This window comes from Momordica charantia (genome assembly GCF_013281855.1).
Source record: "Momordica charantia cultivar OHB3-1 chromosome 11 unlocalized genomic scaffold, Mcharantia_2.0 BLBB01000011.1, whole genome shotgun sequence".
In the NCBI taxonomy this organism is placed as follows: domain Eukaryota; kingdom Viridiplantae; phylum Streptophyta; class Magnoliopsida; order Cucurbitales; family Cucurbitaceae; genus Momordica; species Momordica charantia.
Window position 1 is genome coordinate 4,954,557 of NW_028275159.1, and position 117,589 is coordinate 5,072,145.

The 117,589-nt window shown below is 32.7% G+C and overlaps 10 protein-coding genes across 16 annotated transcripts; 7 read left to right on the top strand and 3 right to left on the bottom strand.

Moving 5' to 3' along the window:
• Positions 1-1,778: 1,778 nt before the first annotated feature.
• Positions 1,779-9,821, bottom strand: LOC111011947 (phosphoglycerate mutase-like protein 1). 4 transcript variants are annotated; one of them, XR_015788927.1, is made up of 12 exons: positions 9,258-9,821; positions 8,734-8,795; positions 8,459-8,566; positions 7,872-7,951; positions 6,887-7,049; positions 6,132-6,206; positions 5,922-6,010; positions 4,939-5,058; positions 4,071-4,115; positions 3,839-3,994; positions 3,678-3,714; positions 1,779-2,614 (listed from the first exon to the last, which is right to left on the bottom strand). XR_015788927.1 is itself a non-coding variant. In XM_022285964.2 (11 exons), the coding sequence occupies exons 1-10, from the start codon at positions 9,424-9,426 to the stop codon at positions 3,868-3,870; spliced, it is 1,038 nt and encodes a 345-aa protein (XP_022141656.1). In that variant the 5' UTR covers positions 9,427-9,820; the 3' UTR covers positions 3,409-3,714; positions 3,839-3,867. The 4 variants fall into 4 exon arrangements, 1 of the variants encoding a protein (XP_022141656.1); XR_015788926.1 differs by having other exon boundaries at positions 3,809-3,994; positions 9,258-9,820; XR_002601470.2 differs by lacking the exon at positions 1,779-2,614 and having other exon boundaries at positions 3,409-3,714; positions 3,809-3,994; positions 9,258-9,820.
• Positions 9,822-23,634: 13,813 nt separating this feature from the next.
• Positions 23,635-25,855, top strand: LOC111015647 (transcription factor bHLH93). The gene is made up of 4 exons (XM_022290775.2): positions 23,635-24,417; positions 24,514-24,699; positions 24,786-24,953; positions 25,544-25,855. The coding sequence occupies exons 1-4, from the start codon at positions 23,863-23,865 to the stop codon at positions 25,628-25,630; spliced, it is 996 nt and encodes a 331-aa protein (XP_022146467.1). The 5' UTR covers positions 23,635-23,862; the 3' UTR covers positions 25,631-25,855.
• Positions 25,856-32,640: 6,785 nt separating this feature from the next.
• On the top strand, positions 32,641-33,602 carry LOC111011330 (uncharacterized protein At5g65660-like). Its single transcript, XM_022285052.2, has 2 exons — positions 32,641-32,868; positions 33,435-33,602. Exons 1-2 carry the CDS (start codon positions 32,641-32,643, stop codon positions 33,600-33,602), a joined length of 396 nt encoding a protein of 131 aa, XP_022140744.1.
• A 4,500-nt stretch (positions 33,603-38,102) lies between these two features.
• Positions 38,103-43,525, top strand: LOC111012464 (phosphoenolpyruvate carboxykinase (ATP)). The gene is made up of 12 exons (XM_022286633.2): positions 38,103-38,620; positions 38,706-38,887; positions 38,972-39,125; positions 39,299-39,383; positions 40,651-40,751; positions 41,119-41,417; positions 41,512-41,685; positions 42,006-42,071; positions 42,168-42,346; positions 42,445-42,614; positions 42,747-42,915; positions 43,029-43,525. The coding sequence occupies exons 1-12, from the start codon at positions 38,310-38,312 to the stop codon at positions 43,170-43,172; spliced, it is 2,034 nt and encodes a 677-aa protein (XP_022142325.1). The 5' UTR covers positions 38,103-38,309; the 3' UTR covers positions 43,173-43,525.
• Positions 43,526-44,001: 476 nt separating this feature from the next.
• Positions 44,002-45,659, bottom strand: LOC111012975 (ubiquitin-fold modifier-conjugating enzyme). Its single transcript, XM_022287288.2, has 3 exons — positions 45,220-45,659; positions 45,068-45,129; positions 44,002-44,349 (listed from the first exon to the last, which is right to left on the bottom strand). The coding sequence occupies exons 1-3, from the start codon at positions 45,550-45,552 to the stop codon at positions 44,220-44,222; spliced, it is 525 nt and encodes a 174-aa protein (XP_022142980.1). The 5' UTR covers positions 45,553-45,659; the 3' UTR covers positions 44,002-44,219.
• Positions 45,660-47,708: 2,049 nt separating this feature from the next.
• Positions 47,709-71,968, top strand: LOC111010308 (symplekin). Of its 2 annotated transcripts, none has more exons than XM_022284059.2 (27): positions 47,709-48,141; positions 49,358-49,517; positions 49,770-49,862; positions 50,866-50,968; positions 51,118-51,277; positions 57,568-57,742; positions 58,327-58,455; positions 58,561-59,148; positions 59,253-59,867; positions 61,461-61,529; positions 62,344-62,451; positions 62,553-62,798; positions 64,103-64,153; positions 64,292-64,438; positions 64,831-64,995; positions 65,088-65,150; positions 66,066-66,179; positions 66,283-66,366; positions 66,444-66,491; positions 67,464-67,538; positions 67,789-67,884; positions 69,238-69,318; positions 69,394-69,465; positions 69,896-69,940; positions 70,536-70,619; positions 70,710-70,813; positions 71,328-71,968. In XM_022284059.2, the coding sequence occupies exons 1-27, from the start codon at positions 47,939-47,941 to the stop codon at positions 71,371-71,373; spliced, it is 3,924 nt and encodes a 1,307-aa protein (XP_022139751.1). In that variant the 5' UTR covers positions 47,709-47,938; the 3' UTR covers positions 71,374-71,968. The 2 variants fall into 2 exon arrangements, with proteins under 2 accessions (XP_022139751.1, XP_022142024.1); XM_022286332.2 differs by having other exon boundaries at positions 64,106-64,153; positions 66,069-66,179.
• Positions 71,969-74,735: 2,767 nt separating this feature from the next.
• LOC148208039 (limonoid 21-O-acetyltransferse-like) lies at positions 74,736-76,495 on the top strand. Its single transcript, XM_088119668.1, has 2 exons — positions 74,736-74,805; positions 76,020-76,495. Exons 1-2 carry the CDS (start codon positions 74,736-74,738, stop codon positions 76,493-76,495), a joined length of 546 nt encoding a protein of 181 aa, XP_087975794.1.
• Positions 76,496-76,703: 208 nt separating this feature from the next.
• IRX9-L (Nucleotide-diphospho-sugar transferases superfamily protein) lies at positions 76,704-80,075 on the bottom strand. Of its 2 annotated transcripts, XR_002601605.2 has the most exons (5): positions 78,970-80,075; positions 77,706-77,955; positions 77,387-77,600; positions 76,930-77,065; positions 76,704-76,824 (listed from the first exon to the last, which is right to left on the bottom strand). XR_002601605.2 is itself a non-coding variant. In XM_022286847.2 (4 exons), exons 1-3 carry the CDS (start codon positions 79,767-79,769, stop codon positions 77,430-77,432), a joined length of 1,221 nt encoding a protein of 406 aa, XP_022142539.1. In that variant the 5' UTR covers positions 79,770-80,075; the 3' UTR covers positions 76,704-77,065; positions 77,387-77,429. The 2 variants fall into 2 exon arrangements, 1 of the variants encoding a protein (XP_022142539.1); XM_022286847.2 differs by having other exon boundaries at positions 76,704-77,065.
• Positions 80,076-92,964: 12,889 nt separating this feature from the next.
• LOC111007874 (Leucine-rich receptor-like protein kinase family protein) lies at positions 92,965-96,709 on the top strand. The gene is given in 3 exon segments (XM_022280409.2): positions 92,965-94,051; positions 94,054-95,985; positions 96,123-96,709. Coding segments are annotated over 3 exon segments (2,934 nt in total). The 5' UTR covers positions 92,965-93,447; the 3' UTR covers positions 96,521-96,709.
• Positions 96,710-107,023: 10,314 nt separating this feature from the next.
• On the top strand, positions 107,024-112,367 carry LOC111007074 (receptor protein-tyrosine kinase CEPR1). 2 transcript variants are annotated; one of them, XM_022279375.2, is made up of 3 exons: positions 107,024-109,837; positions 110,458-110,850; positions 112,148-112,367. In XM_022279375.2, exons 1-2 carry the CDS (start codon positions 107,365-107,367, stop codon positions 110,817-110,819), a joined length of 2,835 nt encoding a protein of 944 aa, XP_022135067.2. In that variant the 5' UTR covers positions 107,024-107,364; the 3' UTR covers positions 110,820-110,850; positions 112,148-112,367. The 2 variants fall into 2 exon arrangements, with proteins under 2 accessions (XP_022135067.2, XP_022134984.2); XM_022279292.2 differs by lacking the exon at positions 112,148-112,367 and having other exon boundaries at positions 107,025-109,837; positions 110,458-111,002.
• Positions 112,368-117,589: the final 5,222 nt, after the last annotated feature.

Genomic DNA, 117,589 nt, shown 5'->3' on the forward strand with positions numbered 1-117,589 from the left:
ATAATAAAATCACATCAACTCATACAACTTGCCTAAATTTTTTATTAGAAGAAAAAATATTAACAACATAAATAGGAATAATAAAAGTGTAAATAATTAGTTAAAAAGTTATATTAATGCCCAAAACCAACTCTGAAATAACTATGCCGAAACTTACAATTAACGTAAAAAATCAAATATAATGGAGCTTTTTATAAGATTTCTATTAATTTCATATCAAATATATATTTTATAATTCATTTCACGTACAATTTGCAACGTTTTAAAAGGTTTAAGGTGAAAATAGCCATAGTTACCTAAATTTAATATGTAATTTGATGAAATTGAAAGTTTATGGTAAAAATTTATAGATATTGCCAACGTCAAGGATAATTTTTTCCTGTCACACATTTATTTGATATCGTGCCTCCCAAATTAATTTTAATATGTTTTATTAGTTGGCTTCTTAGAATTTTCTTTTAATGGTAGAAGTTAATTAACGAACAATTTCATCATCTAAATGTACACAAAATATACGTTAATGCATAGTCACATGATTGAGAAGAATGCTTATTCACATTATTCGCATTAATTTAATATTTCTTTTTTTTTTTAGTACTTACTCTTTTCAACTTCTATCTTCCTCCCTCTCTTTCCTCTTCTCTCCACTTTTCCTTTTCCTTTCATTTCACTCCTCTTCATTATCCATTTTTCTCTCATTTTTCTATTTCATCTCTCCCCTTTTCTTCTTCTCTCCGTATATCATATGGGGTTTTAAGTTTTTGGGAAAAAAAAAAGTGAAAAAGGAAGGAGAACAAGTGTGGAAATCAAAATAATATTATTATTTATAACAAATTTGCCATAAGGACAAAAAGGATAAGATAAAAGAAGAATAAACTGAGAGACATCTCTGTGGTGTGGTAAAGAATTCATTCGCGTGGAGAATAAAAATGAAGGGAAAAGATTGATTGTTGGTTCGTTAAATTATCAATTTAGTCCCTAAACTTAGTTTGTAACCATTTAGTCCAGGTACTTCTAAATTGATAACAATTTAGTTAACTTTAATATCTAACAATTTAGTCATCGAATTTAAAGTTGGTAACGATTTAGTTCTTATCGTGAAATTTTTTTTTGTTCAGTTTCTTGTAGGTATTGATTGATAAACTAAACAGGGACCAAATATGTTTATAAATTAAAAAGATTAAATTGTTATATGATAAAATTTGATACTTAATTTTAATTAAAAATTTTACAATAGGGACTAAATTGTTACAAATTTTAAACTACAGGGACTAAATAGTTACAAGTTAAAATTCAGAGACTAAATTGTTACTTTAGGAAAAGTACAGGGACTAAATCGTTACAAAGTGAAGTTTAGTGACTAAATTTTTACTTTAGTGAAAATACAGTGACCAAATGTGTTTTTTAATCTTTGTTAAAGAAAAAATCTCAACAAATGCATTGAAGTTATCGAGGGAGAGAATTAATGCATTTATATAATAGATTTAAACTTTGACTTCAATTGAAATTTAGGGTCAACCAAGAAAGGAAGATTCGGTGGTGATAAATAAATATTATTGTACTTAATTTATGGTCAAAGAATTAATTATATTATTATTAGTAATTTAATATTTTAGGTCAAGCAAAGATTCGAAATAGGGATAGTTTATGATCTAAATTTTTCACAAAATATTCTTGCTATTGTAGTATTCGATGAATTTTTAGATTTTGAAATAGAAAATTATTCATACTTATACACAAAATATTCTTGCTATTGTAGTATTCGATGAATTTTTAGATTTTGAAATAGAAAATTATTCATACTTATACAATGAAAATCATGAAAAATTCAAGGAATTTATACATTGTTATTAGTTATTACCATAGATTAGAACTTGCTATACATCTTGTGATTACACGATTGGTAGTATAACTCACTTTTGTTCTACAAAATATCTTTAAGTTACTCGATATGTAGTATATGACTAGGTTTGTTATGATTTATGTCTTGAGATTATTGGACATGACCACAATCGGTTATTTTTTCCCAACTTTAGGTAGCTTAGTAAATTGTCGATGAAACCTTACGGGAGCAATTGGTTGTAGTCTGGTGGCCGATGAAGTTGAGTATACTCTCCTCATAAGGATGAAAAAAATTCTAGTACTATGATAGTACCATACTCTCCTTGTTCATCCTATGAGTTTACCTTTATAAATAATTTTTAATGTTGGTATACTCCACATCATTTTTAATACAATGCCAACATGACAAACAATAAATAGGAGTATTCATACTTCCGTAGTACTAAAAATGTCCTCCATAAGCACAGATCAATGGATCGACGATCCGAAGTATTTTGAATCGAGCTTTCTCCGACCAACCCAATAATTTTTCTACGCTTGGTAGATGGACAAGTTGCATGTTTTGCATTTTACTGTTTTGGATATATCGTACTGTTTTGCATTTATCATAATTTCTCTATGGTGTGAGGTAGAGGTGATCAAACATAACCAAAAGATCGATAAGATCAAATCGACATCGATCGATCAGCTCATATAATACTAACAAAAATCAACTGACCAACTGATTTATTAAAATTAAAAATTAGAAAAAATGCCTTCAAGAATCACCCCACTGCATCCAGATACAAAATTAGGAGTGGAATGAGAGAAAAAATAAAGATGGAGATAGTAGAGAGAAGAAAAACGAGAAGATGATACGGTAGAGAAAGAGATTTCCTTTTTTTTCTTTTTTAGTATGACAATATAGGGATATGGAGATCCAACCTCAGGAAAAAAAAAAAGGATTGAGAGAAAAAGAAAAATAAAATAAAGACCGAAAAATAAAATAAAGACCGACTAATAAGAGAGACCGCTGGTGACTTTTTAAAAGGAAAGTATAAAATAAAATAAAGAAAAATATAATATATGAGATACTAACTTACGTGGCTCTTTATTAGCCACTTCATTTTTTTTTTTTAATACCCTTTCTTTTCAACTTCTCTTCCCCTTTCTTTCCCTTTTATTCTCTCTACTCTCTCCTTTTATCTCTTTCTTCAAAAATATATATACACACATAATTAATTATCATTTTTCTTCCATTTCACTCCCTCTTCAATATCATTCCCCCCCCCTTTTTTTCTCAAGCTCTCATTTCTTTTATCTCTCCCCTTTAATTACTAATTACTAAAAAGAACAAAAATTTGAAAACTAAAATAACATTAGTGCTCCACAAGCTATAAATTTATCAAAACAAAGGATGTATTTCCCTCAACAAAATATGTAATGCGCTAGCATCAATTAATTTAAATTTAATCAAAATGACATAATTATAATTAATAACCTCACACTCCTCTTCTTTTTTTTTTTTTTTCCTTTTGTATATAATGCATTCATGGAGAGTAGATTTAAGTTGGTAGAAGGCTCATCTAGACAAGAAGAATATGTTCCTCTTCAAATGGGGCATATGGCTAAAACCATTCATGTCATTTTGAAACCTTTCGGTACACTATTACTTCGCACGAGTTTATAATTATGCCTCATTTTTCCTAATAAAGCAATCACAGTTCCTTCTATTGGAAGACAAGAATTATACTGAATATAAAATGATCTTCATTTTATTATGAGGTATCATCAATTTGGTATAAAAGCAGGCCTGCAAAGCAACTGATGTATGAGTTACAGACAAAAACGTGTACCTCTAAATGCAGTTGCAGCAAGAAGCCTCAACAATCCCTGTATAAAATTCATGAAAATTGAATTCTGAGAAACTTTGTTAGAAGTACCAAAGCTCCCAAATAAGAGGGAAAAACGTAATTATAAATCTTACTTAACTACTGCCTATGATAATGTTCCATACGTTTCTCAAAATGATGTCATGTATCTTCTTCAAGCCACGTCTTCATTTGTAACTCCCATCTCTGGATGGCTCTCAGCTGCAACATCACTGGGAAGATCGAGCCCTTGCGGTAATCCTCCCGGGAAATTGGTGGTCGAGGATTCTGACCCGGTCATACTGCAAATGATGAACCAAATTATGGAGTCTAGGATGCAGAATATCTAAAGGTAAGAACGATGAGGAACGTGCTTACCTCCTATCAACAAGAACAAAGGACCGAAGCTCACAGTTGGCAAAACTGCATAATAAAGTGAATCTCTTTAGTCAAGATAAAAAAGGAAAAGATATATTAAATTTCAAGCATTAAAATCAAACGTGAGAGGATTTGACAATGATAATTCATTCCTATGGTATTGCAATACTTCTCTAAACTCTCCATTTGACATCAATAATAGAGATTCCATTTGACATCAATAATAGAGATTAAATTCATTTGATGTAGTATATTGAAATGCCTCCACTTTATTGTGCCGCATAAATACTTTAGTTTGGGTAATGCGTCCGTCAAATACATGTTGGACACTTCGACACTTACTGGACATATATCGAATACTTGTTATCTCAATAGAAGTGTAACACATACTAGTTGTACAAAGTATATACAGATCTGACACTTGTACACTTGTTAGCCACATATCAAACACTTGTTAAACCTAATAAACATATAACATAAATAGTAATATAGGACAAAATAATAAATTGTGAGAGAAAATTTTATCAAACTCACTTTTCCAAGCATAAAAATTATAATTATAAACTTATTGACTTTGAATCTCCTTTGGTATAAAAATGATATATATTTTTTAAAAATTTAATAAATGTGTTTTTGTTGTGCCGGTGCCCTAATTATTTTGGAAAATGATGTGTCACCATGTCTTTGTCATGTTAGTATTTCGTATCCGTATATGTGCTTCTTAGATCCTTCCTTGCTAAAATATTAGTCATTCATAAGGTAGGAAGAATACTCTAATTTGCTGCTTAAGTTGTGTTCGTGAGGTGCAAACTATTGAAGTTCAGTATTCAGTGACAACTATCTTGGACCGGATCAGAGTAATGCTTACTGTTTGCAGATTTCATCCTTTATAGATGGATGACAGTCATTTCCAAATGCACCCAATGAATGAAATAAGAATCCACTATGGCTGACAACTGCAATCTCCTTCTCCTTCCGAGTCCACAGCCTGGCCGGAGTAGAAAATCAAAAGATACAGAAATCAAGGAGCTATCAAATTATCCAAAAGACGTGAAATACTGAAGCAGAATAAATCTCTTTTCTCACAGATAATTCATGTAACAGGGCATACAATAACAATAGGTTCAAGCAACAAGAACCTAAAGCAAGCTGTAATAACTAATAAGCCCCACATTATGTAGTTGGGCCAAAGAAGTTACCAACGTAGGAAGGCCATTAACATATAAATAAAGTCATTACTGGAAAGCATTATTGCATCTATTTCATAATTTATTCAAGTCAAAGGAATCTAAAAAATTGAAGATTATTCATCGAACACCACTTTCGTCCCAAACAAAAGCTGCAGATATCAATGTCAAGCACGGGATAAGATATCTCCCGAGCCCAAACAAAGGAACCAACAAAAGTTTCCAGTCTAATCCATAGGGAGAATAGTTTAGAAACCCTAAGGTGTAAATAAATAAGTTAAAAAAGGTGAATAACTGCATGTTAGTAACTGTATCCTCGCACTATTACATTGCTGATTGCAGATTCTGCCAAGAGGAAATAGAACAGATTCTATTATCCCTTCCTCTGATTTCAATCTGTAAGTTTGATTATTTTTCCAGAAAATTTTGAAGGGGAAGAATTTACATTCTGTTTCTTCGTCTTCTAAAAAAATCTGCCAAGAGGAAATATCACTAACATCTGAAAACTGTCTCATTGTCAACATTAGAATCAGCTTTCCAGTATTGGACATACTTGGTATCTTTAGTCTCCAAGAGAAGAACTTGCAAACAAATATAACCACACAGACATCTAATGGCAGAGAAAACTAAAAACAAAAAGAACGTAAATAAAGTAAACATTCACCATTTCAGAAACTTCAGTCCCCTATCAGCAACTTCGTCATTGGTCTCTCTGATGTCTGGCTTCCACAGAATATCGTCGTCATGTTCAATCTAGAAAAATTAAAGCAATATTTTTTTACTCAAAATAAGTTAAAACTTTATAATGGAGATGAAAAGAAGTCACAAGAGAAGCAACATATTCCAGCGACAATGATAAAACAATGCAACTTGCCATTGAAAAATCAATCGCAGGGAAAAGAGACCGATACTCGCTGATGCTTCGCCTCTTGTCACATGGATGAACACCCTGTACAATGAATATAATGATTTGTCATAAAAAAAGCTTGAAGAATATTTTAAGTGCCAAATTCTTTTCAAGTATCATCAAAGATAAAAAAAATAAACATGTAAAGAAAAATGCCAGAAATTCCAATTGAATGTTAGCCGGGAGAAGAAAGAATCTCAAATAGGATACTTATGCTGATAGAATAAATAGTCTTTCACCATTTAAAGATTTCTTTTGTTGTAATGTAAAGCAGTAACTTGGTTATCTTTCAAGTTAATTATCAACTAATTCCTTTTTTTCTAACTAATATAGCTATCTGTGAGAATTTACAGGGCCTAAATAAATGCATCAACTGCAAAAAATGGAGTCATTTGCACGTAAATGAAAATAATTCAAGAGACCTCTTTAAGTTCATTCATCAGCTTAAGTATTTTTTCTTTAATTAATGTCAATACGCAAGAATTTGTAGAGTTAAAGATATGCATAAAATCAAAGATTTTCACTCAATATCATTGTAAAGGGTTACTCCCCTACAAACATTTTAAATTTGCATAAGAGGGGCAAAAGTCTAGAATTCGTGAACACGCAAAAGACAGATGCCAATTAAAATACAAATTTAATGTTGCAATGCAGCAGAGAAGTCACAAACTATCATAATGAAGATCAAAAACCTCTTACAAGTTGTACTTGAATTTATATACCAAATGTTCCCGGCAAAGCTCTACTGCCAAAAATGGTGGGCAATTCAAGCTTGATATTGCTGGACGATTGCTATCCCCTGCATTTGCCACCATTAAGGGAGGAACATTTATACCATCCGAGTATCCTTCACCACCAAAGGTTCCAACCGCTGTTTGGATAGTCCTACAGTGCAACCATGACAGTTGAAATTGTATGTATTTGATTAGTAAAAACATGAAATTCTCCCCTTGGGTAAAAAGGCCAAATAAACTGTATTAGATGAAAATGCCCTCCACAAAGTAAAGACACAAGCTCAATAATCCAAGGGAGAAATAAGCATAAAGCTACTACATTATAAGATATGAACCAACGTGCTAGTTGGCAACTTGGAATTTAAGGGGTTGAGAATATGTAATATAATCTCAAAATGCACCAAACACATCAAAACATCAGTCCCAAATATTTAAACAAATACATAAGAATATTAAAAAGATATTGAGGTTAACTTATAACTTGACTACTCTTGAGAACTCAAGGACACAGTTGTACAACCTGTTGAACAGGACAGATCCTGTTTAAGTAAGGTTGTTTATGGTATGACTACTCATGAAATACCTTTTTGGTTGCATGGACGAGACCTGAGCAAACTATCCTACATACAAAACAATAACTCATGGGAAAAGAATCATTTGATATATTGACATCTGACGAACTCATAAAGTGGGCAGGAAAATAATAATACTGATAACTGCAAGTTATTGTATTAGTCTCAATTCGCATTGTTTAAGGTTGGCAAAGGCTCTTTATGCTTTGGCTCAGACATTTCAGGTATAATTCAACTCTAAGTAAAAAGCTTTCATAAATTGTTCCTGTGCAGAAACTCAAACTCCATGAGTCCCAACCATTAGTCCAAAAAATTTTCATATAGCAAAGGTTCGCCCACCCCACAACTTGTATCTAAATCTGCTTCTTAAAAACTATCTTAGTAATACTAAGATGCAATACCTTGACAAGGGGGATGTGATGACTAACTCAATTCTCTTAAAAAGTTCACATGATTGTACATGTTTGTGCAGATTGTCAACCTGTTTCAATACCCAGGAAAAGATATCCAGTATTTGTCAGTTCATTGGATTTCATAACAAATTGTGGTTTCATATTTCTTCTAGATGATAAACAATTAAATAAGCCTCATGGAATTCTTTAGAGTGCTCAACCAATCATGCACTCTTATTCCTACGTAAAGGTTCAATTTTAGAATGCAGGTTTAAATTTTAAGTTTGAATGGTATTATAGTTTCTTTTTTTCTTTTTTTCAATTAGAAACTGAGGGAAAAATATATTCAAAAGAATGAACAAAAAGAAACAGCCTAGGAGCCACGGACCCTGCCCAAAACTACCAATAGAACATGATGGTAACCTAAAAAATACAGTCTTCCTATAAAAAATAATCACTGAAAAACTATAATTACAAAATAATTATCTTGTGCTGTACTTTTACCTAAAAGAAAGATATATATAAGAATATATATTAATTATCTTTGAAAATATTAGAGATTATGGGAAAACTAGTATATATAAACAAGCGATTACCTGTTGCCATCCTAGAGGGGTAAGTTGAGCATCCAAATAATCATAAGATAGATATTCGTTAATGTCCTTGTCACCTGCCACATTATGAAATCCCTGGGCATGCCTCACCTGTAAATTTAATTTCAATAGAATTCAAGTGCTCGGAAAATACAAACACAAAGTCATGAACGCACGACGTACAGCATTAGATTTAAACTCAAAAAAAAACAAAAAACCGTTGACCTCACATGCACATAAAAAGAAGAGTGCCGGAGAGAACATATTTTGTTACATACCAGATGAATAGTTTTAGTGCGGTGCGATGGATACAAGTTTAGACCCGCTGTAGCGTCCATGTCTGTAGATGAGCATAATAGAAAGTAAACAAGTCAAAACAAGACAGCTTAGGATAAAAGAAAACAAAAAAAGTTCTCCACGGTCGAAAATGAAATCCAAACAGCACAATCTTACAAGACGATCCAATTAAGCAGAGCAAAATACTATTTCTTCGAGGTCTCATAAGTTGAAAAAGAAAAATCATAATCCACCATTACGAGAACAACAAGGAAAAAGAAACAAACAAACTCTTAAACAAATCTCCAAACAATCGCAACGATCCATTTCTAGAACTAACAAACACATTTCACACTATCAATAAATCAGAATCCAATAGATCAAAACAGAACATTGGATCAACAAAACCGAAACGATCGATGAATAAACGGAAAAAGATCAGAGCGCGCAAGAGAGAGAGAGAGAGAGAGAGAGAGAGAGAGAGAGAGAGAGAGAGAGAGAGAGAGGAGCAGGAAGATCGATCCACCTGAAGAGCGGGAAAAAGAGCGAACAACGGAGGAAGAAGGTGGTGGCAATGCGAATCCCAGAGGAGGAGGCGAAGGGAGTCGTGGTCCGGTAGAGAAGAACTTTGACACGCTTCTAAAAAATGTGAAGCGTGATGACGCGGGAGTATATATTATAATATTGGTCGTCATGTCATTACAGTGGAGACCGGTACAGAGTGTTGAAAGGCCGCGCGTGGATTGGGCGCTCCAAATGATGCGGAAACGAGTGAGGCTCTAAAATTGGCATTGGAATTTGCATAAATTTCTGAGAGCTTCTTCTGAGTTTGATGTACGTACGCCATGGCATTGGCTCTGGATCTGGCTCTGGCTCTGGCTGGCTGCTGCTGCTCCGAACCCATGTGAATTGTGAAGGGACAGGACTGATTGGTTGGCGTCACACGGCGCGGCCGCTACGAGCCAATCCCCTTAACCAAACTTGCCGGAGCGGTGCTTGATTGTGGACCAGTAGCTCACGTTCGTCCGTGGATTCCTTTGGAATCGGAATCCATTCCACTTTCGTCGTCTTCTCTCTCAAGCTCGCTACAAATCAGAAAAGAGAATATGCGAAACTGCAAGCGAAAGGCTGCGAATCGCTGTTGCCTGACACCTGTTACTGTTACGGGTTTTTGGGCTTTCTTCTCAATAGGGCCCAATAGGCCCAATCAGTTGTTTTACTTTTTGCTAGACGGTGTGTGCTTTGGAGCCCCGCTACAATGATTTATGAACAAAATTTTCCAATTGAGTTTCCTAAAATTATTTTACACAAATATGTTGGTGAATGTTTGTTTTCGGTACAAAAACCTGGGGTGAGTTCAAATTTTATATGTTTTAACCAGTTAAGTTAATTTTGGTAAATGCGAGTCAATGTTACGAGATTGACTTATTGTGATATTTTGAGTTGGTTGATTTATAGTCAATTTGAGGTTAACTCAATTGGTTAAGGTATAACCTCCCATCCACGTATTGTAGTACTAAAAAAGAGAAGAAAAATAGACCAAAAGTTGGTTGACTTACTTGTTAGTGAAGAAAATGCCACACAAATGTACCGTGAGGCTCGTTGGTGTGATTGTAATAATTGGAAATTCTGGAATTAGTTTGGATAACCATATTTAGAGATTGGGCTTTCTTATAAAAAGGGCCACAGGCCCAACCTTTTTTGTTCTGGCAAGAAAAAAGGCCCAGTTATTTCTTGATAGCTTTATGTTCGGCTCGGCCCAATGAACGTAAGGGCCGATTAGCATTGTGTCCATTAACGGTTGAGAAGTTTGGGTGGATGGCATTTTTGTAAAAACACCTTTTCTTAAAAGGACATATTCATCACATTAATCAAAATCTTACACAACAAAATCAATTTGGTAAAGCTAGTATTGTAATATAGTGAGCAAATTTTTTTAATTTAATGCTGCGAGGTATGAAAAAAAGTAGTAAATAAGTGGAAAATGGAATTGAAATAGAAAAAAGCCTCCCACTATGATTTTTAAAAATTAAAAAAAGAAACAAATAAGTAACTTTTTAAAAATATGACAACTGCGTGAAAATTGAATATCATAGTCAAAAGTACTTCAAGTCAAGTTGAGTTACATAATATAAATCAAATTATTCTGTCCATATGAATTTAGCTCGATTAAGAAATTAAGAAATTTACTCATTCCCTAGAGATCAAATGTTCAATCCCTCTCTCAATATTTATTGTATTAAAAAAATCAAAGTTATTGTTCTTTTTTAAAATTAAACCAAGTCGAGACCCTCTCAAATATTTGATCAAACACCTATTTGCAAAAGAATTAATAAATCTTTAGGTCTTAAGTTTTAAAGATATTATGTCATTTTCTTAAACATACTTTTCAAGGGATTTGAAAAATAGAAGAAAAAATTTTATTTTCTAACAGTGTTTTCTCATTATTTTCATGAGTATGAAAAATAAGAAAAGCAATTCTCTTCGAAAAATGCATAGCAAATACTTTTAGTAACAATTTTGATCACAGCATAATTTCTGAATTGAAAAAGAAAACAAAAATTTAATTATCTAAAACCATCATAAAATTTTTTGAAAATAGTTGTTTCTCATATGAATAATGGGCCTTGACTTATTATCATCTTACATTAATTATTTAGTTCACTCTTCCTTAAAATTTAAAGTCTGTACTCGTTTCCTTATTTATTTTTTATTTTTAATATTAACACCTAACAAAGTACAAATCTACTTAATTTGATTATCTAAATTTAATTAACAAGAACAATATCTTCTCGTAACTTCAAGTGATTGAAGCGTTAATAAACATTTATTCACTCAAATCATCAATCAAAGCCAATAATTACACATCTCCATCTTTTATTATTTTATTCGACCTGTTTTTTGAATTTGAAGAACAAAATATTTATGGAGAAAGACAAAAAGTTAGATTAGTTGCAATTGCAATAGGACTCCAAGCAGGCAACTTAACCATTGAATTTGACCTCCTTTTTTTGGGTCACACGAGAGCTTTTCAAAAGATTATGGACAGGTTGTCACTAAATTAAATTGCCATTAATTAATTAATCCATATTTGCTAGCTTTAGAAGACCAGGTGTCTTTTTTTCATAAGTCAATTATTATTCATGGTTCAACGATAATAGAGATCGACAAGTTAAATCTCTAAGTGACCAACATTTTCCTCCAAGGATTATCTGAACCAACCTTCCATCATTTTCGTGACAAACTGTTGTCTCCTACCTGTCCTTCTCTAGAGGAAAAAACATATATTTAAGTTATCTTACCGCTTACTTTCGATATATTTTCTTTAACAAATGATTATATATATACATGATCTTTTATCGAAATAATACCTAATAAGACATTAATCAGTGTTTTTATTTAGAATATGAATGCCATAATACCGCACATCATCCTTTAATGGTTGATTTCATGCAACGAATAGGATTTAAATATGGATTAGACTTAATTGAGCTGTTATTAGTGACTAGCTGGCATATGCATGAATGTGAAGATCTACCTTGGAGGTTTATAACTTGCGATAATAGATTTATAAGGATTGGAATATAAGACAAAATTGACATTAGTTTTGTTTAATAGCATATGCAAACAAATTGGAATAATAAGACAAATTTGACTTTGCTTTAAATTTGAATGTACCATACGCCAACCAATCATAATAGTATCTGATATCCTTGTTGTGACTTGTGAGAGGCACATACAATAAATTAAAGCTTAATTAGGTCCCTTTTTCTTAGGGGAATGGAGAAAATTATTCATTGGATGAACTCCTAAATCTATAATGGAGATCTCTGTCTTAATTATATCTTCAACTACATTTATATATACTACACTAGTCATATTTTAATTTTTAATTTAACTTCTTATCTTAATAATTCACATACTAAAATGGATCTAAATATGGACTTTTGCAGAGATATAAATGCAAGAAAATGGATTAGTATAACTTGTACTTGTTTGACGAGATCGTTGTAAGGAAATATGTAGTATATAACATGAGTCATAGGTTTTAAACGAAGTCAATATTAATGGGGGGATCGAACTCACAAACTCTTAGTTGGAAATATATACTAATTACCACTGAACTATGCTCGCTTCGGCTATATACGTATATCGATTAATTAAAAGATAAGAAAACTTAAATTTCAAATATACATTAACTCACATATCATCAAATTTTTAAGACATATAACTCCTACACAAACACTACAACACCCTTAGAAGTTAGATAATTAATATTGTCTCCGAACAACGAAATTGCCAATAAACATTATTCAACACATAATTTTACATATAAAATCTGTTGTTTGGTGAAAAACTATTGAACGTGTCTGCTAGCTACAATGTGTCTGTCTTGCATTATAATTGTTGGGTGGAGCTTGAAAATCTATGTATCTCCAAGTACCAATCGATAGAAATACACTTTATAATTTTTCTCACTTGTACATCCAACCATGTAAAACTCTAAGCCATATTGTTCCATATTGTTCCATCTTTTTATAATCTTCTTTGTTTTTTTTCTTTTAATTAGAGTTCATCTATCAGTTAGGGTGGTTCCATAATCAAAGTATAATTAAGCCTATTTCATTTGCAAACTGCAATTATACATTCATTAATAATTTAAGCATAATTATCAATATTTATTGGGATTTTATTTCAATAAATCAATTGACAATGAGAGAAGCGAATATCTTATAAATCTTGTTAAATCTCTTGATATTTTTTATATTGAATTCTTAACATTATTTATATTTTCAAGGGGAAAGATATCATACTATTAGACATTTCACACCCATTTAACTCATGTGGCATCGTATTTATGATCAGCCAAATTTAACAACTATGATCTCAAAAGTTCTATTAACTAATACAAAATATTTATCTTTGAAACATTTATTACGTTGACTACACATTAAAAAGTATTATTTTTCCTTAAAACTAGCATTGTTTTTAAGTGCTGGTACCCCCAACCCAATCTTGGCTTCAAAATACCCGAGATTAGATTAAAGATAATCCATGTTGATTTTCTTAAATTAAAGGGAAAGCTTGGAATATCCAAGAACATGACAAATAATGCATAGCTAATATTATTAGGATATAAATACCTTATATTAATCCTTCCAATTATGTTTTTTTTTTTTTTACTTCACTAATTTAACACTTGTATGAAGTTCCAGATATTTAAATTTTTGACCTATAAACATTTTGTAGAAATTTTATTAACAAAAACCTCCAAATTAAGGGTTAAAACATAAATTCACATAAAATTTCTCCAACCTAATGTGAGTTGAATTGAGTCGGATTATTCTAAAAGATTTTAAAAACTAAGGGTATGTTTGGAAGGGAGGCCATTGTCAAAATCACTTTAATTTATGTCGATCATATTTGACAAATTTAAAAATTTATTTTAACAAAATTTAGGGTGTGTTCGGGAGTGACCGAATTTTTTCATTGTCAAAATCACTTCTATTTCGAATTATGTTTAAAAAATTAAAAAAGTTGATTTTAAAAATACATAAAATAACTTAAAATTCTTGGTGATTTTGAAAGATCAATTATTCTTAAATTTTTTTTTTTTTCACAATTCACTGCTTTTACGGTTGCTTCTAAACACCGTTAAAATATCTTAAATTGATTTTTAAGATACCACTGATTATATTCAAATCAATTTTTTTAAAGATCACTCAATTCTACGGTCAAAAAAAATGAAAGAGGAAGATTAATTGCAAGTCACGTGACATGAACGTGGGCGAAGACGAAACACCATACAATTAAATTTCTTCACGGGTCGCATCCCACGCTCTTCTGTTCTTTGATCTTCGGCTGAAAATTACCCAAAAAATAAAGAAAAAGAAAAAAGGGAAATTAAATGGAGTCAGCTCAGCAGGTTGGCTCAGGCACTGTAGCGAGCGTTAGAGTGTGGTGGTGGGAAGAAAACAAAGCACAAACGGACAGAACAAAAAAATAGGTTTAATTTTGTAGAGAGGGAGAGAGAAAGCGGCGGTTTTGGAGGTTGGGGGAGAGGTGGAATTACCAGAAACAACCTGTGCCCGCAATATTGTGTGCTGGGCGAGGGGCTGTTTTGTGGGGCAGACAAGGGAAGGGGACGAAACCGCTTTATGTCGGGTGGTAGGAAATAAAACCGCCGCGGTTTTGTCACCAGCGCCGTTCCCCGTGGGTGCCCCATCCAATTCCATCCCCTCACCTGCAACTCTTCCATATCGCCACGCCCTCTGTCCTTTCCATTTACTTTTCTTATATGTTAGGTAATTCCTTTTTTTAATTCTTTTATATAATATTATTTATTTTTTCATATTTATTTAATGAAACTAACATTTGGTCTACATTATCTTTTATACATATATAAAACCTTTTTTTTAGTTCACAAATAGATTAATAGAGTTCAAACCATCCATATATATATATATATATATATATATATATATATATATCCGTTGGAGCTATACCAATAGTTAGAGGATTCAAACTTTAGATATTTTAGGTGGTAAGTAATGTAGTGAGTAATTGAGCTTACTCACGGGCCATGTGTTTTGTTTATTTATATCATGTGTCTAAGTGTCTACATCATCAAGATTTTTTTCTCTTTTGAATATTGGAATTCAAGTGATAGGATCGGGAAGACTCTAGTAAGAAAGTTAACTAATTCCTCGACCAATCAAATGAATTATACTCAAATCGATTACACAAGTATTAAAGTATTTAATTGGAAAACATTTCATTATTGTCATGTTACTACAATCACATATATGAAGATGTCAATTGTTCACAATTTTTAGCCGTTAATAAATACTGAATTTGTAGTAGTGATGTCATGGTATGAGTACTACTTAAATTTATTGTAAGTCATGTCAGTATTGTTTAAGAATAATGTTGGATGTAACATTAAAGAATTACATTTCATAATGTACTATACGAGTAGAGTAGCTACTCTAAGAGTATTAAAAATTCATATGATAGGCCATATAATTAAGTTGAAAAAAAGACTGAGATAAATTGAACGAGAATGAGTTCAAACCTTATGATTGGTCACCTACGTCAGACAGCTACCCTATGAGATTAGTCCAAATAGGCGAAAGGTAGATGAACACTCAAATATATCAAAAAGAAAAAAAAAACAATTATCCAATCTTCCAAATATTTGTAATTTACTTCAATATAATATTTTTCTTTTTCTTTTTCCTTTTTATATATCATAATCAATTTTATATCTAGTGAACTAGGCTCAAGTTAACCTTCAATTTATTTATCTTATATGAACCAATCTACTTACCTTATATGAACCAATATATGTATATTAGTCTTTATAATATTTTAGAGATTAAGATTTAGCAACAATCACGCCACCCTTGACATTCTTCAATATTGCGCATTTATTAAATAATCCAACTTGATGGCAGATTATCTCAACTTGTTTGTGCATGACTACAATATTATTTATTTAAAAAAAAACCATTATTGATTATTTTATTGAACTTTTGTCTTCTATATATTTCGATTTTTTTTGTTTTTTGTTTTTGTTTTTGTTTTGTTTTGTCTTTTTTTTTTTTTTTGGTTAGTTTCACGCCACTTGTATTTTGAATGTAATTTCTAATTGTAACAAAGTTCCAAAATCGTTGGTTGTAAATCTAAATAATTCACACGAAATGCCAACTAATATATAACGGTTATTCTAAATGAAAATATTAACTATCTTAACTATAAATATTTAGAAAAAATGGGTTGTTTTTATTAACTTATATTCGCCATGATTGGGGAAGAAATAATAGAGGCTTTACTGCTATTTTTCGATGTGGATTTGAAGATTAATTTAGATTTTTTTTATAAGTAATTTAGATTCTTTTAATATCATAATAATTTAGATTTAGAAGCTTCCCTTTTGGCTTTTTATTTTTTTATCTTTAATAAATAACATATTTTAGTATTAGACTTACAACAACAATTTTTTTATATATGATTGGAAAATATTACAACAATTATTTGAATCTTATTTAATCAAAAATTTAAAATTATTAAAAGTTTAAAATTTATGACATTGAATATGATGTTTTGCCAAAAGAAAAAATATCAATTTACTAAATAATTGCAATGCTAATAATTGCGTAAATAACAAATTATGCGAACTGTTGACATACGTGATCTAAAAATATTTTTTTTACAATTATTGAAAACGTATTGAATATAATTCAATAAATTATTACAAATTTACATAAATAAATTATTACAAACTATTTAATGATTTTTGTAAGTTTAATTTCTAACATAGTGGATTTGAGAAAATTAAGTTTTCAAGGGTCTAAAAAGAACCACCAATTTTGTATATTTACGAACACCGTCTTTTTTGTTTTTGTTGAAAATTATGTAATGAGAAAACGCAGATGAATATTTCATCAATCCAATCATTCATTTTTAAAAAATCAATATAATTTTTAATATTTTTAACTCCATTTAGTAACAATATTGTTTTCTGAACAAGGATTTTTTTTAATTGTTTTTACTCATTTATTATTACTTCTTTTTTTAGGAAAGAAAACCCTTCGAAATCTAAGTTAAATTTCAAATCTTAAAGATAAACTTTCTGATCGATGCTGAAAAATGATCCAAACTAATTTGTTTAGTTTTAAAAGGGCGGCCGAGATTTTAAAATGTTTTTGTAAATACATTTAGAATATTTATCGTTAAATTATAATGAAAATTTTAAAACACTGTAAAAAGAAATAGAAAAAAAAAATTGAAGGCAAACTATAAGACTAGAGTGTAACATATTATTTTTTTGAATTAACTCTTCAAAGTTTGGTTCAATGGGTACCATAATTTTTCCTTCTTATGTCTAATTTTTCTTGAAAAATAAAACTCTTGAATTTAAAAAATGTCCCATAAATCTCTAAATTTCTAAATTTTCTATATAATATGTACTTAATCAAGTGACATTTTGTTTAAATTATAGACTTTCACAAAATTAAATTCCTGGTCTAGTAAAATATTTACTTTAAATTGTCTATCTAATAAATTCATAATTGTTTACACATCTTTTAGAAATTTTTAAATTTAGAGATATATTATTAGACATCCAATCAAAAGTTTAAGGACTTCATTTAAATACTTTTTAAAGTATAATAGTCTATTAGACACAATTTTAGGAGTTGTAACTAAATCTATAATCTAATGTTTTAAAAAATAATAATAAAACTATACATGAGAAATAGTAGATAAAGTTGAATATGATGACGTCAATATAAACATAGTTCAGCCGATAGCAATTAACATCTTCATCTTCTCTTTTTTAGAGGTAGAAGGTTTAATCTTTGGTCCTACTAGAAGAATTTGAATGGTATCGTGAAATTAATATAAATACAAGGAAGTTTTTTTTTCTTTTTTTTGGAGTTACAGCGTGTAGGGATGAAGATCGAATTCACAACTTCTTAATTGAAGATATATGTCAATTATCGTTTAACTATATTCGTTTTGACATGTCTGAGATGGTACTAGGTGATGTGTGAATTGTCATTGGTATGTTTTTTTTTTTTTTGTTTAGTTATTAACTTATTATAATATAATGTGCTAATAGGTTTCGTGAATCCGCCACTTGTTTTGGTTTTTTTGTCTGTAAACCAAACCAATCAGAATGTTGAATCACTTCTCTAATTCCATGCACGCGCTTCCGTAACACACAATTTCATGCTCCCAGTTTTAACTTATTTCAAAAATAAAAAAATCAATAAAAATATTTCAGTCATTTCCTCGGTCTTTTTCGACACGTATAAATAGTAAAGACGTACGACACAAATACAAAGCACATCAATAAGTTATTGTAATTTATTTTAATCAAGTAAATAAATGAGTTATGGCTATCATAGAAATTCAATTTCTATCATGATATTAAATATCTATCGACACGTTGACATTTTCATGTATCTATATAGTTCGACATTAGATATAAGAAATAAATTTACAATTTCATCGTATTACAAAAAATTCAACAAAATATAAAAATATCAACAAAATGTCACTAATATATACATAATATTTATATTAATTATTTTTAATTAATATAGAAATAGAAAAATGTTTATCGGTTAATTTAAATATTTTTTACGGTTTTTTTATTTCTCTAACTTTTATAGAAATATATATTGACATTGGTATTTTATTGATATTTTTATCGATATTTCCATGAAATTGAGACTTCGATATTTTCATCGAAATCGATATTTAAAATCTTTATCCCGATCACCATATTTATTATGCTAAAAAAATAAATAAAATCAATATACTTCAATAAGCTAATAATAATAATAATAATAATAATAATAATAATAATAACAATAACAATAAATTTATTATATCTCAAATCATTTAGGGAATAATGATGCTTAAAGAAAAATACTTTATTTATAATTTAATTTGTTTAATAATTCAATATTTATCATATCATTATAAAAAATGTTTCAAATTATTCTCTAACTATTCTTATTGTAATTCACAGACTTTGTTTAAAAGCCTCATTTTAGTTTGTGCTCTAAATTATTTCTAAATTAGTTCATCGAAATTTGAGATACACCACTCTATTTTACAAAATATTTGAAGTAAAATATCCTTGATTTTTTTTTCTTTTTTTGAGTTCAATGGTAGGTTGTATTAGGTTTTGGCAAAATATTATAATTAAAGTTTGCCACATGTCGGAAAGATATAAGGAGGAGAGAGTGTGCGCCAAGTACTAGAAGTAGTCTCACATCGGAAACGTACAAGGAGATGGTGTATTCCAATTTCTATGAAAGGAGCATACATTAAGTTCGATATACCAACTCTAGTTAACTGAGCGATATTTGCTTTGAAAGAGTGCTTTGTGTAATTAGGATCGGGGAAAGAAATCTGTGTGATTGTAATAATTTTTCATATAGTGGATTTTTCTTTGTGGTTTTTTCTCCAGTTTGGAGTTTTTCCATGTTAATTCTTATATTTCTCTATTTAAATTTCTCAGTTATTTTTTTTTATCAGAAGTATGATATTTTTTCCCAGGTTGGATATTAAACTCAAAATTAAGATGGATAAAAAGTTTAGTGGATAATCAATAAAAAAAAATAATAATAAATAATTATATTTTTGTTAGTACATATACTAACGAGGATTTGAACTTATAATCTTTTGATCTAAGTGCGCTGAGTTATTCTTTTTTTATTATATAAAATATATAAAATTATATCCTAATATTTAAAAGTGATATTAAGTCTTTCTCCAAATTATTATGAGATTTGGAAGAAGCTATTTAATCTGCTCAATTAGTTGGTTTTGAAATCATTAGTTGTATGTGTGAACTTTTGCCAATTAGAATCCGAACTTATAGCCCAAAAAAAAAAAAATTATAAAATTAATTTTGACTCTTGGAATTAAATTGACAGCCCCTTATAGGGTTTGATGTAACATAAAATTGTAATTATCTTTTTGATCCAGCTAATTATTAAAGCACCTTTACTAATTGTGAGCTTTTTTTTTTTTTTTTTTTTTGCGAAGGAATTAACTATAATGATATTTTTATTCTTAGAATTTTCCTGATGGCTGCTGTAAGCCTCAAGCCACCATTAGTCAATCATGTTCTCCCACTCCAATATTCACTTATCTCTCAATTCAAATTTTCAATTCAACTTAGAAAATTTTAGAGTCCTTTTTGACAACTTTTTACTTTTGAAAACCATGTTTATTTACTTACTAACATTCTTCTTTTAGTATACTATTAAAAGGTGTTTTTGAAATAATCTTAATTAACATATGCCAATGCTAAAAAGTATATTTGAAAATCTTCTTTCTTTTTAAACTTGGACCAAGTTATCACTTTAGAAACTTGGGTTGGAGAATATTATATCAATTTTCCGAAAGAAAAATAAATAATAAGAACAAATTTACACGCTAACACATAACAATTCAAGTTGCAGTTATTTAAGATCTTGTTTGGTAATATTTATATTTTTTGTTTTTTTGTTACTCATTTTAAATTTTTTATAAACATAAGTATTTAGTAGTTTTTCTATTTCTCGTTTCTCATTTTTAAGAAACTTTTCTAAAATTTTCAAACAACAAAATCAAGTTTATTGTTTCTTTATTTGATTGAAAACATAAAATAAAAATATCATTTCATTATTATTGACTTATAAATACATAATATACATTAAATATTAAATATAACATAAAAATTTTGAATGTTTAATTTAAAAAAATAATTTTTCATACCATCTTTCTAATTTAAAATTTTAGACCATTAGGAGTGAGAAATTAACATTCAACAAACATAATTCTGTTTTTATTTATATAAAAAAAACAAGAAATAAAAATGATGAACATATCAAGTATACCAAAGAGACCCATCCAATTTGAAACCATTAAAAATAAACCATTTCCATTCCTCCGTTTTGGAATTCACTTTTAATTTTTTTTTAAAAAAATAACAAGGTTAAAACCTTATATAAAATAGCAAATATTAGGATAAAAAAAGAATTTAAAAAACGTGGATTGCCTCCATTTTCTTCACGAGTAGGGCAAACCAGCTTGCAGCCCATGACCAGAAGTACAATTAAATTTTGAAACCGCGTTATTAATTATTATTAATTTGGCTTCTTGCTACAAGTTCAAGAACATTGGTAGATATCAATATATCATGGCCCCCACTTTAATTTTACTGTAAAAAGTTTACCACTTCAATATTTCCATTGAATTAAAAAAGCTTCGTAACAAAATAACTAATATTATCTTAACTAATTTATATTAGATAGAGTAAAACTTCTTATTATATATATTAAATATATATAATGTGACAACACTTAAATGGTCGAATAAATTACAAAGCTTCTACGTGGATGTCGTGGAGTTTGAGAAAGAGTCGTCAGCTATATATCATGTAATAAACAATTATCACGTTGATGGTCGTTTGTTGTTTAATTATTTGATATTGTTACTTTCCATAATTGAAACTTGCATTTAAAGTTGAAAATGAACACTCTTTTCAAATTAATATATTAAATTAAATGGGCCAAAAATGTCGTGCTCCTTTCTTATACATGTTAAATAAACTTGATTATTGGTGTAGATGTATGTCTTATATATAACTTGTTTGTGTGTTCATGAATATATTCTTATTTAATAAATCACATCCTTAATTATTTATGGAACATCTAAATTATATCTATTTGGTTTGTTTTTTTTTTAAATAGTTGTTATCACTCTTATAGTTTACAATGGGATTTATACATAATACTATTTGCACCCAAAATTTTACCATTAATTTTGTCTAACTAACACGCATAGTTTATTCTACTCGTGAGTGTATTTCATTAAAATTAACATCAAATATTAATATTCCAATGCCATTTTTTTAAAATAAACGAGTAGTGGACAAATCACTAGGGTGCAATTTAATAGTACTATTCAATTTTTTAGAGGTGACGTGTTAAAACCTTATTGGCTAAATTAATATGTTTATGATATTTAAAATCTATATATGTCATTTCCTTTTAAAAATAAAGACCCATAATATATTATACGAAACTGATGACTCTATTTTACACTTGTACATAAGTAAATTAACGAGATAATGACATCTAATGGATAATAAAGGGCTCCGACAAATAAAGATCGCTGCTACGTTAAAAAAATATATATTAAATTAAATTACAAATTTGGCCCTCGTCTAGCTTATATACTTTAAAACCATATAGTAAAAGTGCTTCAACTCAATTCATATAGATATAATATTAAAAATTTTAAGATTCACTTTACAATTTAACAAAAAAAATATATAGTAGTTAGAAATATGTTAAATTACAAATTCAATCTTCCTAGTTTCAACTCAATTTTAATTTGGTCAAATTTAATCCCTATCATTTGGAATTAGTTAAATCTCATAAATAATCTCTAACTCATCTTTACCCACCTGAAAATTTATCCACTCTTATAAACTTCAAACACATCTAATACAATCAATTAAAATAAATTAGCCCAACAAACTTAAAAAAAAAAAATCATAGGTTCATTATAGTAACAACGAATAACAATTCATGAGGTGCTCTCCATTCTTGGAAGAGCCCGTTGAGGATCTCTCTAAAGTGGGTGGTCTGATTTTTTTTACGTTCGTGATCATTGCTCCACCTCAATCTCAATCTTTTTTAACTTCACTTACAGACAAGACAATGGTAGGGTGCACAGGTTAGCCCGCGTAGCTCTCTCTCAACATTTGAATCATGTTTGGCTTGAAAAAGTTCCTGCTTTTCTTGCTATGATAGTCTCTCGAATCGTGATGTTCTGCAGTTGTATTGTTTTCTTCTCCTGTAAAAAAAGTTGTATTGTTTTCTTCTCGGTAAAAAAAGTAACAATTCATGAGATTTAACTAAATCTTAAAAAAAATTGGAACTTGTAAGATAACCAGACGAATTAAAACTATAACGTAACGCCCCAGACCCAAGATTAATTAAGCAAACTTAACTTCGGAATTCGTACGATTGAGTACTTATCGAAAAGAAATTTGCACATGTTAGTATAGGTAGTGATTATCAATTCTTTTAATTTTTTTTTACCATTCTTCCATGATCTCAGGATCTCTCTAATTCAAATGTAGCATCGATTCATTCATGCAGATAATTGAACCGCGAATAGAAGGGACAAAAGTAGGAAGAAAAGTGGAGGAAGGAACAAAACGGCCCACCAACTCATTTGAAATTGGGAGAGGCAGCAAAAAGATTTGGAGGCATCCGGTGGGGGTGGGGCCACCCTCCGCCCTAGCGGAAAGGGGAAGAGGAAAGTCGTCTTTTGTACTCACCAAAATTTCAATTTTTTTACAGAGCCTCCCCTGACAAGGTCTTCTGGTGGCACCAAGTAATTTGGTCAATGTTTTCTCCAGTTTATATAAAAATACCCACTTCCCTTCTCTTCCCCTCCATTTCCCTCTCTTTGATTGCACACATTTCGCTGAAAAAGACACCAAATTCAAGATTCCCCTCCCCCTCCTATATATTCTCTACAAACTTCAACTTCCATTCCATCAAAAAAGAGAACAAAAAAAAAGAGAGAGAGAGAAGAAGAAAAGGGAAATGGAGCTGATGATGAACGAACAATATTTGTTAGACGAAGTTGCAGCTCTTAGAAGAGAGATGAATTGGGAATTGGCGCTGCCCACAGAAATTAGTGGGTGGAATACTAACAATTTGGTTCCAGATTCTGCCTCTGCCACCAGCTTCTGTTTGCCGCCGCTGGACGACGTGCACAATAACAATGTTAACAGCTACCTCCTCAGTAGTGACGATTTGATTCCTTTTCACGGCGGCGCGTCGATTTTGTCGTCGCTGGAGGGTTGTGATAACGGGGAGTATTATCCGATCGCTAACATGGAGGAGGAGGAGCTTGGGATTTTGGAGGACGAGATTCATAACCTTGAAGTTCAGGCAAGTTGTTGTAAGGCTGAGCCCGTTGCCGTGGTTCAGTCTCCTGAAGCCGTCCCAACTTTCAGCGCCGGCGCGTGCGCCCACAAGAGTAGTAAGAAATTGCAAGGCCAGCCGTCGAAGAATCTGATGGCGGAGAGGCGCCGGAGGAAGCGCCTCAACGATCGCCTCTCCATGCTCCGATCCATCGTCCCCAAAATAAGCAAGGTAATTTAATTCATTTGCCTACCTAAAATTCAATTCCAAATTGTTAATGGAAATTGATGAAACCCAGTTGGATTTTTGGATTTTGGGGATGATTAGATGGACAGAACTGCGATTCTGGCGGATGCTATAGATTACGTGAAGGAATTACTTGAGAAAATCAGCAATTTGCAGAGGGAAATTGAGGTGGGGAATCCAAATCCGAGCAAGTTGGGGAGTAGTAGTAGTGTGGGCATTTTGAGAGATGTGAAACCGAATGATTATTTGGTCAGAAATTCGCCCAAGGTATAGAAAGATTAATTAAGAGTTCATTTTGATTAATGATTTAGGGTTATATATAATTTAATTAAATTAGATTAATTTTTGGGCAGTTTAATGTGGAAAGGAGAGACATGGACACTCGGATTGAGGTTTGCTGTGCGCCAAAGCCTGGGTTGTTGTTGTCTACAGTACATACTCTTGAAGCATTGGGGCTTGACATTCAACACTGTGTCATCAGCTCTTTCAATGATTTTGCTATTCAAGCTTCTTGCTCTGAGGCAAGCCATCTAAATATAATATAATAATATATATCTATATTCTCTCTTTTTTTTTTTTTACTTTAAAATTCTACCCTTTTTCTTCAAAGTTATTGTCTTTTCTTGGGTGTTCATTGGGTAATTATTTTCAAGTTGATCATGTGGTGGTTTCTTTCCATGCCCCCGATGCAATTAGGGTTAGGGTGAGTTTGTAATGACTTTTGAAAATAGTGTTTTTTTTTGTGATAGTTCTTTTTCTATATTTAAAAAGACGCTTTTTTTATAAAGGCATTCTATATATATACACACCCTAATAAAGTGTTTAGTATTTATGATAGTTTTCGCGATTTTGTTTTTTGTTTCACTCAAAAGACCTGTATATCATAGATCATGATGATCTCTATTAGCCAATTGAAACTTTGTTTGTATTACTCTTACAGACCTGACATTGGACTTCTAAAATTATTTTTGATTATTTAAAAAAAGTATGAAAATTTGGTTTGAATGGGTTAAAAGCAACTCATTCTTAAGCTAGCTTTAATGGAGGATCAAATTTGGGTATTGGTTTTGAAAGTAAGTTCTAAAGCTACTGCGTTTTTGTGATTGAATAGGAAATGGACCACAGGACAATGGTGAGCACAGACGAAGTAAAGCAAGCATTATTTGAAACTGCTGGATATGGAGGAAGATGCCTGTAGAACAACACCATCATTTTAAACTAGGAAGAGAAACAAGGAACAAAAAAAAAGAGGAGTTTCTTGAGATGGGTTTTCAAGTCTCAATGTTTTCGATGAGATTTGGTTAATTAGTTTGAAATGTTCTCCTTTTTTTTCAATAATTAATGTGTATTTAATTTAATCGAGTCCTTAAATGAGCAAATGATTGCGATATTAGAAAAATAAAAAAGAAAAGGGTTAGATCCAGGTGCCCCAAAAAGAAGTGACAATTTTTATATGGAAATGGTAGGAAGGAAGAATCAAATTTCTGCAACAGAAGAGAAGGAGATAAAAAGTGGGTTTTCTTTTTTCTTTCCTAAATTTATAATTTTTAAGTGTTTGCTTTATTTTCTGTCGTCTTTTGAGCGATTTGTGGAGGAGATGGTATATAAAAAGAAAATAAAAATAAAAAAGGGAGATGTTCTTTTTTCATAGGCAAGACTGATGTACGGTTGTGATTCGTACGCAATCTCATGATCTTTCATTTATCGCGGGGTCTGATTGGTGAGAAGTTTAGGCAATCCTCGGAATCAACAAGATTCATTTTTCAGCTTTGAGGCATGTTTTTGAAACGCCAGCTGTTTCTGTTCTTGTTCCTGTTCCTGTTCGTGTTCTTGTGCCTGTGCTGCTCAGGTTTCAGATCGTGTTCTCTTTTTTTTCTTTTTTAAGAACTTAAATCATTTGAATATATTTTAGTTAATGTTTGCAAAACCAATCGATAAATAATTACATTGAATTTACTTAGAAGATTAAAGATGAATAGTTTTGCTGTTTTTGACCTAGTTTGGACTTTAATAAATTTATATATTTTGTGTGAATGTAACATGATTTAACAAGTTAATCATATAACGGATAAATCAAATGTTCCTTTTTTTAGATTAATAATTTAAGAGTTAGCATTGAGTATCATTTCAAGGAATATCCTTTAAGATCTTTGGTTCAAGTCACATGAAATGCAATTCCACCAAACAATGATTCATTGTTTATATACGAAAACACAATTCCACCAAATAATGACTCATTGTCTATGTACGGGTATAGGGATTGTGCGCATACCCCATGAAATTGGATCGAAGGAAGATAATATGTGAATTCTCCATTGGGCTATGCTTAAATTAGTAAAAATAATCTTTCCGAAAAAAAAATAGTAAAAATAATAGAAAATTGGGAAATTTGCAAAATCTACCATTCATCTATAAGGGTTGTTACAATAATACCCATCCTTTTTAATTTGATCAATCACTCCCTGAACTTACAAAATTAACCCTTAAAAATTGCAAAATGCACAAACTACTCACATAAACTTGAAGTATTGCTTCAATCAAACCCTCGTACTATGAAATTTATCACAATCGTACTCAAATCCTTTACATTAGTATTTTTGTTTTCTTAAGTCGACATGGAAATTCAATATTGATTTGGAATACTGAAACTTTTTAATAGTTAACATTATAGTTTTGAAATGTTATAAATGTTTATTAAAAAAAAAATTGGTTTAAATTATAACAATTATTGAATCTGGTTGGAATAATTATTATAGCTTAGATATGATTTGTGCATTGTTTTGCAATATTTAAGGACTTAATTGTAAAATTCCATACATTTGGGTGATCGATCAAATTTAAAAAAAAATGAGAATCACTATTTTTCATATTTGATTTTTATAATTTTTCTTAAAAATTTTATTATCAACCTACTATTACTAGAAAGAAAGAAAAAACAAAAACAAAAGAAAAAAGAAGAAGAAAAAAACACATTTCCCCTGTAATAAATTTCAATATCTGAGGGCTACTGCGCGAGTGTGAACACAAATCAGAAAACGGTGCGTTTTGTTTAATATATATTGCACAAAAACGTCAGCGTTTTACAGAATAACCAAACTAAAAGGCATGTCGTATCTGATAATTTGCCTTAAAGCTGACGCCTAGGGCTACACGGGGAAGAACATGAAACAGAAAAAGGGAAAACGACAGTGGAGATCAAAGGGTAGTGTGTGTCGACAAAAAAAAAAAATCGTTTGCATTAGTTAAATCAGTTCTCTCTTGTCGTTCTGTTCTTGTGGTTGTCGTCCTCTAAAGCCAAAGCCCCAGTGTACCATTTGACAAGACCTAAATTCTAATCCATAATGCCATCTCCACATTTCCATCAATATAATATATATAGTAGATATATTATTATGTATATTGCTTCTTATATAAATAGATTATGTTTGAAAGTGTACGATTTCTTTGAAGTGGGAAGTTTTCAAATCATTATACTTCCAATTTATTGTATAAAAAAAATTAATATTAAATAGTTGATTTTTACTTAAATTAAGGTAGCTTAAGGGCGTATGTGAGAATCTAAGATGTGAGGATATAGACTAGCGTAGATTTTTCACAAAATGTGTAACTCGTGTTTGTCCTGTAGAGTTTGTCAGACAAACTCATGAATTTCACTAATGCTCTCTAAACTCACTTTTCCTACCATGACTCTCTTAAACTTGAAAGTTTATTTAAACTTCGTCCTAAATACAGGTTTATCTTAAACCCTTTTAGGTATTTTCAAACATAACCTCTCACATTTAAGATGTCAAATCCGCTCCAAACGCACCAAAAAAATGAGAGTACCAAAAGCATCCTAAAAAATACCTATATATTTTTTTTACTAATTCGTTTATATTGTATTTAACAAATAATATGTCACTAACACGAGTACTCGATTAAGATATCTACTTCTTCACTTGAGTGTATATCAGTACTTAAAATTATGTAAAAAAGAAAGTAATATTTTATTTTTGTGCAGAAGTTTTGAACTTTAATGATCAAAGAGGCCTTCGACATCTAGGATGCAAGCCCAAAATTTTTGTTTTTCTGCCGATTCTCGATTCTACTGCACCCGGGGCAGGCGGGCAGCCCGCTAGACATATTCAAGCCCAAAATAATCATTTTTAGCCCGTTCCACGCGGCGTCGTTTTCCGAACATTTTTGTATTTAATAAGGTTTTAATTTTCTCAAGTCACTTTCCGAGTAATATCCTATTTTAATTTTTAATTTTAATTATAAATTTAATCTTTCTAGTTTGGTCCTCGTTTCAAGTTTTACTGATATGCATTACATGTTTTAAATATGATAAAAACCGAATATACTTTGAACATTTTGTTTTAATTACGTCTTTTTTTTTGGTTATTATTTGTAGTCCCCATCGCTCGAACCAACCCACATCCATTTCACTTGTTAATTTAATATTTCATTTGATTGGCTGTCTTTTTCATTTCAAATATTCTTTGAAATAGTTGAGAGTAAAGTTGAAAATTTCCTATTATTTGACATTTCAACCTACCACACAGAAAATGAGTTTGTACTACATTTTAAATATTTTTTATGCTTGATTTAATTATACCGTGTAAACTTTTTGTATGGGTAAAACTTCTCTCTATTTCTGAATTTGGAACTCTCTTTAAATTACAATTAATAAAAGTATTTGGAACCATAAATTTAAAAAGCTCAACCTTAATTAAAATATTTATTATGAAACGAAAACTAAAGTGTTGATTTCGATTCCTTATAAAAAAAATTTATTCATTTAGGTCTTCCCACTTCTGAAGTATCCATTATGCCCCTTTTTTTATCTTATTTTTTCAATTATAATTGTAACATAACAGTACACTCATAAATTTCTTGAAATATATAGACACAAAATTGTATTAAATTATTTTCATTGTATATAGAATTTGCATTAAAATTTTATAAAATAAATATTAAAATAATTCATTTTTAAATTATAGAAACCAAAACCATATATTAAAATTTTAAAAAAAAAATGGAAAGTACAAGATCCAGCATCTAAATTTTAAAAAAGCCACAATCAAAAGTAGGACTCAAGTAATACTTAAACCTCCATAATTTTAGTACCCTTAATATATTTATATGTCATATAAACGACAAAAAAGAATGTGTTTGATATTATTTTCGAACTTTATTTATGTGTTTTTTTTAAGTTAAAAAATGTACGAAAATAAACCTTTAATTACTGTTATAAGTACTAAACCCATCTTCCAAAATTTGCGGTAATGTGATTATGGTGGCGTGTCTCGTCCGACATGACGAGGAGAGCGAGACACGTCATTCGACATTCCTACAAAGAAAGCATGATGTGAAAGAAACCCATCTTTCACAGTCCACTATCTTCTCCCAATACACCCATCAAATTTAAAACTATATAGTATAACGCCTATTCACATATTATTTTATAAGGTTATTATATAAGGTTTATTTCAACTTTTTTAGTACTACAAATTGCAATAAAAAATTTGAATTCATGATGTCTACAAATTACAATGAAAAATTCGAATTTATGATCTCTTGACTAGAAATAGTTGTCAATTTGATCATGTTCATGTTGACAACTCAAAATAATACCTAAAAGAGAGGGGAGAAACAAGGAAAAAAAACAAAAACAAGAAGAGCAATGCATTGACCTCTTTCTTTATCTTGTAGTCGCAAGTGGAATAAATTCATGTGATAGATACCCCAACCTAATTTCTCCAATGAAATCACACAATCTAATTTCCCATAATGAATAAACATACAGCTAGTAAGTTTATAAGTCTTTTCCCCATTTAAATTATACTATTTTAGCTGGCAAATTACATGTTACATGTTAAAGGTAATTTTCTAGAGCAATATTTAAAAGAATATATATGTTGAGGGAGAAATCTGAACAAGATACATGTCGAGTATTGGGGGCGACAGCATCATAGACGATTAGTTCCATGCGCTGTGCGTGCGTACGAACACATCACCACCATAGTTGTGCGAGTAAGATGTCAAGGATCGCAATCTACGACCTGCGGCTGTAAGGGGGACAAACCATTAGGCGGAGGCACCACCCACTGATTGTCGGAAACGTCCACCTCCCTCCGTCAAGGCCTCTACAGCCCAGCGTGCCCCTTACCTCTAACCATTGTCCTTCCTAGTCTGTCATTCGCGTCTATAAAAGCGAATGACTCATCCTTACCAAATAAATGAAAAATTTGTCACAAAACCCTTGGTGTCTACTCCTATTCCTTTAGTTTGGTCACTTATTTGATCGTCAGCGTAGCGCACATACCTAATTCTCAGTTCAATTTCAATTGATATTAGAGAGGGTCGCTGCCGGTAGAGAGGGTTGTCGCCGGTGGGTTGTTCATGGAGAGAGATAATAGAGAGGGTCGCTGCCGGTAAAGAGGGTTGTCGTCGGTGGGTTGTTCACGGAGAGAGAGGAGAGGGACACCTGGATTGAGTCGACAAGGGGAGGGTGGACGGCGTAGGTGTTGTGAGTCGTGAAAGGAGGGAGAGGTTGCGCTTATAAATTGGGTATGAAACTTAGTATCGACTGAAACTGAACCGAACTTAATAATATTGGTTCGATTCGGTTTCTTTCACTCTTGATTAAATAAGTACTTTAATCAATTGTTTCAAGACCATCTATTTAGTTCAAACATATAAACAAGTTTCTCTCATCTATTAAATATTATTAATTTTTGTCCAAAAAAACAATGGAAACAGATCATTAAAGATAAACTACATCAAAAAGTATAGGAACAAAGTTTAATATTTTATAATCTTTTATCGAAATAGATGTTATGCAGAGTTTAACTGTATTTTCACATGGTATTAAATAATATGCTGAAAATTTTGATTATTTAATAAGAAAGGGTAGAAATTTTAAGAATTTTAACCTAATTAGGAAACAAATTAAAGGAATCGTCATTAGAGGACAAGAATTGTGTCTCAACAGATTGATTACTAATTGTAATAGAGGAGACAAAGTATTTAAAACATTAAGAAAATTAAACTAATTAGCAAGCAAGTAGTAGCTGTGATGAGAAATTAAAGATGTTTATCCTATCTCTCCCTCTCTTTGGTAAAGAAAGACTTATGCTTATCCTTTGATTGATAGATGTGAACGAAGATGAAATAATAATTATGAAATACTTGTCGTAAGAAATATTACTATTTTTTAGGATTGAAGGCTTAACCTTTCATCTCTATATTTGTTGTACTAAAAAAACCAATGAACAGACTCTCATCTCAATTTCAACCGTCATATTAGTATAAAAAAATATTTTCTACATTTAAAAAAAGTATATGCATAAAAACATTCTTATTAAATTTTTTGGTTCAACCATTAACAAGAAAAAAATATATATATTCTTAAATGCAGCAACTTGCTCGCAAGAAACAATATTAGATTGATTGCAACGATGCCTACTTTTAGTCTTGTATTTTTACGAAATTCTTTAAAATCTGAGTGAGAGCAACTTTCTAGTTGAATTCTTATAAGATCTCTCAAGTTCTATTTTCAATTCTAATCTATTAATTGATGATATAGTTTAGGTTGGTCTAACGTGCCACATAAATATTTGACTCTATGAATCAAAATTCCATCGGAAAAGGAATATACAATCCTAATTCATCAAAACAGCACCAAAACCATAAAAATCAAAAAGCAAGAAAGAACATTCAAAGTAAATTTCTGGCCAAAATGAATTCGATTACTCAACGTAAGAAATCGATTCAACCAAGCTAAGTTCATCGAGAAATTTGATTTAACCAAATTAAACAAAACACTTTAAAAATTTGTTGAATTAATAATAATCTAAAAAGTGGAAAGTTGGTGCGTGCAATATTATTATTTTAATTTACTTTACGGAGTGGAAGATATTTTAAAAAAATTAATCTCGATAGAAAGGAAATGATTAAAAAAAAAAAAAACTGGCAGACGAGTCCATTTAAATCCGTACTGTACTACGTAAATTAGAACTTTATATATAAAGAGAAACCAGTCATTTTCGATTAATAATACCCAAGGGCCAAGCCGATTAAAAAATTAAAAACTTTATATTATCTTCTCCATAAATTCAATTTAGTTGTCGCCACCCGCCACCTACAAATTCTGCGGAGCCTCACTTTACTTGGAGCCCAAACCAAACCAGTAACCACCGCCGGCCGCCGCTGAGAGCTAAAAAAATGGATTACGATGATCGCGAAGCACAGGATCCGGCCTCCCTAAGCTTTCCCGTCGGTTTGGTTCTTCTGCTCACATTTTTTTTCTGCATGTGTTGCTTTTTTTCTTGTTGCCTTCACTGGGATAAGCTCCGATCATTCCTCGGCTGTCCCGACCACCGCCATCCACCTCCTATTCCGCCGGAAAACGCCGCCTCATCGCCGCCAGACAAGATTCTGCCTCTCCATACGGTGCGTTTTGATTCTTCTTTTTTTTTATCTTGATTGTAGAAGCTACTCTACAAGTTTCCATTTCAATTTGATTTAATATTTTTTTATTAGATCTCCAATACTAGCAAATAAATAGACACTAAACATATAAAAATGCCTAATTTTCTCCCCAAATTTGACAAAACTTTTGTTTTTTTTTTTTAATGTCTCCGGCCTAATTATTTATTATCTACCAACTAAATGTGAAAATTGGTATCACATGTTAATGAGTTTATTTTAACATCACTATGAAAATAGTATAATTAATTATATTAAAATTTAAATGACTAGATTGAAACCTTTTAGTCATACGAATTGAATTGAAAAGAAAAATACCTAAAAACATTATTAAAATTTAAAACTATATTTAATTTATTGATATCAGTGCGGTTTGCTAACTTTTTATCTTTTTTTTTTGTTGATATAAGTTTTTTATTATTATTATTGTTATGAGTTTTTTTTATTGATATATTTAACTTTTTTTTGTTGTACTGAAAGAAAAACTTTTGATCCTCTTTTTTTCCTCAACGATTAAATTGTGGATGCAGAACCAGTCGCAGAGCCTGCCGGTGGTGATGCCCGGCGACGAGTTTCCCAGGTTCATAGCAATGGCTTGCCCTCCGTGTGCGGCGGCGGTTGCGGCGGCTCCGTTTGTGGATGTTTTAGTGCAGAAACCTCCACAAAGTACTCCGGATTCTTCTGGAGCTCTCTCTTAATTTTTGTACAAATTGATTTTGGATTGGATTATTCGCTGGGGATTTGTAGCAAGTAGCGATGTTCATATTGCTGGTCTCTGTTTTTGATTAATTACTTTAATTTTATTCTTTTTAACGACAAACAAACCCAACAAACATCAAAATTTAATTAGTTCCTAAAATGTACATGGGGAATTTTATTTTTTGTTTCTTTTGTTGATTTATTCTGTACTATTAAACATATTCTTTAATTCTGTTTGGATGAAACTAAATTAGTGGCGTAATCGTCTGCACCTATCAATTTAGACTGATCAAAAGTTAAACCTTTTTTCCTTTCTCGAGTAATATATGTTTAACTGTATCTCATTTTATGTTTTTTCAAATTCAATGACGCATGGTTATAATAGTAAGTTTAAAGTTTTCATATAAGATAAAAATTTAATCACCGACTAGTTATAGTATTATATCCAAGCATGCTTCCAAAAGAACAGTCAGCTTAAAGGAAGGGAAAAAATATTTTTTCTTTCACAATAAAATTACAAGTTTGGTCCATTCTGGAAATTGTATCTAAACTATTTAACTGCTGGCTCATCTTTCTCTAATCACCGTTAGAAATCCATCTTTTATATATTCAAAAGAAAATACAAAATTTTGTTTTAAATTTATCAGCACGTAATTATTTTTTATTTTAGAAATGGATTAATATGTATCTAAAGTTGTAATATTGTGTTAAATATATCATAGAAATATACTTAACATGTGTCTAATAAACTTATATTTCAATTTTATATCTTAAAGAATTGTTAAATAAAAAAAAATGCCTGCTAGATTAATAAGGCAGAGAAATGAGAATTGGTAAATGGGCCGGCTTGGGGTAGACTGGAAAGGAGGCCCATTAGTAAATGCGGCCCAAAGTGGGGAGCAGAAGCAGGAGAAAACGACGGTGGCAGTGGCACGCGTGGTCTGATTTTGGTGAGATTGTAGTGTAGTGACACACGTGTCATTTTATGCACATGGGCATGGGATTGGGAACCGGTTCTTCAGCAGGTTGTCTTCAAAATCATCCTGTCCCCTCCCTGATTCAAACAGATAACATATTCTTCAACCATATACAATATAATCATTTCCATTTTGCTTCCAAAACCCAATCTAAGTTATATCAAAATAATTTCCTTTAAAATCTTATTCCGCCAAATTTCCAATCCCATAACTTTAAAAAATAGCGTATGCAAAACAAACATTTTTTTATAGCAACTTTACAGTTATATATCACTCACACATCATCGTGTCATCTAAATAAAAAGTAATGGAAAAAGCAAAAATTTGATTCTTAAGTGGTGGGAGATTTTTCACTATTTGATGACGTTTTACTGCTACTAACAACATATGATGTTAGACTGAGTGGATAACGATATTGGTAAATAACGGTCCGATAATTAGTGTATCCTATTTAGGTAGAAAATGACCTCGTTGTAAGATAAATATATATATATATATATAAGAATCAATCTTGATTCTTAAACCTTTTAAATATTTTATATCAAAATTTCTACCAAACAAAAATATTTTAGTTGTCACTTTATTTGAAATCCAACATTTAATATAAACTAACTTTTAACTTCTTGTTAGTTTAGATGGGTGGTTATAGTGAGAAAATAAAGTAAACTACATGCCCTATTAAATAATTTATAAAATAATTGACTATTTGAAAATTTAGAGATAAAAAGAGGAAGGGAAAATTTGAGGAAAATTTTGTAAATTTGATGTAAAATGCAAGCCATAATGAATATCTTTTAATAATATATTTTTACCATTAAGCGCAATATTTCATTAAATTTAAGAGTAAAACTATTATTTTTAATCACGGTCCGTATAGTTATGTTTTGACTATGATTATCCCTAAAAATAAATAAATTAGGTAATGGAAAAAATAGGAAAAAGTGGATCCATGTGCTCTCATGGGCCATTGATTTCCATTATGGGCTGAATGTTTCGTGATTGGTTGATATGGGCTTTTATCTGTTCATTGTGGGCCATCGATTCCCTATGAGCTGAATATTTCACGAGTAGTTGATGTGGGCTTTTCTCCAAGAGCCCATGTTCTCCACTAGTGGATAAAATTACCAGAAATTCGGTTATTTTGCCCACCAAAGGGTTGGGTTCTTTTAGAAATTTAACCCCACGTTATTTATAAAAATATTATTGAGTTTTTAAGTAAATTTTAATTCTATAAACGTATCCTTGTCACAAAAAAAAAAAAAACCGTTAATGCATCTTTTAAAGAGTTAATATTTATCACTTGATGATTGTTTTCAACCGATTTTAGTGATCAATAAACAAAAAATAAGGATTTGAATTAAATAAAAATAAACACAAATCAAAACGAGCATAGCTCAATGGTAATTGACATATATCTCCGATCAAGTGGTTATGAATTTGAATCTCCACCCCGTACTCAAGAAACAAATAATAATAAACACAATGGGAACAAAAGGGATTGAAAGGAACATTTAAAAAGAAATGTATTAGTTGGTGAGTTAGTGCTTTAATTTAATAACGGCACGGAAAGCTTACGAAATCTTTGGTGAAGCAGCAGCCAATTATGGCTTTCCACTCTCGGCCAACCAGCTCTGAATTGACAATTTGGCCCTTCAGATTATTATTTTATTTTATTTATTTTTGAAAAGTTCCCTTCAGAATTTTGATGGTATTTGATAATATATATCCACAGCCACAACAGACGTGACGGGGATGCTACAAAGCCGCCACGTTGGATTTTATTATATGAATTCCCTTATATTTTTATGCCCAGCTCCCAGACATTGACTATATACAATACAGATAATTATTTCTTGTTTTCTCACCTATTTCTTACTATATCTTTGATTAATATATATATATATAAAAGTGACATTTTTTTAAGTTAATCGACTCCCATTTTAACTAGTTGAGTTGTTTCAAATTGACACTATTATTCAAAACTTAAAAAATATAAGGAAAAAAAGAATAAGCTTAATAATTTGATTGCTATAAGAAAAAAAATACCAAGTATTTATTTTAAGATTATTGTTTCATGTCGGTGCATTAAAAAATGTCTTTTATGGTTCCTACAACCTAAAATAAGCTTATAATTTTTTTAATAACTTAAATAAGCATATGAATTGTGTCGGTTAAAACTATCCAATTTAAAATGGTCCTTTTTATTAAAAATTGTAAGAATAGAATAGTTCCAAAACACTCCTTAAATGTGGGCAATTTGAAAGTAATTTTATGTGTGTTTTCAATTATTTTTAAACATTAGTTTGATGGTGCATCCGGAGCCATTGTACATGAATATATAATTTCGAAATAAATTAATTTGTATTTTTACTTAAAGAAAAATCCCACCAAAATGAGAAAGAATAATATATTCCAAAACACATTTGAAAACAGCAATTATTTTTTATCTTTTTATTTTTATTTTTCATTATTATACTTTTTTTTAGTACAACCTATAGGGCAGATTCAAATTCTCAACTTTATTATTTACACTATTTTTTACTATATATATATATATATATAATTATTTGCATTTTACATTATACTACAAAGAAAAACCCCTCTAATAACGTTTTATTTGACTTTTTTTTTTATATATATCCCTTTTAAATATTCTGTACTGTTAAAAAGTCTTAGGAATGGAGGCCGGGATCGTTTCGTCAATTTACAGCGTACATACAAGAAGTAAGCTGAAGCTGCATCTTTACGCCGTGAGCTGGCATCCTCACCTTACTTCCACATAAAAATGCTGATTTTAAAATTAGCATTTTGCTATTGCTTTGAATGTTTTATTTTTATAATCATATAAATAACAAAAGTCACTTGTATAGAACTCAAATAACAAATATATTATTATATAAAACAGATAGAGAGAGTCCCACTTCGTATATTCAATGATTCGTCCAATTTTATCTGATACCCCCATATTTACTAGCTGATACTTCGTAATTATTGTAACATCAAATCAACATATTTTTATTTATTTAAACCATGTTCACTTTTGTTTTTATAATGATTAAAGGATGTTAATTTGGATCTCTAATTTTGTTTCCTCTAATAAAATTTGAATCTCCAACATAAATTATATATTTTTACCGTTAAATTAGGTTTATAGTAGTATAATAAGATATAAATAATTTGAATTACTAACCTCACAAAAACTAATAATAAAAAATAAATATAAATATAATTAAATAGTTATTGACGTATATCTAATAATAATAATTAAAAAAAGTCTGGGAGTGTATGCTATTTATTGTATCTTTTTTTACCTATTAAGAGGCAAAATACATTGAACTGTTTTTTTTAAGGAAAAAAAAAACAGTAATATCTCTTCTGTAAATGTAATATCTCTCTGTAAACTGTTTTTTTTTTTTTAAGAAAAATAAATTTATGTAACCATAGTGGATTAAACCATGGGTTAAGCATCGTGGTTTAGTCATGGAGACTTTTTTAAAAGGGTAGATCCCGACTGCTGACTGTGACGCCCGTCACAGAGTTTCTTCCTGCGCCTCAAAGCCATTTGTTCCATCGATTAGAACCTATAAATACGGATTAGCCATTTGACACTTCATTCATCTCTTCATTGGAGCCTCTTCTTCCGCTTCGAACTCTGTTTCTCTCTCGGTTTCGATTTTTTCCACGGCTTTAATTTGCGAATTTTAGGTCTAATCGACGATTCCGTGTAATATGTGTGATATAGCGGATACGAGAATGGAAAACGAGGGGAAAGAGAACGGCGAATTCAGCTTCGCGAGCGGCGGAGGAGATACTGGAAGGAGAGGACTCCCGAAGATCCACACGGAGAGAATCACGGTGGCGACGGAGAGAGATATATGCCACGACGATAGCACGACGCCGGTGAGAGCTCGGACCATCGATCAGCTTCACTCTCTTCAGAAAAAGCAATCGACGCCAACAACTCCGATGACCGACGCTCACGGCGCCTTTTCCCCTGTTTCCGACGCCGAACGCCAGAAGCAGCAGCTCAAATCCATCAGGTACGAATACGACGCCGTTTGAGTGGCAATAATTAATTATTTGGATTAAATTTAAATAAAAATGTTTTAATTTGATTTGTTGCAGTGCGTCGCTGGCGTCGCTGACGAGGGAAACTGGGCCGAAGGTGGTGAGAGGCGATCCAGAGAAAAAGGCCGAGGCCCACAAAGCGACGGTACTGGACCATCACTATTTCGACGAGCCCATTCTGAATTTGAGCGACAGTGCTCTCAAGTTCACCCACATCCTCTACAATCTCTCCCCCGCCGGTAAGATCTCTCACAATTTCTGGACCGTCCATCTCTTTCAAGTTTCAACGGTGCTGATTTGAATTACAAAAAGCAAAAAAACAGAGCTTTACGAGCAAGCGATCAAGTACGAGAAAGGGTCATTCATAACGGCGACGGGGGCTCTTGCCACGCTTTCTGGAGCCAAAACGGGAAGGTCCCCAAGAGACAAACGAGTGGTCAAAGATGAGACCACTCAAAACGAGCTTTGGTGGGGAAAGTAAGTGCCTCTGCCTCCAGTTATTGAAACAAATTTCAGTTAATACTATTTTAATTTGAGGGACCAAAATAATATTGATACCTTAATTTTATTAATTTGTCAAAAATAAAAAAAAAACATTCAAACGGCGTCGTTAAGTGGAAATTTGACATTTAATTGATCTTGTATTGTAGGGGGTCGCCCAATATTGAGATGGATGAACACACCTTCTTAATCAATAGAGAGAGAGCCGTGGATTATTTGAACTCGCTGGATAAGGTAAAAATAAGAGAACTTACAAGCTTTTAAATTTTTAACTGACACTTTAATTGCTCGTCACTTGTTTAATAAACACCCATATCATTTAAAAAAGTTCCAATACCATCGATAGACTTTTTATAAACACTTAATAGTTTTAAACGAAGATTAAAGTAGAATTAGATAGATAATTGAGAACCAAACTCTCGTGGAAGAAGACTTTTAGGATAAAAGTGAAACATAAATTGCCACGTCATTTCATATTCTTCTGCATTAATATTTTGTTCGATATCTTTGTTCCAAAGGATAAGAATAGTGTTAAAATTTTTGAAATTTTTTTTTGAAGATTCGAAACAAATGGAATTTTTTTTTTTGAGGTAATTTAACCTTAAAAGAAAAAACAAGTCCGGAATAAAATTTTTGACAATCTAAAAGTCTTAATTTATTTAGGAGAAATTAGTTTAGTTGACCTTTTTGCCAGCGAGTGGCTGCTTCGGTCGAAAGTCTGTGGATAAGTGCGATGTCCCAATTTAGAAGGCGAATTTGGTATTTATTGGGCTGGCGGTGACAATCAAAATCCAGTGCATATATTTTATTGTAATTAATATAAAATAACACGCAAACACGTATGCGTTGGGTCCACGTCACTCCATTTTCTTACATTTCATAATGGATTCCATTTCCAGGATTTCAGATCTTGTTTTAAGATACTTTATACTTATCCATTCCTTAATTTTCGGGCATTTAAATATGTTTTCCACTTGTTCCCAATTCAAGAAACAAACAAAACTCAGCAGCTCTTATATTCCACAATATTCCCCCCCTTGTCTGACGATACATCATCATGCACTCGAGAAATATATGTGAAAATCTTAAGGAATTTGTCATTTTTTACCTCTCCTTTTCAAGATTCCGTAGGAACCAATAGGAGTGCAAGTTGAATTTTTCTTTAGGAAAAGGAAAAAGATGATCAATCCGGCCTAATTGAACAGATTCAAGCAGTTTGAACAACACATTGATATTGTCAATTCAAATTTGTAATTTTAAAGTAGAAAATGGATGGATCGATTGGAGTTTTCGAAAAATCTGAGTTCAATATACTTTCCAGTTGGAGCTCTAGTTTGAAGATTTGAACTTTCAACCTATAAGAAAAGTTATTTTTCTATTAAACTATGTTGAACTTGGCTTGGTTTTAAGGAATATGAAGATCATGTTCATACATAGATTCACCATTTAATAATAACTAATGCGATGAATTGCTAGTGCTGATATCTTACTCTGTATCCAGGTATTTGTGAATGATCAGTTTTTGAACTGGGACCCTGAACACAGAATCAAAGTCCGTATCGTCTCTGCCCGAGCTTATCATTCCCTGTTCATGCACAATATGTAAGTACCATTAAGAAAACACTATTAGATTTCATTGCTAACCATGTTTTGCATCATTTCATGTGACAGTAATTGGAAATATATCCAACTTTGTAGTTGCCAAGAATTTGTATAAAATGTTAAGTATACTTAACTTATCGAGTTTTTGGGTCAAGTAGTGATTTAATATAGAAGGAGAACGAAAGGTGTTGCTTCAAATATATGCTTGTCATTTGTTTTCCATTTCACTTGTAGAGTTTTGTCTTAATTTTCAAGCTCACAAGTGAAAGAGAGAGTGTTAAAATTTTGTATAAAATATTAAATATACCTCGGGTTTAATGGTGATTTAATAGTAGCAATTCCTAAATACATACTTGTTGAATGGCAGGTGCATTAGACCAACTGCTGAAGAGCTTGAGGACTTTGGCACTCCAGATTTCACAATATACAATGCTGGGCAGTTTCCATGTAATCGCTACACCCATTATATGACTTCTTCCACCAGCATAGATATGAATCTTGCTAGGAAGGAAATGGTTATTCTTGGTACTCAATATGCTGGGGAGATGAAAAAGGGCCTCTTCAGTTTAATGCATTATCTCATGCCAAAGCGCCAGATCCTCTCTCTTCACTCTGGCTGCAACATGGGCAAAGATGGAGATGTGGCCCTTTTCTTTGGATTGTCAGGTATGTGTTTCTGCGACTTGATTGAACTTGACATTCTCAATGCCTTGGGGGCAAGCGTTGAGGATCACTCTTTGTTTTGGTTGTGTTTATACAGGTACTGGAAAAACCACGTTGTCTACCGATCATAATAGGTACTTAATTGGAGATGATGAACATTGCTGGAGTGATAATGGCGTCTCGAACATTGAAGGCGGTTGTTATGCCAAATGTATCGACTTGTCGAGGGAAAAGGAGCCTGATATTTGGAATGCTATCAAGTTTGGGACTGGTAACAACCTCCCAACTTACTCTCTTGTGTGTGATTGTAGCTACGTCATTTCATATCTAGAGAATCAATATTGGTTAATGAAATGAAGATAGGAGTTTTCCGCTTGGTATTTGACCACATAAAATCGTCCAATTCCTAAGTAGGGTGAAAATGGATTCTACGAGATGTCTAACTTCTGGTTTAATAATCAACCTTAACCTGTATTTTGGTTGTTTTCTGCTGGCAGTAATAGACATTATTATGTTTGTTAAATGTTAGCTACCTGTTAATGTAGATTGCTTGTGGGGCTTATTCTTTGTTGTGCTTGTTTTTGGCTGCAGTACTTGAGAATGTGGTGTTTGATGAGCACACCAGAGAAGTCGATTACTCGGAGAAATCTGTTACAGGTAAGAAGCTACTTCAAATTTACTACTTAAACAAATTTAAGTTTTAAATTCCCTTATTCAAATTGATTTATTATCTTTCGGTTCTTGTCGACGCAGAGAACACTCGTGCTGCATATCCCATAGAATACATACCTAATGCTAAAATTCCATGCGTCGGCCCTCATCCAAAGAATGTAATTCTTCTGGCTTGTGATGCATTTGGGGTTCTCCCACCAGTGAGCAAGCTGAGCTTGCCCCAGACCATGTACCATTTTATCAGTGGCTACACTGCTTTGGTATTTATCTACTACTATTCTGTCATGCTATTCTATCCAGTATCCATAATGCTAAAAGATGGCAATCTCATTGAGCTTAAATCTTGTTGCAAAATCAGGTGGCTGGAACTGAGGATGGTGTGAAAGAGCCACAGGCAACATTCTCAGCTTGTTTTGGAGCAGCATTTATAATGCTGCACCCGTCCAAGTATGCAGCCATGCTAGCTGAGAAGATGAAAAAACACGGCGCCACGGGATGGCTCGTGAACACTGGTTGGTCGGGAGGGAGGTACAAAACGACATCTATATGTTCCTTTCTATAAAGAATCATACTTTCATAGAATAAATGGTAGCCCAGGTCAAATATTGTGCTCTTGGTCATGAACTAAGACTGATATTCTTTTTGTCCGTTTTTATGCAGATATGGGAGTGGTAACCGGATCAAGTTAGCCTACACGAGGAAGATAATCGACGCGATCCACTCGGGATCCCTTTTGGAGGCAAACTACACCAAGACTCAAGTGTTTGGGCTTGAGATTCCTGATGCCATTGAGGGAGTTCCTTCAGAAATCCTGGATCCAATAAACACTGTTAGTTGAATATGAATGATTCTCATTTTCATTTTCATTTTTATTCAGTTTTGTTAAAACTTCTTCCTTTTGGGAGATTTAATTCTCTGTATTTCTGATCCTTTGGACAACAGTGGTCGGACAAAGACGCGTACAAGGAGACGCTACTGAAGCTGGGGGCTCTGTTCACAAAGAACTACGAAGGGATGCATACTTACCAGTTGGAGAGGGACAGTAAACTAGCTGAGGAAATTCTCGCAGCTGGTCCCATTTTGTAATAAAAGAACGGTGACAAGAATTTGGGTGGAGGATGTTGTCTTCGGAGTTGTTAATGTGTGAAAGCTTCAAAGTTGGAGTTTTTGCGGATAAATAGATGTACTGGTAGTTACTTTCCTGTGATTTCTCAAGCAATGTTATAAAATAAGAAATTATGTAACAGTTTATAATATAAACTTTATATTACCTGTATTGTAATGTGTTTATTAAAAAAGAAGAGCGAGAGAGAGAGGTGTGATGCTATAGAGGGTGTTTCTTTTCAAGGTCTGTACTGTTGCATGGGGTGGTTTTATATTATGTTTGTATAGCACAATTTGCAGATGTAATGTAATTGGTTTACAATCTCTGATTTAAATATGATGTTCTTATCATTAGAATATTAATGTTTCTGATGACAGATCAAATTACTTCATGATTTAATAATCAACCTCTTATAAATTTTCAATGTACTAATGTAGCACTTGAATTTATTGTTGCGTATGCATTTAATTAGAATTTAGTTTATATAAGTGAAGTGCTCTGGTTTGCGATTGTGAAATTTCTTAGAAAGAAAGAAGCTTGATTTCCATCACCCATATTTGAAATACTTATTGTATAGACATTCAAATTTGTTCCAAATTCCATTGGAAGATCTTCTAAAGCTTAATATGGAAGAAAACCATCTAAAACGTGAGGCCAATTACTGTATTTGTTACTTGCTTCTTGTTCTTTCTTTGAAAGATCCGACTTTAAATGCATCGAACAGTTGGCTTTATTCACAAAATCAGTTCACATTCCACATTTTCCCACTACTATGCATAATTTGAATGGTAAACAAAATTCAAGAGAGAATAAAGGCAAATAAAACAACATTTATGAACTGAATTCCAGTAAATAACTATGTATGTGTAACTGAAAGGCTGTAACCTCTGCAGTTAAATTATGAGCCCCCGAGTCGAAAGACAACCTCTAAATTACAAGTTTTGCGGCTGATAATTTTATTTCCAACTGTCCAGAAATGTATGAGGTCAAAAGTTCACTTTTATGGCCATGACAGGTTCATACACTTTTTAAGATTCACTGGTCGATGTTGAATCATCTTTGTGCTTGATCATACCAGAATCGACGAGAATTGGAACCTCGGCAGCAAGCCATGGTGCAAGTCCCAAACAAAGAGCGTGAGCAATTCCAAACCTAGGACTGCAAAACAACTACTCTATCAGGTGGCTATTTACACAGTACTTAGTAGGCTCTAAATCATGCCAATGGAAAGCTGAAACGCAAAGTGTCATACCCTACAACAGCTCCAAAACAGTCATAATTTGATGATTTTTCATCATTAAAAAAAACAAATGGATTTAAAAAAGTAGATGACACAAATGAAATGCACTTCTCGGTGCAGGTCTCATTCTAGGATGTGCAAGAAATTTGCATGGTCTAAACTTTTAGATGTGATGTCTCACTTCTTACTCTTATCATATAGATAAGAACAAAACTGAGAATTCGGTGGTTGACCATGGCCTGGATAAGAAAACTTAATATGAAGTTGTCTTAATTAACCTCGTCATACTGATTTGACTAAAGGCAATCACATGATTCATGTAAAATAAAGTTCCTCTCACATAAATCATGATGAACAAATCTGATTTCTGTGTATAATAACTGAGGATTATAACCTTGGGAAAACTTGGAATTAAGGCATTCACTGTCAAAAACTTGGAAAAGCCGAGCCTGTTGAGACGCATATCAAAGCAAGCATGCATTCTGAATATGAATTAAAAACCCTAAACCCTAAAGCCGACTCTGATTTAATGTCCACTTACAAACCAATGCAGATTAAAACTAGCCAGTTGTGCAAACACGTGAACTCTAATCTTCTTATTTCTACCGGCATTTAAATGAATAGAGATGAAATTACCAGTTTTTAGCCCATAGAGGCTTGAAATGAATGGTTAAGCAGATCTTTCCACCTCTGTACATCTGAAACAATCCAATTAAACAATGTTTTCAAATTCAACCATGAGAAACGCAAAACCTTCAATATAAGCAAATAAAAAAAAAAAAAAAAACCTTCTGGGTTTTCCCATCGAGCTCCGGCAGCTCGAGCTCTGGCGCTGTAGAGGGATACGTGACGGGAATATCGAATTGAAGATCGAATTCGTACTTGAGAAGATTGTGGATATACCAGCACTTGCCGGTCCATCGTGTTCCTTCTGGATTAGCAGCTGAGATCCGGAACCAGTCGTTGTCATTGGACTTGTTCATCTGGGTGTAGGCGATTAGTGCCTTGTACTCCTCCTTCAGCCGCTGCGTCCACGCCGCGCCATCTCTGGGGCCAGCTTTGGTCGTGAGCAGAGGGATTTGAGTCAGCGTCGACTTGGTATTCGGATCCCAACCCTCCATGCTTCTTCTCTGCTAACCCTAGCCGATATTCCGATCTTCCGTCGATCTCTGCAACTCCCCAAATGGACCTTTAGCAGATCTTAAATAAATAGGGGTATAGTCGGAATTCTGGCGGTACCCGGCAACAAAAACAATTTTCTTTTTTTAAATATAGTATTTATAATGAAAATTATTTAGCTTCTCGACTTATCTTTTTTCAACTACAATGATAATTAAGAAGGAAAATTTGACAAAAATATGTTAAAATATATATTTGTATAATAACGAGCTGGATTTTTTCAATAGTAGCGAGAACTTAAGTATTTTTCATTTATAAAAAAAAATATATATATATAGGGTGTTTATTCAAATTTCAAAAAAAAAAAAAATTCCCTTTTATACTTCACTTGAGTGAATAATGAACCATGAAGTGTGGTAATAGACATATTGACGTGAATTTGAACATTTACTCTTTCAAGATAAAACACTTGTTACTTTTATTTTTTAAGTTAATTTTAAAGTTCAATTTCTCCTATATACCTTATTTAACTAATTAAAATGTATTTTAGTATGTGTTTGTTTATAACAAATGGTAGACATATGGTGAACCACGACCCTTCTTTTTTATTTTCCTACGATATAATCATTATTTTATGTCATAATAACTATATATTGTTTCATTATTATGGTAATTTACCATGTCAATGGTATGATCGTGTGGTTACTCTTATTTGAAAATCAAATATATTTTTGTCTTCGAATTTGTCGATAAGTTGGGATCTGAACATTACTATATTGGATGATTGGATAATATTTTTGTGACAAATATTAGTAATGTATTAATAACTATAGCATATCTTAACTGATTGAGACACTTATCCACGATCAATAATTCGTAAGTTCGAATCCCTACCTTACATATTATACTTAAAAAAACATATATATTAGCAATGTATTATAATTGCAATTATTTTACAATGACGAATAAGTTTATTATGTTGGGTCATAAGAATGTCAATTACCAATGATGATCACTTTTACTCGTCATTTTGTATAATTTTTGTTTCGAGTATATGATCTACGTTTAGATTGGTGGTCAATATAAAACTTACCTCTTGAGAAAAAATTTAAACTCTCCCTTCTAGAGGTCCAACTTCCAAAATGAAAAGGAAAAAAAAAATATCCCACCTACTTGCTTTCACAAAATTACAATTTGAACAAAAAAACCCAAGAGAACAACATAAAATTGTAATATAAAAATTAAACCAACACAATCTCTTAATCGAGATATATACTTTTAACTAGTCGAATTATCTTCAGATTGACAAGACTTCTATAATTAAAACATTTTTATAGTTACTATACATGTTACTGACTTTGTCAAACTTTATCAAATTGAAACTTTTGAGTATGTCTCTGGAATTGTTTGCTCCATCCTTATGAAATTATTATCCGTGGTTATTAGGTGATGATTACATAAGTTTTTTAGGCAACCTGATTTTTAAGATATGTTAGATAATTTAACAATTGATTTATTATAATGGTAGATGTACAAATGCCTTCCATAAAAAAAATATATATATATACAAATGCCCGTGACAAGTTTAAGAGTTTTAATTTAAATGCAATTTTAGTTTCTTCATGTCTATTTTAGTATCTGTGTTTTTAACTATCGTTTTCTTTATATGTATTTTCAAAATGTATGTTTCGGTCCACATATTTTAAAAAGTGTCAAATTTAGTCAATTAATTTTAATTTTTTTATCTAATTTATTTCAATTACAATTTCAATATGATAATTCACTCGCTACATTCATTGAGACATAATCATAAATTTGAATAAAATAATTCATATTGTGTATAAAAATGTGTCCAATTTTACAAATATTGACAAAATGATCGTATTTTAAGTACACAGAACAAAACAAATGTTTTCGAAGTACAGAGACAATGAAAGAAAGTTAAAACTAGATAGATCGACATAATATTTAAACTAATTTTTCATTTTTTTTTTAATTTAACAATCGGCTGAAGTGATAATTTAAACCATACCAAAGATTAAAAAAACAACGTTGACATGGATCAAATTTAAAGCATAACAAAAGAGAGAGAAGAAGAAAAAAAAGAAACCCTAAAAATGCTTAAAGAGTTGAACTAGTATAAAAATGTGGAATGGGCTACGTCGATTCCGCATTCGCATTGCCTGAGGCACGTGATAATCATATGCCAGCCATCCAGGCCTCCGCGCCAAGGCCGTCGTCTCATCCGCTTCCTTAAATTCCCTCCGCGACCACCCCGCTGCGGTTGTTTCTCCAGTCAGTGTTCACGTTCTTCTCCGGAATAAAATTGTCCGCTCCTTCAAAGCCCTAACACCTCTCCAAGAACTAACTTCTGGTTCTAGGTCAACTATGGCGGGAGCTCTCAGAGAAAGAGCACTCTCTCTCATGGCCGCCGCTAACAACCATGGTGATTTAACGGTCAAGATTTCATCTTTGAGGCAGGTGAAGGATATTATACTGTCCATCGAGCCATCGTTCGCCGCAGAGCTCTACTCCTACTTGGTGGAGCTTCAGTCTTCCCCCGAGAGCCTACTACGTAAATTGTTAATTGAGTGAGTCCACAACCCTAATTTTCCATCTCTGTTGTATGTATTTTGGATTATTTATACTTTTTGTTACACTTCCCATATTTATACTACCTACAAAGTGACTTACACCGAAGTATGATCCTTGTATGAGTCCAACGTTGCTAAATAGTGGAGCGAGATGTAAAGTTTGGGGAAACCATATCCCATTGCGAGGGAAAGTACGTTTTGGTCTTGTGTATACTGAATTATATGCAAAAATATTGGTTACCTACTTATGGGAATCTTGTTTCTTACATATCATGCTCGTCCGTCTTACTTGGTCCGCAATGTATTTATATGCGGCATCAAATTTTGATCAAAGACATCAATCTATAGTCATTAGGTACATGTTCAATTATTATGCTAAAAAACTTAAAGTTGATAGGTTTAAGATAAATTTTATTCTAAAATGTTTGGAGTTTGGTGCTGGAAGAATTTGAGCTTAAATGCGATTCTGCTAAGGAGGCTTTGTCCTTGTTCCGCCTCCTCCTTTACAGAGCTCCTTTCAAGAGACCAATGAGGGACATATTTGTGAACTTTGGGAGTATGCCAAATTTAACGTCATTGTGTGGTGCTTTGGTCAAAGTTTCTTAGTACTTATTCTTCTTTTTCGATTACTACATTTTTCATCAACTCCCTTGGTTTTTGTTGGTTGGGAGATTGCTTATCCTTCCCTCCTGTAATTATCTATTTGACAATGAAAAATTGTTTCTTGCAAAAAATAGATGGGCTAGGCCTAGGGTAAATTTAATAATTTCAATATATTTTTAATGGGATAGTTGGTCAGTTTCACGTGGATTCAGTTTTCTTGCATATATATGTCTTTTAAAAACTATTGTTTTACTTTGGCTAATTGTTTGCTATGAAGGAGATATGCTTAGTCCAGGTGCAGTCAATGATAGCTCATCTATGTTGCACTCTTTTAGCCGCTGTGTATTTGTTATCAGAGCCGTATCTTATATTTTACTCTGTTACTGTCCGAGAATGTTCTTATACTCGAATCAAATTTTATGGCCAGTTAATATACTCATGGTATAACTTGTATTTTCTTCTGTAAGCATAACTATATTTGCGTTTCAGAGTGAGTGCATGGCTTGTCCACTAGGCTTCTTTTTTTAATACCTTCAATTTCTCCAGCTGCTGGAATATTTTTCTATCGTTTATTTATACCCTAAATGGTTTCAATTTACACGATGTACAGGGTGATTGAAGACATTGGACTAAGAGCCATGGAACATTCGCCTCTATTAATGTCAGTTTTATTGGCATCTTTAAAGGATGAAGACCCTATTGTAGCAAGACAATCAATTATTAGTGGCCAAAAATTATTTTGTGGTGTTTTAAGAGAGATGACAATGCAGGTTTCTCCTTCTGCTTCTCCTTGCTTAAAGTGGAAGAAATGTTAAAACTGTCGGACTTACTAAACATATGCTTAATTTTATTGCTTGCCCGACATGGTTAGAGAAGGCCAGTCAATCATTATGTTATATTTATGTATAATCACTTCTAGTCTTTGATCAATGTCATTAGCATGCAGATGCTTTATATATATTCTCCAGTTGAAATTTATTTTATAGTTTTTAAAATTAGATGCTAACTTTAGAATTCCACAGTTGCATCGGCGAGGTAAAGTTGAGAGATGGCTTGAAGAACTGTGGATGAGAATGTTGAAGTTTAAAGACGATATTTTGGCAATTGCTATAGAGGTATATAAATGCCCAACTTCCAGTCCTCTAAACATTGTGCTACTGTTTTTATTTGAAATTGGAATTGCATTCGTATTTGCGTGGATATGTTGATCTTGTTAATGGTACATCAATAATACAAGTAAACCTGAGGCTGCCATTGCCAGGTACTTCTCTGTGTTTTTTGGAGGAATGCATGGAAATAGTATGGAGTAATCCCATACTATGGCATTTATATGGTCCCGAAAGTTTTTAAGCTAGCCTATCTTGTCATTTTAGTCTTATTTTCCTGTTGTTTTATAAAGCAATTGAAGCTCTTTTGAGTATTGTTACCTTGCATCTTATAGTAGTAAGTTTTCCTCACATTTGATGCTTTTTTATGCAGTTGAATTTCAGTGCTTTTTTCTCAGTATCAGTATATACAGTGTATCGTTTAAGGATTTGTATGTGATAAAAAAAGATTATTTTTGTACTCCATTTCTCAAATTCTCCATTTTTGTAGTGAAAAATTTAAAACTTTTCAGGAGTTGTCAATTTATTTGAATTCGAGCATTAATCCATAAAAGTTTATCTTATGGTTGAAGTACACTTAGAATAATATTGAAGATATACATGATTGTCTTGATAGTTTATGGGTCAGTCATGAGTGTGAAAAATATGGTATAAATTTGGATACGAATCTGAAGGTTTAGATGGTTCAATAACTTTTTCTATTCCCCCTTTCTTTAATAGATTACACCTCTTTGTATTCTATGTTTCTAGAGGAATTTTAATTTTCCTAACATAACTTTACCATACTTTTAGTAATGAATACATTTTTTTAGTTCTGAATACTTTCAGTGGATGTTGTGTTTTAATGTGTGTTTAATATTAAAATGCTCCTTCCGGGCCACTTCCTTGTATATTTCATTTTTCTTATCGGAAGGTACACATGATTAGTTGAATTTCCAGTATTTTATTTTTATTTTTGAGGAACTACCAAGTGTTATGATCTTAAAGCTGCTGCTTAAATGTCATATTGTAGCCTGGTTCTGTTGGGAAGAGGTTGCTGGCTTTGAAATTTTTGGAAACATATGTTCTACTTTTTACCTCTGATACAAATGATCCACAGAAACCTGTCTCAGAAGGTATTACATTTAGGCATCACAAACTTGTTCCCACGTTTGTAGCATTTCTCATTTTTTCCAGTTGTTTAGCTTAGAAGTAAATATATATTTGTAATCTGTTTCTAGAAGTTTGTTTGCTCGGAATTTAACTTAATTCTGTCTACTAACAGGAAATGGGGATATTTTTAATATTTCATGGCTAGCTGGTGGTTTTCCTATTTTGGATCCAGTTGGGCTCATGTCGGAAGCTAATAGGATGCTTGGCATTCTGTTAAATTTGTTGCAGTCCAGTTCTGTTCCTGGTACATACACAGTTACAGTTGTCAGTTGGTGAGATTTCTCTCTCTAATTTTTGGTTGTTTTATTAGTTGATGGCTGTTTGACATTTAAAATTGAAGTTTATTCTCTTCATTCTGTATAATTTATCCATCGCTAGTTGCTATCTGTCCTTTTGGTGTAAATGTACTGTCGTTTAGGATAATGTGAAAGAAGTTAAAGAAAAAAAGGCAGGATTACATACGTTACTGCTGTGTATCAAGTGAAAAGCATCAGACTTCATTTTCATCAGCTTAAGGATCTTGAGTTAATAATATTCATTTTTTTTCTTTATTGTTAATCATAGACCACCACCTCTCAACATATGGGAGAGGAAATCAGATTTAGAATTGGTGCTAGATGGTGTGTCTTGATATATATGTTTAAGTACAAACTTGTTCATGCACACATCTAACCTAAAGAGGCCAAGCCCAAAGAAAAATTTATGTCTACATCACTAGAACTTACTTCTAGGTTCTCATTTCTCGACTGGTTGTATTTGTTTTTAATTATTTTCTAAAGTCCAGCAACTTCTAATATTATATTTTCAACAATATATCTCCTTTGTGGTTGTTGATCTAGATCTTTCTGAATGATGATGGAACTAACTGCTTTCTGGATATTTTCTTATAAAAATAAACTGCTTTCTGCATATTTAGAGTGGAGAATTTATTGGTTTAAAATTTTATTTTGAATTTATGTATGTATGTATGTATGTTAATTTGAGCGAATTTCTGTATTCCTAAATGCGACATTGAAATCTGTGTTTGAGTCTTCATCATTTTCTCCAAGAGTAAAGCTGTGATTTTCTTTGAGAGTTGGTAACTTTTAAAATATAAATGATTAGTTTTTATTTCTTGAAAAAAAAGGGAAAAAAAGGAAAGATTTGAACTGTGACATTCTTCAGGTGTAGTTGATTCTTTTTGAATGTTCTCTAATCAGCACTTTTTTTGTGCTTGTCAAATTAACAAATTTGTTTGCGTAATTTTTGCTTACATGCCATTTTATGATATTTTTAAATTAGTTTATTGTTTGATTCAATTTCTTGTGCTGTCTAAAATGTAATGCTCTTCCTGTTATGTACTATTACGTTCTTATTTTGAAGTATTTGATTATGATATTATAGAATTTTTACTTCTTGTTTATTGTATTTATGTTAGATCTTTATATTCTCCTTTTCCAGCATTCATCACGGTGATTATATGATAATGACAATACTTCTAAAAAGACATAACATAGAGGATGCAGAAAGTTGCAGATAGTGCCGTTACTGTTTTACTTGCATTCTGTATGCATCTAGTTATACAACAACTAAATTAGATTGGAAATTATCGTCTTGATCTATGTTGAAAGATGTGTTCCATTCAAAATTTAGTGCTTATAATCTTTTTAGAACATCTATTCATCTTTATTATTGCTTATATGACATGGCCAACATTCTTAGGTCATGATCATTGAATCTTATCAAACAAGCTAGGAAATTAGATTAGTTTGAAGAAAGAAATCATGTGGGGCAATCATTCTAGACGTTCAAGTTTGAGAAAGTTGAGAGATTTCATGTCATTAAGGATGAATTTTTTCCAATGTTTATATGGGTATTGGAGATATGAACGAGTGTTTGATAGCCGATATGTTAGTTGAATGTTCTCTTTCAGAGATGGCATCTTTTAAGTTAAGGGGGGTGGTGAGTAAATTAAAAAGGGAAATTCGAATATGGAAATAAATTGCTCCTTAAGAAATTTCTTGCATTGTTGCATGCATAGTCCTGGTGATGTATAGAGAAAGTCTGCATGCGTACGGGGAGCACTATTGTGATCCAAACTTATCATCACTACTATTAAAGATGTGATGTTCTTGAAATTTTTGTGATTGTCATTTTGGCTTGGTAACTAAATCTTTTGCTTAGATGAATATAACATGTCTACTTAATAGTAAATCAAGTTCCATGCTCGTGCAAATTCCATTGAGTAGGGTTTTTGTGTAGTTTTGATTTAACGTTTGCCTATACTGTCTGTAATGCTTTATTATTCACTCTTTTTGTCTGTATGTTGTGGGGATCTCTATATATAAGTATATAACTATGTTGTTTCATCGTCTGTTTATTTGTCAAAATATAACTTGAAAACATGGTCGAATGATTTTCACTTTCTTATGGGACATTCTTATTTAAAGCTTTGTCTTACCACTAATTGTTGAGATAATTCACATGCCACATGCCACATATTACATCAGATCGGTAGGGACCTCAAAACTTTAGCACATAGCAGTGACCTTTTTTTTGTCCTTGTCACTACTGTCTTGAAAATTGTGAAGGGATGATTGAAGCCTGGATCAGGTCATTGAACAAGTTCAGCTGCTTGTCTGTGACGTTCAGTGCCGCATGCTGACAAGCTCACTTAAGAGGATTTAGTGGCATTGGATCATACTTCATTGATGATTCAGAAAATGGGAGTAGCGAAGCTAGACGGTGTTAGACTGCAAATTTTTTTGGGTACTTCGGAGCACCAGTGGCCAAGGATAGGAATGGATAACTGGTGCGATGATTACCTTATGTGATTGGGATGGAAGGTCAATCAGTGCAGTTTATACATTGTAAACTGTTAAAGAAACCGTTCCCCACAGTTTCCTATTCTCCATGTGCATACAGCACCATAGCGAGTTAATTGAAAATGTGTACTTTTATTTTGACATTGATACACATTTTATTTGAGATAATAAAATATTTCATTTTAACCAGCTATTTCTGACGTTTTTGCAAGGAGTTGCTTTTCTACTTTTGTTCTTCATCTTATGCCTGTTTTCTTGGCACAATATGGTTTGAAGTTCTGCTTATGTTTTCTAGTCAGCATCTGTTATGCATATCTGCTTACTCATAGCTTATAAGGTTCACTTGTAATAATAAAAATTTGTGCTTATATCATCATCACGCCCTTAATTTGCAGAAGTTACAATAGCAACAATTCGGATTGTGAAGGCATGGCTTTTAATTCTAACACATTACTATGACTTCTATGGTTCATCTTTTTAAAGTAATTTACAACAGCTGTTGCGATCATAATTTAGAGAATGGTTGTGCACTTGCGGACAGTGAGCTTGTATGGTCTTGATTATCCATCGAATGAGTGAAATCGAGTCTTGTCTGGTTGATTGTAAAGCATCCAAGATTTTGGTTCTATGTGATGACTGATGGAAAACTAATTTAATAAATCTTTCTTTCATCACCAAGAATTATGCTGAATTTTGTTACTTTCTATAAAGAAAATTTTTATCATTACAGAGATCATATCACCATTATTTCACGAGTTCTCCTTAAGCATCAGCAGTTACTTTCTGCTATCATTTTCTAAGGCTCTTATTAGGATTTTCCTCTGGGAATTGCATATTTCAGACCATGGTTTTTTCATGAATCACCAAATGAAGTCGAGGCTCCAAAAATATAATATCAGTACATGCAAAAGTTGTATAAAAAGTAGATGTGAAGAGAGGATTATAGGAAAATTGGCTTCGTGGATATCACTTGAAGTTAATGTTTGTTTGGAACTTCTGCTTGTCATTTTACTTAAGATCCATACACGAAAACTAGTTCTTTCTCATTTCTGGTTGGGTATGGAAATAGAATAAACTTGTTTGTAGCAAGGTTGGTGTTTTGATCTTACAGATATAAGAAAAATCTTAGAAAACCCATGTCATGTTTATATTGCTTTTCTAATGGTTAAAGTCTTTTCTGGTGTTGGCTTGTCATACTTTTCCAACTGTCGTTCAGGTGTAGGACATGAATTAACAAATTTTTTGCTAATGTAATTTATGCTTTTATATTTTCCTACCTTGGGGTATTTATTTCTTCTTCTAGTAACATTGAGACCTCTTGGTTAAAAAATTGTTAGTTTCTTTGAATCATCTGTTAGCTGCACGGCAGGAATGCAGTTAATTTTATATTTTGTTTTGTGATGCTTGCCTGAATTCATAAGTTGTATTTCAAATGATTCTTGCAAAAATAAATAAGCATTGATTGATGCCACTTTTATTGTTGAGCAACATAGTAGTTGTCAACTTGGAAATCAAACATTTGTATGCGGGACCTACCTTATCTGTGAAATAGGAAATGAGGGTCCATTTGAGAGAAGAAACTTAGAAATTCTGTCTGATCATTCTAATCCTTGATGAATTGTAAAGTTCTCCATCTATTATGTCAGGTGGTGAATGGTTAACTTGCAGTTATGTTGGTTAGGATGGAAGCTTGTTGTGGTAGAATGGCTTTTATTGCAACCGTCGTGGCTTAAACAATTCAATTTATAGAGTTAAATGAATGTTCTGCTGCTGTATTTTCATGGATTCAGAAACTATGGCAGTAGTTGTGGAGTAAACTGATGAGTTGTTTATTCCTAATGTTCTGGTTCTGATGCTGTATTTTTGTGGGTTCATTAAGTTCTTTTGTAAACTTCCTTTTTATTTACCTTGGTTGCCTCTGGATGCTGCCTGATTCCCTAAATGAACTTTTTACGTTATTTGGCCAGAGGTCCCAAAGCCACTGCAGATTTAACTTTTTTTGGTCAAACTAAGTTTTAGCTTTCCCTCCCAGGTTTAGTGTGGACACGTTTTTCCCCAGGCCTCTATTTATCAAAACAATGTCTAGAAGAAATAGGCACCACTTGTATAGATATTCTGTGCTTGTACTTGAAAGCTGATAATTACTTTTTTGGGGTTATTTTGTGTGTTGAGATGTGAACTTTTAGTAATCTGCCTTTCCTTTCTGTTTCCATTACTGGAATCTTGTAAGATAGGCCACGTCACAAGAAATAATGTAGTCCTCCACATATCTGGTTACCATTCTGCTTCTGTCTTCCCTTGGTAACTTATTATGTAATCCTTATAATCTTCTGTCTTGCACTTAGAAGTGTTTTCAACAGCAAGATTCAATCAAGTTACTGACTTAACCTCACTGTGTTGTTATCTCATCTGAACTTATGTTGAAGTATGCAAAAATTGAATATGAAATTTCTGTAACATGCCAATCCATTTCAGAACTATGATACTCTTTTCCTTTGAAATGCTTTATTCCTCTGGAGTGGAAACTAATTGTTATATGTGTAACATCACAAGCAAGAAAGAAAGGACTATAGAGAGTACCCTTATGCATTTTTATTTTCAGAACAGCACTGCAAGAAAGGGTTTAGCCTATTCAAATTTTATAAGGACGTGCGTTTGCTCATAGGTCATCTTGGTTATTTTTCTAACCAAAATTAGATAGGAGGCAATACCCAAAAGGAATGATTATTTTTTGCCTCATGAGAAGTGTCATTAGCAAATAAAACGAGAGCTTAATAATAATTGAATGTTTTTTTAATATATTCTGTGATTTCATGAATATTAATGCAATATATGGTTTTTCTCTAAGTTCTAATTAATGAGTACTGTTGCTTCCGTCCATCATTTTTTGAATAAGAAACCTTCATCCTTCTTAAGGAAAATTTTCATACCTACTTAAAGGAAACATAGTTTATGTTAGTATTTATAAAATTCTGCTCTTGATGAAGGACCTTTTTGGATGGATATGTTACTTGGCATGTGACACATGGTTTGCTGTTAAGCATTGTGTAGCACAAAAGTAGACTTCGGAAACCATTGCTTTGTGTTGTCGGTTGCTGGGATTGTGGTTTTTGATTCTATGAGCATGATATCATAAAAAGTCATAATTGTTGGAAACTTCACTCTTTGAGTTGAACTGATCAGTTCCTTCTTATCTTAACTTGTTCTAGAATCCTTTCTGATGGAATTGTTGATTTTGAGCCTTGAGTGATCAACATAAATATGTTTTGCTGTCTGCAATGATTCATGCGTTACAAAATTAGAAACTATGTTTTTTTGATCTAAACACTTAATTATCTATAGCATTCTTCAATAGGAAATAATTATATTTTCCCTTACATCTAAGACTTTAATTATATGTTTAACTTTAATTTCTCCCCTCCTTGTCCTTTGTTATGGGACCTTCTGCAATTCTTCTTCTTTTCCCTTCCTGTGTGAGTTTTTCCTTCCTGGAAATCATTTTTGTGCACTGCAGTTAACTTTTCTTGTTGACATTACTTAGTAATAAGTTGAAATTAAAATTATTTTACTCTTCTGAATTTTTTTTATTACTTATTATTATTTTTTTTTGTCATCTACAGACATATATCAATTCTTGCCATTCACTTTCTTTATAGTTTTTCTTTTTCTTTCTCGAATTGTGCTAAAACTTTCCTGCAACTTTTGATTTTTACAGTCTGTATTCCCTCTTTCAAATCAATTGCTCTTCTGTTTGACAGTTTAGCAGCTATAGCAAGGAAGAGACCGGTTCATTATGGTAACATTCTATCTGCACTGCTGGAATTTATTCCGAGTTTTGAGATGTTAAAAGGGCGTCATGCTGCCAGCGTTCAGTATTCCATAAGATCTGCGCTTATGGGATTCCTTAGGTGTATGCATCCAGCTTTTGTAGAGGTGAAATGACTTGTGTGTATATATTTTTATATTTATCATGCCTGTGCAAACGATTATGTCCAGTCCTCTAGGTTTCTTCATGTTGACTTTTACTTGGTTGTACACTTGGGAATTGCAACATGACATTTTATCATTACATAAGGATCTGCTGTACTTGCTTCGCTTTTAGCTAATAGCTTTCGTTATGGCATGGAGCTTCAGAATAGAATGCTGCTCCATAATAGTATGTCTTGAAGTGCAAAATCTTGAGTTCCTTTTACCTTTTGTCAAGTTAGTGAGTGGCCCTTGATGTGGCATGAAATTTCTGTACATCTCTTGACTGTGGAACCTCTACAATTAGTGAAACTGACTCGAAATGTTTCATTTTTTTTCTCCATTTATTTCTATCCCTAGTTTTCTTTTTCCATCTGTCAAATAATTTTTACTACAAAGGGAAGTTGCTGGACGGATTTAGGGAAATTACGAATTTTCAATTTCATAATTTCTCATTATAAACTGAATGGATGTAAATATTGAAATTCTTGGGAAATGGCTATCTGCTCGTATTCACTTTTCTCTGACAGCTTGATTTTCTGTTGGTTCAGTCAAGAGACAGATTGCTAAAGGCTTTAAGAGCTATAAATGCTGGAGATGCTGCAGATCAAGTGATCAGGCAAGTGGACAAAATGGTGAAGGCCGCAGATCGAGCTTCACGTGATGTTTGGTTGGGCAAGGTAATTATAAACTAAGTGTTGATGTGATCACTATTCTTTTATTGCTATATATGTTTCTAACTGCTTCATTTTTCTTGTCTCAACATAAATATATCTGATAACAAGGATGATCAATCATCAAATCAGCTTAATGTATCAGTGGATCTAACAAGAAAAAGACCTAGGCCTCTAGATGATGAAGAACTTTCCAATGGTCGTGATGTGGTTTCCAAGCAAATTCGCTTTGGTCCTGATGTTCACCTAGTTTTTGCTGCTCAAAAAGATGGTTCTCTGCAGAATGCCATCTCTAATGGGACGCCCCCTGATATTCATGCTTTAGATGTTGAATTGACTCCGGCAGAGCAAATGATTGCAATGATTGGTGCCTTACTCGCTGAAGGGGAGCGAGGTGCAGAGTCGCTTGAAATTCTGATTTCAAATATTCATCCCGATTTATTGGCTGATATTGTCATAACCAACATGAAGAACTTGCCTAAAGCCTCCCCTCCTTTAACAAGGCATGGAGACTTACCTGTAACTCGTCAAGGAAGTAGTCATGTGCAGGTTCTGGCGTCGTCAGCCCCATCAAGTTCTGTTCAAACTCCAGTTGCCACTGCACAAGTTCCTTTCTCTTTGGCCATCTCAGCTGGTTCAACCTTTGCTGATTCTACTGTGAATAGTCTCCCTGTTGATTCTAAACGGGATCCAAGAAGGGTAAATTTAGCCAGTAGTGGATGTGCATTATTTAGGTGTCTCTATGACGTTATGTCTACCACTCTGCCTCTAAACTAATTAGTTTGTTTTACTCACTCATCCAGGATCCCCGTCGCCTTGATCCTCGCCGTGTTGGAGTATCTTCTGCTTCTAGTGTGGAGGAGACAACTTCAAATATTCCTGATGTTGATGGCTCCATATCTTTGGTAAAACCTGCTTCAGCTCCTGTTTCTGTGACAATTGAGAATCCCTCAGTACCTTTAATATCAAAAATGAAAGTTGAAGAAAAAACCGTAGAGATTCCAGTTGGGTTTGGAACAGACCAATCGACCCCCAAATCAAAATCTCCTGATGGAGCTGAGAAAGTTGACACTATATTAGAGGTTAACGACTCTCTGGATCCCACGCCTTCTGCTGTTGGAAAAGCGGATGAAGATTTAGTTGCAGTTAATTTGTTCGATGAGTCAGCAACAAAGAGGGATGATACATCATCCTCCACAGAGTACAGTCAGTATTCTCCATCAGTTACGAATGCAGCAGTATCTGAAGACACCTGTCAGGAATTGCCTCTGCTTCCACCATACGTTGACTTGACTCCAGAACAGCAAATAACTGTAAGAAATTTGGCTGCTGAAAAGATATTTGATTCATGCAAGAATTTAAATGGGGCAGAATGCCATCAGATACGCTTGGCAGTAATTGCTCGATTGGTTGCTCAGGTGGGGGCAATATCTGATTGTTTATTTATTATTTTTATGTTTTTCTTTCTATAACAAGACAGAAACTTTCATTAATTATACTGTACAATGAGGTAGGAGGAGTCGAAGTTCAGCCACATTGTAAATAAAGCAAATAACAGCTTTCCAACTAGCTAATAGTGTGAATATAAGTTTTTCGTCAAGGAAGCCAAGGAGGCTGAAAGTGTAATATACTCTGTTGTATATTTATTTTCATTTAATTTTCATTAGATTTGTCCTTCCTCCGTTTATTCTTCTCAAAGTATTCTTTATAGTGCTCAAGCATCTTGTTTTTCCCTTTCATTATCTGCCTCTGGATGTTTGCACTTTACAAAGTAAAGGCTAACAATTTAAGGGAAGGATCCATATACCTTATATTTGACCAACAGCCTTCATTTTAAGGTCTATGAAAAGGAAAATGCAAGGACAAGGGATCAATTTGTGCTGTGCCACATTTGCACATTGTGTTCTATAATTCACGGGGGGCCACAAAATCGAGTATCTAGTCAATGACAACTTTTGTATCTGTAACATATCTCTATCACTTTAGGCCACATAAATTTTCATCAAAGTTACTCTTAATCAACTTGGAGCAGAGTAATGATATAGATTTAACTTTGGTGATTTGAACTCAACAAATCTTACTCAAGAAGTGAATGAAATGAAGACTTAGATGTGTTACATGTGATCATGGAAGCAAATGTACATTTTTGCATATTTTCATGAATTATGTATCCCTTCACGATGGTAAAATTATCTCTTCATTTTCCATGCACCTCGCTCTCAGTGGAAAGGACATGTTGGTCATCTGCTTCATGTATAATAATCATCTCTGTCAAAATATTACTTTTGTACCTTGTATCGCTCCATTCAGTTACAGAAAGGAGTATACTACGGTTTTGAATTTTTTGCTTTTAATATGTGTTTGAAAGGCAGTTGAAATTGATCGCAGAGTCTTATCTACGTTGTCTTTCTTTTGGACTAGGGATTCACAGGTTTTCTTTATTGTCTGGAACTTCTGACATAATTTGTTGAAAATAGTATGGTTCACAGCAATAAAATATGTTGAATCTATGAGCTTTTGTTATCCCGAATTGGTAGATAACATGAATTTTGGTGATATTTCAGGAGTATGACCTGCAATATATGATAAATAACTATCTACATGTCTTTTTGAATTTATATCGGTTGAATCTAGCAATTATTGGAAATTACTAGAGAAATAATTTGTTTGGTACTCTTCTGGATTTCGATTGGAATTTCTTGATCATGTTAGTTGAGATGCTTCACATGTGTGTTTTCAAGTCATACGTATATTATTCCATGGTGATTTATGTTCTCTTATCTCTCTCTCGGTCCACTGGAGGTCCAAATGTTCTATGTGCTGCAACTGTACAATGGGATGATTGTTATTTCCATTGGGGGAAGTCTGGATACAAATTGGCCTGTCTATGTAATCTAACAGACTTGTTTAGTTGTACCTTCAATTCTACTGTATTTTGATATCTCGTGCATTTTTTTTTATGGAATATGCCATGCAATTAAATTTTTTCTTCTTTTCTTTTCTCATCATAGGTTGATGCTGATGATTATATTGTTGGAATGTTGGAAAAACAAGTTGCTCTTGATTACCAACAGCAAAAGGTATAATTTTCCTAAGTGCTATTCAGCTTGAAATGAGATTTCATGAAATTTATTGAAGGCATAATCTCGTTTTATCAGTCAATCTCAGCCTGTGGATACACTTGATGATAGGCATAGATGACAATCAATCCTTGAGACCCCTTAACCTATAGTCTGTTTATTTGAAAGTGCATGTGCTCCTTTTGAGAAAAGGCATGACCACATCAGAAAGGTTATTGATTTAGATGTGATAAAACTATGCAAGGGATTTGTAAAAGATTTCCATTCATTGACTTTCTCAATTGGTTGTTAACAGTATGTTTCAAGGTGCTCTACAATTTTATCAGGTGTCTGTATTTCCTTCCCTTTTCGACTGTTGATGGGTTTTTACATTGAAAAATTGGGCCAGATAGGGTGTTTAAGTTGTTTTCCTCTCTGTCAATATATATATATATATATATACATGCATATATATATATATATATATATATATCTCCCTTTCTTCATCTTTTTTTTATACATATACATCTTCATCCCTCTCTTCATCACAATTCACATTTTTTGGGCTGTTAGGGTTTCCCTTTTTTCTCTATGGCCTATATGTGAAAATTTTCGAGCATTATATTTGTAAGTTATTATTTGGAATCATAAAGATCATGTAGTTCATATATTGGTCGCATCACAATCTTCATTTTAATGTATATCTGAAAAGATATTTCAGGTTTATCATCGTTATAATTTTTCTTCTATGGTTGGTATCCTTAATAAATCTGATTGGTATGTGTACTCATGGTTTATCTTGAGCCTTTATTTAATTTCGACACATTGTTTCCAGGGGCATGAGCTTGCTTTGCATGTCTTATATCACCTGCATTCACTTGATATTCTGGATTCAGTTGAAAGTTCTTCTTCTGCTGTGTACGAAAAGTTTCTTCTAGTTGTGGTATGCCACTTTTCTCTCATTTCAGGTCTTTTGATCCCATTCCCTGAAACATCAATTTTGTTATGATTTGTGAGTGATATAGTTTCAATATTTAATTGTAGGCAAAATCGTTGCTGGATTCTTTTCCAGCTTCAGACAAGTCTTTTAGTAGACTTCTTGGTGAAGTTCCAGTATTGCCTGACTCTACGTTGGAACTATTACATAACCTTTGCTACTCTGATGTTACTGACAACCATGGGAAGGATACTCCTGATATTGAACGTGTCACTCAGGGCCTTGGCACTGTTTGGAATTTGATTGTGAAGCGTCCATATAGTCGGCAAGCTTGCTTAGATATTGCTCTCAAGGTAAAAACTCTTGCAGTTTGATTATTTTCATGTTTTCATTATTTGTGTCTCCTTTAAAAATGATGAACGACATTTACTGATAAGAAATGTAGATAGAGGTGCGTATTGATGCATTCTTTTGCAAATATTGTCTTTAATAGGAGGGGTGGTGATCACCAAACCGTTGAATTTACTGCCCTCTGGGTTTGGGAAATATGCAAGCTAGTTGAATCTATTAATTGAGACGTGGCAGAAAAACTCCATGCCAATTAATACTTTGAAAATTTAGAATTTGAAGAAACTTAGAAACTTCATCAATTTCTCAGGACGAAAGTGATCCTTAGTTTTGACATATAATTCAAAAGATAAACTTTTATGAATATGATGCTCGGGTAGTTAGCTATTATGCAATCTTTCAAGGGTTACTGTACTGTTCTAGGCAAACCTCTAGGTTGTGTTTATACCTCTACTTCTCTATAGTCAAGTGGTTATTAAAGCCTTAGCGGGTGATCTAGGTTGTTTTCCTCTTGGCAATAAAGGTTATCATCCATTGTCTCAGTGGTGGACCTTGACCCAAAATTTTGATACCATATATATTATTCAAAGAATTCTTAAATTTTGTACTGCTCGAGGCATAACACTATTTTAATGCTCTAGGAAGTTAAAATAAGCAAAGATCCAACGATTCCTTAATATGTTAACCTTTGAAAACACTATTGAATCTATGGGTGCGAAAGAGACAACTTAGCAAACTGAATCATGTTATTAGAAGGAAAAAGCAATTCTTGTAGTAGTAGTGAGCAAAAATGGGAGTACTCTGAATTATGAAAAAAGGATCATTGGAACAATACAATGGTCGTGTTGCTAGTTAAAATGGTGGAGTGCTGCAACTTACAACCCTCTTTTGTGTACTTCTTAGTTACTTCAGAAATACATTATTTTTTGTGAACTTCTTAGTTACTTGTTGCATTGAAGTCCGCCTCATCTGTAAAGTGAGATTTATTTATTTATTATTATTATTTTTTAATTTTACATGAATCATAAAGAAACTTGACATCTTTATGTAATTTTTTAAAACTATTTTTCTCTTAAAATTAATTTTCGCCCTCATGATTAGTGGTAACACTTGATAACCAGGAGTTGGAACCACCTTTTATTTATATATGTGTGAGTGTTTAGGTCAACTTACTTGCACGGTGTGCCTTGGGGATGGGGAACATTTGGTATAAAGCCTAGATGTGTATGCTTGTGTTCATTGTAAACATATCTAAGTCTTTTCTAGTCTTAAATTTATCCAAGTCTTACTCTATATTCTAATTTGATAGCAGTGTGCTATGCATTCGGAAGTTAAGATTCGAGCAACGGCTATTAGACTGGTAAGACAATGCAGCCTCTAGTCCTGCCAATGGATTCGTTTAATCTGTTGGCTGGGTTTCAATTGAAATAAATGATTATATTTATGATGTACTATAGTGATGATGTTTCATGAATATGTTGTTTTCATTGTCCATTAGGTGGCAAACAAACTCTACCGGTTAAGTTACATTTCAGATAGAATTGAGCAATATGCAACAAACTTGTTCCTGAATGCGGTAGACAACTTACAGACTGATGCAGAGCCTTCATCATGTGGATCCATTGAACAAAGAACAAGAGGAGAGGTCTGTTAGATTTGTTTCTTTCATTTCACCCTACGTCCAAATATTAAAAACAATCCCTTTGCCAAAATACAAAGGAGATTAGAATTGAACAGGGAATTCATTATTCATTATTTGAACCTTGGTCTTCATACTCTCATGAGGCATTACTGATCCAGTTTAAATTGACTGCGATTTTTGGAAACCTCTTCTAAATTTCTCCCCTATGCTAAGTCCCTTATGGGCAGGGGTCCAAATGAAGAAATTATTGTGTGTTGGTGTCTTCTTTTCCAGATTTCCTTTGTTACAATGAAGCCCTTTTTAATTTTTCAGGGCATAAGGGGATATACCGTTTGAGTTTGTGTATTAATTTACTAATGTTATCTTTTACCTTTGCTGCAAAAATTGTCTTCTAGGGTGAGAGCCAGGAAACAACCATTTGTGCTTCTCAAGTTTCAGATCCTGGAACCTCAGAAATCGATTCCATGAGAAGTTCACAACCTACAGTTCATGGCAGTTCAACCTTGTCATCTTCAGAAGCTGAAAGACACATTTCTCTTCTTTTTGCTCTATGCGTGAAGGTTCCTAATTTTCTCTATTTGTTTTAATGTTGATAATTGTGACATTGCCTCCCCAGATTAATTTGATACCATATAGTATTTTTTTCCTGCAGAAACCTCAACTGCTTCAGCTTGTATTTGATGCTTACGGACGGGCTCCTAGAGCAGTGAAAGAGGTCCTTTAATATGTCAATGCTTTAGTATTACAACTAATGCTTTTGATTCCCCATCTATGGAATATAGTTAATGCCTGTTTACTAAGTTTGTTACATTATCAATATGACAAATATACTTGCGACCAAGTTGACCTTTCACATTTTTTTTATAGGAAACTGAGAAAAATAGATTCATATCAAAAGAGCCCTACAGAGCTAAAATGGCCTGAAGGTGGAGGGTAGAGAGAACCCTCCCCTAAGGAGCTATAGAATTGAGCTTTCCAATCTTGTACCATAAAAAAAAAGGCTATAGTTACAAAAAACCTTCTTGTGGATTGATTCACATCAAGACTGTGGTTCAATCTATTTTAGCCTTATGTTGGCTTGCCAAACCTAGATCTTAGGCGGGGTTAAGTCAAGCTAGTCTTATAACAGACTATTAGAAAGTGAAGGATTTTGAGCCGATTAGCATGGTTTCTCGCTTGCATTTGGATAATGTTGTTTGGAGATGTCATTTCGCAACTAAGATATGTGCTGATTTTTTAAATATTTTGGAAAGAGTTTGGCTTGAGTAAAGACTATCATGGAGGAAGTCCTTCACTTGTCGTGTTGGGTGCTTTTTTTTTCTTCCTATTATTTAGAATATTTAGTTATAGGTAAATAGAAGAATCCTTGAGGGTACAGAGATTGGTTTGTGGAAGATATGGGTTTGATACATTTTTAACACCATAGTATCTCAAGTGTTAAGTCTTAATGGTTGAAACCTTTTCTGATAATTTTTTAGTTCTATTCCTGTTATTTTATCCTTGTACTTCTCTTCTTTGAAAATTGGGGTTTCCATTAAAAAGGATAAATGATTTAATACTTTTTGCTCCAAAATTGAACCGTTACAGCAACTGGTACTGAATTATGTCTGCATTCTGTTATTATTTGAAGCAGGCCGTTCATGAACATATCCCCAATCTTATTACGGCCCTAGGGTCATCTGATTCTGAATTGCTTAGAATAATATCAGATCCACCTCAAGGAAGTGAACATCTTTTAGCGTTGGTATGTCCTGTATTTCTGAAAACTGCTTTCGGTGAATGATAAGTAATTGGACTTTGAACAATTTTTTGATAGACTTTCTACTAATAGTTAGTTTATTGGCCAGGTCCTACAGGTACTAACTCAAGGGACAACACCTTCTTCTGATCTGATCGCAACTGTTCAACATTTATATGAAACTAAACTGAAGGTTGGAAAACTATTTATTTTGCTATTTTATCCACTATGAACTTTCTTTTTGATCCAGATTTCCTTTGTTCACTCCAGGACGTGACAATTCTCATTCCAATGTTGTCCTCGCTTTCCAAAAATGAGGTCTCTCTGTCTCTGCTGCATGTTTTGTATTCTTTTCCTTTATTTTAGAGAAGAATGTCTAAATAACATATGCTTGATGCTGGTCTCATTTATAGTGCTCAACAAGTAATCATAATGATGTAGGCGTTATAAGCCTTTATAACTCTTTGCCTTTCTTTCCAAACTGTTATGTTAGTTAGTTAACTAAAGTTGTTAGGTTACGGTTAATAAAAGAGCCGTTGGAGAGGCTATTTATAAAGCCTCTCGCCTCTGTCTTTAAGAGCAAGATATACTAGAATTACCTTTCTTATCGGCTTACATCACATAAGCATAATCTATATCTAGATGTGTAGAATATTAGGTCAACTGGTGGACCTATTGACATAACTCATGAAAACGTGCATTTGAATGACCACGTGAGTTGTGTTGTTTGTCGATTTGGCACAAGTTATTTGGTCGGATTTGACATTGGAACATCTATCAAATAAACTCAACATGCAACTTGACATACAATGGGAACTTGTTTTAAATGACTGCGTACAACTTAACACAACTTTATAGTTTTGATTCTTTGTATTTCAATAAAATGTTATTATATATCTGAAATCCATCGAAAATTTGTTAAGGGTGGTAAAGCTTATGCAAGAAATGCTTGTAATACCTCTTTTAGAAGTATTGGTAATTTCCAATGAAGAAGGTTTTTTACGACAATGTTACAGAAAGTTCACGGATTGAAGTGGAAGGTGTTCAAAAATTCATTAATTCATTGTGTTTGAAGTAGTCGTATAAGAATCTTAAAACAATGATTTAATTTGCCATTGTACAACCCTCTAATAATTGTATTCTTGTTATTGTCTCTAAGCTCAGCAACAAAATTTCATTAGACACCTCTCACTCTGACGGAAGTGTCAATAATAAATAGAGATATGATTTGCACATCTTCTAAACAGATCTTTGTTGAATTTTTCTTTCTTATTCATTCCGAGGTTTCAGGTTTTACCTGTTTTTCCACGGCTGGTTGATCTTCCATTGGAGAAGTTCCAGAGGGCGTTGGCTCACATATTACAGGTATCAAGAAAACTTCAAATGGTTGGTCATGTTATTGTCTTGCTACCACAAGTAAGAATTGAGTTAAACAGAGAAATCTTGTGTGCATATTTCTCTTAAGAATGGTGGCACATGGTGGGGCGATCTTACCATTATTCTTTTGAACATTCTTTTTTTAATAGACTTTTGAACATTTACTTTAATTGGAGTCCTGTTGATTTTTATTTATATTAATAGAATATGACCGACAGGTTTTTTTCATTCTTGTCAGGGTTCAGCATATACACGTCCAGCTTTAACACCTGTTGAAGTATTGATTGCCATCCACAATATAACTCCTGAAAAGGATGGCCTTGCATTAAAGAAGGTATGTTTGCTATCTTTTGGAGTTATATATTCATTAATCATAGAGTTTATTCAAATTATCATTTTAATCATAGAGTTTAAACGTTTTATTCTTTGAATAAAAAGAATGACATAGGGTATAGAATTGGTATAGATAGATGGGCCGGATGTGTCAACAGGTGTAATGTCCTTAGCATTCAGCCATGTATGCATAAAGAAAAGAATCAAATTGCACAACCGATGTGCTTAATACTCTTATCTTTGTGGCTTATTCAAGCAGTTCTTCTACCATGGATGCCTCCTTTCCTCCCATCATGGGTACCCTGGTCTCTGCTGGAGGCGACATCTCTTCTCAATGTTTTGGTCATCTTCCTTCTTCATCACTCTTTGTTAGAGAGTATCTCGGGATGGTTAGGGATTCTTTTGGTTTGAGGATATATATATATTTTTTTACGAGAAACAATTTCATTGATGATCTGAAATTACAAAAAGGGGGAAAGATCCCCATCCAAAGGAGTTACAACTAAATTCTCCAATCGGATACGAGAGAACAAGCTATAGTAGGGAAATAAATGGGTGCATTTACACCAAGTATAAACCAAAAAGACTAGCTTAAAAAAAAAACTGGCAGAGGAACGTTCCACATCGTTTAAGGTTCTTTGGTTTCATTCTTTCCACGTGAGCTAGGAAAGTCCGAACAAAATTCATCCAAAGATGTTCCTTTTCCTAGAGTCCTCTGGGGTATATTTGTAATTACTCTCATTTGATCAACTTTTTTGTGGTACTCTTTTGGCTTTTGTTTTTGTGTGGGGGGCTTAGCTTCCTCTCTCCCTTTGTGTTAAGACAACAGTTTTGTCTTTCATGGCAGTAGATAAGGCCTCGGCTTTTCCAAATTAATCTAGCCTCCTTTAATATTTTTCCTGCTCGATTAGTCTTCCAACAAAACTGCATAAACAAATTACACACTGTTAACAGACAAAAGAATGTACTGTTTCCTTGTAGGATTGAAACTGTACAACGATATTGAGGAGAATTACAATGGTTACTAAGCATTTTAGAGGCTTAGTTCTCTACTTCTCTTGCCTTTAAACCACTCTAACAAACTCTTTAGCTAATGACTAATATGCTCCTACTGTCCTTATCATTCCTGAAATCATGTTAAAACAATTGAAACGGCTACCAAATCGCATATCCTATATTGTTGATATTTTCATTTGTTGGGTAATGCATATCTGACTATCTAAACTCTAGCCCTTCGTAGGCTGCGGATATGGATTCCTCTTATGCCCTACATGCATTGTTTATTGCATCTGTTATTATACTTTTACACTTTTCTGTTTATTTATTATTATTATTATTATTTTTTTTTTTCTAGATAACGGATGCTTGTTCAGCTTGTTTTGAGCAACGTACAGTTTTCACTCAGCAGGTTTTAGCAAAAGCCTTGAGCCAGATGGTATGTTAATGAAGTCTAGGAAACTAATCACTTCTATTTTGTAATTCCGTAATGTAATAACGCTTCTGTTTTCAGGTTGAACAAACTCCACTCCCTCTTCTCTTCATGAGAACTGTAATTCAGGCGATCGATGCTTTTCCGACTTTGGTTAGTTCCGTTATCAACTAATTGGTGTTCTATGATATTAGGAAGTACTGTCATGGAGTTATATATAAGTTCTTTATGGACTGAGTTTTTGGTTGCCTATTGAGATTATGGTTTGTGGTACTAACTGAGGTGGAAAAGAGCAAATTTTTAGTTCATGTAGTCTGACAAAATGATTATGCTCAACATTGACTCTCGTACGTGCTCAATTACATTTTATTTATTTGGAAGGAAGTTATGGACCACTACTTAAATGCTTTCAGGATTTTGAATTTTGAGACTTTGACATTATTTAGCTATTGGAGATCATGTTCTTTACTCATGCTCCTTTATCTTTTGTTCCTAAATTATCTCTTATGCAGCTCTGTTTGAAATAAAATTAATTATTGAAATCCCAGGTTACTTATATGCAAGACCATTATTTCTTTTTCAGGTTGATTTTGTTATGGAGATACTTTCCAAACTTGTAAACAAACAGGTACATATGGTAACATCTTTTGTTTCTCAAATATAGTGAGTGAAAACTAAATAAAATATAAATGAAGTTATGCCATCTGAAAAATAAACAACTTCGGTTGTCGAATCTAATTTACCATACTGTCATGGTCCCAGCAAGATCACTGCCTTCTTACTGAACTTCAAATTTCAACATTTACCTTGTTTAACTCTCCATTTTGCTCAATTTGTCATTTATGGTTTTCTGCAAACATGAAACTCCACCATTTGATGTATAAATTCTCTTATCCTGAGTAAGAAAAATCCTTTCTTTCAGTCAGGAATAAACATATGAATCCTTCTGGAGTTTACTTCTGAGTCGAAATTGGTATTTTTTTTCTAATAAAGGGCTAGATCATGTGCATGTGACCGGCATGTGGAATTTTTTTTAATGAAGAATATACTGTTTGAAATGCAAGGTCTATATAGTACTTTAAATTTTTTTGGCATAAACTTTGCAATGAAATTAAGCTTGGGATTCATAGAATGAGACAGTTGTACTAATGTAAGATGGTAATCAAGCTTAGATATTATTGCTTTCGGAAATAACGATGCTGTTATTTCATCTTCGAATCCAGGTCTGGAGGATGCCAAAATTGTGGTTTGGTTTTCTGAAATGTGCATTTCAAACACAGCCTCATTCCTTCCGAGTTCTATTACAGGTATCATGATGTCCCCAGCTGAGCTGACATGGATATTTTTCCCTTGTTCTTGGTATTCTATATGGACCTAAGTATAATTTCTTTTTGTAGTTACCACCGCCACAACTTGAGAATGCTTTGAACAAATATGTTAACCTTAAAGGTCCTCTTGCTGCTTATGCCAGCCAGCCCACCACAAAATCTACTCTCTCTAGGTACTCTTTCTCGATCATACCTTCTTTTTGCTTGTTCAGTTCACCATGTTTTTTTTTTCTTTGATAAAAAACTGAGTTTTCATTTAGAGAAAATAAACGAATATTCAAAGGGCATACAAAAAAAGGAGCCTGACACAAGGGTACCGGCCTGTAAGAGGGGGCCAAATCCAAAAGAATAACACCTTACTGATACCTACGAAAATATTTCAAAAGGATTTAAATCTTTATTCTGTTCTGTTCACTATGTTGGCAAATATTCCCAGAACTCTCTCTGTCTCAACATTTTAATTAATATTGCAAAGGCTTCAGCAGCCGTGGGATGATACAGAGAAAATATAGGGAAAACTACAATTTCACTCTTGAGATATGAGATTTGTTTCTATATAAGCTTTTAATCTGATGATTTTATCCTTAAACTCTAGCAACTCAATAGATACCCCAAGACATGCTGTTATTTGGAGATTAGTTCAGAAGTCTTGTTTTAGTTAATTTGAAACACTTTGCGTTTTGGCAGACCAACGCTCGCAGTTCTGGGTCTTGAAAACGAAAGACATTTGTAGCAACCGCATTCTGTTCACCTTGTAAAGTTTGAACAAATATCATTGGTTCACATATCAACTCCGGAGTGGTAAAATAGCGAGCCTCGGGAACTTGGGAATCAACTAACCAGCTCTATGAAGTACAAAGGCGATTTATCCTCCGTCCATGGTCCCAGCCAGCTATATCAATCATCCTGTGGCTGTTTGATTGCTTTGACTATAATTTATGCTGACAATCACTTCAAAATCCTCGATTATCAGTCTGTGCTGTGGCATGTGAACCCGGAGATTGTGACCACAGATTACCATTCAAAAGAATCCAGTTTTCTACCTCACCTATAGCCATCCCCACAAAATGAGTGGGGAAGGAAATTCTGATTCTTGTAGGTAGGTGTACATATTTGCATTAAGGAGTTCCAAGGAATGATACGTTTTATCATTTGGCCTGTCCAATTCTTTGAAGATTTTGACGTTTTACTAATATTTGTCCAGTCTAGTCGTATTCAAATTTGTGGTACCGGGTGCTGCTCGGTAGAGTCCCTTCACTGTACTATATGGCCTTTTAGACTACTAAATTTATTTATTCCCACCCTCTCACTCAGTATGATTTCTAGCTTATTCTTTGGATGACGTTTTTCATTTCTTTTGCAGATTTGATTCCTTTGAATTGATATAATAAGATGCCTGAATCATTCACTCCATGCGCAGCACATTTTTTTTACCTAGAAAATCATTAGGTTGAATGCAGTCAACCAATTGTTCTCTGTATTTGTAACGTTATATTGTTAAAAAAAAAAGATTCCGAATGCAATAAATGAAACTAAAATGTTTGTTCCACGTAAAGTTTGAAATGTCGATGTCGATAGAAATGTCGAGATTTTGATTTTAGGGAAATGTCGATGTCGACGGATATTTGAGAAAAAGTCACGATAATTGTAAAAATTAATCAAAATTATTTTAATTAGTAAATAAAATTTTAATTGTATTTTAATTGATCATTCCTAACCAATGAGTACGAAAAAATCAGTCTCGATAAATGTCGGAACAAGATAACAAAGATCTATGTAAATAATTTTAATTAGTAAATTGAAGTTCAATATTGTTTAATTATGTTTTATTAATAATTGATAATTGATAATTTATAACCAAATATAGTGTTTAGTTGCATAATTGAATAAAATATGAAATATTGATATACGGACAATTACAAATACATGTAGTTTAAAAATTTTATAACTAAATTTGAAAATTTTATAACTAAATTTGAAAAAGAATGGAGAAAAATTAAACCACAGTAAAAATAGGTCAATAGTAAAAATTAAAATAAATAGATAAAATAATAATAATAATAATAATAATAATATATTACTATTATTATTATTAAATTAATAAAGAAACAAAAAACAAAAACAGGCGCATGTGGGTGGACGCACTCCCCTCCCGCCCTCACTTTGCTCAACCATCTAGTAGGGCCAGGCCTGTTCCGGCCATTGAGTATCGATATTTTGTAGATTTTATCGAAACCTCGGTATTTTCATGATATTTCAATGACATTTTAAACTCCATGAAAATTAGAAGAGTTGGAGAGTGTGTAACCTTAGATTTAAGGTTAAAAAAATTTGTCTATAATATTTCAAAAGGTCTATTTTAGTTCTTATATTTAAAAGAAAAATATATCTATTTTAATCTCTTTATTTCTTCAAATATTTATTTTGATCCCTATATTTTTAAAAGGAATTATTTTTGTCATTAAATTTTTTTTTATTTCATTTTTTTCCAATCAAATTTCGACATGACATTGCATCAAAGACCCGTTGTTTTGGACATTTAATGTTGCTATCGAGTCTGTAAGTCAGTGTCGATCGAATATCGTTCGTGCGAGCGGATTTGGGTGACTTTTTTTTTTTACAGAAAATTGAAGAAGATGTTGCAGACCCGAGGCGGAGCATCTCAACGTTGAGGAGGTTCATATGTTTTGGAAAAAGACACTGGACGTCAGACAATGTCTTCCGAACCCTCTCTCGTCTTCTTCGAATAAACAGTAGAAAGTAAACGCCTTTTTAATGGGAATATATATAGTATAGTCAGTGATGGAGATCGTTGGACTCATGCTTGACACAGTTGCGGCGAAGTTGTAATTTCGTATAGACATTTAACATTGTAAACAACTTCCGCCAAATTTGGGAATTGAAAGACATTGCTCCATTTTCAGGTAAGAATGATTAAAGGAAAAAAAAATGAATCTATTTTAATTTCATAGAATGTACATGTAGGTGAAATAGATTTTGAATGTTTGCCTTTAGCCTAAAAAGTTATTTTAGTAATGCTATTAATTTTTTATTTTTCATTTTTCATTTATCTTTAAATTTGTTTCGAAATATAAACATGGTAAGATAGCATTCAAATATATTTATAAAAATAAATAGGTTATACTACCGGTCAATATCCATCTTTCTAACATTTATCAACATCCATTTTTCTAATAATAACCCATGCAAATTTTTTGAAGCATATAATATATATTTATTTATTTTGTAATTATCATACATAAATAAAAACAGAAGATAAACACTAAGAAAAATAACCTCATTAGTTAAGGCACAAGATGAGCTCTCTGAAGAGGTAGAAACCAAATTGGATGTAAGAAGCGGGTGAGGAGGACATCAAAGAATGTAATTGAAAACTTCGATCAGATACATTGTAGATTTCGATGTCAAACCATCTGTTACATTGGTGTATGAATATCCATGGTGATAGAAATTATTTGTAAAATATATGCAATTAAGATTGCAAATATAATTTGGAAAATTAGAAGCCAAAATAGACGTTGAATAGTTGTCGCCCAAGAACAAGTTGAATAGTTGTCTGCCCAAGAACAATGCATCTTCTCCCGAGCTATATAAACTTCAGACCATTTCATCTTCCCCTCATCCTCCACGAGCTTAAAAACCTCAATGTCAAATCCTCAATGTCAAATGAGTCTCGTCCATAATAAACATATCGAGTGTCTTGCTAATTAACATTCGAACTTGTAATAATTCATCTTGAGACGACTCCAAGTAAGTCGTCTGAGTATACTTCATGTGATTTGGTACAATCACGTGCAACTTACCTTTAATGTCAATGTGGTCAAAATCTCATCAATACATCCAAGTCCACCGTGATAGGTCACTCCATAAACCAAGCCCTTATAAACAATAACATTTGAAAAAGCGGTGCAATCCTTTATCTTTTATTTCAACCCAATATTTAGCGCCGGGTTTAACTGAAGAGAATATTTTATAATCAAAGTGAATAGCAATGGCTGTATAGTCATTGGGGAATAAATCGGGATCTTTGGACATTATGGCTTTGAAAACTATGCGTTCGTCAGGCATAACATTATGGCTTTGAAAACTATGTGTTCGTCAGGCTTGAAGTATGAGGCCTCGAGGACTTCAGGAGTTAGCCAAGGTAGTTTAAGATCCTCTTCATCAGGATAGAGTTTGTCGCCATCAAGTGATGGGAATTTCAAAATTCGACCGGTAAAAGGATGGGTGAAATACACTTCAATGTACATCCAAATGAAGATCCACAACGTCTAAAAGTGCACCAATTTTGAGATCGTATAAACCTGGTTCCACTTCCGATTCATCTGTTTTTGGTGATTGATTGAGATGGACATGTGTTGGGAATAAATAGGAGATCGTCCCCAGTTCCACTTCCGGTTCATCGATGATTATTGGTACTTCAGATTGAGATGGAGATGGTGTTGGGAATAAACAGGAGGGGGAGTGGTTTGCTGTTTGGATCCAAAGGGAGATGCATCTGCATTTCAGCTACAGAAAGTCAGCATTTGCAAACAGATCCAAAATGTCGATAATCGGACGGCTGTGATTCTATATCCGATGACATGCTTCAACTGCGTTGAACCGAACCGGGGGACAGGCGAGTTTAATTTTCTTCTTCGATCGTTTGGTAGTGGAGAGTGGAGTGTTGGTGGAAGAATTTATATCACTGCATTCTACTTTTTTATTTTTCCTTTTTCCTTTTTCCTTTTCCCTTTTCCTCTGGAAAATCTACTCAACTCGGAACCGGATTCAGCTACGGCGTCGTTTCCGGTTTTTGTGGCCCAGCAGCGACTGCGCCATCATTTTTTTTTTGTTTAATTTATTCATTCAAATATAAGATTTATCCAAATTTACTGAATTTTCGTTGGATTTTTTTCTAGAATTATTAAAATAGGTGTTTATCAGCATATTGGTCCGGAATTTTTATTTTTTATTTTTAACGTGGAGATATCTTTCAATCTGTATCAGAGTTATTAATTACTTAATTTTTAAATAAAATAAAACAACCCATTCAAAAACAGAATATAAATAAAATAAAATAATAGCTCTACATAATCATCGAGGTTTAAGAAATTATATTTTTGTAACAATATAAAAACACCAGTATATTTAAGAATAAATTGTTAGTTAAATCAATCTGATCCAAAAATATTAAATCAGGGTTCTGTCTAGCAAGCCTTGTATTTTAAAAAAATTCTATTAAATTTTTGAAGTTTCAAAATTGTGTTTATTTAAGTCTCTATATCTTAACAACATTCTAATAAGTTCCTAAAAATTTATTTTTATGTCTAGTAAATCTATTACCATTAACTTTTTGTTTTAATGTGTCATCCACAGAAACCATCGCACCATCTTCTTCACCACCATCTCATCATCTAAAATCCGTCAAACTCTCACTTCTTGATCAGCTCTCCCCCTCCACATACACTTCTCTCGTCTTCTTCACCCTCGACGCAACCCACAACGACCTTCGGCTTTCTGATGACCTCAAAACCTCCTTCTCCAGAGCCCTAACAGAGTTCTACCTTCTCGCCGGAGCAGGCGAAAACAACACCGAAATCCTCGGCAATGGCGTCGGAGTCCTCTTTCAGACTGCAAGAGTTCACGGCGCCATGCCAGAGTTTCCGAAACAATCCAGCTTTGAATCGCTTAGTCGACTCATTCCTTGCCGGTCTGTGCGGTCATTGTCCTCGTACCAAGAGATAATTGTCCTCTCTTATATACCCATATCATTCCTTTCCGTAGCAAACTTTGTTTGCAATCACCTTACAAACCCAACAATTTGTGACATTTCGTCAAAAGCAAAGAGATGAATACATAGGGCTGACTTTTAGGGTAATTCAGGTGATTATGAATATATAAGCACCTTCTAAAGCAAAGAGATGAATACATAGGGGCTGACTTTTTAGGGTAATTCAGGTGATTATGAATATATAAGCACCTTCTAAAGTATTAAAAAATGGTGTGTGTTGAAACAGTGAGGGTAATAGGGAATAATAATGGTGCAAACGATCTTACAGCTTAGAAGAAAGTGGCCTTACTTGATTAGGCCCCATTGATTCGATCACCAACCGGTTTTACAACAAATACAGAGTTTAGATATACAATAGACCCTGCCCCACACTCTATTTGGAAGGTTTTGCTGTAACAATTGAAGATTGAGAAATTAAAAACTCTCTAAGCACTAAAAATCTACAACTATAAACGAAACTCATCTCTGTTAAAGAATATGCAAGAAAATTCTTACAAGTAAAAATGATAAACTTGTATTCCTTTGTGTTGAAAGCCAAGCTAGGCATGGAACTCTTCATCACCAACAGCGGCAATTAAAGCAATGATCCAATCGGGAGTCAAAAGCCACCAAAATTGAGATTTAGATCAAACTGCAATGAAAGAAAGCAAGGACTATGTCATTGTTACAGCAACTCTGTTTACTACTAACAAATGGTATAACTGAAATGAACTTCAAGTGCCCAAAAATTGAAGAAGCTGTAAGTATTAGAATCAGATAAAATATAGATTGTGTCTTTTCCTCCCTCGTTTTACATCTTTTATGGGGGAAAGCCTCAGCCTCTAGATTATAAGGAGGCTTCCCATTATCAGATTTCCTTAAATCAACACGTTTACCCAGGTTCACACCCTGAATTCTTTGAGTTTACAGATAAAGAACTTGCAAGAGCCTGGTTGCCTCAAGAATATAGTACCTGTCTCAAATTCTAAGCTTCAAACTGCAATGGCAAGGTTTGATCACTTAATTGGCAGGACGTAATCGAGATTCTTCTGAAACACCCAACCACTGGGATAAACAGAATTAGGAACTTCCAAATGAAGATGCCAATTCATTACTTTTGAACAGCCGGTAGGCACACCTTCCATTTGACTTTCATCTTCTACTACTTGCTCGATGAATGTAGTCTCCTGGCAAAAAAGAAAGGGAAAAAAGAGCGAAAAGCAAAGAAATTATAGCACTGCATGCATGTGAATGACAACTTCAAAAACTATGGAAACGGCACATAATAATACCTGGAAACCCTCTTTCACAGAGTCTAACTGTCGAATTGGTTTTGAAGTAGGGCGTCTCCATCTCTTCGGGTCCCAAAGGATGGTGCTGTTGAAAGCAAATCCAGACATATCAACATGAAATCTCCGGAGCCTCTTACTTTTCTCATTAGTGTGCCATCCAATTACTTGACTTCCATTGCACACAGGACCTTCCAAAATAGCTTTATTTTTGTTTTGTGCAAGCATCGCAACGGGCCAAGTGCCAAAGCGGCTGAAAGATGAGCATACTAAGATAAAGGAATCTTCAAAGTAAACAAAAATTAGAAATTCGGACCAAAAATCTTAGTCATGTAGAGAGAACACAAAATATGATTTTGGTTTGGAAGCAATAGCTTTGTTAAGAGAAACGGCTCTCTCCAGCTCAAACTATCAAATAAAAGAAATAAAAGTTGCATAGTCTAGCAGAAAGGAATTTAAAAGATGACAAAGCATTCCAAATCATTAACACCCCATCCCGGAAAATCAGCAATAGTAGAAGCCTGAACTGCGTTCCAAGAATGTAGCTTTTCCTCAAATTTTGAAAGCTTATGATTAAGTAATAGGACAGCAATATCTTAAACATTTCAAATGACAGCAACTGAAAGTGTGTACTGATGCAACGGGAAGGACCGGAAGGGCCATATAATAGAAACTTATATTATGAAATTAAGGTTCGAGGGACCCTAACATGGACTTCCAAGGAAAAGACATCACAGTAATAAGTGAGTGTATTGGTACAAAGTTCGATTCGTGAAAAGAAAGACCGAGTTAGGCTCTTGAAAAATTTGTAATTGGTACAACAACTCTCGTGGAAAAACCGCCAACAAAGTGATTGTTAATCGGTGTCACTTTCGCTCAACATTCCAGTCAATTTAAACGGAGCCAGAAATTATTGGGATGCCCACATAAATAAACAAAAATTAGTTGCGCAATCAAAGGTGTGTTACGTGCACTATTTTCTCAGCTATAAAACTGCCACGATAACAGGAAATGAAAGCGCACCAGATACCGAGAATACAAAGCAAAAAAATAAAATATACAAGCAAATGCAATAATAATAATGATGGAAATGGACAGATCAAGTAGTCCACAACTTTAAAAGCAACAGATAAAATTGACAACAAATGAGCAAACGATAGAAAGAAAAATGTTGGTAGGGCGAACATGATAGCCAAAGATGATCGAATTTTATGTCTATATTCAAGAAAAGAGTAACCCGTAAAATTATCAGAACGGGCTCAATTACCTAATTTTTCTCAGGCCATCAAACAACTCCAACGAATATATATTGTCATCATCCGCAAAGTAAACGATCCCATCAAGCTTATGATGTTCAATGTGTTGCAATGCTGCATTCCTCTGATGAACTCCCCTATCCTTCACGTCTGTCATGTTTTTATTGCAAATCAGATGCCTATACATAACCCCCGTTTTCCGCAATATCTCGGCAGTCTCCATTGACGCAGAATTCATCTCCACCACAATCCATAGCAGAGGAGGATCCACGAGCTTCAGCGTCTGGCCTAACCTATTCAAGAAATAGGCCTGAAGTGCACGATTATACGTGGGAGTCACTACAATTAACTGCCTCTTCGGCACCGAAGTGATGGTCGAATTCACTTCGGGAGGCGGCTTGACCAACAAATTGACTGAATCGACTACTGAAAACTCTCGCCGAACCTGACCACGACTATCTTTCTCAAACTGCGCGTTCACATGCGGCGGCTTGATCTCGAAGGAGAAATCATGGCTACGTATGTCGTCGGCATCATGGCCAAACGGCATCATGCCTAGCAAGAAGCCAAGCAAGAAGAACACGCAGCATCTAAAGAACGCTCTCCGCCAACTATTACCACCTTTCCGCGAAGGATGCCTTAGAAAGAAAGCTCCGGAGACAAATCTCCGGGCACCGACGGCAAATGATGAAAAAGGAGACGAGTACTTCGCATTGAGCTTCGAAGATGGCGAAGAGGTTGAAAACGGGATTCCGTTCGGATACACCCGATCGGGATACGCCGGCGACAGTGTCCTCCGAATCGACGCCATTAAGCAACCAAATCTCACTATCACTACATGAATCTATAACATTTTACTGAAAACTAAAGCTCCAAATTTCCAGTACAACGAAGCAATCGGAAGGAAACAGAAATTAATTCGAATCAATGAGAAATTAACGGAGGAAATTTGATGTAAGAAGAGACAGAGAAACTGAAATTGGCGCAATGAGAATCCAAAATGATAGCTAGTTGTCGGAGAGAGATTGGGTTTAGGTTTTAGCAGAAATTTTAGGAGACGAGTGTTTTGACGAAGCAATAGGGGGGCGGGAGCGGGCAGGGCTCGGGCAGGGGCAGGCGGCCAAGACCTAGCGGGAGTTTTTTCGGGCAGAGCTTCCGCCCGTCCGAGTACAGCTCCAGATAGGCAATGGTTTTGTTCATTAAAAGCTACGCGTTGTGGGCCATTGGATCATTAACACGTGGCCATCTTTGCCCTGATCTTAACTCTGTTTCCCAGAATTTCCAGCAACGCAATACCATGTGTAGCCAAATATTATAGAAAATAGACATGTGATTAAATAAATCCCATTAATATCAAATATATTTGTATTATTGTACCACTTCAATTTTTCTCTATTTTTAGTATTTCTTTCAAAATAATAAAATAGTTTTATTTCTGTGTCAAATAAATTCTCAAAATTTTCTTTAAGAGCTTGCCGTTTGAATAACTAAATTTTAGCTGGAAAAAATGAAACTAAAATTAAGGTTAACGATCTATCAGTTGATAATTATTTTAGATGTGAAATTATTTCTAGGAACATTATTTATTAGAGTTTTTTTTAACCAATTGGGAAAAAAAATCTTAAGAACAGATTAATAACTTGTTATTTTTTGAAATTATTGGGTGAAATTTTTTTTTTCTTTTTTTGAAATTATTGGACCAATTTGAAAGATGAAAATATTTATGTGAAGATTTTTATACGAAGGAAGTATTATAATTTGTTTTAGGAAATAAACAATAACTTACTAATACTCATTCCTCCGAAAAAAAAACTTACTAATTTTCAGTAGCTACCAAATTATAATTGGCAACAATTTTTAATGGTTGTTTATTATAAATCTATAATTTTTTTTTTTGAGTACCTAAATCTATAATTTATTGAAATATACTATTGATAACATATTGCAGTTGACTATTCACATAACTCTTAACGTAAATAGTGGTTATTTAATTAGTAAATTGAGCACAAATATTTAATGTTATATTTCATTAAAAAATTCGAAAACCACGAAACATAATTCAATAACTTATTGATTAAAATTCAATGAACTAATCGGTATCGTAAATACTGTAATATATTATGTAATCATGTCATTAAATAATGAGATTTTAAACAATATTCTTTTTATTATATCGATTCCTTTTCCAATTCTTTTATGTTCTTATGTATTAAAATTGTCAAATAAGTTACAGAAAAAATATATTTATAATAATTGTCAAATTTTATTATTCAAAATTGTCCTCCCGATCTAAACGTTGAAAATCATTAAATATAAAAATAAGCTGGTTTAAATTATTAAAAAAACAATAAAAACTTTGTTGGTTTAGACCCAACCTAGTCCTATGACGTTTGTATTTTTCACTGATGCACAATTTATCAATTGATTATCGAACAAGTTGTCATATTATGATTTTAAAATTTTATTAATTATTTACAAGTAACTCAAATTAGTATTCAATTACGATTGACCCTTGATTAATTAATTTATAGCCACACATTTGATTAATTACCTCATAACAACTAAAAATCTTAGCACACGATTTGAATTAATTGCTCTTATAGCAACCTAGTTATTTGACTTTTTACTTTATAAACTCGAATTATTTGACCTACTCCACTAGCAATAAAATTTGTGAAAATTTGCTCTTCTAATCTACATATGAACAATGTGTCAAAATAATACAGGTGGTTTCAATAAATTAATGTATGCACAATAATCGAGCATTTGAAAAAGGAATGTAAGTTTGGTAAGTTACTATTACTTGCCATAAATTAATTAAATGGGTAGTTGTCAATTAATTAGTAACAAGTTATTTATTGTAAATTTAAAAAGTGCTCAGTGAAAATGACAGCCAATTCAATTTTGTTAAAAAATATTTGAAGGAATTGTTTTTGCAATATTACAATTCAAATAATAATTAGAATATATGAATGGGTTATTGATGTTTGTTAGAGTTAAATTGGGTAGATTGAAAGTCTTTTGTTTTCTTTTTAAATAAATGTGTATATATTTTTATTTATTTTTCTATTTATGTAATTGTTTGAATGAGAGATCAATATATTTTGATAAAACAAAACTGAAATTGTCCGAAATGTCCTTTGGTTGTAGTTTCCATATGAATGGGCTATAGATCCAAAACTGTTGTCGGCCCAAGTCTGAGATCCACCTGATTGACCCATGTGCTAGAGCCCAAAAGTTTTAGGCCCATTTTAACAGACAGAGGACTATTTTATTTTTCTGTTGTTGCAAATTTGGTTACAATAAAAACTATTTCAATGAAGTATGATATGTAAAAGTCGATGCATTTTCTCAGAAGAATTGACAAAGGATATAATTTATATCATTATTAGTATTCGCATCTCGTTTAGTCTTCATTTTTGTAATTTATTATAGGGACATCATCCATGTTCTGATTTTTTTTTTTTTTTTTTGAGATAAATCCATGTTATGATTTTTCAAAATTAAGTTAACGGGAAAATATCAACACTACTGTTGCATAATTGACTCACATTTTTTATGGGATTGAATAGTCGGGAAAAACAAGTATAATACTAATTTAACTCATCACTTATTTAATTTTACTGTGTTATTTTTATTATCAATTAATATCAATTGTTTTTTTAGTAAAGCAGAATTCACAATTATTAAATATTATAATAATAAATTTTATTTATTTTAATTCAATGACGTTGAATAAAAATTATATTGATCTTTTTAATTGATGTACTTTTATTTTAATTATTTATTAAATATATACTCTCCATAAAAATATATTAGTATACTTTCTAGTTAGTGTATTTATAATTAGGTATAAATAACAAAGAGTTATTCTAAATTTTATTATATATCTAATTCTACTGTGATTCCTGACAATTTTAGTAAATAATATCAATAGGTTTATGATTCTAGTTTCAAAAAAATTATAGTAAATAATATTAAAAAAGTAATATTTTCATTCGGATTGATTTTTATTCTATTTCGGTTAACTAAACGAAGTCTAAGAATATTTTGATGATATTCGTGGAGTTCTGTTTAATATTTAATTTATTTGTCTGAATAAGCATCCAAAATAATTAGTCAAAGATTGAATTTTTTATGTGAAAAAATTGAACGTACCATGAAAGCAATCAAAGCTTGATTGTTATAAAGGCTTCTTTTCTAAAAGGTAACGCTAATGGATAGACTTGCAAGAAATTAGATAAGAAAAAGATAGGATGTGAGTTCTAAAATTAAATATCTATGTCATTATTTTAACTCTAAATCATTATTTTTTGCAGTAATTTAAATTGTGAATTCAAACCTAGTTTAAAGAGGGAGGTATTAGTTAGTAATATATTGATTAATTAAATTAGATAGTTCTCTATATCATATTAGGGTTATTTGTTACTTTTTAAATTATATATTTAATTGAAATATATCTATAACTAAGTAGGTCATCGAAATAAAAGAAAATGAAATTTAGATATAAAAAGAAAAAGAGATTCTCATATAAAGATATTGTCCTTTCTTGCCTTTTTTATGTGAATTATCCATGTATATATATATATATAGTACTCACCAAATACAACCTAAATCTAAACTAACATGGTTGATTAATTTCTGTTTTCGGATTAAAGACGAAAGGAATTGTATATATCTATCAAAAAGCTAAAGATAATAAAAAATTAAAGCGATGAATGGAATTTGTGAAAATGATTTACATTAGTGTTTGTTTAATTTTGGTATTTTTTTTTACTTGATTGTTATCTCTTAGCTAGTCATTAGAATTAATTAAAAAAATTATGAAAAGTAGTAACTAGGAAAAAAAAATTAGCTTCAATTGTAGTGTGGAAGATAAACTATCTACTTTTGAAATGGTAATAGGTGTATTATCTACTGATTTATGTTTTGATGGATGACTTGAAAATTTCTTTTAAAGAATGAGAATATTAAAAATTATATGTTTCATTTTCATGAAAATGAATACATAATTTATAAGTAAAAAAAGAAAATATTAGAATATAATAAAAAAACAATATGAAAAATATCAATTTGAACTCAATAACTTAAGGAAGTTGTCTCAAACTAAAATGTTATGAGTTTGATCTTTTACCCTACATGTATGCTAAAAATATCAGGGGAATTATATCATAAACAAGACCGAACAATTTCCATTTCTAAACTTTTTTTTTTTTTTTTTGGACCAAAGAGAAAAAGAGGAAAAAGAAAAAAACTTTACGAATTACAACCTTTTTCCCAAACACAAAAAAGAAAAAAAAAAAAAAAAAAGAGAGAATAAAGGATGATGTCAGAAATAATAACTAAGCCAAATTTGTTAACATTTATATTTTAATTTTAGCTGCCTTCTAGGTGGTCCTTTATTTGCTATCATTATCTAAAAAAGGAATTTTAAAATTATAGCTTTAAAAATATATTTCTTTTTAAAAAATAAAGGTAAGAATGAAGTTTTAAACTTTAAACCCATAAAGTATATTATTAATATCTTAACTAATTATACTATGTTATAAGTCAACAAATTTGGCAAAATTTCATTAGCACTTGGAAAATTACAAATTACATGTAGAAATTTGGTATTAATCAAACAAAATTATTTATTATAAAAAGAGAACAAAAAAATGAAGGCCTCATTTGGTGATGCTATAACTTAAAAAAAAATATCAACTTAATCAACCAACCATTCACTTGTTTTGTTTTATTTTATTTTTTTATCATTTTTATTGTTGTAAAATTTTAGAAACAATAAAACGAAATTATAAAAAATAAAAAACAGAAAATGAAATATCAAATAATGGATACAAAATATTATCACAAAGAATCCTAGGATTATCAATTACTTTGACGAGGCTTAACTCTAACTAAAGTCCATGAACAATAAACGCACCCATTATATTAAATAGGTTTAGAAACAACGTTTAAAAATAATCATTTTTAGGCATTTAATCATGCTTGAACGAGGGTAATACTAAATTGGATGACCAATTGGAAAGTCCCTTGCACTCATTTTTATGTAATTTTAATACGCAGTGGAAACCATTTATTACAATTTTATGACTAGTTAAATTAATATATGAGTGAAGGGTAATCCTAAAATTGAAAACGAAAAAAAAAAATGATCACTTATTAAGAGTACAGAGATCAAAAGAATGTTTGAAAAATGTTTGAAAAATATAGAGATTAAAATAAACAAAAATTTCAAAAATAAATAGAGCAAAATAAAAATCAAAATGACATGGACCAAAATAATATTTGAAACCTATTAGATAAAATATATTAATAACCAATCTCCATAGGCATACGTTGCATTCAAACTCATCTTTTCTTTTCCATAAAGCATTCATCTTTTTAAATAAGAAAGTTTATATTTCAAAGAAAAAAAAAGGTTCCTTTTACCAATGGAAGTGGAAGAACCACATCAAATGGTCTGGAGCCTTTAAAACCCATTTGGGTTCCAGTGGAGAAGTCCTAACAAAATAAAGCTGTTTGTTAATTCAATATATATATATTTTTTTTTTGAAGCAAAATGGTATCTTTGAAGTAATATTTTGGTACTTACCGATTAGGAAACAAGAATGTAAAATTAAAAAAAGAAAAAAAAGCTATCAAATTTATAATACCATTTATCATAAAGATGGATGCTAACTCGAGTAAGCAACTTTTTTTTTTTTTTTTTGGTGTTTATAGATATATATAAAGTGGTGGATAAAAAGCTAGAAAAGGCCATATGTCATTGGTGCAATTAATTTTGTGACGCAATATGCACTAAGTATATTTATATTATTAATTCTTTTTAAAAAAATTTGCTTGAAATTGTGGGATTCATTGTGACTTAAAGATGGACCTGTCCCCTACGATATAAATTCGCTTTAATAAAAAAAAAGGAATTGTTTTGGTGAAGGGATAAAACCCACCATCTAAGCCCCAAAAAGAAGCCTTGTTTTATCATTTGGGCATGTGGGCAAAAGTTGTGTGCTTGGTTTTAAAGAGACTCAAGTTTTGCGAAATCGGTGTGCCACGTAATTAAGAGAATTATTCTTTTTCGTTTTAAGAGAATAATTTTTATCCCTATTTGGATTGTTGGAATAATTAAGTCACAACATTACATCTCTAAATCCACTAGTTTAGTCACATAAATAAACTCACCTTATTTTGCTTTTGAAATTCTACCCAAAATAACTCATATCAATTAAATATATATATATATATATTTTTACTTAAAAACCACTATTAGGGTTTCTTTATTAAATATTTTCCACTCACTAGACCAATCTATGGTGATTATTAAAGCGGAATAAATTAAATCATCACTCAACCCAAAAACTTAAACTAATAGGTCTAGTAAATTTAATTCATATGTATGGATTATCTCAACTGTGGTTACCTATTCTTTTTTTAATGTTTTTGATGTTAATATAATCAAAGTTTAGCGTTGAGACGAATATTTAAATCTACATATCCTATATTGGTTAGTTGTACTCAAAAGAGAAAAAAAAAAGTTACATTCTTAATGTGTGTTTTTTTAGTATAACACTGTGGGGTGAGAATTCGTACTCTCAGTTTTATGGTTGAATACATACAGCTATCCATAATTTTCATAATTATATGATATCATTTATACCGAACTTATATGTTATGGATTTTTCTGGTTTCTTAATCGAATGGGATATTGTTGGCACTCGGAGCAGCTAAATAATTTTGTTGTCAATTTATCAAAAAGGTTTCGAAACATCACATTCACAAAGGAAGCGTTGGGAAAAAGAAGTTGCATTTTGTTGAAGTTTGGAGGAGTTTTTACGGTGAGATTACATTGATTTGATGGGGCTATGATTTTGGCGCTCCTTTTGAACAACAGCGACGGAGCACGCAAATGCATGGAGAAGGAGACCTACGGCAGCCTCGCCCCCTCCTCTCGCCTCTGCAAATGGCCAACCTAGAATAACGGTAACTAACTCCAAATCAAATCCATCACCAACGGTGGAGCTTTCTTCTTGATCTTCTTCTTCTTCAATTGGCCACAAAATAATTGCTATGGTCCAATTAAATACCTGTGGTCAAAAAGAGAGATATGGAAAAATGTTTCACCATCGGCGTCCCACGAACCATATCTTCAAATTAATAACTTCTTCTGTGGAGCCACCACATTTAATGCTCCCCAAATCATTGCTTTCCTTAGTGGTCAACGGAATTTAAATTAGAAAAATGCATTTGACGGGATCAACTAAGACATTGTGATATTGATCAAAAGATCAAATTTCAATTATATTGCCATTTTTGTGGTTTGGTTAAATCACAACAAATGTCTACAAACACAATTTTTTTATCTTACACATTTTATTTAGATGTGATAGAGGAAGTGATAATGAGTTGATGTGTGATAATTCAATTGAAAATATAAAAGGATTTGTATTTTCTTTTCTTTTTTGTGTTCAATGTAGGTGAGAATTTGAATGGTTGATCTTTTTTTTTTTTATTGAAGATACATATATTAACTAGTTGAGTTATTAATTTTTTGAGTAAAAAGAGAAACAAGACGTTGTGCATTGACTCTTGTTACAAAAATCCTAAAACTTCCATGCCCCTTTGCTTCACACAATATAATATCTATTTCCTTGAAAATCCACTTGATTTTATTTATCTTTATCCAACTTAAACTCTAATGTACAATCCGTCTAGAAAGTATAAACTTTTTTTTTTTTTTTTGCAAAGATAAATAAACAAATTATAAAATTGTTAACATTTAGTGGTGTAGAGATATTTTCTTTTGATAGAATTAAACAAATCCAATTTGGCTATAATAATAATAATTAGGTTAAAGTATTATTTTATTGTCCCGGTAGTTCCACCCTTGGTTTATTTTAGTCATTTGAAAAAGTTCATTTTGGTCTCTGTACTTTAAGCTTTGATTCATTTTAGTCTCTCTATTTTGAAAAGGTTCATTTTGATCTATACTTTTAAAAAGTGATCATTTTAGTCCCTATTTATAAAAATTTAAACAAATTTTACACATAACAGAATTTTGAGTGTAAAGTAATATTTACATTTTAAAAGATATACTGATTTTAGTGTCGTATTGAAATTGTGATGGAAAAAATGAGATTAAGAATAAAATTAAAAGATCGGACCAAAGTGGTCACATTTTTTAATGAAAAAAATTGAAAGTATATAAAGCAAAATAAATCAAAGCCGGAAGTAGAAGATATGAAAACTAGTATTTTAACCTAATAATTATTCTAAAATTATGGGACTAAATTAAAATTAAGCTGGCCAAATCCAATCTCTAGTCTAATAGATAATAAGGATTAGGAATATACCAAAATCATCTTTTTAGATTTGTCAGATCTTTTATGGCCGCAAGTTTTCTTACTACCATCATCATAAATTCATACTAGCATAATTAATATATTCTTTAGTACACCTTTTAAAAATACTTTAAAATAATAATGATAATATAGGTACAAATGACTAAATGAGATGTGAGAAATTTACAATTAATATATACATAAATTAAAAGAATGTCACATGGGAATAAAAAAGAAAAGCATTAGATTAATTGGATACAGCCAAAATATAAGAAGAAGAAGAATAAGTTGAGATTGTGATGTAGCAAAAGGGACCAGTTGATTAAGCAATTATATTTTGTGACAATTTTTGTCATGAAAATAATTTCAATAATTATTGAATTGGGAGTGCATGGTGAGTAGGACCTAATTTTGATTCTTTGATTTCTGTTTAACTTTACTGTCTTTCCTTTTATATGTGGATTTGATTCCTTCAGCTCTTGTCTTATTCTTGGACTTTTCTTTTCTTTATTGCTGCTTTTTCTCTCTTTGAAAAATCTTAATTCCACTTTTGATTACACTTGTTCAACCTAAAAAAGTTAATCATTTACTTAAGCTAGGGCTTAAACAAAGGTAAATGAATTAAATTATAACTGTGTGTCTTCTAATAATTGTAATAAAACTATACAAGCGATGATTAATCCATTGAATTTTTGCTCAATCAAAAACTTTTACCATCATGCCATGTGACTTTTAACTAACACTTTTTGTTTCTACCATTTTTAATTGGATTCTTCTTTTACCTTGGTAACTTTTTTATATATAGTCTTCATATTTTCTTACTCAATCCCGACCATCACAATGAGAAATAAGCTTCTTCTCTCTGATTTACAAAAATATTTGGTCACCCATTATTTAATCTCATTAAATTTAACACGAAATCGTTACAACTTTTAAATTAAAAAAACTAAATTGTTACACATTTATAATTACGTGGGATCAAATTGTAAAAGTTAGATTGTTATTTCAATCAAATTACATCCTTTTATATTCAAAGTAATCTCCAAATAAATTAAACTTTTTTTTGCCCTTTTCTTATAATTCCTACCCGTTAAGCACTTGTTTCTCCATTTGGCAGCATTTGTACTGGTGGAGATGCCAACCAGACATAAAGCAGTCAAAGCGAAGAACTCAAATCATGTTACTTTAGAAAAATAACACCAATTTAATTAAAAGATGGTGTGAGTGGGGAGAGCTATTATAATTTATAAGTATATTAATTAGAGTGATCAAGTCTAATTAATTGGACTTTTCTACGATCTCTTATTAAAGTTAATATTATGATTCACAATGAAAGAGTTCAAATCTTAGAGAAATTGAAAGGGAAAGCTTGACCGCTATAAACCATATACTTCAATGAAAATTGAAAGGACTACTATTTATGAAAGAAAAAAAAAAACAGACATGCATATCTTTTTGTTCGAATCATCATCACCATCAATATTAACTTCAATCACCTAGCACACGTTTTGATCTTTTCATTATCATGGCTCTTCAACTTAGTTCCGCCAACCTAATAAACATTTGTTGGTCCTTAATTTTTACCCCTTTAATAACTTTAAACCCTAACTTGTAATATATTATAATTGAAATTCAAGATCAAATGATTTGGCTTTTCATTTGATCTTTTAAATCTTCACGATGTCAATTTTAAGTATAGACACTCTATCAATAAATAAGGGAAAAAAGAAAGAAATATTTATTGGTTATAACTCGTTATTGAATTTTGAAAGTATTTGGATTTTCTTTTCTTTGGTCTTTGAGATTTAAAAAGAAAAAAACACCACTTTAATTATATATATTTTTTTGTTAGCCAATTAAAAATAAGTCGAAGAAAGTGTATTAGAATGCATGGAAGAGGGAGGGAGAGAGAGTGGGTTAGTTTCAGGCTTTTACGGCATTTCACACGTTCGATCTTGGGATTTGAAATGCCATCAGAATATGGAAACGGCACTCCATCTTCCTCCAAAATAGAGACAATTTTATTTTACCTTGCTTACCCCTCGCGACGTAACTATTATAAAAAGAATCTAAAATTTGAATGTTTTTTTGTTTTTTTATTTTATTTTTGGGGGGATTGAAATTTATGCACGTTGTGACAGGAAGTGAGCCACATCATAAAGATATTGTCAACGATGGCGGCTTTTATGTTTCCGTGCGTTACCGACTTCTTCCGATGTGGACCCCACATTATTCTCCGCCTTCACACTACACACGCTCTCATTCTCAATTTAGATCCTCAATTTCTCATTTCTCATCTATTATATTTTTACTCTTCTTCTACTTTCATTTGTCTCATTTTTTGTTAATTTTACTCGCTCTTGTTGTTCTCTTCCCATTAATTTCTATATTAAAAAGAGACATTTTGTTTAAATATTCACTAATTATGTGTACTTTATTTTAATGTCTTTCCCAAATGAAAAGATAAGAAAAAAGAATCTAGCTATATATGAAGACCCATTAAGGTTTTTTTTTTTTTTTTTTTCCTTTTGTATGTTTAGATTTTTATTTGATTATTAATATCGGGAAGTTGAAGTATAATTGAAATATCTTTATGAGATATATTATGTCTATTAAAAAAATTAAAAATTCTTGTGAGCAATTGATTAAAGTATATATCAAAAGATTTGAATTTTCATTTACTAGTTGAACAAAACACGAAAAAAAAGTCAAAAATTAAAGATTGAAAGTGGAACACTCTTTATTGGTTAGCAATTAGGATAAATTTATTTTCTTTAGTAATATTTTAATGGGCTAAGTGACACCTGTTTTATGGAACATTAGTTCTAAAGTCACTCAAAGGCAGAAGTTGGTCTAATAAATGAGTCAAACCACCAAGGAAATATATAATGCACTATGGTCGTGGAGCTGTGGATTTTTGAAAAAGAATTTGTATTATTTTTATTAATTAATCACTTTATATATATATACACACATAAGCGATTAATCATAATTCATTTGACAAAATATGCTACATGTCAAAAATTTAAAAAAGGTTTGATTAGTTAATTACTATTGATAAAGACAAATAATAAGCTAGTTCAATTAATTAATTCATAAGGATGAAGGTTTGAATTCCCTAACTCCATCTTGAAGTGTTAAACAACCTAAAAACAATGAAATATCTGTAGAATTTTTCTGTTAAAAAAAAAAAAAGGAAAAACCCTATGCTTTTGCAAAATTATTCACAAAGTTTGGTACAACTTAGTGTCATTAATTAATTGATAAGAAAAATATTATTTCACAAAAAAAATGATGATAAAAGACTTTTCAAACGAATGGATAAGATTCAATTTTAAAATCAGTGTTGTTTGCCCCAGAGTCATACTTAATAGCTGCCCTGCGCAAATTACATCAATTTTTTTCAAATAATAGAAAAAAAGAATATTGCACTTGACACAAGCTCAACAAAATAAAACGAAAAATTAGGGAAGCAAATAAACGATGTGGTGCGATAAGGATGTAGAAAAGTAGAGGAAAAAAGATATCTAACACTATAACCAAATATAGTGACGTGTCATGTTAGAAAAATAGTTAAAATATAATTTTGGTAGCTAACTTTAACTATATTCTTCTTGATTCTTAAACTTTTAGAATTTTGATTTGAAATATTCGTCATTTTCTATTAAATTTTATGCTTTTTTAGAGTAATATTATATATCATTTATAACTTTTTTTATAGCATAGTTTAATGGTGAAGATGTATGGTTAGATATCTAATATATGAATTAAATTTATCTAATCCATGAACTTAAACGTTTGGATTGAGTGGTGGTTTATTCATCCTTAAAATTCTAACACATATTGTTCTCCTCTTGAAGTTATTAGTTAACTTTCTATTTGTTGTACCAAAGTGATCAAAGATGATGAGATACATAAGAACTCTCAACAAAAGAAAAAAACATAATAGTCTCTTAACCATGTAACTTAACTATTTAATTAATAATTAAAGTTAGCCAAGTAAAACTTACCTAGTTTACTCAAGAGTAATTGACATATATCTCAAACCAAAAAGGTTATAAATTCGATTCCCACCCTTATATATTGTATTACAAAAAAACCTAGCTCATACTTATAATATATACCTTTAATGAGATAAGATATCTCCTATATCTAATTTAAAACTAACAATAAGATTAACAACAAAAAAAAAAAAAGAGAAGAAGATTAAGACAAAAAAACAAGTTGAGTAGTATTTAAGAACTTGGCCAAAATAGAAGAAAAAGTTAGAAAATTTAAACACTAAAATAAAAAATCATCTAAGTTAGGACCATAAATTTCAAGGTAGAAACGTTTTTAATAAAATTTTGAACGGGTTTGTTTATTTAACCCAATATTGAAAGAAATTCTAAAATGTCCTAAATAAATTTTATGCCTAATTAAGTCTCTACAACTAACTTAGTAATACCATCAAATAAATAAGTAAAACTATCTATAGAGATATTAAACATAAAATTTAATATTTGGAAAATAAATATAATATTCAAAGTTTAAAGACTTATTAATAACTTCGATGGAGTATTAAAATAAATTTTATAATTTAATCAACTGCCACTAAAGTCCCACATTGACCCAATAAAAAATGATTATGAATTTATAAGTGAGAGACAATATCTCCGGCGTGAGGTTTTTCAAATGAAATCAAAAGTAAGTATGTGAAAATTACGTCAAAGGTAACAATATCATCTGATAGAGATGCTGAGTAGCTCAGATGACGTGGAACCTGAGAAAAGTGCCACGTAAGGACGCTTAAACTTTACCCAAGTGGTAAGTTGAGGAAGCCTCGCTCCTCATTCCCTGTTGGGTGCTGTTAAATACAGAGTTTGTATCCAATTTCGTGGAAGCCACGGAGAGTGCAGAAGCATACAAAAGTTGTTCTAGAAAACATAACATTCACCCCAATCCACTTCTACCTTTTTGGTCGTTTTCCCTTCTTAATTCTTCTCCCTTCTAATCCCAATTACTATACCAAATTAATAACCTTTTTCACTCACTGGGCCACCGTTTTGGGCATTTCTCATGCTCTCACACACTTCAAAAATGCCTTAAAAAACTCTTGTTTTCTTCTTCCCACTCCAAGCAAAACTCCGGCGGAGAGACCCTCCCAACGACATGTCGTCTCTGCATTTTCTCTGCCTCCTCTCTCTCCTCACCTTACTCTCTGGAGTCAACTCCGACGAGCGTCAACTTCTGACCAAACTCAAATCCGCTCTCCAAAATCCATCCACCAACGTTTTCAACACCTGGGAATCGGAAATTTCCCTCTGCAATTTCACCGGAATCGCCTGTAATTCCGATGGCTTCGTCGCCGAAATCGACCTCTCCAGACAGAGATTGTCAGGGGTCGTTCCTTTTGATTCGATTTGTCAGCTGCAGTCATTGGAGAAGCTGGCTCTTGGGTTCAATTCCTTGCACGGTGAAGCCACGGAGGATCTGAACAATTGTGTGAAATTGAAGTACCTGGATCTGGGAAACAATTTCTTCTCCGGCTCCTTCCCCGACGTGCATTCTCTGAGCCAATTACAGTATCTGTATTTGAATACAAGTGGGTTTTCCGGGAAGTTCCCGTGGAAATCCGTCGGGAATTTGACCGGATTGGTTCAGCTCAGCCTTGGAGATAACGCTTTCGACAACACTTCGTTTCCGGTTGAGGTCACAAATCTGAAGAACCTCAATTGGCTTTACTTGTCCAACTGCAGCTTAACAGGGGAAATTCCAAGTCTATAGGTAATCTCACTCAACTTCGTAATTTGGAGTTTTCCGAGAATTATATAACGGGGACTATTCCGGCGGAGATTGGGAACCTTCGAAATCTATGGCAGTTGGAATTCTACGGCAATCAATTGACGGGAAAACTTCCGGTGGGATTAAGAAATCTAACCAGTCTTACGAATTTTGACGCTTCGATGAATCATCTTCAAGGGGATCTCTCGGAGCTGAGGTTTTTAAACGGCCTGGTTTCTCTGCAACTTTTTGACAACCAAATTTCCGGCCAGGTCCCGGCGGAGTTCGGTGAATTCAAGTCGCTGACGAATCTCTCCCTCTACAACAACAGGCTTACGGGTCCTCTTCCGCAATCGCTTGGTTCTTGGACGGCGTTCAATTATATCGATGTCTCTGAAAATCAATTGACGGGCACAATTCCTCCCGATATGTGCAAGCAGCGGACGATGCAGAAGCTACTCATTCTGCAGAACAATTTCTCCGGTGAGATTCCGGCGACCTACGCTAATTGCTCCACTTTGACCAGATTCAGAGTAAGCCAGAACTCGCTCACCGGCGTCGTTCCGTCCGGGATTTGGGGATTACCGAAAGTGAATATAATCGATCTCGCGTCGAATCAATTGGAAGGTTCGATTACTTCCGATATAGCGAAGGCGGTGGCTCTCTCGGAATTGTACGTCGGAAACAATCTTTTATCTGGACGGTTGCCATTGGAGATATCGCAAGCTAAATCTCTCGCTTCGGTCGACCTGAGAAATAATAATTTCTCCGACGAAATTCCGACGACGATTGGCGACCTGAAGGATCTAGATAGCCTCGAATTTCAGGGGAATAAATTCTCCGGTTCGATTCCAGAGACGATTGGCTCGTGTAGTTCCCTGAGTATCGTCAATCTCGCGGAGAATTTCTTCTCCGGCGAAATCCCTTCGTCTCTAGGGTTTCTTCCCGTTCTGAACTCTCTGAATCTCTCCAATAACGGCCTCTCCGGTGAAATCCCCTCAACTCTTTCACATCTGAAGCTAAGTCTCCTCGATCTTTCCAACAATCAATTAACCGGCGTGGTACCTTCATCGCTCTCGATCGGAGCTTACCAGGAAAGCTTCGCCGGAAACCCCGGCCTCTGCAGCGACGTCGATGGCTTCTTACGACGATGCTCACAGAGTTCCGGCGTGTCCAAGGACGTCCGTACACTCGTCATCTGTTTCGCCGTGGGTTTACTTCTTCTATGCGTGACGCTATGGTGCTTCGTAACATTGAAAAAGAGGCAAAAAGATCGAAACCGGTCGCTAAAAGAGGAATCGTGGGACCTGAAATCCTTCCACGTAATGAGCTTCACAGAGGACGAGATCCTGGATTCCATTAAAGACGAGAATCTAATCGGAAAAGGAGGTTCTGGCAGCGTTTACAAAGTTACAGTCGGAAACGGGAAAGATCTAGCGGTGAAGCATATTTGGAACACGGATCCGTACGAGAAACAGAGGAATCGGAGCACGTCGCCGATTCTGAAGAAACACCGGGCGAAATCGTCGGAATTCGAATCGGAGGTGAAGACTCTGAGTTCGATCCGGCACGTGAACGTGGTGAAGCTGTACTGCAGCATAACGAGCGAGGTTTCGAGCCTGCTGGTGTACGAATACATGCCCAACGGAAGCTTGTGGGACAGGCTTCACACCTCCAGAAAAATGGAGTTGGATTGGGAAACCAGATACGAAATCGCCGTCGGCGCCGCCATGGGATTGGAGTATCTGCACCACTGCTGCGACCGGCCGGTGATCCACCGGGACGTGAAATCCAGTAATATTCTCTTGGACGAGTTCCTCAAGCCCAGAATCGCCGACTTCGGCCTTGCCAAAATTCTCCACTCAACTGGCCTCAACGACACCTCCACTCATGTCATTGCAGGCACCCCGGGTTACATCGCTCCAGGTAACCTGCTCTTCGATTAAACATACCGTAACCCATCAAATCATTTACTTGGTTACATTGTGCTTAAGGATGTCAAACTTATGTTGATATGTTTTGATTTGAGTGCGTTAATTGATTTTTGAGGTTCACCCGTGCAGAGTACGGATACACTTACAAAGTTGACGAGAAGAGTGACGTGTACAGCTTTGGAGTGGTGTTAATGGAGTTGGTGAGTGGGAAAAAAGCGATAGACGCAGAGTTCGGGGAGAACAAGGATATCGTGGAATGGGTATCGAACAATTTGAAGAGCAGAGAAAGTGTATTAAGCTTGGTGGATTCAAGAATCCCAGATGCCTTCAAAGAAGATGTTATAAAAGTACTGAGAATTGCTATTTTGTGCACAGGCAGGTCCCCAACGGTGAGACCCACAATGAGGAGTGTAGTTCAAATGCTTGAAGAAGCCCGACCGTGTAAGCTGGTTGGGATTGTGATTAGCAAAGATGGTGGGGGTGTTAAAAAACAGTTATCTGTGGACATCAACAAGATTAGTCTCTAAATCATGCCCCACTAATTGTGTTTAGTTGCTTGGTGAAGCAGAGTTCAGTTTAAGTTAGGTAGAATGCAAGGAAGGAAGCTAAGATTTAAGTTTTCTCTTGTGTAGATTAAAATTGAAGGGTCCAATGGACTCTTTGTGTAAAGAGTTTTAAACAATTGAGCTATGAAAATTGACACTTATCATTGGATATTTCAAGTAAGATTTAAAACTTTTAAAATATCTATTTTGGCAAGTATCTGCAACGCTATAAATGTGTTCAAAAAATATTTCAAACAAGCTGACCAAAAGTTTGAGTTAAGAATAAGCCAATATGAGTTAATTTTTAATTATTTTTGACAAGTTGGGTCTTTGTTTTAGATTCAGACCATTTCAAAATAGATGCTTAATCCAAGTTTTTATGTTAGTTTTTAAGGATTTTTTGAAACGTGATTTGAGACTAATTTTTACAATTGATTGTAGGAGACACGAGGATTAATGACATCTGATTTTTACCATTTGATAGGTAGAGCATTTGAGATAAAAGTATAAGGGATGGATCGTAAAAGGATGGAATATATGGAATTTACACTTTTGTTATGAAACAAACTATGGTATCGATCACCTAAATTACAAAACTATCATTTTGTATATACACATTAATATTAATTGATTTTTAAATTCCAGAATTCATTTGGAAGGTTATATTTTGAATCCCAATCATTCTTTCCAAAAGATTTGCTAAAATACCAAAAAATCAAAAAATATCCCCAAATCTGTCAAATTTGAAAACCTGAAAAAATATCTCCAAATTCCCCAAATTCGAAAATAGTGATGGTTCGTGTCTTCTTCTCCGTTTGTCGGGATTATTCTTCCAACTGCTTGCGCCTTCTCCGATGATCACCTCGATTTCGTCTGCTCCTCCATTCGTCTGCTTCGTCTGTCTCAGAGGCTTCGCATCCGTCGCAGAGTTGTCCGTTTATATCCGCTCCTTCGTCTCCAGTCCCCACTTCCGTTTTTCTCCGTCGCTGAAGCAGGTCGTCTCCATTTATCCCGATCGAAAAGTTTGCATTGCAATATATCCTAATATTTCCTAAGGTTGAAAACCTTGTTTTTTTGTACTGTTAAACCATTTTCTTGTACTTTTTTTTTTTGTATATATTCCAATATATCCTGATGTTCATTCCATACCCAAGTAGTATCCAATAGTTGTATATATAGGGTTATATGGGAATATAGTGAGTTTGATCTTAGCATACAAAGCACCATAATAAATTTGTGCATTTCCCTTTTTATGTGTATGTGTAGGGATATATAGGGATATATCTTATAATGGTTGTCTTGCTCTCTTTATCTTTTTGTGTATAGAGATATATTGGGATATATGGGGAAAAAGTACTCGAGCGGAGAGGAACCTGTTGAATCAAATCTGAAATGCGTCCGGGGTGGCTTCCAAAAACAGATGGGAATTTACACATGAAAAGAGATGAAATTGGATACCATTAATAATAATGGTAAATCATGAGAATAAATCTTTTTTTAATGGGTGAATCAAGTTAGTGTTGAAATTTTGTATGGAGCTCACAATAATTAAAGGGATATGATTCAAATCTTTTAAATTTCCAAAAAAAAAAAATAACTATAATAAAAGTAAATATAATAAATAAGTGTAAAATCGATATTATAAAAAAATCCTACATGAAAAGTGTAAAATTTGAAAATTTTAGACATTTGTAGCCACTGGCGAGGAAAGCTCGAAGCTTTTTTTCCCCGTTGTACTAAAATTCGATTCATGAGAGCTCGACGTTTGAAATGTGAAAATTGAAAACTCTTTGAGATCACTCCACCCTCTAGACAATGGCTTTCAAACCAAGATCAAATGATTTTCTTTTTCTTTCAAGGCAGCTATTGGTTCCTTACCTGTTATTCTAACATCTTGTATGATTGTAGGGATGACTTTGCCTCCCCGGAAGAAAAAGCGTTTCAATTAGTTCCAAGAAAGCATGCATTCACATCAACGAATCTCGATTTTTTAGTGGTTTGGTCAGGTGAGAGGGTGTCGACTAGGTGGACTCATAGTATCTCTCTAGATTTGATAAAATCGAGCTTCTCGTTGTCAAATAAAAAATGGGGGTTTAAGAAGAATAGTTCAGTTGTCAAAATCATTAAATATTGATGTAGACGATCCCAATCAAACTATCTCTATTTTCTAATTTCCAAAATTAAATAATTGAATGAAAATCAGGTAACTTCGAATTAAAGGAAGGTCCCATCAAAACTTATTTTATGCAACTTCAGCTAATGTTGTTCTAAGCCTCAAGAACAAAAAAAAAAAAAAAAAAACAGTCCAAACAAGCATAGTTTCATGATAATCAAGAGGTTAATCCACCCCAAACATGTTTTACTAAAAAAAAAAAGAAATTGAAAAGTAAAGATGACGTGGAAACAGAAGATGGAAAAAAGGAAAAACGAAGTGAGTTGCAGATCATCGTTCACTGTTGCCGACACAAGCTGGTCCAAAATTCAAATGCAATAGGCAGTAACAATTTTCAAAAATAGGACAGAAAAATGAAGGAAACTAAATATTTTTCCAAATTTTAAAATATTAAAAAATTATCAAAATTTTATTAATAATTACTATATAATACTTATTCATAAACACCAAAAATTAAAAATAAACATTCCACGAGGGAATAAACTTATTGGTGTCAGAATTTTATGTCATTGAATAGGCAATTATATGTGTGTCCTAATTTGGAAATGTTATTTGTTATTGGTTTAGAAAGGGTTTGTTTCATTTTCATTAAATGAGGAAAAATACCTTTACCCAAATGGAACCCACGAATTCATGTCCAACAAGGTCAATGTATCCCTATCCTATGCTCCATCAATATTCAGAAGCTGAATCGCTATTAACTTAATTGGTTACGACAATATCTCTAATTAAAGGTTTGTAAGTTCGAATTTCTACCTTATATGTTGTATTAAAAAGAAATATGTGTATATCTGAAGTTGAATTGCCAACATGAGCTTAGCTGGTTAAAGCATCTTTCTTCTTTTTTAGATCTCAAATTAATTAGACATTTTTTTAAAAATTCCTGGATCTATTAGACACAAATTTAAAAGGTTAAGGTTCTAAATTTTGTGTCTAATAGATGTGTGAGTTTTTTAAAAATAATGAGTGAGTGAGACCTATAAATTCACTTTTCAAAGTTTAAAAAACTATTAGGCACAATACTAAAGTTGAGAGATTAAATTGTGTACTTCAATGTAATGTATAATTTTTTTTTTTAAAGTTCAACATGTGAGTATGAGGAATCAAACTCGTAACCTTTTGGTTGGAGATATATGTCAATTATCATTGAACTATGTTCATTTTGACAATATAAAATATAATTAATTTATGGTAATATAGAAAATATGAATTGAGAGGCTAATATTGTGGTTGAACCCTTTTATTCATGTGAGATGAATGTTTGCATTTATATTTTTAATCAGTTTTCACAAAAATTAACTACATAAATGAAAAAAATGATAGATTAAGCGTATTTAAAAAAAACATTTCTAAATTAGATAGAAATTTTAGAAATAAGAAAAAAACAATGATTTTTTTTATAATTTAGAATTTCTTAGAACAAGAAACAAAAATTTATTACCGAGCACGCTTCTTTCTTCTTATTTAATAAAAGAAAGAAAAGATAAATAATTATCAAATGCATTATTATTTTTATTTATTAAAAATATAAAATAAAAGCTAAAAAAACAAAATAGAAAAACGAGAGACGAGAGACGAAAAATGCATGCAAACATTACCAAACAAACCAATAGTTTGTAATACAGGGAAATTGTTGTAACATATATAATGGTATAAAAGTAGGAGAAAGAGGCATCTGAGCCAACTTGAACATAATTCAACAGATTTTGATATTTACAGCCATAAAAAAACGTGAGTTTCTCCCACTTGCAAATATTATATTAAAAAAAAAGGAGGGAAAAAGAAGCATGTGCAGAACGTGTAAGAAGAGCAAGTTTGGGCTTAATTTGTACCCACCACAACCTTTCCTCACACCCAAACAAAACCATGCCTGTACGGGCTCTACGTTTCATTAAATATAAATGTTTTCGTTCTAAAATATATTCGTGTGTTTTCTCTCTCATAAATTTTCATAATGTTATGGTTTCACTCGTCAAAACGAGCATAACTTGATCTCCACACATGTTACACTTAAAAAAAATTATCATGTCATTCTAATCAGTAACCATTTCGTTTATTTGATTTTCAATTTTTAAAATTAAATTTATAAATACTATTTTCACTCATTTATTTGTTTGTTTTGTTACCTATTTTATTTTAAAATTTTCAAAATCTAACTAAAAGATTTGAAAACTGAAAAAAGAAAATGTAGTTCCTATTTCTGAATATTTAACTACAAATCCACATATATATATATATATATATTTTAAATGGTGAAGAAATACTAAAAAGAATTATGAGGAAACAAATATTGCTTTTTAAAACAGAAAACGGAATATTCTGGGGCCTTAAACCAGAGGACGTATAAGTGAAAAAAAAAAAAGTTGGCCCAATCCAACCAGAACCTGTAACGAGTGAATTAATCGGCCCATATTGTATCCAGCCCATTTCAATTTATCGGCCGTGATTTAATTGATACTATATTATGGGTCCAAAACGCCACTTGGGTAATTTCCGTCGAAGTTCGCGGCCTGACTAATTTCCAATGACAAAGTTCATTTTTTATAAGAATAATAACTAAATAAATATTCTTTAATTAACCTTAATGTTCATTTTTATTTTTTGAGTTCAACAAATTTGGGGATGAAAATATTGAACCATCAATCCGAAGAATAATAATAGATATCTTATACGCTTGAGCTATACTCAGATTGATAAATAAATATTTATATATCCATAGTAGTAAAATAAACTAACGATCCTTCTCTTTCATAAATTTCCACCAAAATTTTCTTTGGTAGAGTTGTTCATTTGTTCACTATTTACTATTTTCTTTTCCAAAACAAATTGTGATCTATCTGTAAAACTCAACTGCTTGATCACATTGGGTGAGATAATTGTTGTTAATTATATCTTTTCACACTTTTGTATCAATCTTGTACTTCGTCTATCTGGTGTACTATTCTATACACCAAATTGCTAAAACGACTAAGTAACTATTCTTGTTTAGTATTCAAGAATTTGACTACAACATTACATCGCCTCGTGACTCCAAGTATTTTATCTACACGTCAATATTTGAGGCATGACTTCAAAACTATCTGGTGAGAACATAAGTGCATGTATATATCTACAAATCTTCACTATTTTGTGATCAATATCATCACTTTAAACTTAAGCATGTATAGTTTTGCTTTTAAACTTAGTTAGAAGTTATAGTTACGATCTAGTTCTATTTCGCCATGTAATTAATTGCTTAATGATTGGTCCGTTAATAAAAAAAGTTATGAAATTATCTCGATAGGAAAGATTATACCAATAGACCTCAGACCCTTTTTTCCCCTCTTTTTTTTCTGTTCTTTTTTTTTTTTTTTTGGTTTTATAAGATAGAGTATTAATATAAGCATAAATGGAAACTACAAAGACATCCAATTATTTTTAAAATAAATGCATAAATAAGGAGTTCCTAATAATGTATGAAAGGAGAGGTGGCCAAATCCATCAATGGTAAATATAATGATGATGCGAACCTCTTATCCTAAAGGATTATTTTTTAGGGGAAGAAAAAAGGAACAAAGGGAAAGAATTTGACTTTAGGAAAGAATGTATCATATATTGATATTTAGTTGCAGAAACAAAATATAAGATATTAACAAATTAACCAATTAAGAATAATTGGAATAATGTCTGCTGCTTTACTTTATATAATGCGCTGAGACGCGGCCTTGCAGTCGCCGCATCCACCCTCCACTTGTCCACTCTCACTCTAACTCTCTTCCCTTCACAAAACTATTATTCGGATAAAGAAAAATAATAATATTCTACTATACTGCACCCAACCAAGTGTCATGCTCCATTTATTTACATTATAATTTTATTATTATAAATAATTTTTTAATGTTGGTGAACTCCACGTCATTTTAATATGATGTTGATGTGACATACAGGAATAGAAAGAGTATTCATTACTCTTCTATAATACTAGAACTCAATTTGCAACGTATGTCGAGTCACATATATATTCGTGTATATGTAGAATTGGTGTATTGATTAGGAATAGTTAAGTTTGACCATTGACTTCGTCACGTGATTTTATATGTTTGTAAGTATTTTACTAATAAAAGGATCAACAATTGTCATCTTGTACACATAGAAATCAAAAAGTATGAGACTAAAACAAACGTGGATCAAAATAAATTAAAAGCTAAAGTGTAGGGACTAAAATTAGTATTTAAATCTATTAAAAACATGTCAAACTGCACACCTTAATTCATTAACTATTTTAACAGAGCATAGGGATTCGTTAAATAAGGTCTCATCAAGTGTATTTTAACAACTATCACTTTACCTCTATAAAAAAAAATTAGAATTTCAAATTCTCTCTTTTTTTTTTTTTTGAGTAACCAAATTCTCTCGCTCTTGTGCAACTTACAAACGTTCACATCATTTTAAATTTGTGATATTGTTATATGATATTATATATATATATATATATATATATATATATATATATTTTGTATAGAAAATGAAAGAACACATAATGGCTTTAGCCTCGGTCCATAATTACAAGGACAATACTCCCCTAAAACCTTAGCCTAAATACTCGAATTTGCCTATTTTTAAGTCTTAATTTCATAGTATATTATATGTATAAACAAGTCTTATTTTTTATATTTTTAAAAGTATCCATTTACTCACAAATTTATTATTTTATTTTTAACCAAATTTCAGAAACAAAAACACTAAGGTAATATTGGATAACCATTTCATTTTTAATTTTTTGTTTTGAAAAATTAGGCTGGTTTTTGTATAATTTCATTAGTAAGTTTCTCACCTCTTGAAAACATATTTAAATTCTTAGACAAATTATTAGAAAAGAGAGAATTTCTTTTTTTATTTTGAAATTTGACTCAAATTTTAAAAATGTTTATAAAAACTATATAACAACGCAAAGGAACGCATACATAAAAATAGTGGTTTTAAGCTTAATTTTTAAAAATAGAAAATGAAATCATTTTTTTAAAGTCATTCTAAAAATGAACAAGATACAAAGTCTAAAAATTTTATTTAGAAAAAGTAAAAATAGAGGCCGATGTACCCATAAAATGACCACTATTTCAATCATAGGTAGCTAGCACGAAAAATAAAGTACAATAATAAATTTAAAAGAAAAAATAAAGAAAGAAAACCAACTCATGAGGATAAGAACATTTCTAGAAAATAGAAACCCTGTGTATTAGTTCTTGGAGAAAATAGTGATTTCCAACCCCGAAATATAAAATATTTAAATACCATCCAATGAAAAATAGGCAAGTAGAAATAGGAAAGAAAGCAGTGGAAATTGAAAATTAATTAAGAAAAAAAAAAACAGAATTTGAGAGAATTGGGTGGTAGCTAAAAAAATGAGATTCCAAAATGGAAGCTCACTTTTTAGGCTTTTTAGGAGTGGGCATCTTTTGCTTTGCATTTCATGGACAACTCCAACTCCAACCCAACCCCAGATTCTTTTGTAGGTCCCACTTTTGCCTACGTGGACACCCCTTTTTATTTTATTTCTTTCTACATCACCACAATTAAAATATTATAGTAAAAATAACATTTAGTGGGTAATCATCGTTTCTAATTTAATGCAAAGTGCTAAAATGAGTATACACTAGAAAAATATTTGGCATTTGGATAGGTGTGGATATCTTCCACTCCGTCCCACTCAGTTATTTCTTCCTTTTACGTGAAGAGCTGCAAATCTTCGTGACTTTGAATTTAGTTTTTGGACTTCAACTCTATTTGAGTCATAGTTCCAATTCTTCTTGGTGGTTTCAGATTTAGTATCGTTCAATCTCGATCTTAGTCTATGACGGATCTAATTTGACTAAACTACTTCGATCAAACGGCTTATGCACCGGTGTTATTTGAATTTGTCATTTTTTGGTCTTTCGATTTCAATTTAGGGACACATTAATTTGTAATTTATTCCAAATATATAGTTTCATCCCATTTCAAAATAATGAGTGGCAATTTATGACTAACTAAAATGTATGCTTCTACTCCTCTAGTGGGATATCTCACTCTTTTTCCCCTAGAGATACAATTATTATTACTTTCTATAAATACTATATGTACACCCAATTGAAATATCTATTTCTTTTAACTTTTGGTATAATTGAAATGTGATTGCATTGTTCCTCTCATTTTAGTTAGTTTGCATTTTATCTCATTCAAATACGATACCATATTCTTTTTTTTTTCTTTTTTCAATTAACGTTTATTAGTGAAAAGAAAAGAAGTTTATTTGAGAGTTAAAGAAGAATTATCATATCAACAAGCATCTTATTCTTGTTTTATCTTTGTATTAAAATAGATAAAACCAATCAATTAAGAATTATAGTGCATTAATTTTAGTTCAGTGCTGGTGGGGCCTTTTGTCGTTCCTGCCTTTGCTTCCTCTGTGAAGACATGAGTAATTTTGTTATTTTTCGCACAGGTGATTTTATAATAAATAATATAGTATAATTAAAGAATTATAAACATGATAAATTCTACTGAATGAAAAAAATAATTAATGAATAAATTAGGACTAAAAATCACCGTATGTTTTCACAAACCATCGCGAAGAACATTGGAATTTTTATTCTACATCTAAAAATATCTACTCATTCTATAATCTAATTTATGTAATTTTATAAACTCGCCATTTTTTATGGGAGCCAATTGAATTATGTTGAGATGGACACTCATCTCCCTATTTTCTTCATGAAAAATATATAATTTAATTTAAATTAAATTAATAGCCAAAAATTTTATGATTTTTCTTCATTCTACCATAAATCTATAAGATGGCATACTGGTCTCTCCCCAAAAACTTTCCGCTAACCATTTTAGAGAGAAAGACAAGCTACCTCCTTTACAAAAGAGCTACTCCTTTAATGGAGGAGCAAAGTTCCTCATCTAGAATATGATCCCAATTTTCAAAATAGTTTCACAAATTCTAAATTCAATAATGGGCATGAGAAAAATACAAGATTTTAAAACAACTTTTCAACTTTTTTATTAAAAAAAAAATCAAATTGTTAAATTTTTAAAACATGTCTAGCAAATCTTTGAAATTTAAACTTTTGACTTTAATAGATATTTAGACTTTAAAAAGTATCTAATAAAACCAGTAAAATATTAGACAGCTTAAAAATTTATTAGACATTTTTTTTAAATCCAAATGCCTAACGCAACTTTAAGGTTGGAGGAGAAATTTATAATTCAACAACTCTATTGATTGTTTTGTTTTACATTTTTAATTTTGCGTACCAAAAAGTTTAATTTATTTTTAATAAACTCATAATATCTTAGTTTAAGTGTCAATGATCGTTAAGTTATGTTCGTTTTGACATTTAGAATTTATCTTTTAGGATTTTATTAGGAAAGCTCAATATTAGAAAGTTTAGAGGAAAAATAAGTCTTTTTTTTTTTTTTTTTGTTAACATGTAAAGTTTGAGAATTATAGTGTAAAAACTATAAACGTGGTGGAATTTTTTTTTTTTTTAATCGGCTGTAAAGTTGAAACTTCAGTGAAAATGACCGCAAAGGGCATAAAGAAGGATTTCATGATCTTTAAAGTAAATTATTATTATTATTATTTCCGTTTTGGTGCGTACTGCGTGTGCGTGTGTCAACTGTCAATTTGGTGGATCTAACACTGTACTTGAATAGGCAATCTGGAGCCAAGATTCCTCACTTAAATCTTCAATTGGTTCACTCACAAAAAAGAAATAATAAATCAAATTAACAAATTCACCCTAAAAAATTACATATTCAATCTTAATGGACCGCTATCATTTCAAGAGGATTATGATGGTATAAATTAATGCAATTCTTCCGCAATGTATTCCACGGCAAGAGATACTAATATGAGATCTTTAACGTGTATTTCAAAATCGTAGTTATTTTAACTCATCGATCTTGATTGGATGGATCCTATTTTTGGACCGGTTGCTCGTTAGAACGTTTTAGACTCTGATACCATATTAATATTTTCAAAACCAATTGACGAGTAACTCATGTACTATTATAAAATCCATTTTCTTTTCAATGTAAGATCTTTAACAAGAAATCTTATATAGTTCGCGTTTAAGTTTTTAACAATCAAGAGAAATGAATTTATAACGAAAAGAGATCAAAGATACATATTTTTAAAATAAATACCTATCAAAAGAATCAAATGATAAGTAACTCAATCGATAGAACGAACGATGATTAAATGGGTCGCAGGAAACACTTTTAGTCCCTTGATATAGAGAATCAATTTATACACGAAGGGATTGAAATTATTCCTTCAAACATTAGTTAGTGGAATGGCGTATAAATGTAAAGCCTCTTTATGCAAAGCCAAAGCCAAAAATATACACATTACATTAGTATTACAACATATACCCTCTCGCTCTCTCTCTTTAGAGTCACAGTTAAGAAGCGCCCCTTTGTCTTTGTTTTTTGTTTTGTTTTGTTTTTTTTTTTGTTCATTCTTGTTACTCTTGCACCCCAATGATCCTATCAATCACCCCCATTTATAAACTTCTCCTCTGCTTCGTCTCCTCCCCTGCAACACCAAAAACCCACTTCAAAATCTGATCAATCTCCCTCTCTCTGATAAATATTTATATATATAGATTTATAGATATAATTAACTATGGCCCTTTTCTTGTACTTCTTCTTGCTTCTCTCCTTGATTTCTCAGGCCATCGCCAGTGATCAGTCTCTGTTTTTCTCTCTCATGCAAAAGGCCGTGATCGGAAATTCGCTGCCGTCTGATTGGGACTTTTCCGGCGGGAATTCGTTCTGTAGTTTCACCGGCGTCGGCTGTAACGAGAAGGGGTTTGTGGTCGGGATCGATCTCTCCGGCCGGCCGGTCTCCGGCAGGTTTCCGGCGGATGTGTGTTCTTATTTGCCGGCGTTGCGGGTTCTCCGTCTGGGGCGGAGTGGCTTACGTGGAACCTTTCCACGTGGCGTAACGAACTGCTCTGTTTTGGAAGAGCTCGATATGAGTTCTCTGCACCTCACTGGCACGCTTCCGGATTTCTCGCCCATGAGAACGCTGCGGATTCTCGACATGTCGTACAACAACTTCACCGGCGACTTCCCGTTGTCGGTCTTCAGTCTGACAAATCTCGAGAAGCTGAATTTCAACGAGGACAATAATTTGAACCTGTGGCAGTTGCCGGAGAATATCTCCGGCCTGACGAAGCTGAAATCCATGGTGCTGACGACTTGTATGCTGGAGGGTCGGATTCCAGCGGCGATTGGGAACATGACGGCGCTCGTTGACCTCGAATTGAGCGGCAATTTCCTCGTCGGACGGATCCCCAAGGAAATCGCACTGCTGAAGAATTTGAGGCAGTTGGAGCTTTATTACAATTTATTAATCGGGGAAATTCCAGAGGAGATCGGGAATTTAACAGAGCTCGTGGACTTGGACATGTCGGTCAACCGGTTGACTGGAAAACTTCCAGAGTCGATTTGTCGTCTTCCTAAACTCGAAGTTCTGCAGCTTTACAACAACTGCCTCACTGGGGAGATTCCTGCTGTGATTTCCAATTCAACAACTCTCACCATGTTATCCCTTTACGACAATTACATGACGGGACAAGTTCCGGGAAATTTGGGGCAGCTGTCCCCCATGGTCGTTCTCGACTTGTCGGAAAACAACTTCTACGGTCCGTTGCCGACAGATGTCTGCGGAGGAGGTAAATTGATGTATTTTCTGGTGTTGGAGAATAAATTTTCCGGTGAGATCCCACCGTCGTACGGGAAATGCCAGTCCCTTTTACGGTTCCGGGTCAGTTCGAATCGTTTGGAAGGTGCGGTGCCGGCGGGGCTCTTGGGGCTTCCCCACGTTTCGATTATTGATTTCGGGAATAATAATTTGAGTGGGGAAATTCCGAATTCTTTCGTTAAAGCCAGGAATCTGTCGGAATTGTTCATGCAGGGTAATAAGATTTCCGGCGTGTTGCCGCCGGAAATTTCTGGGGCGACCAATTTGGTTAAAATCGATTTCAGCAACAATCTCTTATCTGGTCCGATCCCCTCGGAAATTGGGAATCTGAATCGGCTTAATTTGCTCCTTTTGCAAGGAAATCGTCTGAATTCTTCAATACCCAGTTCGCTTTCTGAGCTTAAATCTCTCAACGTCCTTGATCTCTCCGACAATCGATTGACGGGGAAAATCCCAGAAAGTCTCTGCGAATTGTTGCCGAATTCCATAAATTTCTCGAACAATCAACTCTCCGGCCCAATTCCTCTGTCTCTGATCAAAGGTGGGTTAGTGGAAAGCTTCTCCGGCAACCCGGGACTGTGCGTTTCGGTCTACTTGGACTCATCGGACCAGAAATTCCCCATCTGTTCGCAGAATTACAATCGAAAGCGATTGAATTCCATCTGGGCAATCGGAGTATCGGCATTCATAATCCTGATCGGAGCTGCCCTGTATCTAAGACGGCGATTGAGCAGAGAAAAAGCAGAAATGGAACAGGAGGAGACGCTGTCGACATCGTTCTTCTCGTACGACGTGAAGAGCTTCCACCGAATTAGCTTCGACCCAAGAGAGATAATCGAATCGATGGTGGACAAGAACATAGTGGGCCGCGGCGGGTCGGGGATGGTGTACAAAATAGAACTAAGAAGCGGGGAAATGGTAGCGGTGAAAAAGCTGTGGAGCCGGAAGGGGAAGGATACGGCGTCGGATCAGGAGCAGCTGCATCTGGTGGACAAGGAGCTGAAGACGGAAGTGGAGACGCTGGGGAGCATAAGGCACAAGAACATAGTGAAGCTGTACTGCTACTTCTCGAGCGTAGAGTGCAGCCTGTTGGTTTATGAGTACATGCCAAATGGGAACTTGTGGGACGCGCTGCACAAGGGCTGGGTCCATTTGGAGTGGCCGACGCGGCACCAGATAGCGCTGGGAATAGCGCAGGGATTGGCTTATCTGCACCACGATCTGTTGCCTTCTATAATCCATAGGGACATTAAGACCACTAATATTCTGCTGGATGTCAATTATCACCCTAAAGTTGCGGACTTCGGTATTGCTAAGGTTTTGCAAGCCAGAGCCGGCAAGGACTCCGCCACCACCGTCATTGCTGGCACTTACGGCTATCTCGCCCCCGGTAACTCTTCTAAAATTCTTCCTCTTTTCTCAATTTAGTCCTAGTTCATTCCATATTGAACTTTATAAAAAAAATTGACAGTTCATTATTAAAAAAAAAAAAATCTATTTTTGAATTTCTCTAGGTTAGTTGTCAACGATTGAATGGTAGTCAACACAAGATAGGTGTTAACCGATAAGTCCATTAGTGCATATATATTATATAGTATAAGCTGAAACTTAGGTGTTTACTAGTGAGTAGGTAACCATAAAAATGTGACGGTTAAAAGAGATGAATATACAAAGGAAGAGATAAGCTAGAATAAATAGTTGTAAATTTTTTAACGGAGATAAGTATGAAGATACCTATTTACTGATAAGTATCTAAGTATTATGTTATATGTGATAGATCATATATTTATTGACTTCGTCCTACATAAATTTAATTAAGTCATCTAAAAGAGTAATATATGAATTCTCTCTTTTCAACTACCTAATTTCTCGTACAAACTTTTTTTCATCATCTCATTGAGTATCACATGTTATGTAAGCTTAGCAACAACCATATTTAACTTTCAAAGTGAAACACTTTTTCTTTCTAAGCATAATATATAATGTATTTTTGTGGGTGTGACAAAACAGAATACGCGTATTCGTCGAAAGCAACGACAAAATGCGACGTGTACAGCTTTGGAATCGTGCTAATGGAGCTAATAACGGGGAAGAAACCAGTGGAGGCGGAGTTTGGGGAGAACAAGAACATTATATATTGGGTGTCGAACAAAGTGGACACAAAGGAAGGAGCCATGGAAGTTTTGGACAAGAGAGTTTCAGGGTCATTCAAGGACGAGATGATTCAAGTTCTAAGGATTGCCATTCGGTGCACCTACAAGAATCCAGCCCTTCGACCCACCATGAAGGAGGCGGTTCAGCTTCTCATTGAGGCTCACCCTTGCAAATTCGATTCTATTTCTCACTGCAACACGACCACCAAATGCAACTAACTAATCTCCCTGCCACATCTTCAGATCAATGGTATAGCATCTTTAATTTTTAAATATATAGATACATATATGATTTGCCAACTTTTACAAGACCAATCAGTAATCAACACAACATGGTCTCTCTTCCTTTCTTTTTCTTATTCTTGTAGATATTATCTCTCTATCTTTTTTCTTTCCTTATAACTTCCTTCCTTGTTAAGTTCTTTTAATGTGATTATTAGTATTCTTAACTGGCAAGCATATTGAACTAAAATGTAACGAGTATCTAATTTAAAAACAAAGAGGAAATATGAAAGAAAAATGAGTTGGGTGTTTTTGGGAATTTGTGAGTTTGGATGAGAGTGATAGTAGTGGTGCTTTCTCCTACTTATTTTTTTTATTTGGTTTATTTTAAGAGGTTAAAAAATGTGTTATTAAGATTTACATATTTACTAAATGAAATTGAATATGATGGGAGAAAAAGGGAAAGTGGTTGGTTTTTCGTATAGGATGGCATTGCATATATCCAAGTGGGTTCCTGATTCTGAGTTAATATAATTGAGGGCATGATTCCAAATTCCAATCAAGCCCCCACTCCCACTTTGAACCAAAAAGCTTAATCAGATGGAAACTTTTGATTGATTTGGGCATCTTTATTTTGTCTCTCCATTAACTTAGCCCACAAAGAATAAAGCATTCTAATGCCTTTTTCTTTCTTTCTTTCTTTTTTTAATATATATTTTGTAGCATAACATATCCCTGCTTCCTTTTTCTTTTTCTTCATTCCTTTTTCTCCTATATTATTATTGTTTTTGGGGGAAAAAGGAAAAACTCCAAGATTATATTGGCATCACTCCCCCTCTCATATGGTGTGTTTGAGCCATAAATATAAAAACACTTTTCTCCTTTCATTCCTCTTATTTCACTATACAATACTAATACAATACTAAATACAACGCTACAACCTGCTAATTTGAGCTTAGCTCAATTGGTAATTAAAGCATTTATCTTTGATTAAAAGATCGTAATTTCGAATTCTCATCCCCATAATAATAATATTAAAAGAGAAAAAAAAAAACACAACAACCTAAGTATAAGTATAATATTCTTTTTTAAAAAAAATATTTATAGAATAAGTATAATCGGTACTTGCTTTAAGAAATTATTCTTTTCCATTTAAAATAATTCACCATTTTTCTCAACATTCCTTACTCTTTTTTTCATAATTATTCTTATTTTATTTCCGCAAAAACATTCCTTGAAACGACAATGATGCAATGCAACTAATTAATTTACTTAAAATGTCAATACTATATATTAAGAACTGTTGCAATCTAATTCTTTAATAGAGGTGGATGGACTTGAAGAGACATATGAACACCATAGTACCACACAAAGAGGAGTTTGAGAGTTAGCTACAAGCAAGCCCCTTGGCAACATTAAATGATCATATCCTAGGAGCATCATGTAAGAGGTTTAGGACCCGAGACGAAGAACAAATCTTTTAAGGCGATTTTTTAAAAACAAGTATAATGAAAAGTAACTTTCATATTCAAAAAGTGAACTATATATGGTGGATGAGATTGTACAACATGTATTTGACTCCACTGAACTTTAATTATAATACCAAAGAGGATTGGAATGAAACAAAGTATAGTCATCCTCGTAATTTTTTTGTTGAAAATGAATTAATAATATTATATGGTGGTCGTGTTACATCAAGACCGAAACCTACACTTAGAGTTAGCGATGGTGGAACAGTTAAACCAATGATATGTGATAAATAGGAAGAGCACACGTGAGTAAGTTGCATGTGGGTCCCAATTTATCTTCCTAATTCTCTCCAACTCAAAACAGGAATGAGATTCAAGAAGACAAACATCACTTTAACATGGTGGGGAAGCCATAAACCAAAGTGGAGGAAGAGCCTACCCTACGTACTCTTTCCCATTACCTTTCCTAAAAACGAATACTTCTTTCTTTCAACGATAAGACAAGACCACCCAAGGCATCAACTATTACATTACAACTCATCTTTCCCTCTCACATTCTCACCCTTTCTTTTTCATTTGTTTGTTCAATGTCCAGTATTTATTGTTTTATAGATGCAAACATAGTCACATATTTAGAAAGAATAACATCTTCGTTAATATAAAGTATTCGAGTGAAACTAAAAATAAAATTATGTAGACTTAGGTCTAAGGTCGACAATTCTACACTGTGGAATTATAGAGAGACTCGTTTTTCATACATGTGGTGTGTTTTGTATCATGACCTCTTCCTTTTCCCTCAAAAAGTTATGTCAACATCCCATGGTGCAAAATTGTACCTTTCTTTTATCACTTTTGTTCTTATTCCTTACAAATCTTTCTACCCTGATAAATAAAAAAGTAACGAGCATATTCATTCCTCTTTTTTTTTATTATTATTTTGGTTTTATGTGTTTTTTTTTTTAAATAAAATAAAATTCGAAGAGCAACATTGCCATTAAAGAAATAGCCAATCAGAAGGAGAGTATCTAATCATTAGCTTTCACTTGAGAATTACAGTGGTGGCAATTACGCTTGTCCTTGTTGGATTTTCACTGTTTACCTTTTCTCTAATTCATTTTTTCGCCTTAAAATAAAATCCCCAATTACTTCTCTTTTTTTTTCCTGAAAAAAAAAAAGGTCAAAATGACTCAAGAGCACCCTAAAGGCCAACATTAAAACTAATTATTCTAAAATATTTGTTCGCCAGAAAATTACTTGAAGAGAAACTTGAAATAAGTTAATTTGATTTGTATTTATGTATAAAACATTATAATCTCTGTCGTGTAACTCTCTAACGATACTTTCCCTCGAATGCATACTTTGATTCGAGCGTTATGAGCTTGTTCTTGAAACAAGAAGATTGGTGTCTTCGACTTCTAACGTACTAAAGACTTTGAAATCTTTGGATATGTAGTTTGATATGAAGTTCTTTGACTTGCAATTTTGATGAAGTTTTCCTACTTGTGCATTTTTACTAAATTTTTCGGCTTGTATTTTAGCTTGAGAATAGAAGATTTGATTCTTGAAGGCTTGTAGTCTTTGATTCTTTAAGGCGGTCTTCAACTCTTGGTCGGCTCTATATACACTTTGCTAATTGACTCTGAATGCTTATAGACGATTCTGAATACATGACTCTGAATCTGAATCCCCAAATGAGATGTGACATCCCCTGTTTATTGAGTATTTGTGGGTCTTTATATGAGTTTCTTCTCATTACTTTCCTGGGTTTGAGCCCAATATCCACGTGAGCTTATTTAATTAACCAATTCATGAGACGATCATAAGAAAAACTCATTGCATAATTTGATTTGTCAATTTCAAAACTAATTTGAGGACATGTGTAAATCTGTGGTTGGTCCCAAATATAATTTTGTCTTTTATTTAAAATAATGACGTGAAACTTGGTAATTAGTAAAAATTTATCATTCATTAATATTCATATTTATTTATTAATTTTCATCAAATTACATGATAAGTCCTATATATGTGAATATCCATCTTCACGGTTGGGCTATATTAGTCGTCTTAGGGTGTGACCAAAATCACTTTTGTCATTTATAAATCACTTACCCCAAAGCCATAATGTCTCAAAACGAGGAGGTCATAGAGAAAGTATGGTTATGTTTGGTAAATTAGAAAATTAATTTTAGGGAAAGCTTAAGGGTTTGTTTGAGAGTGATAGTAAAATTAGTGATTTTGAAAAAGAAAAATAAGTGTAATTGATTTTACAAAATCACCGTTCAAGTGATTTAAAAAAAAATTACTCAAAGTTGTATTATAAATTTATCAAAGTAAAATAAAACTAAAAATCAAAAGGGTTATTTTTAGAAAAATAAAAGATTAAATTAGACCTTTGGTAAGTTTAGATACCTAAATAGAACATATTTGAAAGTTTAGCTTCTAAAATAGACATTTTAAAAATTATGAACAAAATACAACCATTGTTGAAGTGAAAGTTGAGCTGCACACGTGGAGAGCACGGGGGACGAAATATGGTCGTAAGGACAACCCCACTACAGACATACGATTAGGAGAAAGAGCAACATCACGACTTGATAGTTACATACTAGAGATGGCAATGCCACATGCTTTGTTTTGCACATGACTGCAGTAAGTCATGGTGGCAAGCTACGTAGGGCGATACCACATACCGAGAATGTTCCATAACAACCCGCCAAAGCCTATATATAAACGGGGCCCACCATGTCCCACGTCAAGTATACTTCCTGGTCGGCTCCATCACCTATGAAAAGAATAGGATCTCACCTCATTAAGTAAGTGAAAAGTGTCACTCAATATACTAGTTGCTCTCTATTTTCCTCCTCTATTATGATTTATTAATTGGATCATTGGAGAACTTTAGGGAAAGTAATCCTGGTGTCGAGATTTATTGTTGGAACTTGACTTGTCCCACTGTCATATTAGAGGACACATGGACCAACCTAATTTTGACACCAACAACAATCTTTTGAAAGTTAATAAAATATGATCATTTAAACTAAGTAGAAAAGAAAAAACTCGAATTAATTATTTACCGGATAAAATTGGCTCAACTCATAAATTTGACTGACGTGACTTGGTAATGCACTAAAAATAGTAGGGACAGTAATAATTACGCAATTGAACGCTTTAATTATTTACTTTATTTTAAGATATAAAAATTCCCGAGTTGCATGGTGCGTGCCGTATCACCGTTTTCCAAGCCCTTTAATATTCGCCAAGGAAAAAAAAAAAAAGGTGGCAAAACGCTACCGTCTCAATGCGCTACCTATCCTAAGTGCTCGAATCATGGGCCCCGTGTGCACCCTGAACCACGGTCATTGGGCCGAGAGTGAGGCCCAATATCCAAACGCGACAAAGTGAGGTACCGTTCGCGCAACTTCAATTTGAATGATAATGTAATAATAATAGAAAAAAAATTTAACTCTCTCTCTAAATATTTAGGTTTTGCATTCGAAATTTTGATTTTTTTCACTTATTTGTGAATTTTAAAAAAGGTTTCTTTCTGGTTCAAGAACTTTTAAAAAAAATGCACTCACACCGAATCGAGCTAAGTATAGCTGGTTAAGGCACATTTCTCTGATAAAAAGATTAGGAATTCAAACCCCTACCCCACATGTTGTACTTCACTTATTATTTTCATGTCGAGTACTCATCTTAGTTGACATACGTACTTTCTATACATGTCCATGTCAATGCTTCAATATATTTTTATCTTAGTTGTCACTGCACCAACAACTTAGGATGTACTTTGAATTATGTTTATAAATCTTTGTTATTACGTTTTAAAAATATTTTCATACTATTTGGTAAAATCTGGATTTTGAAGGTTAGGGAGTAAAAAGGAAAAGTCGGAGGGTGAAAATGGAAAAGAAAGTAAAAAAAGTTGGAATTTATGAGGAAAAATGAATGAATGAAAAGACAATAGAGAGTTAAAAAGTGAGAAGAAAAAAAGGGAAAGGTAGGTGGAATGATAATATAAAGAGTGAACCTTTTTGGGGATGTCTGAGAAGAAGATCATAAAAGAAAGAGAGCAGAGTATAATAATAATAATAATAATAATAATAAAACTATATAGAGGTGTTTAAAAAGTGGTTATAGGACTTAAAGGCAAACATTAATCATTCTCATCCGTTGTACTACTCATCAAATTAAAACTTTTTTCTCCAATGGAATATCGCTTTTGTCCTTACTTCTACCTTCGACAATAGTCCCTGTTAAGAACAACGGTATCATCCGTTTTGGACATAGTCCTCACGATTTTGTTTTTGATTCCATCCAAAAAACATTGTATTAATGGAGATAATTATCCTCTTTTATATACTCATGATTATTCTCTTCTCTAATCATACGATTACCTTACAAACTCAACACACCCGAATCAAGATCGAGATTGGTGGGTATATATGGAAATGAATTGGTTCGGGTGGAAGGTTCATCTCATAAATGCACCCGTTTTTTACCATTCCTAGTACTCTTGTGTTTGTGGTTGTTGTGATGTGATGAGTGATCCCAAATTGAATTGGGCCACCCGCACCCACTGCACAATGCCCAATGCCCAATGCCAATGCAAATTGCAGACGTGTCAGCCCAGGGCATCTACACACCACACTCTCTCTGTTTTTTACCTAACTTTTCATCCTCGCCTTTTATCCTTCTGCTTTCCATTTTTCACCCATATTTAATATTTGCTTCAATTTTACAAATAATTCCTTTTCTTCTTCATTGTCGTTTTCAACTTTAATATGTTCAAATTCCGTACCAAACTTTTTCATGTGTGTTAATAAATTATTAAAAGATATTTTAACAAGGGGTGGTGATTCATATTGCCATATTTGTAACTATAGCAATAATCTCATGCTTATTTGCACGTTTGTTTGTTATGAAATTCTCTTTTTGCCTTCATTTATCATTCACTTAAGTCAATTAGGGGGAAAATATCGATAATCAATGTTATAATTTATCATTAAATAAAAAAATACGAAGAATTACTTAATCACTTATATACATTTTCATTTTATTGATATGGTATGTCAATACCAATTATTAACAAGCAGGTAAAAATAGCCTTTATTGAAAATTAAATTTACATAATTACTCCTGTATCATTTTTATTCTATTAATATGGTATATTAGTTGTTGGGGGAGAAATGATCCGAACATGCCACGTGGAGGAAGGAACCAGAGTCCACAATTCTAGTTCCAACAGGTCGGAGAGGAACGACGAGAAAGAAGCCTTTCGAAAGGAAGCTCGGGTCA

Bases quoted from the DNA above. Each gene is read 5' to 3' on its own strand.
- LOC111011947 (XM_022285964.2), bottom strand. From the start codon at position 9,426: ATGACGACCAATATTATAATATATACTCCCGCGTCATCACGCTTCACA. The intron at 8,796-9,257 runs GTGGATCGATCT...GCTCATCTACAG, and splicing joins CTCTTTTTCCCGCTCTTCAG to ACATGGACGCTACAGCGGGT. The intron at 6,011-6,131 runs GCAAGTTGCATT...TAATTTTTCTAG, and splicing joins CTGCGATTGATTTTTCAATG to ATTGAACATGACGACGATAT.
- LOC111012975 (XM_022287288.2), bottom strand. From the start codon at position 45,552: ATGGAGGGTTGGGATCCGAATACCAAGTCGACGCTGACTCAAATCCCT. The intron at 45,130-45,219 runs GTTTTTTTTTTT...GGATTGTTTCAG, and splicing joins TCGATGGGAAAACCCAGAAG to ATGTACAGAGGTGGAAAGAT. The intron at 44,350-45,067 runs GTAATTTCATCT...GTTGTTTTGCAG, and splicing joins CCTCTATGGGCTAAAAACTG to TCCTAGGTTTGGAATTGCTC.
- LOC111007074 (XM_022279375.2), top strand. From the start codon at position 107,365: ATGGCCCTTTTCTTGTACTTCTTCTTGCTTCTCTCCTTGATTTCTCAG. The intron at 109,838-110,457 runs GTAACTCTTCTA...GTGACAAAACAG, and splicing joins TTACGGCTATCTCGCCCCCG to AATACGCGTATTCGTCGAAA.
- IRX9-L (XM_022286847.2), bottom strand. From the start codon at position 79,769: ATGGCGTCGATTCGGAGGACACTGTCGCCGGCGTATCCCGATCGGGTG. The intron at 77,956-78,969 runs GTAATTGAGCCC...CTCATCTTTCAG, and splicing joins GATGGCCTGAGAAAAATTAG to CCGCTTTGGCACTTGGCCCG. The intron at 77,601-77,705 runs GTATTATTATGT...CTTTTTTGCCAG, and splicing joins CTGTGAAAGAGGGTTTCCAG to GAGACTACATTCATCGAGCA.
- LOC111011330 (XM_022285052.2), top strand. From the start codon at position 32,641: ATGGATTACGATGATCGCGAAGCACAGGATCCGGCCTCCCTAAGCTTT. The intron at 32,869-33,434 runs GTGCGTTTTGAT...TTGTGGATGCAG, and splicing joins AGATTCTGCCTCTCCATACG to AACCAGTCGCAGAGCCTGCC.
- LOC111012464 (XM_022286633.2), top strand. From the start codon at position 38,310: ATGTGTGATATAGCGGATACGAGAATGGAAAACGAGGGGAAAGAGAAC. The intron at 39,126-39,298 runs GTAAGTGCCTCT...CTTGTATTGTAG, and splicing joins AACGAGCTTTGGTGGGGAAA to GGGGTCGCCCAATATTGAGA. The intron at 42,072-42,167 runs GTAAGAAGCTAC...TTGTCGACGCAG, and splicing joins CTCGGAGAAATCTGTTACAG to AGAACACTCGTGCTGCATAT.
- LOC148208039 (XM_088119668.1), top strand. From the start codon at position 74,736: ATGGCTTTGAAAACTATGTGTTCGTCAGGCTTGAAGTATGAGGCCTCG. The intron at 74,806-76,019 runs GTAGTTTAAGAT...TGTCATCCACAG, and splicing joins GACTTCAGGAGTTAGCCAAG to AAACCATCGCACCATCTTCT.
- LOC111015647 (XM_022290775.2), top strand. From the start codon at position 23,863: ATGGAGCTGATGATGAACGAACAATATTTGTTAGACGAAGTTGCAGCT. The intron at 24,700-24,785 runs GTATAGAAAGAT...ATTTTTGGGCAG, and splicing joins TGGTCAGAAATTCGCCCAAG to TTTAATGTGGAAAGGAGAGA. The intron at 24,954-25,543 runs GCAAGCCATCTA...GTGATTGAATAG, and splicing joins TTCAAGCTTCTTGCTCTGAG to GAAATGGACCACAGGACAAT.
- LOC111010308 (XM_022284059.2), top strand. From the start codon at position 47,939: ATGGCGGGAGCTCTCAGAGAAAGAGCACTCTCTCTCATGGCCGCCGCT. The intron at 65,151-66,065 runs GTCCTTTAATAT...TATTATTTGAAG, and splicing joins CTCCTAGAGCAGTGAAAGAG to CAGGCCGTTCATGAACATAT. The intron at 66,492-67,463 runs GTCTCTCTGTCT...CCGAGGTTTCAG, and splicing joins CCTCGCTTTCCAAAAATGAG to GTTTTACCTGTTTTTCCACG.